General features: G+C 40.4%; 2 pseudogenes; one reads left to right on the top strand and one right to left on the bottom strand.

Moving 5' to 3' along the window:
• LOC113199495 (thyroid receptor-interacting protein 11 pseudogene) overlaps positions 1-2630 on the top strand; it is a 3367-nt pseudogene extending 737 nt beyond the window's left edge.
• A 26453-nt stretch (positions 2631-29083) lies between these two features.
• Positions 29084-138883, bottom strand: LOC144256457 (phosphatidylinositol-3,5-bisphosphate 3-phosphatase MTMR3-like; annotated as a pseudogene).
• Between the last annotated feature and the right edge of the window lie 5296 nt (positions 138884-144179).

The raw sequence follows: 144179 nt of genomic DNA, 5'->3' as shown, positions 1-144179 counted from the left end.
GTAACAAGAGGCATTAAATGACTATGAAGAAAGTATTGAAAAACTTGAAAATCATTACAACAAGGTGACTCAGGAGTTACAGTAACTGATGAGTCTAAAATTGGAGAGATGGAAAAAACTATTCAGGTTCTACAAACTGAAAAAGTAGAGTCTTGCAACAAAGATGGGAGAACTTGAGGATCAAATAAAAACAAAAATAAAAAATATTTTTGGCAGAAAATGACAGAGATGCGTTGAAGAGAGAAAAAGAGCAGCTCTGTATGGAAAGGTGACAAATAATTGAACAGTGTGAAAACTTAAAACTGGAATGTAGTCAATTGTGGCCTTCTGTGATGGAGCAGAAAGATGAAGAAACTAAGAATTTGCAGAAAACCATTGAACAAATAAAAACCCAGTTGCAGGAAGAAACACACAGCACTCCAGCAGACAATTCTGAGAGTTTTCAAGAAACAAAAGTTAAAAGCCTTCCTATAGAAAAAGGAAGTGAAAAACAAAACCTATATAACTATGAAACTGAAAAATTAGTGAAAAATCCAAGAACAAGAACTTGAGATTCAACTTCTAAATGAAAAGAATATATCTTTAACCAAACAAATTGATCAGCTGTCCAAAGATGAAGTTTCTAAACTCGAAATCAAGTTATCCAGCAGAAAGACATGGAGATACAAGCTCTTCAGGCTAAATTTTTTTCAGGAAAACTTGATATGGTTACACTGCAGCTCTTGTCTGCATCATCACTTACCTCCCTGTCAACAGAGGTCAAAGAGCTGAGACAATCAATGCAAGAAAAAGATGGCACCATTAGGATGCTCCAAGAAAGTAACCACAGTTCAATGCAACTGCTGCTGCCTCCAAGAGAGAAAAGAAAGAACATGAACAAAGATATTCTAAAATTAAACAGTTCAAGGAAAAACAAGATCTGTTACAAAATTTACTGAAAGAAGACCTCTTAATCCAAGCCAAAAGCAATCAGTTTCTTCAAATGCAAAGTTCACTAACAAAGTGAATGAAAATGAGTTGTTGAGGCAAGCAATAACTAACATCAAGGTGAGAATGTTAATTTTATGAATGGACATCTCTCAATTAAAAGGTAAAAATGAAAAAAAAATAGAAACATCCAAAGAAAAGGAAATGGAGTATCAAGTATTACAAGAGACGAACGTGAAGTTCTCTGTGATGCTGCGAGAATAAGAGTTGGAGTACCAGTGGATGAAGGAGAAAGCTCTTGCCTTTGAGCAACTGTTACAAGAAAAAGAACAGGGCAAGCCTGGGGAATTAAATCAGCTTTTAAATGCAGTTGAATCCATACAGGAGAAGACCATTCTATGTCATCAGGAGAAAGACCAACTCATCTTGTCTTGTCCCTAAAGAACAAACAGATACAAAAGAGTACCCTCCAGCAAGATGTTCAACACTTACATGACAAAGAATTACACTTAAATCAGGAGGTACAAAGAGTGAGGAGCTATTTTTTAGAATCAGAAGACTCATACACCTGGGAAATTTGGGCTTCACAGAAGAGAGAGAAGAACCTGAAAGAGAAACTCACACTATTGGAGGAAAAGCTACTTTCCTCTTCTAATGCAAGTCATCAAGCCAGTGTGGAGGTAGAATTCCTGCAGAAACAGGTGCATTTACTCTCCCAAGAGAGGGATGAGAACGTACTGCAGCTTTCACTCTACCAGGACCAAGTAAAGCAGTATTCCATGTCATTAACCTGCAATGGTTCTAGAGTATTTCCAACAAGAAGAAAAAGCTATGTATTCGGCTGAATTAGAAAAGGAAAGACAACATATAACCGAATGGAAGGAAAAGGCAGAAAATCTAGAAAGAGAGGTATTATTATTACAGGAACATTTGGATGAAGCCAATGGTGTGTTGGATTAAGCAATCAGTCTTACATAACAGTTACATCTAAAGGAAGAACAGATTGAAGAACTTAAAAAGCACAATGAGCTCCAACAAGAAATGTTGAATGATGCACAAAAGAAATTGATGAACTCAGAAAATGGCACTGAAGGAAAAGCAGACAAAGCCCTAATGGGAAAACTATTCATTGGGCATTTTCATACACTGAAAAGTAAGCGTCATGAAGTGTTTCAATTAATGGGAAGCATCCTAAACCTTGAAAAGGAGGAAATGGAGCAGTTGTTGAATGGAGATGAAGGCTGTGTTACTAAGTGGATAACGGGTTGGTTTGGAGGAGGATCAAAAAATGTCCCCAGCACATCTTTGAGACCAAATGAGCAATCTCTGCTTAATAGTTCTTTTTCAGAACTTTTTGTTAAATTTCTGGAAACAGAATCTCCTTCATGTGTTTCACCACCAAATCTTTCTGCTCATGCTATGAAACATCTAGACTCCACAGGAAAGAGAAAGGAAGGTGAGAATGTACCAAGAAGTTTGAAAGATGCAGCAGAATTTAAAGCTGGTAAAAGAGCGGCTGTGAATCCATTCTTGGTACGATGTTCTGCGGCTGTGCCACTGATTAACCTAGCTGGACTTGGACCTGGTGGCCCTTGGAATCTCCTTTTGAATCCCATTGCAGACTTCATGCCCACCTTTACTGGATTGCCAGTTCCCCTGACAATAGCACCAGGGTTGTACAAAAGGACCTTTTAAAGAAATAGTTGATTCTCAAGCCAGAGATGATTAAGCAGTTTAAAGAAGCCATAAACACTTTGAACTTTTTATAAAGTGGCCTTTTCAAAAAGAAGTCATGTATTTGCAGAGAAAAAGAAAAAGAAAAAAGTTGATACATAGAGCTACCAGGTATTTTGACTCCTCCTCCACGTTGCTTTTATTTGGTGTGTGGTTTTTTTTTGCTGTAGCACTTATTAAAATTGTATTTGTGTTTGTTTGCTGTAGCTTCTTTAGATAAAATTTTGTTCCTGTGCTATCAGTTAATCAACAGCATAATAACTATACCTTCAAACTTTTTATGATTATATTTGTTAAATTTAATTATATTAAGATAAAATTTATTCATTTATATATCAGAAAAGAAGAAAAATCCAACCCATAAGAAAAAGATACATACCACAGAATTTGGGCTATATGCAAACAAAATATGATGTAGCAAAGTTGTAAATTCTTTAGTTCATAAAAGAAAACACTGTACAACTACTAAAAGAAAATTACAGTGGGAGAGCCTGAACATGAAGTTTAGTGGATAAATTCTAAGATTCTTTTAATCCAATAGCTATGACACCTATCCCTTTTACTTATCTTCATTCTATTAAAAAAGTCACTTGACGTTCATTTCCTTTTCTAGATGTTAAACATGTCCAGAAGGAAGACGACTTTTATCAGTGAAACTAAAAATATAATCTCATGCATTCTTTTTAATTTGTAAGAATGTATTATTAAATGGCTGGACTGTTTACATACTTTTCTGGGCCTTAAAGTAAGGCTTATAAACACATTTTAAAAAATATTTGATCAAAAACAGAAATTGGGGAAGAGAAACAAAATAATAGAGTTTTTAAAGATGAAAAACTTAACAAAGGAGTAGTTAAAACCATTTTTATTTTTGTAAATTAAGATAAAAGATAAACCAAAATTTTCTAGCTTAAGTCAGGTGATATCAGAGAAGTGAAAAAGCAGATTATACAGCAAATACTTCTCTGACACTTATAATTTCTAAAACCTTTAAGAATATTTTTATTAAAATTAATTCAAATAAAATTTAATATAAATTAAATTATTTAAATAAATCATAATTTAATATGAATTAATCTCATTAATTAAATTATTTTATTAATTTTATTGATGAACTTAATTGATTTTATTAATTAATTTTATCTATGAATTTAATAAATTAATTTAATTTTGATTTATATTTAAAATTGTATTGGATAAAAAATAGTTTTGTAAAGTTAATTTAAATAAATATTAATATAAATCAAATTATTTAATATTAATTATATAATTTAATATGAACTTTAATAAAATTCAATTAATTTTGATAAAATATTCTCAATGGTTTTAGAAATTTCAGGTGTCAGAGAAGTATATGCTATATAATCTACTTTTTTCTCTGATTTCACCTATCTTGGGCTGGAAACTTTTGATTTATCTTTTGTCTTAATTTACAAAAATAAAAAGTGAAGACAAAATACCTAGTGGCTATATAGATCAGCTTTTTCTTTCAATTTTAAATTTTCTTTCAGTTTTAGCTTCTTATTTCTTTATTTGATTTTCAAGCTCCTTTAGGATAGGAACATGTGGTTTATCTTTTAAACCTCAAGCAATTTACAAATAGAAAAGAAAGTAGACCTGAAGCAAATATGAATCATCTTTAGAAGAATTTGTATCAAAATGCTAGAACAAGATTTTCTGCACAAGTCCCCTACAACTCTGCCTATGTGATTCTCTGTAATTTTATCATGCATATAGGTTGACGTGACGGCCACCACAACAGCCAGCAGACACACTTGCATCCTAAGGATCAGTGAAATCATTTCCTTGCACAAGCACCAGCTGTTTAGAAATTAAGATTTTTTTTACCAGCTCATTTATTAAAAAAATCCTGACTTGAAGCTTAAGTGTCTGAGGATGTTCATATTTATACTTTGAAGTTGTATATTGAAGAGCTTTTTCTTGCAGATTTTGTCAATGTAACTATGCCTTAGAAAGAGAAATATTTGGAAGAAAATGTGAAAACAAGTTGAGTTCAAATATGTAAAGAGCTCTGGCTCCAACTACAGCGAAATTTGATTGTCAATTTTGCAGTGATTACTGTATATTTCTAATGTATTTGGGAGACTGGAAGTTTTGATTATGTGTTGATGGATAAAACTTGTTTTTTAAAAAAAACTAACAGGCCACACTGCTTCACACAGTGTCACCTTTCTTCTTAACTAACTGATTTAAATTGGTATTTTTCCATACATTGTAAAGAAAGTTCCCATAACAGTTCATATGAGAAATGTTCAACTGCCTCCTGAGCTCTGCCCAGTTGGCATCATAGATGCTCCTCTTCTTAACCCCACCATAAATGAAAATATCTCAAATTGAGAATTCATGTACCACACCACGTGCCTAGAAGCACAGTGCTCTTGCTTGTTTCCTCTGATGATCCTGTCTCTGATGGGGAGCTGCCACTTAATGCTGCTGCCCCCACCAAGAGGGTGTTGTGCTATATATTGCCAGCCCAGGACAAAGGAAAATCCAAAATCTAAAGTAAGAATTCTACTGGACATGTCCTACTTTTGAACTAACAAGACATTGAAAAATATTTTAAAAATAAAAGCATTTTAGCTATGGTTATAATTAAATTAGAGCCTTTATCTGTTTTCCAGCTTATTTAGCTATCTCCTATAAGGATGAACCAGTTACCCCAATTACTTTCACATTACATAGGGAATTTGGAGATTTACAACTCTGTTTATGTGGTACTCTGTGATTTCATCATGCATATAGGTTGAAGTGACCACCACCACAAGAGCCACAAGACACACTTGCATCCTAAGGATAACTAAAACCACTTCATTGCACCAGCTTCAGCTGTTTGCATCATAAGAATAAGAGTATTTCTTTAATTTTCATAAAATATCCTGACTTGAATTTTAATTGTGTGAGGATGTTCATATTTATACTTTGAAGCTGTACATTGAAGAGCATTTTCTTGCAGATATTTTCAATGTATATGCCTTAGAAATAAAAACCTTTTTTATTTTTATGATATGCCATATTTCTTGAATGTTCTGCTCATGGTTTCATACTATTTACACTATGTGATCTACATTCATTTCAAAATTATATATGTTAACATCATTGTCTGACGTCCTGTCTTCCAAGTAGTGTAATCTGTTGGTGATTTCAATTGAACTTTTAAAGTTTGGTTTACAATCTCTATCTCCCTACTAAAGTAATCTTTTGCTTCCAATATTTGTTTTGTTTATGTAGCTCTTCATCAAAATGATCTTTTGCTGCCTGTATTTGGTCTTTTATATCATCCTTTAATTTTCAGAACATTTTAATTATGTACATTCTGAACTTTTTCTGTCATATCTTCTGCTATGCTGGCCATGGATTCTAATAATATGGTATCTTGATTTGTTTTGGGCCCTTTCTTCCCTTGTCTTTTCATATTGCTGGTGTGTCTTCCCTTCTAACACTGTGGATCCTAGGCATTATCATTTTTACCATACAGGCTTACAGTGCCACTGTAGGGATCACATCCTTTAAGGTGAAGGACAATGTTATCAGATCCCAATATAAACCATATACACCCTAAAAACTAATGTTTGCTAATAAGATGTTTACACTTGGTCACAATGTATAGATATTGTGAATTCAATTATTATCTACAATATACACAGTAGGTTTGTTAAAGGGTTTACACTTTACAAAGGAGTGGATGAAGAATATGATGATATGCTGAGGAGGTAGGAGGTGAGGATATAGAGTTGTTATAAGTGTAAAAGAGAAACATAAAGAGGAATGTTAGTAGCAGGAGAAAGGAGAGGAAGTAAATTTGGGTAGACAATAAGTGGAAAGACAAGAGAGTACATAAACAAATATATATATATATATATATATATATATATATATATATATATATATATATATAAATTTAAAGTAGCAGGAATTGGTGAGAAAAAAGAAAAAATAAGAATAAAAAGAATGTACAACTCCACTGTAACATACTATTCAGAAGTCCCAGTCTTCCAAGTCCTTGGTTTTACATATGTTGGGGATGGGAGGTGGGGAGACGGAAAAAAAAAAAAAAAACTTGAAGGAAGACACAGGACTTGTTTTGGTTGGAGATAAGTATCTTTCCTGCTTCCCTTCTCATCCAATATGTGGAGTCACCTGTTGTTAGCTGGTATCTCTGCCATCAGGATGGTGAAGTTAACTAAGGTGCCACTGTGCCAGGTTAGCAGTGTCGGGGAGAGTAGTAGTTAGAAACTGGGTACCTTGAAGATGGTGATGAAGGTGACCCAAGATGGAGGCTCTTGCTTGCAGAAGTGGGGTGCTAGGTTGTGTAGGGGGGATCCAGGCAATGATGTTGGATGATGAGTTTAGCGATGAGCTGTGTGGCTTGCAGTGTGGGCTGACTTGGGAGGCTGTGTGAAATTCCCGGGGGCAGGCAGGTTACTGCATGTAGGGGGCTGAGTCTACTGCTGCTGAGTCCCAGAATGGCAGCGACAAAGGGAGCCCCACTTACGTAGATGGGGGTCCACGCGGGGATGGTCGTCTAAGTTCCTACTCATAGGAAGCTTCCAGGTGTCCTCCATGGGAGCTGCATCGATGCTTTCTGCTTGAGTTGTTGGCCGAATGTTCTTCACAGGTGCTGCTACCACCTCTGATTGTCTCGCTGAGGTACAGAGAAGTCCTGTGTGGGCAAGTAGTTGGGAGAATACTCTGATGCTGAGGCCTGGAGCCCTGTATGGGTGCAGGGGGCAGGAAGATTGCTTGAAGAGAAGCAGTATTCTCACTACTTGCATCCCAGTTCATGGAGCAATGCAGAATGCTGCCTCCCTCTGGCCCGCCATCCTGGATCCAGAAATAGAAACATTTATATAGCAAGAAAAGGTGAAAACAAGATAATCCAAATATGTAAAGAGGTCTGGCTCCAACTAGAGCAAAATTAGATTGTAAATTTTGCTGTGATTAACTGTATATTTCTAATGTTTTGTGAGATTGGAAGTTTTATTATGTGTAGATGGTTAAAATTTGTTTTTCCAAAAGATTAACAGGTGACACTATGTGAAACAATGTCACCTCTCTTCTTTACTTACTTATTTATATAGCCATTCTTTGGTAGATTGTAAAGGAAGTTTCCATAGCAGTTCATATGAGAAATGTTCAACTGCCTCCTGAGCTATGCCCAGTTGGCATCATAGATGTTCCTCTACTTAACCCCACCATACACAATTTAAACAGATCAATTTCAAGCAAGAAAAAAGAGGATGCCATCAGTAGCGTACCAACCAAGAAAAGCCCAGATTTGGAGGGATGCCCAGCTGAGTTATACAAAATGTTTAAAGAAGAACTAACACCAATGCATCTCAAACTATTTAATGAAACATAAAAAGAGGGAACGCTTCCAAACACATTCTGTGTGGCCAATATTACCCTGACTCCAAAACCAGGCAAAGACACAGCAAAGAAAGGAAGCTTCAGACCCATATCGCTAATTAATATAGGTGCAAAAATTCTCAATAAAATTCTGACAAATCGAATACAAATACATATCAAAAAGATAGGAAAGGTATCAGAATACAACAGTTACTAATAGGGCATTATGTAAAATTGTGGATGTGTAACCTACGTGATTCTGCAATCTGCATTTGGGGTAAAAATTGGGAGTTCATAACCCACTTGAATCTAATGTATGAAATATGATATGTCAAGAGCTTTATAATGTTGTGAACAACCAATAAAAAAAAAAGAAAAAAAAAGATAGTGCATCATGATCAGCTAGGTTTTTTCTGAGGGATCAAGTTTGGTTCAACATACAGAAATCAATAAATGTAATTCATCACATCAATAGACTTAAAGATAAGAATCATAGGATATTCTCAATAGATACAGATAAAGCATTTGAGAAAATGCACCCCTTCATGGTTCAAAATGCTTGAAAAATTAGGGATATCAGAAACATACCCCAACATTGTAAAAAGTATCTATGCTAAGCTCAAGGCCAACTTCATTCTAAATGGGGAAAAATTGAAAGTGTTCCCTCCAATAACTGGAACAAGACAGGGATGTCCTCTTTCACTAATTTTAACGTAGTTCTTGAAACTAGCCATAGCAATTAGACAGGTGAAAGAAATTAAAGAGAAACAGATAGGAAAAGAAGAACTCAAATTTTCATTTTTTTGCAGATGATATGATTATATACCTAGAAGACCCAAAACATTCCTCCAGAAATCTTCTGCAAATAATAAATGAATTCAGCAAAGGAGCTGGATATAAAATCAACACCATAAATAAAAGGCTTTTCTATACAGCAGTGACAAATTCCCAGAAAGCAAAATTAGAAAAGCCACCCCATTTACAATAGTCTCAAAAAAACAAAAACAAAAGCAAAGACAAAAAACCAACCTTGGGAATCAACTGAATGAAAGAGGTAAAAGACCTCTACAATGAAAACTACAGTATTCTAAAATACAAAAGAAAAGACTACCTTGTGAGTTCAAGTTAGGTGGCCCAGATACACCCATTCCAGCCTGAATGGAAGCCAGGCTTACAGTAGGCCCAGCTCCACCCCTCCATTGGCAGGTACCCACTGGATCTCAGCCTCTGGCATAGGACCACCTCTTCAGACCAGCAGACAACCGCAGGAGCCCAGGCTTGGTCCAGATCCACCCATGCCATCTTACACAGAACCCAGATCCAGAGTTTTCCCCACCACACACCTGGGAGCCAAAACCTAACCCACTTCCATCTTGGGACACTGCCATCATCTCCATAGCCTTACCCACACCAACTTACACAGAACCCAGATCCAGAGTTTGCCCCACCACATACCTGGGAGCCTAAACCTAACCCACTTTCATCTTGGGACACTGCATTCATCTTCATAGCATTCCCCATGCAGTAGCCCCTAACTATTTTAAACAGACATGGCCTAGAATCAGCTGCATCTCAGAGAAGGTATCCCAAAGAGAGTGTGGGTCCCACCCTTTCAGCCCCATCTCTGTAAGACATTGCTTCCATCTTGAGGCACTTCAACTATTATCTCAAGTTACCTCAGCTATTGTTGCCACCAATTTAGATACAGTAGCATATACTGAGGGACACCAGCAGGGTCTGGAAGCCCAACATCAAGATGAGGTACAGACAATCTGCATGGGTACTAAAAGAATATATTGTAGAAACTGTAATATCTCAGATCCACGATGCAAGAAAGAAAGACACATAGACAACATAAAAAAACAAGGGATGAAAGTGCCCCTAAGAAACCAGGATACTACTATAACAGAACCCATAAACAATGGGTAATGAAATGTCAGGGAGGTTTTTCAGAAGATTCATAATTAAAATGATCTTTGAATTAAGGAATAACCTAAATGAGCAACTACAGACAACAAAGAGATAAGATAGCAAATACAAGTAGCAAAAGATTACTTCAAGAAAGAGATAGAGACTCTGAAGGAAAAACCAGTCAAGAATCCTTGAAATGAAGGATACAATAAACCAAATATAAAACTCAATACAAAACATAACAAACAGATTAGATCACTTGGAAGAAAGGGCATCAGATAATGAAGACAAAGTAGATAATCTGAAAAATAAACTTGATCACACAGTGAAGATACTAAGAAACCATGAACAGAACATCCAAGAATTATGGGACAGCATCAAATCTAAGAGTTACTGGGATAGAGGAAGGTAGAGAGTTTCAAACCAAAGGAATGCACCATCTCTCCAATGAGATAATATCAGAAAATTTTCTATGCATGAAGAACGGATGGAAAACCAAACGCAAGAGGCTTACAGGACACCAAATGTACAAAATTACAACAGATTTACACCAAGGCACATTATAATAAAAATGCCTAGCATACACAATAAGAATAGAATCTTAAAAGCCACAAGAGAGAGGAATCAGATTCCATACAGAGGGAGACCAATTTATATCTTAGCAGATTTTTCAACCCAGACCTCAAAGCCAGGAAATCGTGGAACAACACATATCAAGCTCTGAAAGAAAATGGATGCCAACCAAGAATCTTATATCCAGCAAACTTAAGCTATAGATGTGATGATGAAATAAAAACCTTTCATGATAAACTAAAGGTAAAAGAATTTACAACTAGAAAGCCTGCACTACAGAACATCCTCAACAAAATATTACAAGAAGAGTAAATTAAAAAATGATGGAAATCAGGAGATGAAAGTATTACACTTAATTAAAATCTAATCAGAGAAGAAACCAAGTCATGTTAAATACCAAACATAAATAAAAATGGCTGGGAATACAAATCATGTCTTGATAAAAACCTTGAATGTTAATGGCCTAAACTCACCAATTGGAAGACATATACTAGCAGATTAAAGAAAAAAAATATAGACCCAACAATATACTGCCTGCCTGAGACTCATCTCACAGGAAAAGACTTCCACAGACTGAAGTTGAAGGTTTTGGAAAAATCATATCACTAACATGGACTGCAGAAGGAAGCAGGTATTTCCATCCTCATATCAAAAAATGTAGACTTCAAGCTAAAGTCAATCAAAAAGGATAAAGAAGGACATGACAAACTGATCAAGGGAACCATACACCAAGAAGACTTAAAAATTATAAATATATATGCCTCAAACACTGGAGCATCTACATTCATCAGACAAACTCTTCTCAAGTTGAAGTGTCACATACACAACACCACAATAAATTTGGGTTACTTTAACACATCTCTTTCATTACTAGATAGATCTTCCAAACAAATGCTGAACAAATAAATTATAGAATTTAATAATACAATAAATAACATAAACTTAACTCACATATATAGAATATTTCATACTTCTTGAAAAAATACACTTTTCTCACAGTGTGTGGATTTTTTTCTACAATAGACCATATATTATGTCACAAAGCAACTCTTAGCAAATATATTAAAAAATGTATTTTATCATATCATAGTGGACTAAAAATAGAAATCCATGATAAAATAAGAAATTAAAGCTAGTCCAACACCTGGAGACTAAATCATATGCTAATGAATGAACAATGGGTTGCAGAAGACATAAAGGAGCAGATTTAAAAAAAAACTTAGAGGTGAATTAGAACACGGATACAACATATCAAAATCTCTGGGACACTATGAAAGCAATTCTAAGAGGAAAGTTCAATGCAGGGAGTTTATTCCTTCTAAGAAGAAAAAAATCAACAAATAAATGATTTAACATTATATTTCAAAGCCTTAGAGAAAGAAAACCAAATAAACACCCAAAGAAGTCCATGACAGGAAATAATTAAAATTAGAGCTGAAATAAATAAAAAGAAACAAAAAAATTGAAAAAATTTCAAAACAAAAAGTTAGTTCTTTAACAAATAAATAAAATTAACAGACCCTTAGCCATGCTAATGAAGAGAAGGAGAGAAAAAAATAAATTACTAATATTCATGATAGAAAAGAAAATTTGACAACAGACACTACATAAATACAGGCAAAAATTAGAAATTATTTTGAAAACTTGTACTCTAATAAAATAGAAAATATTGAAGGCATTGAAAAATTTCTACAGTCAAAATAATTTGCCCAAATTGAATGAAGATGATATACACAATTTAAACAGATCAATTTCAAGCAATGATATACATGATGCCATCAAAAGTCTACCAACCAAGAAAAGCCCAGAACCAGGTGGATACACGGCCAAGTTCTACAAGATCTTTAAAGAAGAACTAATATCAATCCTCCTCAGTTTACTTCAGAAAATACACAAAGAGGGAGCACTTCCAAACTAATTTTTGAGACCAATACCATGATGATTCCAAAATCAGGCAAAGACACAGCAAAAAGACACAATAAACCAATATTTCTAATGAACATACTTGTAAAAATTCTAAATAAAATTTGGGCAAATCAAATACAAAAACATATCAAAATCCCACACTCAAGTGGGATTCATCCCAGGGATGCAAGTTTGGTTCAACATACAGAAATCAATAAATGTAATTAATCACATCAATAGACAAAAGTAAAAATCATAAGATCATCTCAATAGATGCAGAGAAAGCATTTGACAAAATACAGCACCGCTTCATGTTCAAAACACTAGAAAAACTAGGAATAACAGGAACATATCTCAATGTCATAAAGGCTGATTATGCTAAGCCCCAGGCCAACATTATTCTAAATGAAAAAAATATTGATGGCATTTCCTCTAAAAACTGGAACAAAACAGGGGTGTCCTCTTTCACCACTTCTATTTAACATACTTCTTGAAACACTGGCTAGAGCAATTAGACAGATGCAAGAAATTAAAGGGATACACATAGGAAAAGAATAACTCAAATTTGCACTAATTGCTGATGGTATAATTATGTATCTAGAAGATAAAAGTTCTAGAGAAAACTTCTAGAACTAGTAAATGAATTCAGCAAAGTACTAGGATATAAAGTCAACACCCATAAATTAAATGCCTTTCAGTATAGCAATGACAAATTCTCAGAAAGGGAAATGCAGACTACTATACCATTTACAATATCCTCAAAAAAATACTTGGAAATCAACTTAATGAAAGAGGTGAAAGATTTATATAATAAAAATTACAGAACCCTAAAAAAAAGAAAAAAAGAAGACCTTAGAAAATGAAAAGATCTACCTTGCTATTGGATGGGCAGAATTAATATTGTCAAAACAACCATACTTCCAAAAGCATTACACAGATTCAATACAATCCCAGTCAAAATCCCAATGGCATTCCTTATAGAAATAGAAAAAAACAATCATGAAATTCATCTGAAAAAAATAAGTCACCGAGAATAGCTAAAGCAATCTTTAACAGGAAGTGTGAAGCAGGTGGCATTACTATTCCAGACCTTAAACTATAGTACAGAGCAACAGTAAAAAAAATAATATGGTATTGGCACCAAAACAGACTGGTAGACCAATGGTACAGAATCTAGGACAAAGGTACTAACTCACATAATTGCAATTTTGTTATATTAGACAAAGGCACCCAAAACATTCGTTGGAGAAAAGATAGCCTCTTCAACAAATGGTTCTGGGAAAACAGGAAATCCATATGAAATTAAACCCCTATCTATCACCATGCACAAAACTCAATTTTTGTGAATCAAGGACCTGGGAATAAAACCAGAGACCCTGAGTCTAATATAAGAAAAAGCAGGCCCTAATCTCTATCATGTGGGATTAGGCCCAAACTTCCTTAATAGGACTCCTATGGTGCAAGAATTAAAATCAAGAATCAATAAATGAGATGGAAACAAACTAAAAATTTCCTTCTCAAAAAAAAGAAAAGAAAAGAAAAGAAACAATCTGTGAGGTGAATAGATAGTCAACATCTTAGGAGTAAATCTTTACTCCTCACATATCAGATAGAGCACTAATCATTAGGGCATATAAAGAACTCAAAAAGCTAAGCACCAGAAAAACAAACAACTTAATCAATAAAAGGCCAACATACCTGAATGAACTATTCTCAAAAGATGACATAAAATCAATCAACAAATACATTAAAAAAAGTTCATCATCACTAGCAATGAGAGAAATGCAAATCAAAACCACTCTTAAGATTTCATCTCACTCCAGTGAGAACGGCAGCTATCAAGAATACAAACAACAATAAGTGTTGGTGAGGATGTGGGGAAAAGGTACACTCATACACTGCTGGTGAGACTGCAAATTGGTGTAGCCAATCTGAAAAGCAGTATGGAGATTCCTTGGAAAACTTGGAATGGAACCACTATTTGACCCAGCTATCCTATTCCTGGGTCTATACCCAAAGGGCTTAAAAACAGCATAGTACAGGGACACAGCCATGTCAATGTTTATAGCAGCACAATTCACAAGAGCTAAACTGTGGAACCAATCTAGATGCCCTTCAATAGATAAATGGATAGGGAAACTTTGGTATATATACACAATGGAATATTACTCAGCATGAAAAGAGAAGAAAATCATGGCATTTGCAAGCAAATGAATGGAGTTAGAGAAGATAATGTTAAGTGAAATTAGCCAATCCCAAAATAACAAGTGTTGAGTATTTTCTCTGATATAAGGTGGGTGATTCATTGTGGGTTAGGGAGGGGAATCATGAGAGGAATAGACTAACTCTTGATAGAGCAAATGAGTAGGAGGGGAAGGGGAAGTAGCATGGGGTTAGAAATAATGTGGAACATGATGGACATTATTATCCAAAATACATATATGAAGACACAAATTGATGTGAATATGCTTTGTATACAACCAGAAATATAAAAAAAAATTATGCTCTGTATGTGTAATAAGAATTGTGTTGCATTCTGCTGTGATATATAAATAAAAATAATTTTAAAAAGAAAGTTCAATGAGAAAAATGTTTAAAAAAGAAAGAAGGAAGATCTTAGAAGATGAAAAGTTCTATCTTGCTCTTGGATAGGAAAAATTAATATTGTCAAAAAGACCATACTACAAAAAGCACTATGCAGGTTCAATGCCATCCCAATAAAAATCCCAATGATGTTCCTCACAAAAATAAGCAGTCATGAAATTCACCTAGAAAAATAAGAGACCCAGAATAGCCAAAGCAATCCTTAGCAACAAGAGTGAAGCTGATGTCATTACTATTCCAGACGTTAAGCTACAGTACAGAGCAACAGTAATACAGCATGGTATTGCCCCCCAAATAGACATGTAGACCAATAGCACAGAACAGAGGACACAGAGACTAACCCAAATAATAACAGTAATCTTATATTAGACAAAGGCACCAAAAAACGTACATGGGAGAAAAGATAGTCTCTTCAACAAATGGTGCTGGGAAAATTGGAAATCCATATGGAACAAAATGAAATTAAACCCCTTTCTCTCACCATGCACAAAACTTAACTCAAAATGGATCAAGAACCTAGGAATTAAACCAGAGACGTTGGGCCTAATGGAAGAAAAAGTAGGCCCAAATCTCCATCATGTGGGATTCGGCCCCAAATTCCTTAATAAGAATCCTTTAGCACAAGAATTAACAAAAAAAGAATGAATAAATGAGATGGATTCAATCCAAAAGGCTTCTTCCCAGGAAAAGAAACAATCAGAGAGGTTAATAGAGAGCCTACATAATGAGAGCAACTCTTTACCACAAACACATCAGATAGAGCACTAATCTCTAGGGTATATAAAGCACTCAAAAACCTTAAATCCAAAAAACAAATAACCCAATCAATGAATGGGGCAACAAACTGAACACTTCTCAGAAGAGTATATACAATCAATTAATAAATATATAAAAATGTTGAACATCTCTAACAACTAGAAAAATGCAAATCAATACTATTGTAAGATACCATCTCACCTCAGGCAGAATGGCAGCTATCAAGAATACAAACAAGAATAAATTTGGTAAAGATGTGGGGAAAAGGCTCACTCTTACATTGCTGGTGGCACTGAAAATTGGTGCAGCCAACCTGGAAAGCAGTGTGGTGATTCATTGGAAAACCATCATTTGACCCAGCTATCCCATTCCTGGGTCTACACACAAAGGACTTAAAAACAGCATAATACAGGGACACAGCAATATCAATGTTTATAGCAGCACAATTCACACTGGCTAAACTGTGGAACTAACCTAGATGCCCTTCAGTAGATAAATAGATTAAAAAATGTGACATATATTCACAATGGAATATTACTCAGCATTAAAAGAGAATAAAATCATGGATTTGCAGGTAATAAATAATTTTTTAAAATATACTGGAAACTTTGGAGTGGAAGTTACTATATGAAGGCCAATTATACTAATTAATTTACTGTTTATTTCTGCAAAACAACACTGCATATATTAAAAATATTTTTCAGAAAATTAATGAGTGGAGTCAATAAGTGTAGTGTTTATAGATTTACTTAGTCTCACATTATTGATTTTTTTCATATGTACTCCTGTGGGAAAACAGTCTGGAGGAGGCAAGATTAAAGTGTTAGGATGCCACAGTGTTTACCCCTAGCATCTAATTTGACTGTCCGCTATTAATCAAGCAACTCTGGGCTATGTATCCTGGTACAACTCACAGCCAGGTGAGTTGTCTGCAAGGCAACACATTTTTGTTAGAATTTGTGACATGGAATGCAAAAGGACAAAGTTATTTCAATTCATTGCATCTTTCTACTAAATCATACATAGCATGCATATGTAAATTTAACTTAATTAAATAAATGACCTTTGGTATTTCAGGGTTAAATTTCTTTCTATAGCAGTTTCCTTTCCCTGGAATTCTTTCTCAGCCTTCTTCTCCTAGAGAAATCCCTAAACAGTAAGACTTGCATCAGCATCCCCTGCTTGGATGCCTTTGAATACCAGTATTCTATTCTGCTGTCTCACTGGCCTGCTTGAGTATTCCTATCCTTTGTGTCCCTGCCTGCTCCCTGAACCCTTAACATCTTTAGGTGGACAGCCAGCTTATCTCTGCCATGGTTATGATCTAGTTAGTACCTGGTGATCAGGATCTGCTAAATGAAATTGCTTAAAATTATAATTTTAATAATATTTCAAAAACTCAGAGAAAATATATCCAGAAAAACAGTTTTATTATTATCCCACCAGTAATACAAAAAACTTAAAATGTGAATATTTAGTCATTGGTTTATTTATTCTATGAGAACATTTAAATACTTGCAGTACTTTAAAAATTATACTTTAGAAGAGAATTGCTTTCATTTTCTCACAATTATGTAGGGAATTTGGAAATTAATAAAATATTATTTAAGTTCTATTGTTCACAATACCTTCTGTTTAAACTTGAATGTTATCTCTTATTCCTTCTTTGAAGTCCAATCAATGACACCCTTGGCCTTGATAAGCTTTGAAGATAACTCATACTTTCTAGGTCTCAGTGGTGGTATTGCTGCATTTATATTAATATGTCTGATGGATTTTTCAATCATCTAAGTGGTAATGTGGCTCATAACCAAAAGCTGTCATGGGTGGTTTTTCTCCATGAGATCTAACTTTATGTTGCAGGCTTACATTAGTCTATTTGTTTTTCAGGGCAGCTGGTTACTGGGTTGCTGTAAGTACACCAAGTACCCAGAGAATATTTATGGCCTTATATTGTAAACTTAGATCATTGGACAACAATTCTTCTTACATGTCAGTCTTTTCTGGTAGCTTCAATTTCCCACTCCAGAAAGTATATTCTTTAAAAGTTATTTAATGAGGATCTGCTAGTGATAAACACTATCATGTGTGTTGGAGAACGTGCCACTGTATTAAAATGTAGCCTTCCTGGGAAGAAAATGCTGAGTTATTATTTATTACCTTTTGTTCTTTAATAATACTTAAAGCAGAACCTGTAAATTATAAGGACATGTCTATTTTACTGCTACTGTCTTTGTGGGTTGATGCACTTATTCCTTTGTGGTCAGTTCTTATTTTTTTCTCAGTTTTGAAAATCTGTTTTTCTACTCTTTTTATTTTTGATAACTCTGTTTCTAGTATGTCTTAAGAACAATTTTCTGTTATAATATAAATAGATACAGTACATATACAATACTGTGTCTTGCATTTTTGTAATCCCTTAGAATATCACAAACATGTTCTGTATCCATATTTTTATTAATATTATTTTTATTTTCTTTTGTATCTTTTTATGTTATTGGCTCTCACTGAAAAGCCATCCTCTCTAACTCTGACCCCCCAAGTCTTTCCTGTTCTCTGAAGGTGAGCCTATATACTTTTTCTTCCACACAGTCTCCCTTGGTCATTTTAATCAGATGAAAAGAAATAAGGCAGCAGGAGATAATAGACACATCCTAGGCTCAGAATGACAGTGTTAAAGAGGGCATAGAATTCAGGAAAGGCATCATAACCAAAGTGACCTTTGAGTGAGCAGGTCTTCAAGAATGGGTCATTCAACCCTAGAATTGTTCTGCTCTGTCAACATTCTTGCTTAAATATAAGGAAGGCCCGAGGGTGATGGCTCATTGTTAGAATACTTAACTAGCATGTGTTAGGCCTTGGGTTTCATCTCTGGTAACACACACACACACACACACACACACACACACACACACACTTCCCAATTGAAGATACTAATTAAAGTGTAGTCTAACTAATCAAAATATAGCACACAAAAAGACTTATTAGCTCCTAGAACTTAAGCAAACCACTCAACTATGCAGCCTAAGGTTACTTTGTCTTTTTTTTTAAAGTATGTGACAACACTGTCTTATTTTAAGAACAGCATAGTCTGATCATTTTGATTTTATTTATGATATTAACAAAGTTTATGAATCAGCACCGAAATTTATGAGACTAATTCCAGCTTCCTCAACTATAATGTGAGGATAGCAATACTGCCTTCAGAGAGTAGTCATGAGAATTTAATGAAATAAGGCATATGAAGCACTATGCATAATTCCTGACTACTAAACAATTATTATTTTCATAATTAGTACATATACCCAAAATAAAATTCATGAAATGCCAAAAAATAGCTTCTTAAAGTGTAATTAGAGAAGACTCAGACATGAAAATGTAACTGGCAATGAAAACCAAGGCACATATGGTGGCCAAATAGGAAGAATAGATGATGAGTACTTTGAAGAAAGGAGTTCAGGAAGCTTCTTGGGGAATGTTCTGGAATAATGGAGAATTATGAATGCAAAAAAAAAGAAGAAAGAAAGAAAGAAATGAGAAGTTACTTAACATTTGCAAGCAGGTTCCCAACATAATTTTTATTTATATTCTTTTAGGAACATAATTATAGCCCTTACTCTCTGCCAGGCATTATTCTAATGCTTTATAGATCTTAATTTGTTTAATTCTCAAATAGCTTTCAAGTATGTACTGTTGTTATCTCCACTTTACAATAGGGAAACTAAGGCTCAAAAAGTTAACAAACTTGTCCATTTCAGACAGCTAGTAGGTGGTAAAGCAAGGATTTAAAACTAACAGATTGGTTCTGGAATCTATGTTTGAATCAGTATGCTATGCTTCCCTATCAGGCAAGCAAAATTTAACTTGGCTGGTGAGTATATGATAGAAAGGAAAACATGGGAGCAGAAGACCTACTAGAAAGATAATGCAGTAATAAAGTATAGGGTATTGATGGTTTTATATTAGATGTAGGTAACAGGAATGAAAAAATGAAATACAAGTATGTTAGTTATGTAAGAGTGAGAACAAGAAAGACAAGTTTGCTCATGTTCATATAATTCATCACTTTTTCCTCATATTTCCAAAAATGTTTGCTCTTTCTACATTCAGATTTGTTTCATACAACATATTTTCATGGAATATGCCAATTCATTTTCATTCATTACCTGTTTTATTTTTTCTGCAGTCGGGTCTTTCACCATCTCAATGTTAAAAGATTGAACTGAGAGTCTTAAAGAGAAAATAAAAATCAATTAATACCTACAATAAAAACTATAACAAACCTTCTCCCCACAGCTTTATTCTGGCTCTAAGCCTTATAGGAAACAACATATCAGCACATTGAAACAGATCTTCAATAAGCAGAGGAACAGTATATGAAAACCTGTATGCAGGACTGGAGTTGTGGCTCAGTGGTAGAATGTGGCCTGGCATATGTGAGGCCCTGGGTTTGATGTTTGGCACCAAGTATAAATTAATAATTAATTAAATAATTAAAAAAGAAAATCTGTATGCTCAGAGACATTGAGTTCTCAACTCTCAGAGCCTTTCATATTTCTATTCTAGGGGAATATCAATTAGGTCTCCATGTTCATGCTTCACCCTCACTAATGAGTCCTACAGCACTTTGCAGCTGCTGAAAGGAAGAAGGTGATTGTTATTTTGAATGTAACAGTGATTTTACCAGAGATGGTTCCTTATGTGCACAATAAGTGACAGACTAAATATGTTTTTATTTGATTTTTAAAAACAACTTCTTAGAGAAAGAAAAGATGTTACAATGTTTCCTTCAAATTTTCTCCAACACCTCCACAATTATACTTAAACTGTGGTTGATGTCAAGGACACAAAAAATCATAGAAATATTCCTCATTTCTAGTTAAAAATCATCTTATACAATATCATTGTACCACAGTAAATATATTCAAATTTTAAATATCTTCTTATAAATGTCTCCTATGACTCAGGCATCTACATTGAAATAGCAAACTACTTGTCCTTAGAGAATCCTCTAATCATAGGCTGTTTCCCCAAGGCATTTGTCTGAAATACATGATTAGGTAGAATAGCAATCTATGCTTTATTCATAGGAAAAAGAAAACAAATTTAGCTGAGGTGCACAAACTCATTAAATGATTGTGTACCTAAGAACTATTTTTTTTTCATTCTTTATAACAATGGTACATATTTTTCTAAGAATTATTGTTTATGAAAAAATTTGTTCCTAAGATTCTGAGATGCTCAGATGAGAAAGAAATTGTTAGTAGACACTATCTGCTAATACTGAGGGTTCATTTTCTAGGTAGAAAATATGAATATGAAGGATTCCTCTGCAGAATTAGGTCTGCTTGGGTTTCCTGTGATTGGTCTTTTCACTTATTTCACATTGAGCTGCAGAGGAGGTAAAAACTTGAAAGATTCTTTTCTCAAAGACTGCTACTCCTTTCTGACAGCACTTCCGATGGCAGGTGTCTGTAGTAGACTAGAGTCCATGAAGGGTTTGGGCTCACCCCTCCAACTGCTTCCTGTAGGCTCTTGCTGCCTTGTGTGTGCCATGGCCCTCCTACTTCCCAAAGCCTGCCTGGATTCACACCCTCCCTTCTCCAGACCAGCAGTCTCTGTGCCAATCCTCCACTGGAGAGCTGGCAGAACCTGAGGGTCCTCACAGAGCTTGCTCCTTTGAAAGTTTCCTTGGCCCTCCTAGCAGTCAGTCCTTTAGCATCAAAAGTGGTTTCACCAACCATCCTCACAGCTGCTGCTTCTCTTTACTGAGGTTTCTAGGTGCAGTAAATTTTATCATAATCTTATCCTTTGAGGTAGGCCTTATCCTCATTTTGCCAATGAGGAAGCTGAGGCTGAGGGTCTAATATTAAATGACTACTCCCAAGTTCTACCAAAGAACTGAGGTTTTCAGTGTGTCAGTTGGTTCCAAACCTTGCTGCCCTCTGCTTCCTGACATCTAATTGCAGCTCCAGGCAAATGAAACTACTTCCCAGAATCACTAGGAATTGCCCTTGACAAGTGTTTATTCAGGCTCTCTTTGGTCCCTGGAATGCATTCTTTCTCTTCCTCAACCCAGATGACACTACTTTTCCACCTCTGGAATTATATGTGAGCTCCTGAGGTCACTGTCAGTGACATCAACATCTGTGTCATGTGCTCCCAGCATGAGTGGACCCTCTGTCAAGGCTCTCATTGATTTGCACTGTGTGAAAGTTTTCCTTAGGTTTTATTTGACTAAAACCTCCCTTAAGGCAGAAACAGAGCCTCCAATTGTGCTCAGTCAAACCTATACTTATGAAGATCTGCTGTGCTCTGTGCTGCTTGCAATGTAGTAGTGGATTAGTAAGTCTAGGAGTGCTGGCCTATAACTGGCTCAAGATCACAGCACTTGTTTTCTCTGTATAGATTAGCCCTGGCTACCTCTACATCATCCCATGTCAGGACCTCAAAGCAAGCTTTATTTATGAACTGCATCATCCTTTCTTTACCTTGTTTTGCCCTCTTATGTTGCCCTACTTCATTCTCTTCATAGGAGTTCTCACTTTCTTACATTCTTAGATCCTTGTTTACATTAATTTGAGGTGCTTATATTCCAGGGGAGACAAACAAAAGAATAAATATGTGTTAGGTGACGATACATGCTATGTTGAAAAGCAAATCGGGCTAAGAGAGATGGTGATAAGGGGCCAATCAAGCAGAAACCTAAAGGATATGAGCAAAAGATCTGTATGAGTATATTAGAGAACAGCTTTCCAGGAAAAGGGAATAGCAAGTACAAACATGCTGAAGCAGGAGCATGTGTACCCTGCTTGTACTCTATCTGAATGAGTGAGGAGAACAGTAGTAGAAATGAGGCTAAAGAGGTATTGGAGTAGCTGGTGAGATTGCTCAGGAATTTGGAGGCCTTGGTCAAGGATTGAGGCTTTAAATCTGAGTGAAAGGAGAAGTCACTATGTATTTGAGCAGAGTAGCATTAGCTATTCTTAAAAAGATTATTCTGGGGGCTGAGGATGTGGCTCAAGCGGTAGCACACTCGCCTGGAATGCGTGCGGTCCCGGTTCAATCCTCAGCACCACATACAAACAAATGTTGTGTCCGCTGAAAAACTAATAAATATTAAAATTCTCTCTCTCTCTCTCTCTCTCTCTCTCTCTCTCTCTCTCTCTCTCTCTCTCTCTCCCCCATCTATCTATCTTTAAAAAAAGATCATTCTGTCAATTTATGAAATGGGAGTTACTAAACGATGTCCAGGAGCTAAGCCAGGATCAGTGGTACACCCTACTAAGTGGCTATCCTAAGATTTATTAGTGAATGTATCCATAACTGAGCTGGTCATAAATGAATCAAGCAGCCTCAGGAGATGGTAAGCAAGTCCCTCATGAGGTTGCCTTATGGAAACCCAAGAAATGAGGGGGAGGGAGCCAGGAAGTTTTAATTCAAATTTTGCTATTAACTCACTGGGTAATCCATATGACTTTTTGCTCCTCTCTGAGCCTGTTTCTTCAATGAAAGGGAGGAGGCTGGATTAAATTAATAGATTTTAGACTTTTAAGAGCCAAAGTCTTTCTTTTTAGCAGATCTTTCTAGGAAGTTTAGTAGACCTTTCAGGGGCCTAGGGCTCCCGACCTACCATGGTCCTGCAGAATAGTAAGAAAAACCACAGAAATGGGGTTGGAGATGTGGCTCAAGTGGTAACACACTCGCCTGGCATGTGCAGGGTGCTAGGTTCGATCCTCAGCACCACATAAAATAAAATAAAGATGTTGTGTTCACCAAAAACTGAAAAATAAATATTAAAAAATTTTCCTCTCTTTAAAAAAAGAAAAACCACAGAATCAAGTGATGTAAGGCCCCTCCTACCTTAAAGTCCAGGATTTCTGTACCCTGCTTTGAGATTATAAATGCTGACCCATGGCACCACCTCCTGTCTGAACCCCTCTCCTGGACTAGGCTGAGCAGACTCATCCCTTGCACACAAGACCTTGCCTCAGCACTGACTGGAGAACCATAAGGGCAACTGAAATCCAGGGGCTGAACAACTGTTTGTGTGTAACAATGGGATATTTATTCAACTTGAATGGTCAGTGAGGCTACAGCAGAATCAATGCTGTTACAACAGGCAAGCACTACTGTCAGCAGCAACACACCAGTACATCTCTTCACCAGCATCTGTGCCTCATAGGTTACATTCTCATTCTTTTTCTTTTAAATCTTATAAACCAGTTGGGAAGCAGATAAAGGCCAATTTTAAGTACCAACGTAAAACAAACTTCACTGAAAATACAATTCAAATACAACTAGATCAATGTAGGAAAAGTTGACTAAGAAATTAGGTGTAATAGAAAAGAACTTAAGTGGTAAATAAAATACAATAGCAGCATTTAAAGACTAATTCCCAGTTCAAAAGATGCCCCTTCCCCTGCCCATACCGTACCTCATGCCTGGCCCTGTCCAAGAGGTCTGTTAGATCAGGCAAGGCAACTGGCATATGCATACAAACATGCAGCAGACGAGCCCAGAGGAGCATGGCTTGCTTCCATGTGTTTATGTGCTGAGGATCATAGGACTCATGTTTAAGTGTCAGACTCTTAGAAGGGTCACCTCCTACTCCACAGGAAGCCTCTCATGCATTCTGGGCCTGCCCTTGAGAGATCTTGTCAGTAACCTCAACTTAAAAACAACCTCCTTGGAAATGTGACTAGAAATTAAACAGCTGGGACTCCTGTCATGTTTCCCAATTCTCTCCACAGCCTAGAGCCCATTTTAAACCCTATTAGCTCTACTCTCAGTTAATGCAATTTTGGAGGGTACAGCTGCAGCCCCAGAGACAGGATAGAGGTCAGGGCTACAGTTAACTTCCATAGGCATGGGATCTCCTAACCTCAAGTACAGTCAAGTTTTTAAGTTATTTCAAGACCAATCCCTTACAATCTTATTCTAGGATATACCCTTGATTCCTATTTTAGTATCAAAAACTAGAAATTGTTCAACAATTTCTATTGCACTGTTTTTGTTCATTCTCCTTTAGATCTGCCACGACACCTTTTTCCTAGAATACTCTTTGCTAACATGCAAAGTTAACAGTGAACAGATACACAAAATTGATAAGAGAAAAAATGTTCTATACACCTCCACTGGGAAATCCCAATGGATTAAGGCAGCCGTATCATGGGAGTGGAGGGGAGGAAAGAGACTTGGAGTTAAGGAGGTCAAAGTGACATGTGTGTATTGAGAAAACACCAGGATACTCAAGTTCGGAGATGAAAAGGACATTCTGGCAGCTCAAGATCTCTGTTAGTGCCAACTACTTTAGGTATAATTCCTCTACATAATGGCCTGAAGACAGCTGACCTCACCCATGGAAAATGGCTTTTCTCATGCACAGCCATCTTCCATAGGGCAGTCATAATGTGCAGGTATGTATTATGGCTCCTCTCTTCTTATCCCCAGCAGTTCTCCATTTATGGGCCCCCAACAGGGCTTGCTAAATTATGCCAGTGTTTTAATTTGATGAGGATTGAGCCATTACACTTCAAGAACAGCAGTACTGTGTATAGGCACACATTAGCCATAACACCACTCAAGTTCTTCCACACCTTGATCTGAATGCAGACTGGGCTCCCTAGTTGACTGAACCAGACTCAAGGGGCTAAGGTGGAACCCTCTTTATCTGCAGAGGACAGTTTTATTCTCAGACAAGGCACCCACAGCTTTCAAACTGAAACCAGCTGAGTTGTTTTTAAATGCTTATGCACTTTAGGGAGAAGGGAAATCCAGAAAGAGATCCTACAAAGCCTGCCCTGAAGAGTGAAGGCCCCCTGGGGTGCTCTGAACAGGTCACTCTTCAGAACCCACCTGACTCACCACAGACCTTAGGCTGGGGACCTGAGAGCCAGGTGCCACTTAACACCAACCTTCCAAAGAGGTAATACATCTCACCTACAGACCCACAGGATGGACAGGATGCTAAACAGCCATGTAGGGAAAGAAAATCCACTTCTTTTTAGAAAAAGTAATAGTCCAGAAATGACTAGATATCATGGCCTTGCTCAGCTTAGAAGTCAAAAATCTAAGTAATGGAGCTTCCTCTCTGTGGGGGAAGGGAGGATGATGCTCTATTTAAGCATATAATCCAGTCATATTCAATTCTATTTCTGTCTCCAAGTTCTCTTGCTGCCCACTTGTATTATCTCATCCAAGAAAGACTGGTTAAGACGTCTTCTACCCACTCCCCACACCATGTCTCTGCCTGCTCCCTGCTGCGTACAGGCTATAATACTCCCTGGGTGGGGTGGAGTGGGGGTTCAGGGGCCAGAGAATTGGCTGCCCTGAAATCAGAGGAGCAGCCAAAAAAAAAAAAAAAAAAACAAGGATCCTAGAGGTCAGAGGTAGTTTTAATTATTACTGATGTGCAATTCTTCCAATGCAGAAGAATAGTCAATTGTTCAAATGCCTGATGGCTTTGCCCCTTTTTAACTTGGGAGAGCTTAGGGGCAAAATCATTAAGGAAGTGTTTTTCAGTGCTTGGGCATCATGATCAATCTCCTTGCCAAGGTCTAGAGTTGAAAAGAAATCTGTCATTTTCCTTTGCCAAATGTCAAGTTTCCCATCAGCACCAAGAGATCAAGAGACCAAGAAACGAAGTGACCAAGAGGGGATAAACCACAGGGCAAAGAATTAAAACATGATATAGCAAATGCCACCATGTGAAACACTCAACTTTATTCACTTTATTTATATATTTAACAATTCTAAAGTATTTACTTCTTGCTTTAACAAAAAATGAAAAATATAGGAGCAATGACTGACTCCTCTTTATGAGAAAAGGGTTATATGTAAAGCTACGGAGAGTTATGGTTCCTCCTTTACATACAAAGAAAAATATTTAAAAAGTGCTTCATTGATCAAAAAAAGAACTAAGAGCTGCAAGCATTTATTCACACTGTACATCAGACCCAAGAAACCCGTATCATTACCTCTTGGCACCTGTCACTAAGAACTGCACAATCTTCAATTACACGTACTTCTCCCTACCTTCACCATCAAAGCATGTGGAGTGTGGAGAAGAATTACACCCTGTTTCTCTAAGCTCAGACTCTGGGCTTTGCCTGGACTGACAGCACCAGGAAATGTTTCTGGGCCACGTGTAACCATACTCAGGCACACATAGAAGCCACCTTCCTAAGACACAGCTTGCCCTTGGCCAGGGACCTGCTTCCAAAGGGAAAGGGCTGGAACTTAAGAATTCCCTAACCTCACCCTTTCACCTTACATGATGTACCCTGCCACCAGTTAGCAGCGTTCAGCAAAACCAAGCATGGCCCAAGAGGGAGGGCAGGCACAAAACATGGATGCCAACATCACAAAGCACAAACATAAATTCCTCCCTGTCCTTCCCCACACCCATCTCCATCACAAATACTTTTGATTTAGGGTTCTTTTTGGACCACATCAAAGCTCACTGAGGAAAGGTACCCCAAATCTCTTCCAGGTGATGTCACATCTCTAAGGAACACTGCAGAGTAACCAAGTGGCCCTTTACTGCTGGCCAGCAGCCAGACACGTACCCACTCAGGCAGCCAGAAGCAGGGCAGGGGAACTGCTGGGCCTTTCCTGCTGCTCCAAGAAAGGAAGGAGGAGGAAGGCTGATTGTGTGGGGATCTTCATAACTATAAAGGCTGATTCTACCCCTTAAGGGGAAATTCCATGATTTGTTTGGTTTGGGAATGGGGAATTTTTGGAACCCTGAGTCTGGATTTCCCTGTCCTGGCTGAGGAAGAAAGATTGTTTGGGGGACCAGGCCCTGGACGTGGCTCCAAGGTGTGCCTGGGGCTCAGGGTGGGCCTTGGCCATGGAAGCAGGACACCACATTCTGGCCATTCTGTACTCTCACTCACAAAGAAGCACTATCTGGCCTGCCCAGGAGGCAGACCCCTGAAAAACGAAGGGAGCCCTAGACAATTTGGGTCAAGTTAAAAACAGAATCCCATGGGGAACAACATGCTGATCACCCATCCCTAGCTCCTTCTACCTTCCCCAAAATGGGGCCTGGGGGATCCATTTGCTGTGTGTGTCCCTCCCTCCAAATATAAACCTCATTTTCTGTTTGTAAAGTGGGATGGCCCAGCCCCTCTCAAAGAGAGAGAAGGCACCTGGGGAGGTTCTCTTGGGAAAGATGCTTCCAGCTTTCCTGGCAACAAACATTTCCCAACCAACTTTGATGTGGTGGTGGTGGTGGTATGAGGAATGATCACAAATGTTGGTGCTAACCTTCTTTCCTACTCACTGTCTCAGGCCTCCACTCTTGGCTCTGACCAGCCTCCTTCCATAAGGAAGCACCAAACCATCTCCCAGTGTGCCTGACAGTAAGCAGCTCGGCAATTACAGGAGAATTGGCAACCTCTGGTCTTCCATTAAAAAAAATAATTTTTTTTTAAATTTTTTTCCCTTCTCCCCCTTTCCTTCTCCCTTCCCTTTTTCATCCTCCCTCTGCCCTCAAAAAGGAAAAAAATCCCTTCAATAGATGAATGGATAAAAAAAATGTGGCATTTATATACTATGGAGTATTATTCTGCCTTAAAAAATGACAAAATCATAGAATTTGGAGGGAAATGGATGGCATTAGAGCAGATTATGCTAAGTGAAGCTAGTCAATCTTTAAAAAACAAATACCAAATGACTCCTTTGATATAAGGGGAGTAAACAAGGACAGGGTAGGGACGAAGAGCTTGAGAAGAAGATTTACATTAAACAGGGATGAGAGGTGGGAGGGAAAGGGAGTGAGAAGGGAAATTGCATGGAAATGGAAGGCGATCCTCAGGGTTATACAAAATGTCATATAAGAGGAAAGGAGGGGCAAGACAAGATAATACAAATGGAAGAAATGATTTACAGTAGAAGGGGTAGAGAAAGAAAAGGGGAGGGGAGGGGAGGGGAGGGGAGGGGGGATAGTAGAGAATAGGACAGACAGCAGAATACATCAGACACTAGAAAGGCAATATGTCAAGCAATGGAAGGGAAACTGATGTGATACAGCAATTTGTATATGGGGTAAAAGGGGGAGTTCATAATCCACGTGAATCAAACTGTGTAATATGATGTATTATGAACTATGTAATGTTATGAACGACCAATAAAAAAAAAATCAATCTACAATCCAATGGTACATCCCAATTTCTGTCACTCTGTACAGGTGATTCCATGCCCCCATTCCAAAGTGCATGGGCCTCTAGGTCTGCTCAGGCTGTGTGGCCCTGTCAGTGGGTCAGCAGCTTGGCCTCTGCCCACCCCAGGTCACTGAGCTTCAGTTTGAAGTGGCAGCAATGGGCTTATCCAGTTCAAGGTCAATGCTCAAGCTTGTGGGATGCAGACTGCTATAGCAAGACTTGCACACTCTACTGGGTTCAAAGAGCTGCTGGCTAGGAACCAGGACCTTCTGGTTATAACAACTGGAGCAGAATACGTTCCCACAGTTCCTTGAGATAAGAAGAAACAAAACAATGTTAGCTTCCATTAGCAAGTATGCAGTAAAGAAACCAACTTCAACAGAATTTTGTTCTGTGTGACTTTTAGGATGTGCTGGAGACTCTCTTGAAATCAAACACTTTCATTTCTCTGGCCCAGGAACAAGATAGGAAGGAATGATATCCCTACCTAGTAGAATCACATGTCATTTTCACTTTAAGGCCAAGGATACTTGGCTGTCTTACCACAATGGCTCAAGGTTATCAGGTGTACAGGAAGATGCTGCCTGACAGACCTCTGTGAGAACAAATGGTTCCATGGCAGAAGCAGTTACGAGCTAAATGGTAAGTCCTGACCCAGAAACTTACCCAGTGGCCACACCTACCTAGGCAATGGCCTCTGTGTAGCTTGTGATCACTGAGTGATCAGAGTCAAATGGAGTTGTCTTTGGGCCCTCAGAGGAAAGAAACAAGCATCCAGCCCAGCTGGGGATAAGGAGCCTTATCCAAGGGCCACTACCCAAGAGGTTTAGAGGCAACAACTTATAGGGCAGACTGCTCCCATTTAGGATGGCTCTGTAGGCAGCATGCAAAGCCAGGAGTCAAGCAGCCCACAATTCATGCTCAGCATTAGTGTGGAGAAGTTATTATAGATGTGCAGACATCACAGACAGTTTGTTGCAAATGCTCACCACGTTTGATCAACACAGTCAGTGGCCCTGCAAGGAGGGGAGAAAGAGCTCAGAGGAGAAGCCAACCAAAGATATTTGGGCTTCTGGTGTAAGGTGGGAAGACATGTGGTCCTATAAGCATCATTAACAGATAAAGATGCTGTCCCACTTTCAAACCAGGTTCACTCATGTGGTGAGCAATGGTCCAATTCTGATAAACATTCTATCCCAAGAACACTGAACATCTGCCAGTCACTACCCCAGTGAGGCCAAAGCATCCCTAGTAATTCACTACCCAAACCAAGAAAGAGAAAATAAGTTAGGAGCAATATGAATTTAAGACCATCTTCGGCTCTCTACTACTCTGCTCAGCTACAGCTGTTCATCAGTGGCACAGGGACACGAAGTTCAGGGACAAGAAGCAGGGAAGGAGTAGGAAATGAAGTACCCTGCCCACAGACAGAAAACTATTTTTGCTCATAGTAGTAATGTTGAATTTTATGATGGGAATAAGAAACTGATTTGAGTGGTAGCTATTGCCTCACCAATCTGGGGCATGGGGTGGGGAGAGGCTATCATTTAAACATTTCAAAATATAAAAGTGATCACTCTCAACTGGAAGAAAGATATCAAATGTAGTTCTTCAGCACCAAATTCATAGGTACAGAAGTCTGCCCAGACAGCACACTGCCAGAGTCTGCCCAGACAGCATACTGCCGGCCAGATGCCTGCCATCCACCATATTGCAGACTCTGTGGGCCAAAGCTTAGTTTCCACACCCAACCTACACCCCCTACAGGCACCTGCAGTGGTGTTTCCTGCTGGCGAGCCAGAAGGCACTGTCACACGCATAGCAGTGGGCAGCCAGGTGGTCAGGGAGCCAACAGGTCATCTGCAAAACAGATGGGGCCAGGTTAGTGTGACAGGATGGGCCAGGCAGCTGGAGCCAACAGAGCCATGCTGGGGGCAGCAAGAGTCACAAGGACCGTATTGGCTCTGGAAGCACCAGCCCAGCAGGTCTGATGCCAAAAGTACAAGAAAGGCGTCCAAATCGTTTCCCTGGAGGGGACTCCAATCTCCCCTGAGATAAAGTGGCAGCATCACCTTAGGTTGCTGTGAGGGCTGGCAAGGGTCCAGTTCACAGAGGCAACGTAGACAGAGGGCCAACCTGCTGAGTCTCTCTGGCTCAGAAATGATGGGCCTGATGTGGGTTCACAGGAGCTGAAATACCAGAAGCTCAGGACTAACTGTGCTACGAGGTTCTTCCTTGGTAAGGGACATGGGGCAGGGATGGGGCTCAAGAAAAACCACCAAATAGTTGCATGGATGGCACTGAGAGCAGGGGCTGAGCCTGTACCTCTGTGTCCTGTTTATCCACCTGCTCCCAGCTGGCTTCAGAGAAAATCTCTGTGCTGCAGCGAGACAAACAGTTCTGATCCAGATTGCTTTCCAAGTCAGGGATTGAAGTCTGTTGGCAAACAAACACAGCTGAACAGAATGAACCCAGTCTCCTCCTAAAAGAAGAAGAAAGGGCTTGGTGAAGAAGGGAGCACTGAGGACTAGGTGCAGGCCTAAGTACTAGGGCTACCAAATCTGAGATGCATCAACCATTGGGCCTTGGGTTAAACAGGTGCAGAGATGATGCTGGGCTCAGTTGAAAGGAGATACCCAGGTTGTGTGCACTGACACTGGAGTCAAAACATGGACCTTAGGGTTCCAGGAAGTATGTGGGAGAGAAGTGACCAGGATGGATTGGGAACTGAACTCCCAGTGTAAGCTCCCCTGGTGGACCTGCTGATCCAACCACGCCACTTTGTAAAAATAGTGCTTTGGGCATGGCCTCCTTTCTCTGAAGGATTCTTTGTAACAATGAGAAACCATCATTAGTATGAAGTAAAGGCCAAAAAGTTACTTTGGATTGAAAGTCATTGGATGTGCCCGCCTTTAATGTACAATGACTGCTTCAGAGCCCAGTTCACAATTGCCCTTGACAAGACCCACCAAAGAAGAGAGCCCCTCTTTGAAAACCCTACTCTGTTACTCTCTTTTCTGATTGGCAAGCTTCATCAGTTAGAAACCAATCCCTTCTCTCCATTTTTACTGCTAGCATCTAACAAAAAGTGGATACAAACATTTGTTTGAAAAAAACAAAAAATCTAACCTTCAAAGTCACAGCCCACATCTGGGAAGGCTATCAATTTACTAGTTTTTAATGTAGGACAAGCACTACAATTTCACAAAATATTTGGCATTACTCTTCAATTGTCATTCTGAAAACAGAGAATCCTCTCTCTGAAGAGATCTGAAGGAACATGTAGTGCATGCTCTTTCCTTTCTCTAACTGCCCAAACAAGACATGAAAGTAAGCAAAGCAGAAAAGAGACAGTCTTCCATTTACAGGGCTGAGGCTGATCTTCAGCCTCCATGAACAGGGCTACTTTAAACCTTTTCAATTCATTTAGAAATCCTCACCAGTCACCATGCACTGGGTAAAAAAGTGTGCCCATCCTCGTTCTGCCATCTTCTCTCAGAGAGCTACAGAGGAACCATGACCCACTCACCACTTCATCTCCAAAGTCCCCATTGAAATGCAGTGATCCAGTCAGGTATTGGCTCTCCAGGCGACTCTTCAGCTCCTGGACTTGTTTCTTCAAGGTCTCCACTTCCTGCTGGTGTCCTGACTCGATCTGACCCAGGCGCTGTTGGATTGTGTCTGTGTACACAGGCATGCCATCATCATCCAGGTGGCTGCGGGAAGGGTGCTCAGGGCTGCTGACTGCGGATGGCCTTCCCGAGTGGCTATGCAGCCACTTGTGGTGCAAGTTTCTCGAGTGTAAATGGACAGAGCTGCAGCTTGTGGCAGACAGCTGGCGGCTCAGCGAGTCCTTGCTCCTCCCAGCCTCCGCATTGGCACAGTGCCCATTGCGTGTGGAGTACTTCTGGAGGGTGCCAAGTGCTGGGGGCTGCTCTGAGGCCTTGTTTTCAGTCTCTGGGGCACCGTTACACACAAACCCCTCTTTACATTCGGCTAAAGGCAAGGCACAAGGGGCCCGAGTTGGGCTAAGAGTGCTGCCAGGAGAAGTCGTGTGTACCACAGACCCCCCTGTGGCTTCTCAATGAGGCTCCTCTCAGCAGGCCTGGGCTCCAGTGCTGGGGGAAGCACGTCTTTGCCACTGAACCTGCCAGTGATAACCAGGCAAGGCTTACGATGGACCTGGGGTCCACTTTCTGACTTCACATTATCTTCCATCAACATATCCATGGAACTGTCCATGTTTGGTCCTCTGGTCTCAAAAGGGACTTGGGAAGGTGGCAGAGAACTAGACAGTGGGGTACTATAACCAACTTTTACATCTACTGGGATGGAAGGAGCTGCATCCTCCTGGTTCTCTGCAATATCCTCTATTGGAGGCTGCTCCAAAGGAACCTCCAGAGAATCCTCTCCCCTGTAGGGTTCCTGGAGTGAACTGGAGAGAACACTGGGCCCACCCTGCTCTTCAGGAATACCCTGTGAGAATAGAGACAGGCTGGAGTCTGGATGGCTCCTCAGAATAGCAACCCCCAACTCTGCTTCTTGGTAAAGTACAATGGCTGAGCCCTCAGTTGCGATCCTGTTCTCCTCTTTGATCTGTGGCATCTCCACACTACCCCTGTGTGCAGGCACTTCACCCCCACTCTCTTCTTTGGTGGCCTCTTGCAAAATGTTCTCCATCTGCTCCTCAGCCACCCCAGCTGCCACGGACAGCACAGCACCCCGGGCACCCGGCTGGGCTTTCCTAGGCTGTCAGCAGAAGGCTCCTCTCCAGGACCAGCAAGGTTGCTCAGTTCCAGAGAGCGCTGGTGCTCCTGCCACTTCTCATTCAAGCTGGGGTCGCTGCTTCGCCGGCTGGCCAGAGGCACTGTGCTGTCGCAGGCTATGGTCAGATTGTGAAATGATCTAGTCTTTGGTAGGCTAAAAGAAAGAAGTTTGGGAAAAGTGAGAATCTTGGAGGCTATTCAGAGGAGATCAGGAGACAACAGGTTTTAACAAGCTGGAGCTGACATTTCAAATAATGTTCTGGAGTGCAAAGCTCCCTCATAAGTCCTCCTATCTGCACTGCCTCTACCCTTTGCCCCATCCATACAAATAAGTTAACAGCAAATTTTATTTTCAAAAGGCATTCTCCCTGATGCTGTTGTGTTTCCTCAACTTGGGGCAAGGTCAGACTGCTGATTCTTTGATATTACAGTATTTTAATATATTAGCCAATCACTCTGAATTTAATAAAGCTAATTCATAAGTAGCAAAGCCAACATTTCTATCATCTCACAGCATTTGTTTTCAAGCTCAGAAGACAAATCAGGGCAGGGAGGCAGGAGCAGAGAATAGTGGATGAAATACAAACCAGGGTTCACAAAGAGAACAGAGGATGTACTCTATCACTGAGAAACTGTTTGGTGCATGTTGTAGAACAGGGCCCAAGTCACTTCTGGAAACTAGGCTGTTTATTATCTTCCCAGAGAAAACTTTAGAGACCTAAGAACATGTTGTGGAGCCAGACAATATCATGATCTTTAACCATCCCTGGCATGTTCCCATACAGGAATATACCCACACAGGACCTGAGGCCTGTGGCATCACCCCTGGGCTCATCGGCTCAGGGGAGGATCATCAGGGCTGGTGCCTGGGACTGGATATGGTGCACAGCTGTCATCCACAGGGGTAGAAGGAGATAGGCACTCCACAGCATCAGGTTACGCACATGACACACAGGGTACAGTACCTGAAGAGGGGAAGAGGACACAGATTTAAATATGTCCCAATAAGCATTTTAGAAATATCTGGAAAGATCAAGAATATACACCCAGCTCTAACACCCCACAGCACTAGGACACTGATCTCTGGGGAAGCAGCATCAGTGGATAGAGAGCTATCTCCTAAAAAGGCCAATAGAGGACTAGAGATTCTGTTTGGCAACATTTTTCACCTAAGCACCTCTTATGGGCATGAAAGTCTGAAAGGATCTTTTAAAGGTCCATTTTTTCATTAAGTATTTCTCAGGTCATCTTTATTGAATGACTAACTTTCATCAGCTTGATTTGCTGCATAAGAAAGTGAATCATTCTGTTACAGTGATTATTTCTTTCCTGTATAAAAGCCTGGCTTCAGCAGAAACTGCCAAACCTGCTTTATAGGATCATTTAAATTAAACATATGAAAAGGAGGGTATTTTCTTCTTGCCCTGTTACTCCTCCAGGAGGCAGGGTGAAGGAGGGAGAGAAGCAGTTGGCTTAAATCTTTGATTTGATTATTTAAATGTAATGAGAAGCATATAAATAGCCCAGTTAAGCAATATAACTTCTGATTAACCTGCTTTGATTTCTTATGGGTTTAAGATGCATTCTGAACAAAGGAATTTTACCATCTATTGACACGCAAATGTATGTGCCCCTTTTCTCTGCTGAACAGAAGGTATTCCTTTGAGAAACAAAGTCTTAAAGGGCCTGCTAGCTCTCAAATGAGCAGAGAATCACATACACATAATCAGTATCAGACCCAGTTCTGTGTTGAGACAGAAGCTGCAGAGGATATCATCACCTGGTACATGAGGAGGTGCCAGGGGCCTAGGAACAGCTCCTTCTGAGATATGAGAAGCACCCAGAAAACAACTTAAGTGCTCTTCCACCAGTTAAACAAAACATGCTACGAATAAATTAAGCTCTGGAGGAAGTGACAGAAAAGATTGGTGTCTAGGGTGGCAAAGTAGAAATGTATATTAAAACACCCTAAGCAAAGTGGTCAGAAGCAGGTCAGAGCATCATCAGGAAACAGTTCTTTCTGAGAATAGTGAGGGAAAATGGAAACAGCTCATCCATAGATAGAGATGCCTTCACAAAAAGAAGCACTATTCAAACCGGCTCCCATATGTCCCCCACCCCAAACTCATTCTGCTGATGACAGAGGAAAGACTGAAGGATACATACGGCTTCTGACTGAGAAGAATACAGTAGGTTTTTGAAAGCCTTGTTGGCAGCCCGAAGAAGTGACCATACAGAACATGTTCATTCCTGAGTATGCTTTTCACCTCTCTCCTTGGCATTGTTGCACAGGAATGTTCCAAAGAGGCAGGAATAGGTATGCTGCACCAGTTTCACCTATGGGAGTCCAATGAGGCAAAATCATGCAGTAGGGCACACATGGGAGCCCAGCAGAGCCATCTACCCCGACATGTCTGAAAGCACATCAGTTTACGCTGTCAGGATAGGGAAGCCCAGTTGGTTACACAATAGCCTCCTCTTCATGCCACCTACTCCAGGGCCTGACTCTATCCACCAGCATTCCTGAGTTAAAGATAAACTGGTACACCCCCATTCCTCTTAGATTCCCTGTTCAACAGTCTCTGAGCTTCTGAGTTAACAGCCATCCTCAAGAGCAACAGAGCACAGAAGCTGGGTGCAAGAGCAGATCAGTGTAAAACTGTGTCAAAGCTGAAAACACATTTGTAAAACTATTTGTTTATTCCACAAATCATTACTGAACATTTCACTTACCCCAGGCATGACTACAGATACCAGAGGTGATGGATATGCAGCAATTATCAACCAGCTTTCCTGCCCTGATGTAGCTTACTCTAGCTAGGGCAGAGGTGACAAATACTATGAAGAACAATAGGACAGGGTAAGAGGCCTCTAGGCTGTGGGAAGGCCTCACTGGTTGAGACCTGATAGAAGGAAGAGAGGAGGTCATGTGGGTATCTGATGGAAAATGCTCTAGGCAGAGGCAACCACAAGCACAATGGCTGAGGGGAGTATATTTACAGTCTGAGAAATAGTTAAGAGGCCAGTGGAAGGGAGGGAGGGATAGGAGGAAACAAGCCTAGAGAGGTAACCTCTAAGATGGCCTTTTAAGCCATTTTAAGGACTTTGGCTTTTATTGTATGAAATATAGTTACTGGAGGTTTCTGAGCAGGGGATGACATGGTCTGTCTAATGTTTTAGAAGGACTAGCTTGACTCTATATGAAATGAGAGTAGGAGATAATGGTGGCCTGGACCAGTGTGACATAGTAGAGGTGACAATAAATAATAGGTTTTAGACACATTTTGAAAGCAGAACTGCAGACTCTAATAGACTGAATGTGAAATAAGAAGGAAGAGTTGAAGATGGCATAAATGTTTTGCCCTAAATGACTGGAAGGATGAAGTTGCCATATGGTAAAATGGAAGACTCTTACAAGATTAAGTTTGTGGGGAGATGTAGAAATCAAGAATCAAGTTTTAAATGAATTAAGTTTGAAATGCCATTAAGACATCCAAATAGAGATACCGAGTGTTCATGATTGTGGCTGAAGTTAAGTGTAGAAGTCGAAGCTGAATGGATTCTCATCACATGGAGAACAATTAAAGCCACTAGACTGGGTGAGATCCTTCAAGTAGTTACATGGAAAAGTAGCCTGGAGGATGAACCCTGGGGCATTCCAAGATTCAGAACTAGGGAGACGAAGAGGAATCAGCAAAGCAGACAAAAAGGACCAGTCAGAGAGGAAGAGGAGAATAAGAGTGGTAAGTGTAAGAGGTCAACTTGAAGAAAGTATTTCAAAAAAGAAACTGAACTGTGCCATTAAAATTGATGGATCAAAGAGATAAAGACTAAGCACTGATCACTGGGTCAGCAACATGAAAGATCATTAGTAACCTTAACAAGAGTAGCTTTGGCAAAGTGTTATGGTGCATGCCTTCCTGGAGTGGGCTGAAAAGAACAGAAGAAATTTGAGATAGCTAATATAGGAGCTCTGCAGTAAAAGAGACCACAGATACAGGATAATAGCTGGAACAGAATGCAGGACCAAGAAAGGGTTTTGATAAGACTATATATATATATATATATATATATATATATATATATATACATTATACTTTGTCTGTATATTTACAGCTGTGATCTGGGAAAGGGAAATATGGCATTGCAGAAGGAAAGAGGAGAAATGCTGGAGCTAGCCAGCAGGACAGATGGGAGGAGATGGGAACTGTGTATAGCAGAACAGACGGGCTAAAAAGGACAAGGATAGTGCATCTTTTATCAAAGGAGAAGGGAGAAGAGAACTTTGGAGACAGTAGGGGCTTTGGTAGATGGATTGGAGGGAATATGGGACACACTAATTGCTTCTATTTCTAACTACTATTTAGGGTTTCTATCATCTCTTTTAAAAAGCTAAGTTTAAAACAACTCAAGGTTTACAAGAAAAAAAATGGTACATCTGGATTCACTAAGTAAACAAATGCCTATTTATTATTGTTTTCAAGTAAAAATAGGAGAAAATAATGACCCCTCTACTTAAATTATAAAAAGGCTACATACTTTCATGTGAAAATTGGACCACTAATATTTGCATAAGTATCACCTCCAATTTTGATGGTTCCCAAAATGTAGAATCAGGAGCCCAAACTCACAAGGAATGCTTCATTGAACTCAAAAGAGCAAGGAAATTGCCTCTAAAGCTGATGAACGCAATCAAGCCATTGCGGAAACACTGGGCAACGCTCGTTCAGATCATCTGAGTTCTCCCCATGGCTGCACTGATCAGCAAACTTATGGCCAAAATCTAGCCACTCCATCTCCACAAGGACCTGGAAACCCTGCAGGGAGGCACCCAGGAAAGACAATTTGTGCTGGGCTATCCACAGTGTAGCAGTCCTGAGCCTGGTGTCACCACCAGCAACCCCCTTTAACAGCTTCCCAGTAGGTTCCTCTAGCCTAGGTCCATAGCCAGCTCCTTCTATTGGTACAAAAGTCTAAGGAACTTTCTCAATTATCTGAACTCCATTCCACACTCACTGAAAGGGCCCTAACAATGCATCTTAGTTAACTAAGCCCCTTTCTTGAATTTGTTCATACTTTTAGCCTCCAGACTAACATCTTGAGGGGTGTGTGTGTGTGTGTGTGTGTGTATAATGAGTACCAGGGATTGAGCCCCAGGAGCACGTGATCCACTAAACCATATCCCCAGCCCTTTTTTGTATTTTTATTTAGAGACAGGGTCTTGCTAAATTGCTGAGGCTGGCTTTGAACTCATGATCCTCCTGCCTTAGCCTCTCAAGCTGCTGATATTACAGGTGTGCACCACTGTGCCTGGCATTTGACAATTTCCCAGAGAAAATTAATATTTAATGTTTTATAAAAACCATATATTCCCCCTTAATTTTCCTTTTATTTTGAATTTTGCACATTTGGTGCTAAATTTACAAAGGCATTTTTGTAAAATCCTTCCCCACCCTAGATTTTTACAAATGTTATATATATATATATATATATATATATATATATATATATATATATATGTGTGTGTGTGTGTGTGTGTGTGTGTGTGTGTGTGTGTTTAAGCGTACTATGTGGTTTTTCTTACTTCTTTAACCCAAAAGGAGGTTATTTCAGGGTCAGACTCCTTCTTGACAGAACACTCTTTTGGTAATATCTAGACCTATTATCATAAGCAAACCAAAATCCTTTTTAAAAAAGCCTCATTTTCCTGGGTTAGCCAGAACTTTCCCATGTAGACAGGCTATGAAAGAAAATATATATATTTCTCAATACCTTGTAACCTACAATCTGTCACACTTTAATAGGCATAAGAACTGCAGCAGGCACCTCTAACAATGTAGCTCAAGGTGCAGGAGGAATAATTAAAAACAAATTTGGCTTTCTTTAGACCTAATCGCTACCCTCCCCCCCAAAAAAAATGATCAGAGACCTCCCACACTTGTTATACAGTACCAACTCCCACACTTTGGACACACTCACCTCTATGGTTCCGTAATAAGGGTCCAGCAAGAGCTTAGCCAGTGCCACAATCTGAGGGGTGCGGTTCCAGCCATCTGAACAGTGCACTAGTACAGGTCACTGGTCACGATCCACAGCATGCACCCCAGAAGGGCCGACTTCAAAAGCACAGATAGGTGATGAAGCCACTTTGTGCTTTCAAGAGCTGAAAGCCAACTATAAAAATAGGAAGGGATGAGGCAATTTTTTATGATGTATTGACCATATCCAATGCCTGTCAAATAAAAAGCAATACCCCAAGATTTTTCTCTTCAAATGTGACACTGCCAAAACAGACAGAAAATCTGTTTATAAAACATGTCCCAAAATAATACTCCGGCCTTACTCTGTAATAGAGGGCATCCTCAGAAATAGGGACTGTATTTAATAAGACCACCTTTGGTTCTAACACCTTTGGTTCTAACATGCTGATGAGTAATTTCCCAGAGAAAATTAAAAAATTAATGTTTTTCAGTCCATAGTAGGTACACACAGTATAAGAAAAGTGGAACCTTCTGAGAGATATTTCTAAGATGTAAAACAGAAGACATTTAAGAATCAACAATCCTTCCCAATAAGTTCTCAAAAATAAGTAAACTTAAAAATATAAATAGTCTATAATGAGATATAAGCTGAACACTGGACACCACACATGGGGAGCTGGGTTATAGCTCAGTGGTAGAGTGTTTGCTTAACATGTGGGAGGCACTGGGTTCAATCCTCAGCACCACATATAAATAAATAAGCTAAAAAAAGGTATTGTGCCCATCTATAACTAAAAACAAATTTTCAAAAAAATCTCAATGGGGCTGGGGTTGTAACTCAGTAGTGAAGCATTTGCCTTATACATATGAGGCACTCAGTTTGATCCTCAGCATCACATAAAAAAATAAAGGTATTGTGCCCATCTAAAATATATATTTTTTAAATCTGGATGAGCCTAATAGGATGATTTAGACTTATGAAACTAGTCTACCAATGGCCACATGGAATTGCTAGGCTTTACCCAGACCAGATTGAGCAGGGATCTAGAAGAATCTTTTTTAAAGAAGCACTCAAGAATATCAGATAGCAAGAACTGCCTCTTGGGAGTAATCACCAACTGACACATTTGAGTTTTTGTTTTTTGTTTTGATTTGTTTTAATCTGCGTTTACATATGTTTCTTGTGCTTCTCCCTGCCCCTAATTCCCAAAAATGAGTTCAGATTTTTCTTAAATGCAAAATTTGTGGTTAAGACAAGTCCAGGTCTTCAAACAATGAGCCAGAGAGGAAGGAATAAATACAGATGAAGTGGTGGTACATCTATTTTAGGAGTAACTGCCAACACTAGGACTACAGGACAAAGCCATAAAGGTCTACTAAATCTCAGGGAATGAATGAATTTTGGAAGAGTCTAAGGAGTTGGGGATCTTCCCAGCCAGACAAGCAGACTACAGAATTAAATGCATATGTACTGATTTCATATAGATTAGTACCGTCTACCACCTGGACTGTGACTCTTTGGAGAGCTGACACTGTTTCCATCACAGATGTACTGAGTGCCTAGTATTCAGAGAGGAGACCTACTGTTTAATGAGCTGTAAGTCTGCCATCAGTAAAAACACAATATCAAGACTTTATATCTCCTAGTAGATACTAGGAAACATTTTTTTTCCTGATGTAACAATTGTTTATTCTCATTGTTCACATGGCTGTGAAGGAAACCAAACTATAGGCTTAAGAGACCAAAAATGAAATTATCTTCTTACCTCTGGAGAAATGGTAAACACAAGAATAAGTGTAGGTTTCTTTTGAACATGACTGAACCGTTATAAAATACCAGTTGGTGCTACCCCAGTCTAAGAGAAAAGCTGCACTCTGAAGTATGCCAGCAGAGGAGGTTCTGGAATACAGCACACTCCCCTGTGCAACTCTCAAACTGGAGCAGAAGCATCCCCTATTCCTCCACAACCCCAAACCACCATTGGGGATGAACTTAGAGCCATCCCATCACTACCAAAGCGGCTTTTTTCCCCCACAAGAGGCTTCAGTAGTGCATTATGATTTGCTGCTTCTTTAATTAAATTCCCTAGATATTAATTTGGAGGAAGTAAGAGCTAATAATCTGAGTTCAAAAACTAGCTTTTCTAGCCCAGTGGTGGAAGACTGAGGCAGGAGGATGGTAAGTTCAAAGCCAGCCTCAGCAAATTAGTAAGACTCTGTCTCAAAAAATAAAAAGGTCTAGGGATATGGCTCAGTGGTTAAGTGCCCTGGGATTCAATTTCCAGTACCCACCCCACCCCCCCCCCCAAAAAGCTGTTTTCGAAATTTTAATATGGACAATATGAGAAATCACATAATTGGCAATCTTTGTTTTATAGACAAAAAACTAAGACCTACAGTAGTAAAGTCACTTTGCCAAGGTCACAAACTCAGTTTGCAGCAGGTCTCCTGGGTTCTCAGCCAGGCACCTTCTATGCCTCATCTTACAGGAAAGGGTGCTGCCAGATGGGTCCTGGAATTGTGTAGGAATTGCAAATAGCAAATCCCAAAGGAAAGTAGGAAGCTCTTTTCTTCAATCTGCCCACAAAGGACACTTGCTTTAACCTAAGGGCTGAATGGAACAGGAATGAATTTAATCCTTTGCTACTAAAAGTCAATACAAGTGGTTTAGGCAGTACCTGATTTAATAAATCCAATAAAGAATGCAGCAAAACTCAATGTGATCATGAGATCTACTGAATAGGACCCAGGGAAATGACTATGGGTTTTAGCACAAACTCTGGAAAAAATGAATTCTGTCTTCTCTGGCACCAACTCTAGCTTCCTGAAATAGTAGAATAGGGGCTTTTAAATATTTATTGTCCATATTTGTTTTACAGAACCCTGCTCCTAATTTATCTTGTATTCAAATAGTACCCTTGCAGAGGGTATTACTTCACCTTCCTTATTACAAATGCCAACCATTCATTTTTTTTATTGGTCCTTCATAACATTACATAGTTCTTAATACATCATATTACACGGTTTGATTCAAGTGGATTATGAACTCCCGCTTTTACCCCGTATACAAATTGCTGTATTACATCAGTTACCCTTCCATTGATTGACATATTGCCTTTCTAGTGTCTGATGTATTCTGCTGTCTGTCCTATTGTCTACTATCCCCCCTCTCCTCCCCTCCCCTCCCCTCCCCTTTTCTCTCTCTACCCCTTCTACTGTAAATCATTTCTTCCATTTGTATTCTCTTGACTTACCCCTCCTTTCCTCTTATATGACATTTTGTATAACCCTGAGGATCGCCTTCCATTTCCATGCAATTTCCCTTCTCACTCCCTTTCCCTCCCACCTCTCATCCCTGTTTACTGTAAATATTCTTCTCAAGCTCTTCGTCCCTACCCTGTCCTTGTTTACACGCCTTATATCAAAGGAGTCATTTGGTATTTGTTTTTTAAAGATTGACTAGCTTCACTTAGCATAATCTGCTCTAATGCCATCCATTTCCCTCCAAATTCTATGATTTTGTCATTTTTTTAATGCAGAGTAATACTCCATAGTGTATAAATGCCACATTTTTTTTTATCCATTCATCTATTGAAGGGCATCTAGGCTGGTTCCACAGTCTTGCTATCGTGAATTGAGCTGCTATGAACATCGATGTAGCAGTGTCCCTGTAGCATGCTCTTGTTAGGGCTTTAGGGAATAGACCGAGAAGGGGAATAGCTGGGTCAAATGGTGGTTCCATTCCCAGCTTTCCGAGAAATCTCCATACTGCTTTCCATATTGGCTGCACCAATTTGCAGTCCCACCAGCAATGAACAAGAGTGCCCTTTTCCCCGCATCCTCTCCAGCACTTATTGTTGTTTGACTTCCTAATGGCTGCCAGTCTTACTGGAGTGAGATGGTATCTTAGGGTAGTTTTGATTTGCATTTCTCTGACTGCTAGCGATGGTGAGCATTTTTTCATGTACTTGTTGATTGATTGTATGTCCTCCTCTGAGAAGTGTCTGTTCAGGTCCTTGGCCCATTTATTGATTGGGTTATTTGTTATCTTATTGTCTAATTTTTTGAGTTCTTTGTATATTCTGGTTATTATGGCTCTATCTGAAGTGTGTGGAGTAAAGATTTGTTCCCAGGATGTAGGCTCCCTATTTATCTCTCTTATTGTTTCTTTTGCTGAGAAAAAACTTTTTAGTTTGAGTAAGTCCCATTTGTTGATTCTATTTGTTAACTCTAGCGCTATGGGTGTCCTATTGAGGAATTTGGAGCCCGATCCCACAGCGTGTAGATCATAACCAACTTTTTCTTCTATCAGATGCCGTGTCTCTGATTTAATATCAAGCTCCTTGATCCATTTTGAGTTAACTTTTGTGCACGGCGAGAGATAGGGATTCAGATTCATTTTGGTGCAAATGGATTTCCAGTTTTCCCAGCACCATTTGTTGAAGATGCTATCCTTCCTCCATTGCATGCTTTTAGCCCCTTTATCAAATATAAGATAGTTGTAGTTTTGTGGATTGGTTACTGTGTCCTCTATTCTGTACCATTGGTCCACCCGCCTGTTTTGGTACCAGTACCATGCTGTTTTTGTTACTATTGCTCTGTAGTATAGTTTGAAGTCTGGTATCGCTATACCGCCTGATTCACACTTCCTGCTTAGTATTGTTTTTGCTATTCTGGGTCCTTTATTATTCCATATGAATTTCATGATTCTTTTATCTATTTCTACAAGATATGCTGTTGGGATTTTGATTGGCATTGCATTGAACTTATAGAGAACTTTTGGTAATATCGCCATTTTGATGATGTTAGTTCTGCCTATCCATGAGCAGGGTATGTTTTTCCATCTTCTAAGGTCTTCTTCTATGTATTTCTTTAGGGTTCTGTAATTTTCATTGTATAAATCTTTCACCTCTTTTGTTAGGTTGATTCCCAAGTATTTTATTTTTTGGGGGGATATTGTGAATGGAGTAGTTGTCCTCATTTCCGTTTCAGAGGATTTGTCGCTGATATACAGGAATGCCTTTGATTTATGCGTGTTGATCTTATATCCTGCCACTTTGCTGAATTCATTTATTAGCTCTAATAGCTTCTTTGTAGACCCTTTTGGGTCTGCTAGGTATAGAATCATATCATCTGCAAATAGTGATAATTTAAGTTCTTCTTTTCCTATTTTTATGCCTTTAATTTCTTTTGACTGTCTAATTGCTCTGGCCAGTGTTTCGAGGACTATGTTGAACAGAAGTGGTGAGAGAAGGCATCCCTGTCTTGTACCAGATCTTAGAGGGAATGCCTTCAATTTTTCTCCATTCAGAATGATGCTGGCCTGTGGCTTATCATAGATTGCTTTTACAATGTTGAGGTATGATCCTGTTATTCCTAATTTTTCTAGCGTTTTGAACATAAAGGGATGCTGTACTTTGTCGAATGCTTTTTCTGCATCTATTGAGATGATCATATGGTTCTTATTTTTAAGTCTTTTGATGTGGTGAATAACATTTATTGATTTCCGTATATTAAACCAGCCTTGCATCCCAGGGATGAATCCTACTTGATCATGATGTATAATTTTTTTGATATGTATTTGAATCCGATTCGCCAGAATTTTATTGAGGATTTTTGCGTCAAGGTTCATTAGAGATATTGGTCTGTAGTTTTCCTTCTTTGATGTGTCTTTGTCTGGTTTCGGAATCAGGGTGATGTTGGCCTCGTAGAATGAATTTGGAAGTTCTCACTCTTTTTCTATTTCCTGAAATAGCTTGAAAAGTATTGGTGTTAGTTCCTCTTTAAAGGTTTTGTAAAACTCTGCTGTATACCCATCCGGTCCTGGGCTTTTCTTAGTTGGTAGTCTTTTGATGGTTTCTTCTATTTCCTCTATTGTTATTGGTCTGTTTAGGTTGTCTATATCCTCCTGGCTCAATCTGGGCAGATCATAGGACTCAAGGAATTTATCTATGCCTTCACTATCTTCTATTTTATTGGAGTATAAGGATTCAAAGTAATTTCTGATTATCTTCTGTATTTCTGAAGTGTCTGTTGTGATATTGCCTTTTTCATCCCGTATGCTAGTAATTTGGGTTCTCTCTCTTCTTCTCTTCATTAGCATGGCTAAGGGTCTGTCAATTTTATTTATTTTTTCAAAGAATCAGCTTTTAGTTTTGTCAATTTTTTCAATTGTTTCTTTTGTTTCAATTTCATTAATTTCAGCTCTGATTTTAATTATTTCTTGCCTTCTACTTCTTTTGCTGTTGTTTTGCTCTTCTTTTTCTAGGATTTTGAGATGAAGTATGAGATCATTTATTTGTTGGTTTTTTCTTTTTGTGAGGAATGAACTCCAAGCAATGAATTTTCCTCTTAGAACTGCTTTCAATGTGTCCCATAGATTCCGATATGTTGTGTCTGTGTTTTCATTGAACTCTAGGAATTTTTTAATTTCCTCCTTGATGTCTTCTAAAACCCATTGATCACTCAGCAACCTATTGTTCATTCTCCAGGTGATGCTTGATTTTTCCTTTCTTCTTTTATCATTGATTTTCAGTTTCATTCCATTATGATCAGATAAGATGCATGGTATTATCTCTACCCCTTTGTATTGTCTAAGAGTTGCCCTGTGACATAGTATATGGTCTATTTTTGAGAAGGTTCCATGTACTGCTGAGAAAAAAGTGTAGCTACTTGATGTTGGGTGGTATAGTCTATATATGTCAATTAAGTCTAGGTTGTTAATTGTGTTTTTGAGTTCTATAGTTTCCTTATTTAACTTTTGTTTGGAAGATCTGTCCAGTGGTGAGAGAGGTGTGTTGAAGTCTCCCATGATTATTGTATGTTGGTCTATTAGACTCTTGAACTTGAGAAGAGTTTGCTTGATGAACACAGCTGCACCATTATTTGGGGCATATATATTTATGATTGTTATGTCTTGTTGGTGTATGGTTCCCTTGAGCAGTATGAAGTGTCCTTCTATATCCCTTTTGATTAGCTTTGGCTTGAAATCTATTTTATTAGATATGAGTATGGACACTCCTGCTTGTTTCCGCGGTCCATATGAGTGATATGATTTTTCCCAACCTTTCACCTTCAGTCTATGTATATCTTTTCCTATCAAATGCGTCTCCTGTAGACAGCATATTGTTGGGTCTTGTTTTGTGATCCATTCTACTAGCCTGTGTCTCTTAATTGGTTAGATTAAGCCATTAACATTTAGGGTTATTATTGAGATATGGTTTGTTCTTCTATCCATATTTGTTTGTTGATGTTACTAAACCTGATTTGTTATCCTCTTTGACTACTTTCCCCCCTTTACTGTCCTACCTCCCATTGTTGGTTTTCAATGTTATTTTCCATTTCCTCTTCCTGTAATGTTTTGCCAAGGATTTTTTGAAGAGATGGTTTTCTAGCTGTGAATTCTTTTAACTTTTGTTTATTGTGGAAGGTTTTAATTTCATCTTCTAACCTGAAGCTTAATTTCGCCGGATACACGATTCTTGGTTGGAGCCCATTGTCTTTCAGTGTTTGAAATATGTTATTCCAGGATCTTCTAGCTTTCAGAGTCTGTGTTGAGAGATCAGCTGTTATCCTGATTGGTTTACCCCTAAATGTAATCTGCTTTCTTTCTCTTGCAGCTTTTAAAATTCTCTCCTTATTCTGTATGTTGGACATCTTCATTATAATGTGTCTAGGTGTGGATCTCTTATGATTTTGCACATTCGGCGTCCTGTAGGCTTCTAGGATTTGGGATTCTGTCTCAATCTTCAATTCTGGGAAGTTTTCTCGTATTATTTCACTGAATAGACTGTTTATTCCTTTGGAATGGAGCTCTGTGCCTTCCTGTATCCCAATGACTCTTAAATTTGGTCTTTTGATATTGTCCCATAATTCTTGGATGTTCTGCTCTTGGTTTCTTAGCAGATTTGCTGAGCTGTCTATGTTCTTTTCCAGTTGAAATACTTTGTCTTCATTGTCTGATGTTCTCTCTTCTAAGTGATCTACTCTGCTGGTAGTATTCTCAATTGAGTTTTTAAGTTGGTTTATTGTTTCCTGCATTTCTAGAATTTCAATTTGTTTGTTTTTTATTACCTCTATCTCCCTGTGAAATTGATCTTTTACTTCCTGGATTTGTTTGTCAATGTGATCTTTCATTGTCTGATTTTGCTGTCTCATGTCTTCCTTGAGACTCCAGATCATCTGAAGCATATATATCCTGAACTCTTTATCTGATATTCCATCTGTTGCAGCTATTACCTCTTCTAAAGTTGAGTTGACCTGCATTGCTTGTGGTCCTTTCTTTCCTTGTCTTTTCATACTGCTCGCGTTTCTTTCTGCTTGGTGCAACTGTTGTGTTTTGAAATTTACCCCCTATTTATTTATGTTGCTCTTGTATACTTGAAAAGTCTCCCTTGCAGGTGCGTGCGGCGGCTGTGCCCCTACTCCAATTGGGGTGACGTGTCTACCACGCTGGCGGCTCTCTGGGCCTGTTCCAGGAGTGGAAGGCGGCTCTGCTCTGTCCCTATTCCAATTGGGGTGTCGTGACTACAACGCTGGCGTGTTCCGGGCGTGGGCGGTGGGCTTGGCTGGCGGGATTCCACCTAATGGCAGTCCCTAACCTCCCTGCTTGCTAATTAATGGCTTCTCTGAGGCGCCACGCCTTCTGTAGCTGCGGGGCAGGCCGCGCGAATCAGTTGGCCTGGATCTCCGGGGTCCTGCTGCTGGCTGTTTTGATGTTGCAAGCTGTTGGAGAGTGGTGGTGTATTCTTCAGCTTTCCCGGATGGTGGCCGCTGACTGCCTGGATGGAGTGTCCGCTGTTTTGATGTTGCACTCTGAAGGAGAGTGGCGGTGTATCCTTCAGCTTTCCCGGATGGTGGCCGCTGACTGCCTCGGTGGAGTGTCCGCTGTGGGGGATGGGACTGTACCGCTTCCTTCCCCTTCTGAGATCCCGTGCTCGGCCCAAGGGTCCGTGTGGGCTTGGCTGGTGGGATTCCACCTAATGGCCTTCCCTAACCTCCCTGCTTGCTAATTAATGGCTTCACTGAGGCGCCACGCCTTCTGTAGCCGCAGGGCAGGCCACGCGAATCAGTTGGCCTGGATCTCCGGGGCCCTGCTGCAGGCTGCTGGGATACCTGGCACTCTATCACTTTGATTTTTTCTGCTTGCCCCTCCCCCAGCGCTGGCTAGCCAGGTTTCGTTTTGGCTGCTACTGGGAGGAAGGGTTGGAGGTCAGGTGTCTCTGGTTTCCCCCTAGTCTTTATGGAGGCTCAGCTTGATACTCCCTCTCCCGGCAAGCCTAGGAGAGATTTTATGCGAATTCCCGCTGTCTGGGGGGTGAGCTGAATGACACCGACCTGTTTTGATGTTGCACTCTGAAGGAGAGTGGCGGTGTATCCTTCAGCTTTCCTGGATGGTGGCCGCTGACTGCCTCGGTGGAGTGTCCACTGTGGGGGATGGGACTGTACCGCTTCCTTCCCCTTCTGAGATCCCGTGCTCGGCCCAAGGGTCCGTGTGGGCTTGGCTGGTGGGATTCCACCTAATGGCCTCCCAACCATTCATTTTTAATGAGCAATAAAAATCATGATAATGTTCTCAGTAAATAAAAGAGTGGTTTAGAAATCAGAAGCAAGAATAAAAGAAACTGACCTAATGACAAGTTTAACCCATTTTAGAACATGAACAGTAAGCTGACTTTTTGTGGTAAAACAACCCAGTTCATAGCAAATAAGTGTCACTATAGTATTTCAGAAAACAAAGAATAAAAATGCTTTAGGACAAACACAACATGAAAGAGAAAGGGTGGGAGTCCCAGCACAAACAAGGCGATGCTTTCGTTCTAAAAAGGACTGAGATTTTTTTTTCCTGTGCTGCACATTTAAAAATGTTTCAAAGGGCTGGTTTTTCTTCCATCTCTGCTCTATGCTGCCTTGCTCCTGATGCAGAAAGAATATGTAAAAAGGCTAAAAATGAACTTAAGTGTACCATGAATCAGGAGAGGATACCTCCAAATTTAATTAACAACAAAAAAAGAACAATTTAAAACTAAAGTCTTACTTTCCAGGATCTGGCGTCTGTGTGCACAGCAACCTCAAAGACTGAAAACTCCTCCGGATAGAATGAATGTTTGCCATCCCCATAAACACAACTTCACAGTTCAGGTAATAATCTGGAAAGAATAACAATAAACAGAACACAAATATGTTGAATTTAAAGCCTGCATGACCAAATTTAAAAGATGCAAATTGGCTATAAAACAAATCCATTGCAGCTGCTAATTAATGAAACTGCAATGTTGTGATGCTTGACAATTAATCCAGTGCTTTATTCAAAGACGCAAACAGCACTTGCATTTTAGCTGTCTTTGTAAAAGAGGTGGAAAAGGAAGGTTAGAGCTGTAAAGAAGGTACTAACAAAATAAAAGCTATTATGTTTTAAAAGAAAGACCTATAAACTTCCATCTCATCTTTACTTCCTGGGCCTCATCTATTTGTGGCTCTGGAATCTCTCTGAAAACAATCTGGCAGAACAGTGCTTTCATGCATTTAAATTTTACCTTGGTACAACTGCTTCCAATTTCCAGCTCAGGTCACACCTAAATAAGGAGCTTGGTACCTCTTCCTGCACCATCAGCCACAACTGGTACCAAGGAGTCCCTCCTCAGAGAAAGCCACCATTCAAACAGCAAAGGTGTTACAAGTCGGGACAATTTTCACCCCAGGTTTTCTAAGGAAAAAATCCCCACATGGAGTTTTCCAGGAGGCCAGTAAGGAGCATACCCACTGTCAAAGGCAACAAAAAGCTTTTAGAAGACTGAGAAATAGAGCCACTAAAGCAGCATCCAAATGTAAACAAGTCTTATGGAAGATTTGCTTTCTTTATCACCTAAAGGTTGGAAGGAAAGATAGATTATTTGGCTTCACTGCACCTCCTCCTCCATATCTGCTTGGAAAAGAACACACAATTTTAAGAATATAAAGAGAAACTCTGGCTCTCTCAAGAAAGAAGGGGAGAAATATTGCTTGTCACTTATTTCAAATTGAGTACTAAGTCCAGGTTGGGCATGGGCTGGACTCATAAGGAGATAGTATTTGAGGACCATGCACCACCCACCTTACCTGGGCATTTGCAGCCTCCTCCTTTGGCTCAGTTTGCCACAGCTGCTGCATAGGAGTGAGCATCCAAGATCAAAAGCTTCTGCAGTTGGATGGCTAAACTCTCTGCTCCTGAAGCATTTGATAGAGAAGAATCTATGGACATCAGGAAGGGGGGACGGGTAAAAACTAAATAAACCTGTGTCTCTGAGAACTGTGAAAACTAGAACCAGAGACACATGTTGTAGTACCAAAAAACTCAAATGAAACCTCCTAACCAGACCTCGATAGATGAACTACTCTTCTTAGTTTATTTTCTATTTTCCCTTCTTATTAAAAGTTAACAATTCATTTTCCAAAACCAACTTCTGAGATAAACATGGAGATCCACATAGCCCAACCTCCTATATCTCATTTCTACACCTATAGTCCAAAACTTGGTACCTCCCTACAGGAGTATAGATACACTACAAGTCCCCATCACACTCATACTTGTCATGACAGCCAGGTTTGAAACAAAGAGTCTTCTGGTTCTTGGCCAAGACTCAAGACTCCTCAAATAATCCCATCAAATTCTCTTCCAGAAAGCTCTTCTAAAGAAAAGGCCACTTCGGGCTGGCATTGTAGCACAGTGGCAGAGCACTTGCCTTGTACATATGAGGCACTGTGTTTGAGCCTCAGCACCACATAAAAATAAATAAAATACAAATATTGTGTCCATCTAAAACTAAAAAAAAAGAAAGAAAAAGAAAAAAGAAAAGGCCACTTCAAGAAGTTTCTCATATACTATAAAACTGATGCTGTGGGTGCAGGTAGCACCTTACCAAACACCACATCGGAAAGGTCTCCCCCATTGGGAAAGTCTTGGGAACTATTCCTAGTTGAAGGCTTGCTGCCACCACTGGATCGGAAATCAGAAGCACAAGCTTTGGCTACTGACTGCATGAGGTGCTCATTATCTGCATTTCGCCAACCCCACCAGCTGACCTCTGGCTATCCACAGTGGACAATGACAGCTCCATTGCTCTGGTGCCTGTGCCAGGAACAAGAGAAAACAACTTTATCATCCTAAGGGTACATATTTAGGGAGGCCCATTCAAATGCTCTGCACTCATATAGAGAGTAAGGTAGAGAAGTTTAAGCACATTAATGAACAACCTACTCTAGGTAAGTCCTGAACTGGCTTCAAGTTGTCTCAATATTAAAGAGGGCAAGAAATGTATACACCAACAATAACAACAAAACCTGTATGTATCTTTCTCAAGTACCATACCATCACAGAGGTCTCTGTAAAGTTACTTACAAAATGAATAGAGAAATATTCATTTAGAGAAAATAAATGAATACTCATAATTTCAATATTTGAATATTATATTTCTAGGAAATAAGGTAAAAATGATCTACAAATACTACATTAATTTTCTAGTCAATAACTAACTCCTCCTTTCTGATATGGTACCTAAATACCCTAGAATAATATATGCTGAACTGGAGGGGAAAATGTGTTGCTTCACTGACTCCCGAGGGTCTACTGCAGCAACTATGCACTTATGGCCAGCTTGGGCTTCTTTTTTTTTTTTAAACCAAAAGATTGAACCCAGGCACGCTTAACCACTGAGCCACATCCCCAGCTGCCCCCTAACAGCACATTTTTTAAACATTTTATGTAGGGTCTTGCTAAGCTGCTTAGGGCCTCATTAAAGTTGCTGAGCCTTCTTCCCCCCACTCTCCCCGACACACCCCAAACAGATCCTACCTTTGGAACTGAAAACACTTGCCTAGACAAAATCTGAGATTTCATGAGTCAAAAATTGCTCTTATTTAGGCAGATGGCTCAATAAGCCCACTATCCTTCCTTCCTCAGGCTCTTAGTAAAAGAACAGCAACCTCAATAAATCATACTCTGACAGATCTTTTTTCCCAAAGCAGAAATCATACTCATAGTCTACTTTAAGACGCTATTAAAACCCAAAGTGTTTTCTAATTAGGCAATTATAGCAATTAAAAGGTTAGAAAAATTATTTAGCACTAAACAGGAATAAAGTTCTGATACATGCTACAACACTGATGAACCCTGAATATGTTATGCTAAATGAAATAAACTAGACACAAAAGGCCACATATTTTATGATTCCATTTATATTAAAGTATCCAGACTAGGTAGATAAAATAGATTGCTGGTTACCCAGGGGTAAGGGCACTGAGGAGGGAACAAGGAATGACTGCTAATGGTACAGAATGTCTCTTCCAGGTGATGAAAATGTACTAAAATTGATTGTAGTGACAGCTGAACAACTCTGAATACAGTATACTAAAAGTCATTAAACTGCACATTTTAAAAGTGTGAATTTTACATGGCATAGTTCAATTAAGCTATTTGTTATTGTTATAAAAGTAATCACCTCACTAAAACACTGAAAGCTTCAATTTTACACAGAAACAACTGTTTTGAAGTATCCCCAATTTATAGGTTAGGCAAGCCCTCTACATGATTAGGAGTGACTAATAATCACCACATGCACAAAGTGGGGAGCTGTGAATCGCACTACAAACGGTGCTCTTTGCACCATCTTGCTATGTTAGAGCAATCTCTGTCTTCAGTTATAAATCCAATTAAGTGTTCTCTCATCACAGCAGGAGAAAGCCCCAATCAGGCATTGGTTCAGCATGGTGCTATCAAGTAACTGGCTACTGGCAACCTCAGGAATCATTACCACAAAATACAAAATATAACACACATACATACACACACACACACACACACACACACACATATAACATATTTACTGAATTTGGTGTCTGTCATATTCAGAAGCACTCTGCCACCTAGGCTGGTGGAACAGAGAGTGATAGAATGTCCCAAACATACTTCATGTACCCCTTAAAAAAAAAGCTGCCAACTAACCTAGCAACCCAGTTTGGCACTCAAATAAAAGATATATGTTCTCTAGTTTGAGTCATTTACATCAAATAAGAATATTAGTTGAGATATATATGTAGATATATAATAAATCACTATATAGGTAGTGTGTTTCAAAGAATATGTAATAATTTCTGAAGACATAAGGATTTCTAGTCATTAAACAAAAACTAATGAAATGTGTATCAGGAATTATAAGTTTGCCTTTCTAAAATAAAAAAAAAAAACAGCTAATCCACTTGATTAACTGGTGTATTAAAAATAGATGATTGTGAAAACACCTAGAAACATGAATAATATTAAATGGAAGAACCACATATAAAATTATATATCAATGATTACAAGTAAAGACCATTTTTAATATAGAGTGGGTATAAATATTCCTGTATTTTAATAGCTGATATGGTAATAAATAACTTTTAAAATTTCTTTCATATAAATTTTCTGGATTATGTTTAGTATACTTTCTTAAGTAAATAGTAAAGAATTAGAAGATTTATGATGCTTTAAAATTAACCTTCATCTAATTTTACTGTTTCAACACTAAATATAAAGGAGAAATTACACTTTTATTTTTAAGCAAGATTCAAAAACAGTAGTTTTAATCTAAATTTTGTATTTTATATAATATTCAACATAAGTTAAATTTAAATTAACCATAACAAGTTAACAGAAAAGAAATATCAAAATCTATTGCCAAATAAACAAGGTCATTTCATTAAAAAAAAAAAAGATATATGTTCTGGGGCTAGAGTTGTGGCTCAGCAGTAGAGCACTTGCTTACCATGAGCAAGCTGCTAGGTTCCATTCTCAGCACCACATAAAAATAAATAAATAAAATAAAGGTACTGTGTCCAACTACAACTAAAATATATATTTTCTAAAAAAATATATGTTCTGAGACAGAACAACCAGTTCCAGAAAACCTATCTGGCTTTACAAAAGCTATACCATGAACTTTCATTTGTAATCTTTTGAGAGACTTTCTCTGAAAAACTATAATTAAGAGTTTTCACTTGTATATATACTTTATGGTCTCTACAAAGGGAAAAAAAGCCCTAGAGTTCATGCCCTCTAGAACAAATTTTAGAAAAGAAAAAAGGCTTCTTATTTTTATTACACTCTAGTTTTTCTTCAACTAGTATTCTTAGGCTTCTCTGCCAAAAGGGAGATTCAATCACAGCCTTTGACTTAGAAAATGAGAGTACTTCCCCCTTATGTTCAAAGCCAGCAATCCTTGCAAATTCCTGATCTAAATTGTTGCTGGCCAGAGCAATGGCTGGCTTCTTTCCCCATTCTAATGGGACTGATCATTGATTAAGAGTAATAAATCCCTTCAGTTTTAACTGCTCTCCAATTCTTGTGTCATCCTTACCACTTGAGTGATAGGTAAATTTGGTGACCTACTGTTTTAGGACTGTCTGAAAATAAGAGTGATGAAACCTGAGATTGAAAATTTAATGGGTTCTGCTGAGCCATAGCAAAAATCTTTCCATCTGTACTCAGGGTGAGCATCAGAATTTGCCTTCAATGAACTAAATGAAAATCTGGTTATCTCCATAAGATCTCCACAAGGAGAGAAATCCCTTCCTACAACCTCGATATGTCAGTGGAATGCCTCCTGGCATCAGAGAGTTTCTAACTAATCCATTGACTTGGACCAATTAGTCTGCAAAGAGGAAAAATGAAATGGAGAATGCTATAGGATGTAATCATTACTTCCTAGAAATTTTAACATGATAGTGTAAAAACTGAAATAGTCACTGAATTATAAAAGCAGGGTTCAAGTATACAATCTACAATCTGCTCCAAACATTTCTTAAAGAAGAAGCCCAGTGTTCATAGGCCCTCATTCAGATGTCACAGTACATCTGCAAAGTAAGACCTATCTATCATTCCCCTTCTTCTCATTAGGAAAAGACTGGGGTCAGCTAGGAGACTTACTCAAGGGCACAGCAAAGAATGTCAGAATAGGCTTGACCTCCAGTCTGTGTCTCCAAAACTTGTAATCCATCACCATTCTACCATCTCCTTCTAGAACTTGCATTCCTTGGTTCTCACAGCTTGGATATTTGAAATCTTCAACCAAGTTCAGCCTCATTCTAAAGTGTCAATCACAAAGATAATCACAAATGATTCAACACTATGCTCAAGACTCAATTTCTAGGACTCACCTCTTTCAATCTAAAAGCCCTGATAATATCTAAAGATAAATGAGTACCAGTACATGATCTTCTCACAGAATGAACTAGGAAGGATCTTGAAATAACAGGTCCATCTGCTTTTCTATTAAAATTTTCTCATCAGTGTCAACTGAATCACCAGCTAATGCACAGGATGCATTATCAGTGTGTTACTAGAAAAGCAGCTTTAGCAATAAGAAAGCACAGACTTGCCTGGAAAGTTCTCTGAACTGTTCCCTCCCTAGATTAGCAACAGCAGAGACAGCACACCACAAGAACGAGCAGTAGCACCAACCAAAGCTGGGGCTAATCCAGCTTACACTTACCTGTAGACAACGGCAGGGATACATTTCCAGGACCTGAAGCTTGCTACACTTTCAAGCTCTTTATCAGTGATCCAGGCAGGCACTAGGAGCTCTTGTGGATAACTATCACATAACCTAATAAGAAAGATGAAAAGGGGGATGGGGAAGGGAGGGAAAGGCACTAGGTGAGCCAGCACAGAGATTCTGATCATGCTATTACAAAACCACTTAAAAGGCAAGGAGGCATGAGTTGAGTTTTGGTCTCAATAGAATGAAGCACGATAAATGTTTGCTTATATATCTCTTGGATTGTTGCTTTTGATGTTACCTTTGAGAATCTGGCAATCTATCCAAGACAGCAAGATGTAGGGGAGTTTAGGGGCACTCTCCTTATTTATCATAATTCTCTGTTGTAACAAATACATAGGTAATTTCTATCTACACAAGACCCAATTATTGGGGCAGGGGGTTCACCTCTAACAGACTTTTAGTCATTCAGACTTTTGTAAAAGGAAATGTGAAAAAGGATAAAGGTTCACAATTTCAAGTTTCCAAAGACCTTTTATGAGTAATTCATTCTTTGATTTGAACCAAACAGATTGTCCTAATTACAGGTAACAGGAGCAGCCTTGAGTATAAAGAAACAATACCACATTCCAGTGTAGGTGCACACTCACAGTCTCCTTGAGAGCCAAGTTAGTAATGTGAATGAGCTAATAATCATAATGTCTATAAAACACACTTCAGAACAAATTATATTCAAGAAGAAAAAAAATCTTTTTTTTTTTTAAAGAGAAGACATTAGCTACATGCCAGTCAAGCTGGTGTCACAGGAAGCTGTGTTTTTCTGATAGGTTTGTATTTACAGGACAATCTCTCTCTGTGGGTAACCCAATCTTCCTTTTTAACAGCAAAGCGAAGCTTGCCACAGACTTTAATCCACATCTTAACACACACAAACTCTACCACCTCCACCACCACCACCCTCTATTCTAGACTATTCTATGCATTAGAGGAAGAAATAGAACAATGCACTGGATTGGGAATTGGGGATTTTGATCACTTTGCACCCTTCTCCTTATGATAATCATTTTCTTAATTTCCAGAAGACAAAAATATCATGAATTAAAAAGCCACTAAACTAAGAAAACAGCTATGATCAAGAGCAGTTATACAAACTTTCTAACACCTACCCCATAAATTTAGCCTGGGACACAATGATCATGATTAATATTTTAACCATTAGTTTCATTCCTTTCATTCTGTTTTAAAGAGATTTGGCTCTCATTCTTCCTTTTATATAACTTTACAATGACCCAAAGACTGATTTTAGAGTGGAACTAGTAGACTCAAAGACAAGAAGTTAATTTTTAAAATCCATATTAGGGATTTTGTTTTTAAATAATTAATTTTGTGTGTGTGTGTGTGAGAGAGAGAGAGAGAGAGAGAGAGAGAGAGAGAGAGAGACCTGCACAATGTATAATAAACCTATTATTTTCCTAATGACCAATATACAAGCTTTAAAATGCTCACATGCATTCTTGTGCAGTACCCAGGATTGAACTCAGGGGCACTCAACCACTGAGCCCCATCCCCAGCCCTTTTTTCTTTTATTGAGAGACAGGGTTGCTTAGCACCTCACTTTTGCTGAGGCTGGCCTTGAACTCGGCAATCCTCCTGCCTCAGGCTCACAAGCCACTGGGATTGTAGGCATATGCCTCTGTGCCTAGCTTAATTCAGGTTTCTGACTCACCAATTTTTCTGAAAATTATGTTCATGTCCTTTAGGTACTACATTATCCAGAAGTCAGCCCTTAAGCAAGTACTAGCTGCTCACTCTGAGTAAGCAATTCCATTTTAGAAAGGGGGGGCTATAATCAGCAAAGCCTATAGTAATCTCGGGTTCTAAGGCTCTCCCTTCTCCAGTCTTCACTCTCCTTCTCTGCTGTGACTTGTCACTGAGAATAAGTAAAGACATGACAGACAGATCTGCAGACTGTGATTCTTCACAACACCCAGGCTTTTAACTCCATGGGTGAGGTCCATGTTAACAGCTGTATACAGGGGTGGGGTTGTGGCTCAGTGGTAGAGTGCATGTGTAAGGCCCTGGGTTCAATCCTCAACACAACATAAAGAGAAATAAATACAGGTATTGTGTCCATCTAGTACTAAAAAAAAATAAAAAAAATAGCTGTATACAGTAACAAGCTATAGTTTTTTCAATGAAATTCTGTGATGGTCAGACACAAATAGACCAGGAAAATAGCTATCATAAAGTGAGGCAGCTCAAAGAACCAAAGGATGATTAGTGCTGCAAGGAAACTTAAGAAAAGGATATATTAATTTAAATTTTCTGGACAATTTTGTTTTACAGAAACTCAGATAACTAAAATCACAGTAGTTAATTGTCTTCTCCCCACCAAAGCACTTATATGTTTCAAGAAAACAAGTAATAGCTAAACATTTAATAATTATTACATGAATATTTAATGGGGAAATGATTATGATTTGAAGTTACTTTTATATCAACATACTAAAAGACCAGAATATTACTTATGTCCATTTCATAAGATTTAGAATGAAATTACAGTCACAAAAAACTAGTTTCTGAAGGTTTTGTCACTGCTTTTCATTGATCCTAATTCTCATGTGATGCCAAGTGAGGATGAGAATAATGCTTACCTACAGGTACACACAATATGATCTAGACATACATGTGCAAAAAGAACAGAGGCATGGAGGGATAGAAAGGAAGATTCCTGGATCACTTTCCACTCCAGTGGAAGCAAGAGAATGAAAGGCTCAAGAAGTACTTTGATGATCATATAGTTAAACTTAATAAATAAAACCATTTTCTGAATTTTAAGATGGTGCATATATTATACTATTAGGTTCATGATCTCAACAGGAGCTAATAAAGCATTGATATTTTTTTCTTTTTGTATACCAGGGATTGAACTCAGGGGCACTCAACCATTAAGCCACATCCCCAGCCCTATTTTGTGTTTTATTTAGAGAAAGGGTCTCACTGAGTTGCTTAGGGCCTTGCTTTTGCTGAGGCTGGCTTTGAACTTGCAATCCTCCTGCCTCAGCCTCCAGAGATGCTGGGATTATAGCCATGCACCACCATGCCCTGCTGAATTTTTCCCCCTCAGTGAACTACATGGGTAATTCATACCACATGGGATTAATAAAGCTACAAGTAGTTTCCTTTCAGCTCAGATCAGGTCAGGTCAAGTCATCGAACAGTAAGAGAAGCCTTTTGGTTTTTAGAGACTTTGAGATTACAGAACTACAGTAGTAGTCATGGAATCCCAATTGCCATTACCCAAATGCACCAAGAAACACAATACTAAACTAAAGTGATTGCTGGGCTCAGTGGCACACATCTGTTATTACAGAAACTTAGGAGGCTAAGACAGGAGGATCCCAAGTTCAAGACCAGCCTCAGCAACTTAGCAAGGCTGTAAGCAACTTAAGGAGACCCTGTCTCAAAATGAAAAACAAAAAAGGCCGGGGGTATAGCTCAATGGTAAAATGTCTCTGGTTTCAATTCCTAGTACCCCAAAATAGGTAAAATCTGGCTACTTTACCCTGATGAATTTGGCTTTTTTCCTCATATGATAGCAATAAAGGTAAAAATGAACCTAACATAAAAGTCAGTAAGTCTGAAAAATCTTCTTCCCTAAAAACACATTTACTAGAGAAATAAAATTATTAAAGCAAAAACAAAAACATTAGCAGACCCCTAACATACACAACCTGGTGTTACAGGTTGTAAAATAAATGCTGGTGAGGGCTGAAAGAAATCACAATGACAAATAAAAGCACAAAGCAGACTGCTTTGATGATCAAAGCATAAAGCTTTCCTCTCCCTGGGAGAGGAATTACAGAATAGGAAACAGCAATTACTTGAATGAAGGACAATTCTATAAAACCACTTCCCATTTAAAATGCTTTTCTTGAGCTTAGACTAGGTATTATGTGTTTCCTGAAGGAGAACTATAAAAAGATGATGTTCAGAGATGCAGAGAGAAATAATAGCTGAATCTGCTCCACTTGGAAAAGTTTTAGAAGCAATGTAGTAGGCTTCCAAATAGGAAAAAGAAGCTATCCAAATGGGGTGCCATCTGTCAACAAATTGCAAGGAATATTGACCAGGAAGAACAAAACAGGAAATCTTTCATTCAAAAATCAAAATCTAAAGGCTGTAAAACTGGCAACTTCCAAATTCAGTAATGAAAGAAAAGATATTCCTCTTTCTTCCTGGTAACAGGTCCAAAATATTGCAAAGGCAAAAATACCTTTATTAAGGATGTATTACATTAATCTCTCCATCTTAGCCAACATAAAGATCTTGTGATTTAAAAACAATCACTGGCAATAACCTACTATAACTACTAGCAACAATTTGCCACATAGAACCAATAGTTAAAGAAGGGCTTAGAATCACCATCCAGAACACAAAATTCTGATCTTCACACAGAAAAATAAATACTGATTAATGACCATAGAAAATTTGTTATTTTATGTTATCCTATAAATCAGTGATCTTCACAAACTTTGAAACTGACTATCATGACCCACAATATGAATTACATTGATGTTTACATCACAACACAGTTTAAAATATTTTTACATTTATATTTTTGAAAGATTTTCACAAACAATACCCTTACCATGTGTGTGATGCATTTTGACATTTCTCATTTTAACTCATTTCTTTACAATTTGATTTCATGACCTATTAGTGAATGCTTTTTAAAAAAAAAAAAATCTGGGCTGGGCTTGTGGCTAGTAGCAGAGCACTTGCCTCACACATGTGAGGCACTGGGTTCAATCCTCAGCACCACATAAAAATAAAAAAAAGAAATTAACAGCAGATCTTATAGACAAGAGTAATTCAGCTTTTGAAATTTGTGTTAAATATTCACTATGTTTATTTAGCCAGAAAAGTGAATAAAACATATTATAGTCCTCATAAGAATTTCTACCTCAGCATTGCCATGTCTTAATTTATTCAACATTGTATACATTGTAATATCAGAACTTATTTTAAATACTGTGACCATAAGGTTTTTGTTTGGCTTTATATCTCCATTTCAACTCTTTCTGTCTGCTTCCTTCACTCCCAAATGGGGATCTGTCTCTTGCTAATGCTTAGTATTTCTTATACTACAATTATAGACAATCCAACATTTTTCATTTCACTGGAGATAAAACTTATGTTAAAAAATAAGTTCCCTCTATCATAATCACAGAATCAATCTACATTCAAAAAAAAATTCTTCCCCCCCAAATCTAGCTCATTGGATGATTCTAGGTATTAAAACCCACAATACACACATGTCAAAGGCCTAGGATAAAAGAGATAGGCTCTTACCCAGCATGTGAGGAAGCAAACCCTACCAGACTCAGAGAGGTAAAAACTAAGTCTCCAAATTTTCAAATATGGAGGGAAGAATCACCCTTTTATATGTACAAAGATCCCAGAGAGTCCTCTAGGTACATACTTCCTGGGCTGTATTCAAGCTTGGATAAGACTGAGACTTATATGATGTTAATGGAAAAACAAGAGGCACTTAATGGGCATTTCTCACCTGATGCTAAACTAGTAGTTGAACTGCCCAATCATCTGTCAAGACTCTAGACTAATGCTCTAATACATAGGCATCACCAAGAAGCCAGCTGCAGTGAGGAGCAGCTGGTTTTACTTTTAAGCTCCCCATTTCTTGTGTTTCTTTCCTTTTACAGGTTTCACCACTGAACTCCAATAGCAATGCTAAGACTTTTTCCAAAGCTGATTAAGACCTAGAGTTATGGCCACAGTATCGTTGGCTTAACTAAAATTTATATTAGTACCAAGATAATCGTGTGTTTTGGCCATTTTCCTCCTCTCTGATACATTCTATTCTTAACAAGCTAGGTGCAAAGAACTGATAAAAGGCTTTATTAACTGCTGAAAGACTATTACCTCTCAGGCTATGCTTGTGATCTCACATATTGGGGCAGATTATACAAAGGCATCACTTTAAAAAATCTCAAGTGTTGTCTCACCTTTCAGATGACTTCTTAGAATGTGGCTGTCTGGTATGCTCATAAACGGTGAGTAATGAATGCTGCAGTCACAACCAACACTCAACAATAGTAGGTGGAGACAGGAGAAATAGGTGAACTGGCTTTTAAAAATACCACGAGTATTCTGTTTCTTATTGAAAGCAAATTTTTCTTCTGTAGTCCATAGTGAAAATAGACAAAAGGACAAAAGCCATAATACAACACACTTAAGGTCACTAAAATACAATAACATTCCATGTGAGCAGGGGCAAGTTGATTTCAGCATGGACCCTGTGTCTTGGGAAGGAACAAAGTGTAACCTTTACTCAGAGAATCTCCAACATTGGTTATGACAGCATTACCTTGTAAGTTGCATAACTTTCAAAGAGTCTTCACAAGCATTGCACATAGGAGGCACCCAAAACATTTACTAAACTGAACTCTGTAGCATTAAAAGATTTGCTCTTTAGGACATCCAGCTGAATCAGTACCGACAGGAAGAGTATGAATATCCCAGTTTGAAGAACAAAGGAGACCAAAGTGCAGAAAGGATGAATGACTTATCTGATATTATTTTCAAATAAACAGTATAGGTTTAAATTCAGGTTTTTGAACTCCAAAATCAGAACTTTACCACTTACACATATAATAAGCCTGTGGAAAGACAGAGGACACTGTAGATATCTCTAAGTCCTGATGGCCAAGAAACCAGACATTATCAGGAAGAGAAGAACTTGGGGACCCCTCTTAAGGCAAAGCCACCCATAATTAAAAAGAGTGGGGTTCTGACTTAGTACATGTTAGGAATTCCCTAAGAGTTGGCTTAAATAGAAAAGAAACTGAAAGTATCAAGGGAAAAAACAAATCTTCTTTAAAAGATGGGGACTTGGGGCTGGGGTTATGGTTCAGTGTAGAGTGTTTGCCTAGCATGTGTGAAGCACTGGGTTCAATTCTCAGAACCACATCTAAATAAATAAACTCAATAAAGGTTCATTGATGACTAAAAAAAAAATTTAAAATGAGGACTTTTCAGTGAAAGGAAAGGACAGAAGAAAGTAAGCCTTATTGACAAAAGCTGACAACCCCAGATTGGGAAATGTCTCTTTAGAGTCGGGATCCTAAACAAATCACAATTCTTATATAACATTATGAAGTATGATGCACTCTTAAATAAATTCATTATCATAGGAGATGGTGGAAACTAAAAATTTAATAAATAAGAGCCGATTATTAAAAACTCAGAAAACATAACACATAAGATTTGTACAGTTTGTTGCCTATAAACTTTACCATTAAAATCCTCCAAACTTGAAAAGAGCCATAAACAAATCCAAAAATAAATTTAAAATATGACAGCATCTCAAGAAAAATAAAAAACAGGAAAAAGAGGGGGCACCTATCAATAAAGGAAAGTGAGAAACTTTCAAGGTGGGGACTGTTTCTTGTGAATGACTGGGTTCCAACAGTATAGACAGGCTAAGTAGACTTTGGTTTCTGAGGCTGCCCCCAAGGCTCCATGAGGGTAGGTACCTCTGTTCTTCACACTAGGTAGCCACAGCACCCCACACCTTAGCTTTCAATAACCGAGGACTGGTTTTAAGTCCAACCTTGCTTACTGACTAGTAGTAGAACATGGCAACAGGTTTTACCTTTAAGCTCCCCATTTATTGTGTTTCTTTCCTTTTTCTGAGTCTCCATTTCTTTGGCTCCTAAAACAAGGATACCAACCTATCCTGCCTGATTGATGAAGTCATAAGAATCAAGCAAAAGTATATATCAAACATCATTTAAAGTAAGACAAGGCTTATGTTTGTCATAAGCATTTTGATTAAATAGGACAAGAATCTGAACCAAAAGCTTCCCTTCCATCATTGATGGTTCAGGAAACAAAGTAATATAAACATAGCCCCTTTAGCCTCAAATGTTTTAAATAACCAGGGCAGACACCGAAAATTGAAGATTCAGTAATAAAATTTCAGGTTTAAAGAAAAACGTCCCAAAAGTAAGAGAGCTTACAACTTTCTACTGCTTTTAAATTCAAGACACACTGAAGATTTGTTGTTGGACCAGCAAAGTTCCACTTATGGGAGCATAACATTTACAGAAAACTGCATGCAGAGAAATAACATGATCTTGGTCAAAGCCACTTCAGAGGGAGAAAGAAACTGGAAGAGACAAGGACTATATGAGGATTCAGGAAATCTGGGTTTTAGTACTGGCTCAGCGTTTCTGTATTTGTCAGTGAGGAAGACAAATTTGCCTTTCTGGATTTCTTGTTTCTTCATCTTTGGGCATAAAGGGGTAACTACTGCTAATTTATGCCTTGAAAATTCTATGAGAGCAAAAAGCTATTTTGTATTCCCTATTCTCAAACCTGTGTACCTCTATTCATGTTACTTGCCGACCAATGTTCCCCATTCTCTAATCAATGAGCACCTATTCAACCTTCAAAGCCTACTCAAAAGCCTTTTTTTTTTTTTTTTTGGACTAGGGATTGAACCCAGAGGTTCTTAACCACTGAGCCACATCTTCAAACCTTTTTATATATTTTGTTTAGAGGCAAGATCTCCCTGAGTTCCTTAGGGCCTCACTAAGTTGCTGAGGCTGGCTTTGAACTCATGATCCTCCTGCTTCAGTCACCTGAGTCACTAACATTACAGGTGTGTGCTACCTTACCCGGCTCAAAACTCATTTTAATGTGAAGTCTTCCCAAACTTATACACAAAACTCACAACTCCCTTCAAATGGGATTCCACAATACCCATGAACCTTATTATAGTTGCTTTTAGGTATAGAACACAATACCAAATCTTTTATTCTTCCCTTCCCCTGACAACAATATGTTCTTAAAAGGATTAGAAGAAAATAGGCACTTGCTATGATCCATAAAATATACATTAATTGGAATATAAGAGTACTAAGACACCCCATTTTGTATTAAGGTTACCTCCAGCCCCATTTTAGAAAGGGTTACCTGGTCTGCACAGGTCTCCATGTTGCTCTTTTTCACTGGAATAGACCTCCACACACCAAGCATGGTATGCAAATGAGAAGAGATCTTCTATTTTAGCAGGTGGTCGGATTGCATTGTTCAGTCGCTTAAGCCAATCTTGACACTGTTCAAAGGTTGAGAACTGACACCTTTATAAAGTCAAACAAGTATGAATATAATCAGATGACAGCTGACTATGAAATCTAAGAAAAGGCACCATTTTCTTAGATTATATTATATAAATAGACACTTAGAGAGTGTCTATTTATAGTGAAGTACTAACTGAACAGAAAGCATCAAAAGCAATCATTTACATATTCACTACTGTTTATAATAAAAAAAAAACAGTTCCAAAAATTTTTAGCCAGCAGTGCTAAATATCAAAAAGATGAGAGCTTGGGGCTGGGATTGCAGCTCAGTGGTAGAGTGCTCGCCTCGCACGGGCGGGACCCAGGTTCGATCCTAGCACCACATAAAAATAAAGGCATTGTGTTGTGTCCATCTACACCTAAAAAATAAATAAATATTAAAAAAGATGAGAGCTGGACATTGGAAAATCTGATAATCTAATGAAACCTCTCCTTATAATGATTAATTATAATAATTAAAATAAAATTGCAGTTATTGTCTTTCAGAATGAGATTTTATTCTACTTCTTCAATCAGTATTATGGTTGTCCCTTTCAAGAAATATAGTTAGAAGAGTCCTTTTAGTTTTGTTATGACATTTTAGGCTAAGGTTAAAAAAAAAAACACAAATACTACTTTTAGCCAGCTAGGGAGTAATCAAAATTTGTCTGTTTAGCAATGAGGACAAATCAGCATATCTGGATACAAATAAGACAGATTACATTAAAATTTTCAGCTGTGAACATGCACAGAACAAAACAAATTCTATTTTATCAATTGCAATTTTCATTATGTACAATTAAGAGGTTAAAATAATAAATGCAAACTGCTTTTTTAGCAATTAAGTATTTGAGGTTTAAGACTGAGTAATTAATAAGCAAACTTTGTGAAACTATGAGTGATAGTCACTATCATCATAAGTAAATCAAATCTCACTGGCTAACATGCAACTTAAATATTTACTTGAAAACTAATAAGGACAGCATTTATACCTCTTCCTTATCCCAATCAATCTGACTCATCGAGATGCTGACATACAATGCTTATTGGTATCTCAAAACAGGTCAAAGGGATAAAATAAACATGTTCAGAATTTAAAATTTCTAGAGCTACTAAATTTAAAAGGCACATTTCAGATATCATTCTGCAACCATTATAGTTAAAATTAGATGAAATAAAAATAATCAATGAGTGGTAAATTTATGGAGAAGTTTTGATGAGAAGCAAGACATTTTCTCAGAGTGTTTCCCTAGACTATATTAGTTGTAAGGAAGAAAATATAGAAATTACACAGAAATCAGATGACGGCTTGATTGAAATAATCAAAATTCACCAATGAGGGACAAGTAGACTGTTCACCTCTGAATATAAGACAATAATGCCCTGAAAAGGACACAATACAAAATTCCAACTGAATACACAGTATTCCAGCTGGGAATGTATAACATCAATTTAATCTTGATCAAACCTAGGACAAACACAAAATAAGAAACATTCTATTAAAAGAAAAGACCATATTCTTCAAAATGTAGATGTCACAAAAGACAAGGAAAGGCTGTTGTGGAAAATGTTCCAGATTAAAATAAGGCTATTGAATTATGGCAACTAAATGTATTTATTATCTGAGCTACACTGGATTCCCACACTGAATGAGGTGGGTCAACTATCAAAATTGGAACATGGATTTGGGGCTGGGGTTGTGGCTCAGTAGCAGAGCGCTCACCTAGTACAGGTGAGGGACTGGGTTCTATCCTCAGCACCACATAAAAATAAATTGATAAAAATAAAGGCATTGTGTCCACTTACAACTACATTTTTTTTAAAAAAGGGAACATGGATAGTAGATTGGATAACAGTATTACCAATGTAAAACTGTGATGTTGAGAATGATACCATGGTTATGGAAGAAAACATCCCTATTCTTAAGAAAGCACTCTAAAGTATTTTGGGATTAAGAATCATGTTTATGTCATTTACTCTCAATTTGTTCAGGAAACTCTCCTCTCCTCCCACACTCCCCCCCCACCAAAACACACACACATCATAATACTCAGAAGGGTTCTGGGAATGATAAAGCAAATTGGAGTAAAGTGTTAACTACAGGTGACTCTGTTGTTCACCTGTTATACTATTCAACTTTTATGCTGTTTTTTATTTTTGCACTTTAAAAAAACTTGAAATTATTTCCAAATGAAAAATAAAGCATTTGTCTACATAAGCAAAATATTCAAAAAAATATTGTAGGAACTACTCAGAAAATATTCCTAACAGTGCTTACTTTCAAGAAGATATTTTGCCACGTTTACCAAACCATATATTCATTTTTTAAGGTGTAGATGGACACAATATCTTTATTTTGTTTGTTTGTTTGTTTGTTTTCACGTTGTACTGGGGAATGAACCCAGTGCCTCACCCATGATAGGCAAGCACTCTACCACTGAGCCACAACCCTGGCCCCTTCATTCTTTAAAAAACATTTTCCACACAAAACAAGCTGCACAAATGTACCTTATAACTTTGCAGTCTTTGCAAGTCAAATGAAGCTGAAATATATCTCGGCATTCAATGCTTTCTATAAGCTGTAATGGAACCTGTAATTTAAAAAGATGAAGTCCCTTAGTCAAAAACGTTCTTCAATGTACCCAGCAAGACTGATTAGAAAGATCTCCAGGGGGAAGAAGCAAAAAAACCCTGTAAATTTAGCAGAATTAATAGTACCCAAGTGATCAACTACAAAGTGAATTAGGGCTTTCCTTATTCTACATAAATAGCCTCAAGCCATGTCATGGCAAGGGGAGGAACAAAGGGGAGGAACCACCTCTGGAAAAACAGTGTAATTATGTCACTTGAACATCAAACTTACAAGCTCATCTCTCAAAGTACTACTTTTACAGTTTGTTGCTGCCTATGATTTGCAAAGACACAGAAGCTGAAGGGTACTGGAGTAATAGTCCAGTCTTGCTTATAATAAAGAATCACAGAACACAGTGCAAGCGAGACTCTATTGGAATATTGACAAATGGAGTGGGCTTATGGCTTAGTGGCAGAAAGGAGGCTTGTGAAAAAGCTGGAAGTCTGAACTGCCTGTAGGTTGCAAAGAAAAGACAACAGGACAGTAGCTCCTGGTCCAGCTCTCAGCTCAGCAGGATAGACCCACAGGAATCAGAAGGAAGGGAGAAGGTCACACAGTGGTCAAGACAGTAGGCACAACTTGCTTCAAAAGACCAGTTGAAGAACCCTGTTTGCCAAGTAGGGCTTGAGAGATCTGAGCAGGCTGTAATGGTTCTCCCCCTGAAGATCTAATCAACAGAGTGTACTTGAACACAGGATTGTACAAATAGTGAATAGGATCAGAGACAGAAGGGAAAGCATCTAACGGGGTGCAAATCTTAAGGGTGACATGAGGATCCTTCTCCCTCTGTCCCTGAAATCATGCTGACTCAATAACTGGCTTCAAAAAGCAGTTTCCAAGCCTTCAAAACAGAGGCTGGTAAATTAATAAGTGGATATTTTTATCCCTTGGAAAAGTAGTGGATCACTTGTCTTTTACACTATATCAAGCCCAGCCAAAATTTGGCTCTAGGAGTTGCAAGCAGCCTCCCAACAATTCTTGGTTAGCCTGAGAAGGATACAGCCTCCTCCAAAGCAGAGACAAGAGTTCTGCCTGCACAGGGTGGCCCTCATGTCAGCTGAATCAGTTTCAGAAACAGGCTTTCTGCAAACCCTGCCTCACCATGCAGCTGCCATAGTCAGCAGAGAACTCTGAGAACAAGGATGCAGAGATCAAAAAGAAGCCCAGTGCTGGAAATCTGAAACAAAGAAACAGAAACTGGGGCAGGGATTAAAAAAGAGAAGAAAGCAAAATAATATTGCTCAGATGAATGGCTGTGAGTTTTTACCTCAGGGCTAAAGCCTCTTGTTTCTAAATCTATAATCTATAAAAATTCCCTTACAGTTGTAGTAAGACTGGGAATAAGGACAAACACTAAGAAATCTTGCCTGTGTTCTGAGAAAAAAAAGAAACTTTTGGCTCTCGGTTTTTGTTTAAGTCCTTAACCTCAAGGTGTTGTGAGAAACTGCAGCCAATGTGGCTAAAATTCTTTCAAGACCTGTACATCTAAGAAGGAAAAGAAAAACAAAAATGTCAGTAGAGATAAATTATAAAGAAGGAACATGGAGATTAAGAAGATACAGATTAGAAGATAACACTGATTTGTTCTCAGGACAGTCCTTTTGGTGCCCTGTAATAGACTCTCATCACTTTATTTATTTATTAAATGTATTCCAAATATACATTTAGATACTGATGGCTTAAAACATGTACATCTGACACTCAAGACCAATTTGTTCCAAGCACAGGTGCAGTAACCACCTAGGATTCTCATTCCACCTTGCCCACTCACCCCCAACCCCACTCCCGCCCCCACCCCCACAAAAAGTGGCCAGCTGACAGGCAAATGAGAAGCCTGAATTCTAGGCTTGTTTTTCTAAAATTTTACCAATTAAAAATTTGCCTGCTTCCTGGCTTCCTTGAATGAACCTCCAGACCCCTTATATGCCACCAGCCTCTGCTTTCTAAATTTCAGATGGTCACAATTTACTAGGTCTCATGTACAAGACCTGGGGTGAAGTGATAGTTTTAAAAATCCACACAGAGAGGCTGCTCTCCAGTAGTCACCTGCATCCCAGGTCCTCTTCAATTGCCTTTCCTTATAGCTAGAAAAGGTAAAAAACACTTATGCTATTAGCTGTTGGGAGAATGTTATCAGCCTGTGCTACATTATTACAAACAATAGACAAGTTTTACATTTCTACTATTTGACCAGAGCCCAAGGGCCTGAGTCCAAACTCCCAGAATAAGAATTAAAACCCCCCAGAGCATTCAAAATATCTGCTACCTAAGGTGCATTCAATAAAATTTGTATGAATCTTAACATTGCAGTTGTAAAGAATAATAATAAAAATGTTGGTTCTATGTTTCAAATCAGATTAGAGATACTAGACAAGACACCAAAACCAACAATGTGTTCTCAAGTCAGATATACAGAAAAGCAATTTTAATACTCAAGCAAACAAACAAATGCAGGGGAGTTTAATATGTAGCGAGAACAAGGACATTTAAAAGAGAAACACCTAATTTTGTATCAATAAATGATTCTTTTTTTCATTTCTCCATTTATCCTCTCTGATTTGTCCTCTCTTCCTCCTAAAAAGGCAGAATTTGCCACCTTTTCCTCTTTGACATTCAACTATACTGTTTTTCTACTTTAAGACCTACCACATGGCTCTAGTTTTCTTAACATTTCTCACCTATGGAAAGGATCTCTTACCATTTCTATGACTAAATATATGCACTACTCAACCTCATAAACAAAGAATCAAATATTCAAGCCCAGTCTATTTCCTAGCCCAGGTTGGTTGAAATACACTATAAGCAAGCAGCAAAGTCTGGGTTAGAATCCACGCTGCCTTTTAACCCAGGTTCCTTCGACCACATATGGTGTGACTTTCTTTCTTCCCCTAAGACTGACTGCCCTTCTGTTTAATACGAGATTTCCTTCACTTTACTTCCAAAAACAAAAATTTGGTTTCTCCACCAGGGATCATCAGGAGAAAAACAGAATTTAAAATAAAGATTCCTCAGAGGCAATTCCATCTGCAAAGGAAATAGAAAATCACTTTCAAACCTTCTCCAGACCAATGATTCGATGTTTCAAACAACTCATTTTCTTTTTGCTTCTTTCTCTTCCATCTTCTACTTGTCAGGTAATTCTATCTTTTTATAATGCATCTGGTCTAACAAATTACACCAAACTCATGCTCAAACAATGCATAAAACACTTGGTACTGTTAATCAAATCCTCAAAAGGCCAAAAGTTACACTTTACAGGCACCAAAACCCAAGAGCATCATCCACAAAAGCAAAAATGAAGCAATTTAAAAATTTAATAGACATACTTATGTATTAAAGACCCATAGTACTGTCATATTCATGAGGAATCTGACATCATCATACTCTAGTTTAACTCTTGAATTCATTCTGTGTGTGTGTGTGTGTATGTGTGTGCATGCATGTGTATTATTTTCAAGCACCAGGATTTAGAAGTGGAATAATTTCTACCTTTTTAAAAACAAGCACTCTTTTCATAATCTGAATGAGAAGTATTAATTTGTACATATGAAGTAAAACTGACAATAACACAGTAAAATAATAATTCTAATGATAAAATATAAAATAAAATGGAATATCTAGGCACCCAATCTAATCAGAGGAGGAAAAATACATATATGCAAGCTATCTCCTTCCAGCCCTGATTTCAGATGCCTCAACTATTATATGAATGCTAAGCCAAAATATACTTAAGTATTAAAAAAAACCTCCTCCTGGTAATATGGGGAATGAAGGTGATTGTTGAAGGAAAATGCAAAGAAGTGCAAAGAAAAGGTGTTCTAAACTACTATACTTCCACACTTTTTTCCTAACAGGCGTTGGCAGATCGACTTGAAAAACAGAAGTTTAATGTGCTCTTATATACAAATGTTGATTTTACAAATTATTTCTGGCTAAAACTCAGATTACATTTCCATCACTTATGTATAAACTGAGGACCTTAATCTTCACCCCACAATCTGTTCTCATCAAAGCATACCGCTAGAACAGGGAAGCAAATCATGCAGAGAAGACACATTTTGCTGATTTGCAAAGTGTACATCTGACACTCAAAACCAATTTGTTCCAAGCACAGGTACAGTAAAACCTAGGATTCTCATGCTACTTACTGGGATTTCAGAAGTAGTAGATTGAGAAGTAGTCTATTGAACTATATAACAAAATTTTTTTTAAACTTTCATAAATTCCACTTGAACATTTCTTTGTTTATATATTATCTAGGTCTCAAAGAAATATACTTGCATATATGTAAAAATATAGTTTTGGAAAAAAACTAAGAATGGAAGCAATTCATACCTTAAATGTTAAAAACGAACTCTATTACAGAGATTGTTTACCCTAGGAATTGGAACCTTGATATTTAGTGAATATGTGTAGATTAAGGTAATGATGTTCATGGTATCTAAATATACTGACACATTTTACTCAATGTGCTGTGAAATTAAAAAAGAATACATGATATCAGGTAGCTTTTTAAAACTTGATGGCAAGTTATTTTCTAAAGTGCTAAATGATGTAAAGTGGGGCATGCTACAACACAGAAAGGCACATTTAGATACTGATGGCTTAAAGATTATTACATCCAAATCAAACATATTTAACAGGGGTTTCTTGATCTCCTATATTTTACTAAAGTATTTATTTGCTGAGGAAAGGACAAAGGGAGGGAGGTGAGAAACAACACTATCAATAACCCTCTGATCTCCACCCATGTCTGATGTAGGAGAAGTCATTATTTCCTGGAATAACTTGAGGTTCCAAAAATCTAATGCTATGATGAGATTAACATATTAGTATGGAGAAAGGCTGATCTATCTAAATAGGAAGTGTTTATAGACACTACAATGTCAAAATATTTTTGCACAACCATCTTTTTTTGCAAAGCCATTATTTTGGGCTTTTAAGTGGCATGTAGGCTCTAAGCCTTAGAATTATAATGCTAGAGAAAACATGTATATGAGGAACTGGGTCCAAAAGTAAGAGCAGTGGTAAGTTTCCTTAAGCATAATACTTCATCTGTAAAAGGGACCCACAATTCCAGTAAACAACCTACACATAGAGCTACTATTTGAGACAAAAACCACACACACACAAAATATACAGGCCTATTCCCATAGAAATACATTGTTTTAAAATGAACTATAAATTCAAAAAGGGGAAAAATTGTTCAAAGTCTATTTCAAATTCATAGTAACTTCAATTAACTTAATATCTATTAAATAGCAAAACATCAGGAAACAAGCTGGATCCTGGAGATACAAAGATGAAAACCAAAAAATTACAATATGCCTAGTAAATATTGTAAAGATATGTTCAAGATAAAGAAGAGGCCACATGACTATAATTAACTGTCAGGAAAGGAATGAGGACTGAGCAAGGCTTTTTAGAGGAAGTTATCACCTGAAGTGGGTTTTGAGAGATGAAGAGACGTTTGCTGAGCAGGAAAGAAGGGAGAGATAAGAAGTAAAACTGAAGAGAAGTATGAGGTATGACTGACCAGTCCAGGGAGGCTGGTTTTACTAGTATAAAAGGTGAGAAGAGGGAAGAAGGATGTAGAAAAGCTAGCAGGGACTCAAAGATCACTGTCTTACATCATGCAAAGTAATTTGATTTTCATCTTAGAAACAAAAAAGAAACACTGAAGGGCTTTAAGATAGTGAATGGCAAGACTTTCCAACCAACCATTCCCCAAATAGATCTAAAACCAGTTAAAACCCAAAATGCTGATAATACAGTATGGCATGGGAAAATGCAATGACATGAAACTCTATTATTTTCACATGCAATTTACTTTTACTGAAATAACTTCATCGATTCCATCCATTTAAAACACTGAAAGAAAACAAAATTAAATTGTGTAGTTCTATTAATTATTACTTCCATAGTAGGTGACGGGAAATTTTTGATGGCTGAAATTTTAGAATTTCCACCTTTTCTTTTCCATCGTACACTCAAATTCAAATGGACCCTCCTGATCATAATGCTATATGGTATGGAAGATAAGTATTGTCTCATTCCTTTATGAATTTGGCACATACTTTTAACTGATGGACAGAAAATTGATGTAACAGCTAAGATTGTAGCCCAAATCTAGAATCCAGAGGAATTCAGGTCAAAAGGGCTCCTGGACATAAATGCTTAACTACAAAAAGAGATTAGATTAGATTAAATTAGATAACACATGCTAAGAAAATGGCAGCCACTGACTCATGGTAAATCAAAGAGGATTTGGGTAACTTTTGGACTGGTAAGTAAAATGAATAAAAGTTACAGATCTCAAAGAACCACAAACTGAAAACCAAAACACAATCTGAATGGGATATAATACTGACCTCTTATTAGGTGTTATAATATATTTCTCTGAGCTAACACTGACATGCAGAAAACCACAATACTAGCAAATGAAGAATGCATTTGTTTTGTGCAAGTACAACTTTTGTGCCTCTGTGGGTTTCATTTAAATCTACTAATGACAGCAGTACACTGAAAGATCCAGTTCACTGAAAAGACCCTCATAATTGAAAAAGGGTAAGTATACCCTTGAGAATTCCTTTTCTTCAGTAATATATGGTCCATTATGCAAATAAACATTGCGCTTAACATCTATACTTATACCACTTAGGAGTCATTAGAGTAACTTCATCCTATAATGAGTCTGCAGTGAGCTCAAAGCACATATCATCTGACATTAAGGCCCAGGAAGTAGTTGGTAACTACTAACAATTGAGGAATAAAAGCTTATTCAGACTCTGTACTTTTATACAGCTTAACATAAGGCATTACTTAGTGCGAATTATTCAGTTTTAACTAAACGTTGAACACCTCAGCTGACAACTAAATACATTATTTTAAATAAGGCATAAGAATTGCTGACTAACTAAATGTCCTTCGAGTGCAAAACAGAGAAAAGCAGAGCACACAATGCTCGCACACACCCAAATCCTGTATGTCTCTGAGTACACTACAAAGTTTTTTCAACTTAAACTTTCTATGTCTACTTTAGAGACAGTAGTTAGTAATCACTTACATTAACAAGAGACTCCTTGAACTTGATGTGAAGTCCATAATCTGAAAGGGCAATGATGGCATCCTCATCACGACCCACATATTCTGTGCTCTCTCCATGAAGTTCAAGGGAAGGAACCTTCAAAATGAAGAAACTCTTCAGAGTTCTGAAGCAATTAAAGCCAAGTCTTTAAACAAAGGTCGGGTGAATAGATGGTGCATCCTCTCTTTAAATGGACAGTCATCCAAGTTTAAAATACACTACATAAGTAAAGAGGACGAGATTATACCCACCAAATTCAAATATAATTATTCAAATCCTGGACTCCTAAAGGAATGATAGAGAACATCATCTCAAATAATGAATTCTAAGAACATAAGTCTTGCTACAATGGTTTCCAGCTTGCATTTCTATAGGTATGGCTTAAAAAATATATGTTTATAAGTCCATCCCTTTAATCCATTAGCTCTGCTACATCATTACTATGATGCTAAATACATATTACAATCCAAAGTGGCCTATGATTACCTGAAGATTCTCATCCTCCCGAATCAGCTGCTTCCTGGGAAAGATCTGATTGGCCTGGATGCACTCAAGACTGTGCCGAGTCTCTTCATCCTGAAAAAAAAACCAAAAATTTTAAAATAAATAACTTCAAAAACTTCTAGTTATCTATATTTAGTTTTTTTGCCATGTCTTCTCACATAATCACAGTAAGAGCCCAACAACCAAGGCAAATAGGCAGAAAAATGCAAGAAAAAAATATTAATTCCCCAAACTGTTCCATCAACATATTAACTGCTACTATGGTTTGGATAAGTGTCCTCCAAAGGTCCATATGTTAAAGGGCTGGCCACCTGTCTGTGGTGCTACTGGGAGGTGGTGGCACCTTTAAAAGGTGGGGCTTAGTGAGAGGAAGTTGTGACACAGTGGGATCTGCCATTGAAGGAGATATTGGGACTCCAGCCTTTGTGTCACCTTTGATTTTCATGTGAAATTTTCATCAATCGAATCTTGAAAGAATATTTAAGAAAAAGTAAGAACTAAATTTCCCAAATTTGAAACATGTATGAATACCAGCCCTAATTTACTCTGCCTTATATTCCCAAATAAATCTATTTCTGTTAAGGAAATTTCAAAAGAGAAGAAAAACTTCTCATCTAAATTGCACTACAATTTAATTCACATTTTAAAAAGTCATGTTACAGGAAGACCCAAAAGAAATGTAATCTGTTAGAAAGTCTGACTCAAAATGATAGTGAAATCTGCTTACACAGATTTTTGAGGAGAGAGGGGAGCAGTGTTGGGAGTTGAACCCAGGACTTGATACATACATACATACATACATTTTTTTAACACAACCATTTTTAAAACAGCAAAAACCACATCATGTTCAACTTATAACCACTACTTACTGAATATTTAGCACATGCTACTTATCACAATGTTGTAAATATCCTTGGGGTGGGAGGGGAGTATAAACAATACTTAGGATTAGAGTTGCTGTTAAATAAAACCATAAGATTACACTACTTTTATCAGTGTGGTTCTTCAAGTGAAGTCTGCAGATTCTATGAGGTCAAAACCACCTTCACAATAATATTAAGGCATTATCTGCCTTTTTCCTACTGTGTTGATACTTGTTCTAATACTGTAAAAAGAATAAGAAGGGTAAACTGAGCACCTTAGCACAATCAAGGCAGACATACCAATTTAACTAAAAAATGACCTTGGAAAAGGCAGGAGAAATTTATACTGAATTATTATGGTTGCTTCAAGGAAAAATATCTGTGTGACTTTCAATTAACAATGAACTAGCCATTTTTATGCACAATTTTTAATTGAAAAAATAACTGATGGACAAATTGTGGAAATTAAGACTTGGCCATATGGCAGATCTTTTTTCCAAATGACAATGTATTTTTTATGCAAAAATTACAATACTGGAAAACCTGTCATCTGCCACCATGAATTTGATAGCTTTCCAATACTCAAAAATTTTGTGATAATATCAGTGTGATATATCAAATATGATGTTTTAAAAATTCACTATATGTCAACAGTTGAAAGACCTGCATTGCATAATGAACCTATTATTTTCCTAATGACCAATGTATGATATTTTAAATCATGCATGGATAAAAGTGCAAGATAAGGGCTGGAGTTCAGGGGTAAAGTGCTTGCCTAGCACACACAATGCCCTGGTTTTGATCCCCAGAACCACACACCTGCCAAAAAACTACAAGACAGATCAAAAACGGTTAAAATAGAACAAAGAGGTTCACTTATAGTTTTAGATTCACACTGCAACAGAATTAAGGAACTACCACTTGTCAAGTTTTGGTGTAGTATTAAAAGAAAATACACATGATTATCTAAAACACTTTAAAAATATTCTTCGCTTTTCTAACTACCTATTTATGAATGGCTGAATTTTCCTCACATTCGAAATAAAATATATTTTAATAGATTGAATATGAGAGTGAGAGTAGATATGAGAATGTGTCATCTATTAAACCAAGCATTAAAGAGATCAGAAAATTTACACAATTTTTGGATAAGAAGTTATTATTAATTAAAAATACTTATATTGCCATGTAATTTCTTACTTTTAAATGAATTTATAAGCATTTGAGAGATTTCTCAGCTTTAATTTCTATTACAGTAAACACAGTAAACATAACCCACATAAACAAGCCCTCTTGGGAGTCCTTAATAATTTATCAATGTAAAAAGAGATGCTGAGACCAAAGGGTTTCAGAACTGCTATTCCAGACTGCACTCTAATACTAAGTAACAATTAAAGCTGTATAATTGGAAAAGCCAAACTTGTCCCAAAACTATTCTCCTATTGTTAATCCATGACAGAAAAAGCCACTCACAATTTAACAATGACCTCAACCATCATTCTAGCAATCTTTGCTACAAAATGACTAAACCATTTTATTTTGAGACATGAACTTTTTAAGGACCTTTTTAAAGATTAATATTTAAAATTTTTAAATAGCTTCAAATTATAAAAATGTAATTTTACAAATGGTTTATAAAATGCTATGAAAAATTATGAAACTTCCATTATTAAATATACTTTTATTATTATTATAAAAAAATATTTCCCTAGGATTACAAGCATCCCAGGATAATTGTTAAGAAACTGTAGCTGATAATCAAATAATTTTAAAAGCAAAATTATAAAAAAAAAAGAAAACAACTTTTGTTTCTTATGTAGCCAAAATAAAAATGTTTAATGAGGGCTGGGGTTGTAGCTCAATGGTAACGTGCTTGCCTAGTATATGTGAGGCACTGGGTTCCATTCTCAGCATCACATATAAAAAAATAAATGAATAAAGGTCCATCAATAACTAATATTTTTTAAAAAAAAATACTTAATTAAGTGATGCACTTTAATAAGGCTGATATGACAGAGCTTAGTGGTCTCGGAAAGAGTAATTACCTAAAGTGTACTAAAGTCTGTAAATGGCTCCACTCCTATAAACACCAAAATAACTTGTTAGATGAAAAATGTTGAATTATGTCCCATCTGATTCAAATGTATGATATGTCAAGGTCATTGTACTGTCGTGTGTAACCAATTAAAACAAATTAAAAAATAATACAAAAAAACCAAAAATGTTGTGTTGATCTGTTCTATATTATGCCTTTCCACTCATTTCCTTTGAAGTCAATTAATGAGTGAAAGAACAGGGGGAAGTAATTTTTTTTAAAAAAGAACCCACTTTTCTACCATAAGTACTGGCTTTAAAAAAATCCTACTTTCATTATTAAAAGGTATCTCTTGACATAAAGAAGGCTTAATGTTTACACTTAAAGGGAATAAAAGGAAAAGAGAGAGAATCCTGAATCAAGAAAAAATGTTCTCATGAACCAACAGGGAATAGGTAGGAAATGCTATAAAAGAGGAAGAGGGGACAGCTTTTAAAAATTGTTACCTGAAAGTACACTTTAAACATACCTTCTCAGCATCACATTAACTAGCTTTTGAACTCACAGAAATGTATAAGGCCTAAACTTTTACTGTCTTTAAGATCATTTTATAGAGGCACTCATTATTTCTTTATGTGATTCCTCGACCCAGTTTTCCACTGACCCTCAAAACAGCTCAGAATTGAAATAATGTAGCAGGCTTTTTAAAAAGAGAAGAAAAGGAAAAAAAGGGAAAAAGAAGCCATTTACCTATTCCTTCTTGCTAGCACACTCACTTTGGTGCTAATCCAGATGAATGTACCTAACCAAAGTAGCTACTGAACACTGAAAGAAAATTGTTTTCAACATATGAGAACTGACAATTAAGCCAGCAAGACAAGACCATGAAGTACTTATTTTCAGTTAAATCAAATAAATGCTCTTTTTAAAAAATACTGCCTCAGCTCATATTACCTATAAGGCTTCAGAAAAATATCCCCCTGGGTTGGGGTTGTAGCTCAGTAGTAGAGTACTTGCCTGGCAAGTGTGAGGCACTGAGTTCGATTCTCAGCACCACATATAAATAAATGAATAAAATAAAGCTCCATCAACCTCTAAAAAAATATTTAAAAAAAGAAAGAAAAATGTCTCCCTTTACACAGAACTGCATTTAACCTCAAAAATTTATTTAACATTAGGACCAACTAACTAACTGCCTAATTTTATTATAGTCTCTGTGATTTTACAGGTATAAAAGGAAACCCAATTTGACACAGTTAATAGGGAAGAGGCAGAACTGGAAAGTAGTGGTGTGATAAAAAGCTGGGAACAGATTTTGCTTAGGCTATATGCACTTATTCATTAGTATTAAAAAAATGCATTCCACATTGTTGATTTTCTGGTATTACTCAGGAATGCCAGGTGATGTAGAATCTGATATTTCTTTGGCTCCACCTAGCTCTGTAAAGTTAGCAGGGTCACTTGCAAAATCCCAAAAAGGGATCAGTCAACCAGAGTTTCATGCGGGTTTCTGCTAGTGGCTAAATTATGCAGGTAAGAAAGTTAAGTACATACTTCAGAGGAGAAGTCAACATTAAATATGAATATTTAAAGTACATAAGAGAAGACTGCTGACCAATTAAGTCCTATGAACTAAATCTATATATATATAGTGTTCATGTTCAAAAAATGTAAAAGTAATCACCCGTCTTCTTACTGTCAGTATTGTCCATACACTATTCTTGGGGCTAGTATTTATAGTCATTGAAAATATATTTCCCTTGCTGCAATCCATGAAATTTGGTCAAATCAATTCAAAGGGCTAGGAAGCACAGAGTAGGAATCAGATAAAATAAGTAGCCATAAACTGATAGTTACTGCAATTGATATATATGAGAGTTCACTATAAATTCTTTCCTCATATAAGTCTATGCTTAAGATTTTCGATACTGAAAATAAAAACATAGTTTCATAATGCCTGGTCTCTCAAAGAGACATAAATATCATTTTAGATCTTTTAAGATTACAAGAGGCAGGAGAGGATGTTACCTTCAGATTACTACAGAAATATACATCAAAAACAAAATTCAATACTCCTTTCTTACACAAAACTAAGGATTAAGGACATATAATCTGAATGTTAAGATAATATGGTATATTAAATGTATACCATATGAGTGGATCAAAGCCTCAATAACTTGCAAGATATTATGTAGCTAGTAAAATGATCTTTAGGAATCCAGTAAATCAACATAGGAAAACGTTTAATGCATTGAATGAAATGAGCAAAAGACTTCATTATGTTATTGTAACTATATATGTAGATATATGAATGACAAGGACTACTTAGGAAAACATACAACCGTAAGTTCTGGTGGTAGAGTTACAAATGAGGATTAAAAAAAAATTTTGTTATAATGTTTGATGTGGGGGGCAGGATGCACCACGGTCAAGCTGTTCCCCAACTATCACACATAGAGGTGTCTCCAGAACATTTATGCAGCACAGGGGCAGGAAGTACACAAGGAAGATAGTTGGGGACCAAAGAGATCCTAGCAGCACCAAGAAGAGGACCATGCTATTTGTTTCTAGCTATGTGGTATAAGATGAAGGACAAAGTCTCCATATAGAACAGATCTGCTTTCATAAGCCCATAATTTGATAAATATTAGCATTGGCATAGCATACCATATAAATACAAGGCAAGCACTTTTTCAATTCATTAAAATCTGAGACCCAGCACCACAAAAAAAAAAAAAAACTGAGACAGGTAGTAAAATAAAATGTAGGCTAGAGAATTAACAGTAATGCAGTAATGTTAACATTAATGTTAATGTTTGGGTACAAGAAATTAGAAAGTTGTAATGCCCACAAAGTAAGAAAAAAAAAGAGTCTACCTTTAAGAAGAGAACAGTTACCTTTCTCCTCTTTTTCATATGACATTTCTGCACAACTACCTTTTTTGTTTTGTTTTACTATGTTTTTAATTTTAAGAGCATTTTCCATACACATCCCTAATCAAGCTTGAAATTAACATGGTCTTTTCAATTCCTTTTTTGTGCACCAGCATGAAACAGTTTGGATCTAGGAAACACCATAAGGTAGAAACAGGACAATATTACAGAGAATCATTTTTCTCTTAAGAGCTGAAGTGCTGTTTATATGTCCTCAAGATTAATAAAAATGTAGTTGGCTTGTTGCTCCATCTTCTCTGCCTTCCCTGGACCCTAAATGGTCCAGAAATCACTGAACTGTCCATGATATGTTCTTTTCAGTCAAAGATTCAAGCAGGGGAATGCAGATCTGCTACCCTACTACAGAATCAAAATACTGCTTTGAAGAGACATAGATAGGCTGGGGATGTAACCCAGCGGTTGAGCACTTGCCTAGCATGTGCTAAGCCCAGGGTCCAATATCTAGTACCAAAGGGCAAGAAAGGAGGGTGGGGGGAAAGAGAGCAAGACTCATAGGAAATATAGGGAATTGCTTTGTGAGGTAACACATGTTAACTAGCTCAATGTAGCCATTCCACAATATATACACACTTCAAAGAACATTGCACACAATATACATAATTGTGTCAATTAAAAAAAGTAAAGACTATTCAGATGAAAAATCATTGTCACTATATCCTACTTCCTAGAAATTTCTTTTTCTCTCTTTTCTTTTTTCTTCTTTTGGTACTGAGGATTGAGCCCAGAGCCTTGGGATACTACTGAGCTATACTCCAGGCCAGTTTCCTAGAAAAGGAATGAAAAACCTAGAGTCCAGGAATCATATGTTATTCTTTGGTTCCATTCACTAGCTGATTTAAAATGAGACTTAGTGTCCAGGTCACAGAATTCAAGTTAAGAGAAATGAAACTGCTCCATACACTGGAGTACCCTATCATTACTAATAATAAAAGAAGAGAGATTCTAGGGGAAAGAAAAATGATTTCTAACAAAAACAGAAATGGGTAAGTATGGATTAGTGTTCAGCTAAATTTTTAGAATTGAGTTCAACTCCAATTTTCTTATTTCCTTATACTTACCATGACAGGAGGTCCAGATTAGGAGGAGAGATCCCCGTCCCTTCTTCAGTGTCTGGCAAAGCTCTTCTTTTTCTTATGCTGAGATCTTTTATTTAAGAGAAAGAGAGAGAAAGAGAAAAAGAGCAAAATTGACAATTGTTTTCCCCTAATTGGTATATCCTAATTAAAGGAACTGCACATATACAAACTAAAAAACTGAACAGAATCACTCAAGAAACAGTTGAATATCATCCTGTCAGTTCTCACTAGTCAATTCCAAACTTGATAATGCCTTTGCAAAAATCTTTCTAGATTTAACCTAGTCCTGAAAGAAAAAGTAGCAAATGCTAACATTCTTACACTGATAGTTGTTTAAAACAAAAAGGCTAAACCTTGGATGAAAGTAATAATTAAAATCAACCCGTAAATGAGAAAACAATATTCTTTTATTATTTTTAATTATTTCTAGCAAAATTAGTTATTACATTAATTATTCAATGACTATTTAAGTTCAAAGCCAAGTAAGATATACTTTACCTTGTGAGGAAAAGTCCTGATAAAACTAGATTTAAAATATTTGGATTAAATTTTAATCATATGATGAAAAACCTGTTTATGTGTATAAGCACATGTAATCAAGACCTGACAGCTTACATTTTTCAGGGGTTCTTTTTGTCTTCCTGGTTCCTCCTGAACTTAGTACTAGCTACCCTACGTTTTCTTACATCAGGATCCGGAAGCCTAACTTTCAGATACCTCAACCATAGATATACTGGGTTTTGAGAAAAACAATTTTCACAAGAAAGAAAAAAACATCTTTTAGATTTGTCAATAACAAGAACAACTACTAAAAGCAAATACTCACTTGAACTTGGGGTGGGGGGGGAGGGCTTGGGTTGTGGCTCAGCTGTAGAGCGCTCACCTGGCACGTGCTAGGCCCTGGGTTCCATTTTCAGCACCGCATAGAAATAAATAAATTAAATAAAGGTATTTTGTGGAGAGCAGCACACCCCAGCAACTCACCCTCAACGTCTTTTTCTTTTACAGGTCTTCTCCTACAAACGTGAAGAATGGAGTCCTCAGGCCACATGGAGCAAGTATTTGTTGAAGATCAGTGTAGAAGACCCGCAGTTCAACACACTGCATGAGGATGGGTCTTCTTCTCTTCCGCCGTCTTCTTCTCTTCTGACTTGGTCTTCTCTTCCGCAGTCTTCTTCTGCCTTTGTCTTCAGCTATCTTCTGCGAAATGTGTTTGGCAAGAGGTCTTATATAGCACTTGGGTTACTGTGATTGGCTCAAAGTTATGCTAATTAGAGTTTGAAAAATGTACCAATGCTATTGGTCCAGACTTTGGCCAATCAGGTTTGGAAATGATCTAATGCTATTGGTCAATTCTGTATTCCCACCATTCATTCATATCTGCCCCACTTCCATTTTCTCAATGGAGATTGAGTAGTGGGAAGTTGAGGTTGTGGACTCAGCTGCAGTGATGCATGGCATGGGCTTCTGCAGCGGTCCTCCCTGCTGTGCCAAGGCCTGGCTGCTGCAGATGACAGGTCTGACAGGTCAGGGAGCCTTGACCCCCTAGGCACTGGCTCCAGGCAGCAGCAGGGCCGCTGGAACTCTGACCCACCCAGGCCAACATCCCACCCCTCTTGCTTCTTGGCAGGGATTAATAGACAGGCTGTGTGACTTTGTAGCCAGGGCCATCAGTGCTTAAATACACAAATAAGAAAGACTTTAATTGCAGGGGGAAATCCTGATAAAACTGGATTTGAAAATTTGGATTAAATTTTAATGATATGATTAGGTGTATAAGCACATGTAAATCAAGACCTGACATGTCTTGCAGAAAATGAGCAACAATACTGGGGACAGAGCCAGGCACAGTATTGGTACTCAATAAATTTGAGCTATTGGGTATGCATGTGTATCTGGAATGTTTTCCCACTAGAGAATGTTACCGTCAGCTCTTGCTGTGTAACAAGACAACTTAAATTTTCAAGGCTGAAAACAACAAACTTTATCATTTCTTATGTTATTGCTTCTCATAATTCAGTGGGTCCAGAATTCAGGTAAGGCACAGCTAGACAGTTCTGCCCCATGTGGCATTGGTGGAGTTCACTCACTGCCCTCAGCTGGTGGGACCTTCTAGGTCCCACTGGGCTAGAAAGTCCAGGAGGCTCCCTCACTTGCCTGACCCCATGGTGTGTTTCCATGTGGTTGCCCATTTTTCATGGATGTCTCATCATTCAGTCATGGTGTGAGTTTCTTCACAGCATGACCTCGGCTTCCAGAACAATGGTGGGAAGGGCTAACCCTGTTCAGAATGAGGCCCCAAACTGGCAATTTGTCAATTCTGCTGCATTCTATTGCCCAGGAAGCCACTTGATCCAAAGTGCCAGAAGATGTAGCCCACGACTCCTTGGGTGGAGCAGTGAGTGTGTTAAAGAGGAAGTCATCAACTGTGTCTTTGAAAGCCACATCCCACAGAGAGGATCCAGAACTTTCCTGGCTATCCAAATGCTCCAACTTATCATGCCTCTAGCTCTTGGAACAAGCCTTTCTCTCCTCCTGCCTCGCTTGGCCTGACTAACTTGTCCTCACTCTCCCTGGTCCTGATTCAACCACCCCTGCCTCTGGCAAGGCTTCTGTGTTCCCCTAGATTGACTTGGTGCTCAATAGCTACTTCTCAAACATCCTGTCCTCTCTTCCAGAAGTAAGGTTAGCACTCCTATCAGTAATTATAAGTCTGGTACTTGGCACCTTTAAAACATGGAAGACATGGAGTACAAAGTCATCTGTGAAGGACTTCATTCCCAGATCCTGATTCAGGGCCCAACACCATAGAAATAGACCACAGGTGTCATCATCAAGAGTGTTGGCTCTTGTGTTCTAGCCTCACCTTGGTCCCTTCCTCCTGGTATGGGCTGGAGGTTGCAGATTCCTCAGGAAGAAACTTCTGGGATGGACAATGTTCAGGACATTTAGTGGGATGGGAGGGAGGAAAAGGATTGGGGCTGGAGGCTGAGGATGTCACTCAATGGCCGAGTGCTTTCCATGTGCATGAGGCCCTGGCTTCTGTACCTAACAGCAGGACCACCTCAAAAAGCAAGTATCATAGTGAGAGAGACTGGGCTGTGATGAACCTGAACAAAGCCATCAGCCAACACTGTGAGGACTCTGAAGATGGGCCATCACTCTGATTGTGGCCAGGGTCTGTGTTATTATTACCAGGCTTTACCAGTCTTTGGAGGCCTGCTGTTTTGGAAGAAGATGTAGCCTTGAGCAGAGGGGATACCTCAGTGGAAGCCAGTGCCTGGAGAGGGCTGGAGCTGAAAATATCTCTCTGACACCATGAGTGCAGGGGAATATGTCCTTTGTCCTGAACTGGATCTGCACAGCCTGCAAGAGTGACACTGGTCTAATATCTCTGGACTTCCTGTTGTATTTCGGTGATCAAGAGAAAACCAGTACACCTTCTTCCCCAACTCCCAAGAAGGTCTTAACAAATGAACCTGGAAATGCCACCAAGTTTCTTGGGCTGCTGTGCCAACATTTACACAGACAGGCACCATCTGGCTTGGGAGGAGGCACTGCTGCTCCAGGAAGGGACACAACACCCTACAAACATGAGGGGAAAACACAGTTTTATCTTGATGGGAAGCCCCTCTGCATGGGTTCAGTACCCATTCTGGGTTCTCCAGGCTGACAGATCACAGTGGAAGAATTGAGCCTCCTGCTTTCAGATCTATGGATCCTTGCTAAGTCTTCTGCTTCTAAGACAATGATATAGCCAAGGTGCTTTGGTGGATATTTGTGTGACAGTGATAATGTTTCCTAATTACCAAGATGCCAGTGGCTATTGGCCATTCCCTGACATGTTCTATCCAGGCAGCAAAGAGAATGAGAAGTTTAGATCATGGGGAAGAATCTGGGCAGGAGAGGCTTGTAAGAGGCCATGCATGGGTGATCTGTAATAATAGCAGCTTTCCCAGGCTGAGACCAGTCTGTTAGTTTTTAATGGTCATGTGCTATGTTCCAGGCTCTGGGCAAAGTCCTTCAAGTACTTTGCCTTGTTGAATCCTCAATACCTTCTGCCTATTTTGCTGACAATAGAGTGGAAGCTCACATGACCTCACCAGTGGCAGTGACTTCAATGGGATTCAACTTTTGGAGATCTGGATCTCCAAAGCCTAGGTTAGCTCTCAGTCACTAGATGCATCATGTAGCCTGGCTAACATCTGTACATTGAGGAAGTTCTAAAGTGAACTCGGCCCATCTTGTCTTTAACTGGCTGGCCATGTTAAATGACAATAGCATTGTGACACAGATAACAATGCTATAGATGTTTCCCCTTCTTCCTGCACACTCTTTCCTCTGTCTCTTACTCCCTCCCTCTCTTTCTTCTCTGGTCATTGATTGAAGGTCTATGTTATGTGAGACACTGCAGATATACAGAAACTGAAGCCACTTGTCCTCTCCTCTCTCTATCTTCTGGGAGCATCAGTCCTAGGAAAACCAGACACACAGGCAAATGTTTACAAAGCAGTGAGAACTGTGAGAATGCAGAGATTCAAAGAGAGGTCCTCAGGAATATGCAAAGGCAACTTAAATGCCTGGAAACGCTTAAGCAAGGAGCCTCTTGAACTTTGACTTGGCCTGGGTAGACAGAGAGCCCACTGGAAAAAAACAAGGAGTGGGGCAAACCTAAGCCAAAGGAAGGCCCAGTACCACAGCAGGTGTGCATCCATGTAGAAGCAAAGGAACTGGCAGGCTGGGGGGACCTGGGCTTGGGTGGAAGTCTCAGATGTGAGGGGAAGATGGCAGGGCTCCAGAGAAAGCTCTTCTTGTTATGACAGGTCTGGAATGCCATGCTCAGGTGACCAGACTTAGGACTGGGGATCCATGACAGATATTTAAGTGAGAAGGGATCAGATGGGTTTCATGGCTTGGAAAGATCAGTAAACAGGTGTGTGTAAGATGAACAGAGGACAGAAACAAGCTGGGGAGAAACTGGAGGCAGGGAAATGAAGCCAGAGATGGCTCAGGAGGAGGGGGGTCTTCTGTTCCCCATGGCCCTGGCCTCTGAAAACCTGTGTGTGCCAATGGGTTCAGCAGGGCCTGCTTTGCCCTCTGAAAGCACTTCCTGTGTGAATAAGATGGGGCTAGGCAGCCCTGGAAGAAGTCATCCTAGGGTGGGCTTTCAGGCTGCCCAGTCCATAGAGACATTTCAAAGATCTTTGAACACTCTCAGAGACCACCATGTCTTCCAAGCTGACCTTTCCCAGGTTCTCTCTGTATTTAACTTTATTTCCATCAAAGATCTTCACTAGGGTCAACGACAAACAGGTTGGGCCAAAATGGAGGCCACCCCTTTATCTTAGTGAGCAGCCACATAGTTGGTTTGTCCCCAGCAGAGAAGAAAGTGTCTGGCAATAGTTTCTCTCTTCCATCCTGAAATAAAAGACAATGTGGCTGGTGTTTTTCTGCTCTCAATTTTTACAGCCACCCTCACAAGCCAAGCCTCAATCTATATTAATACTATTACTGGGGATGACATTTTCTCCTACTGTCATTCTGTCTTTTTTGTCTTCCTCCTTCATTTCCTAATTTGCATAATGTGCATAATTCAAGCCTGTGTAACAAGTCATCCACAAAACTATCACATTACTAAGTTCCTTCCTCTCTATCACCCCCATCGCTGTCTCTCACAGAAATTAGAGGGAGGTGACTACAAACCTGCAAGGACAGAAAATAGAATTATGAAATGTGTTAACTGAGACATCAAGTTGGCTTTTATTCCAGGCACTTCCATCCCTAAGCCACTTTGAAGCTTACCCTTGTGACACTGATTCTCATTTGATGGTGCTGTTAATAGTGAATGGTGTTTACACATGGTATACATATGTCATGCCTAGGCCTTAAGAATGGTGGGTCCAGATAATTGGTGGGTCCAAGAGGAGGACAAAGACAACCAAGAGGTTCCAGGTAGTAAAGGGCAGAGATGGCAATGAGAATGGGCATTAGGGAGAAAGCATGCTGGGGAGGTAAGGTGCGGGCTGCAGAGATTCCACCACCAAAATGCATTGTTTTAAACTTTCCCCTTTGCATGAAGTTCAGGGTCTGCAAGTTCATTGGCAAAATACATAACTTTATTTTCCTCCTTCTTTTGTGTTCTCCAGCCAGACATGGACCTGCTGCCTGCTAGGCTTCTCAGAAGTCTAAGCCAACACCTTGCAAAGTGGTTGAAATGAAAGTTTGTGCACATTTAAGTGGGTGGGGGTTTCCCATGGAGTAATGGGATTTACAGTCAGGCATAGGATAAAAGCCTTTCTCTCTGCCTCCTGGTAGGGCTTAACATTTTTCCATAAACCTACAGTCATGGCAAAATGACAAGACTCAGCCAATATGGTGCCAACTTGATGCTCTGTGGAGAAAACTGAACTCTTCCTTCCATTTGCTGCTTAGCACTGGGACGTGGCTCTCTCTTCAGAAAGACTTTTACAGTAACAAAAGGCACCTTACAGTCTCTGAATTCTGGAAGGCTGAAAGTAGGAGACAGCTAAGCATCAGCAAGGTGACCAGCACAGGAGAAGAGCTGACAGTGTATCTGTTGGAAACCTTCCTCAGGATTGTGATTTGTTACTTATGTTCAACTTCACTTAATAGAAGGTCCAAGTGGGCAGGAACTATTTTTGCTTCATTCACTGTTGTGTCTTCAGAGCTCCTGGCCCCAGTGCTGGCTCTTGGTAGATGATCTAAAACTACTTGTTAAATGATTGCATCAATATACATGTGCCTGATTGATGCTCCCAGCAAGATAAGGTATTATTGTTCCAATTTTCCTAGTCAAAATATTAAATATTTTAAATAATGCTGATCCTCTCTCTCTCTTCTCTTTTGCTGACAATGGTAGATGAGGGTGGTTACATTTATCATTTCATAAGCTACAAGGTATTGAAACAGCATCACAAAAGAATAGAAGACTAAACAAGACCCAGGAAGTATATGCATTTGTGGCTAATTGCATTCATTGACAAGATATGGATTATTTCCCTTCAGGGGAAGGTGGCAGTCTCTGTTGAAACAGGAAAATGTGGTTATTTGGGAAGAACACATTGAAAAGTATAAATATGTATACTTTATATATATATATATATTCGAGCTGGCAAAAGGGTGGGCTGCATTGGTTAAACATTGTGCTTGACTGCCTGTCATTTACTATGAAATTAAAGTGTGTGTCCTCCCAAAATTTATATGTTGGAATTATAACACCTGATGCAATGATATTAGGAGGCAATGGCTTTGGAATGTAATTAGGTCATGACAGTTATAAGACCCTAGATAGCTTTATTTCCCCCTTTCTCTGAGATGAGAACATAGTGAGAAGGAGGTCATCTACATGCCAGGAGGGAACTCTCATCAGAACTTCACCATGCTGACACTTTGATTTGGGATTTCCCAGCTTCCAGAACCATGAGAAATAAGTTTTATTGATTATTCAACCCTATCCATGGAATTTTCTTACAGCATTTGTTGTTTCTTCCTAGCTACATTCTATCTTAGGTTTCCTATAAACAGAACCAGAGATGGGAAGATATGTACTGAGGATATTTTCTCAAGCAGTGAGTGAAGAAAGCAAGATAGGAGATGTTATGCTTTCTGTATGAAGTGTCCCCCAAAATCTCTTGCTCATGCAGAAATGTTCAGAGATAAAATATTTGGATTATGAGAGCTATAACCTTATTAGTACATCCAAGTTTGAATGGAGTGACTGGGTAGTAGCTATATGCAGGTGGGCATGGCTGAAGGAGGTGGGTCCTTGGGGCATGTTCTGGAAGGGTTCTTCTTCCAGTGGGTCCCTTTCTCTCTCCATCTCTCTCTTCTCCTCTTTCTCACCATCTCTCCTCCACCCTCTGTTGACCTCTCCATGAGCTGAGCACCTTTCCTCTGGTGGGCCATTCCACCATGATGTGCTGCCTCACCTTGAGCCCAGATCAATGGAGTCAGGCATCTATGGACTGATTCCTCAGATACCACCAGCCTAAATAAACTTTTCCTCCTCTACAATTGTACTTGTTAAGTATTTTTAACACAGTGACACCAAAGCTGACTAAAACAGGAAGAGAGAAACAGAAAAGGTGTGTTTTCAAGAGCAGTGTCACCTCACCTGTTCTTTGGGGAGCTCTGGAGTATGATCTGCACCACAGGGCCATTTCCTCTTTGAGATAAAGGAGAGAGATCTTTGGACTAAATACCTAAGATGTGGCTGCATGTCATGCCAGGGAGTGGGAGATAAAGAAGGACATGTCTCCCAAATACCTCCAGGAGAGACAGTATACATCACTATGAACAGTTCTCTGGGGAAGATGACAGGTGGGGACATGAACAATATCTCCTCCAACAGACAGTTCAAAGGCTCTCCAGGGGTCTGGGTGGGACAATATATTTGTTACATTTTTCTGGGAAATAGCTCATTCCCAAACTCAGCTTCTTAAAGCAATAGTACATATTTATTTTGTCTCACAATGTTTGTGGGTAGATTTTCTGGGAGTGGCTCAGATTACTTTAAACTATCCAATGGAAAGACAACTTCAAACTGAAAGAGCATGAAAGTGCTATGCATCACAACTCTGTAGGCCACCAGGGCAATTCGGCAAGACCCTTTCTTAAAATACAAAAGGCTGAGGTTGAGGCTCTAGTATAACCTTCTGGGTTTGATCCTAAGCACCACAAACAAGAGGAAAACAACAAACTGAAGGCTAGTTTTTTGAAAATATTGCATTTGACATTGTCAAGATGGAACAGAAAAAGAATATGAGAGTCAAGTAGAATTCATTCTTATGAAACTTTAAAAACACCTCAGAAGCTACTGTGTGCCAGTAATTAAAAACCTGAAAAAGTTAACTTTTCTAAAAAAAAAGAATGATGTTTAACTAATGTGATGAGTAGCAGGAAAAATATTAATCTTGATCAATTTAGACAATATAGTTGAAATTTTACATCCTTTCTAGTGAAAGGAAGAAAAATTCACTTAATATATAATTAAGTTTATAATCTTATAAGAAAATATGTTTCCCAAGCCTTCCTGTAGGTATCCTTATGGTAAAAAAAAAAAAAAATGTTTGTTTTTCTTTCTCATTAAATCAGGAACAGACCAAGTGGGAGCCCCTCTTCCTAACTGCTTAGTGTCCTGCCGGAGGTCATGTGCAATGTGGGGCACCTTGTAAGTCAGGTGGTTTCTGTGAACTCCCAAGATTGTTTGCCCAGAGTTAAAATGGGGACAATAGTACTTATTAGTGGGTCTCTAAAAGAATAAATTGGGTCAAGTAAAGTATTTAGCAAGTGCCCTACATATAAAGGTCATCCTGTAAATGGTGACTGTCCTAATTCTGGTATCCTTTTGTCAATACTTTCAAACTATCCTGATTAACTTCACACTAACTTCCTAGAAATTGAGTCATTGGCACAAAGGATTTTGCACACTTAAATATTGGTTGCACAATGCCAAATAGCCAATCCTATAGCCTTTTTCTTTCACCCTCTCATAGTTATGGGATGGAATGTGATTCTACACCGTCTGCTTTCTTAGACTCCAATGGTCACTTAATAGACACTAGTTTGTCAGTGTTCCACCTTGAGATGGTTTTCAGTTCTCTTATCGTTACTCGGTCTTAAAGATATTGATGTCTGTTTACTTTCCAGGTGGTTTGTATACTGTCCACCTGTGGGAAAAACAGGTGTGATGAAATAAAAAAAAAAATATGTGTTCAATGCCTGACTCGAATCCAGTGTGTGGTAGTACATCCCATGGACAGAACCTGGTCATTACTGACTGTTGCCACAAAGGTTGCCTAGCAGATGATTTGCAAGATGGGAGGAGCTTTCTTGAAGGTGGAGACAGGTATGTAGGAATTTCGTTAACTTCTCTTTTATTTCTGCATAGTGAAGTTTAAAAGTCTACTTTTTAATCTAATAATTAAGTTTTGATGATATGTCTGTTCTGAATTTACTTTTTTTCTGAAAAAAATTGGAAAAACAACATTCATTATTATTGATTATTTCTATGATATTATCAATCAGTTGAAGTCAATAGCAGGATTTGTGGCAAACATGGATGAGGGATTAACCAAGTAAGTAAGCCTTGGCAGACATTTCGTTGTCAGCTGCCTGGGTACCAAACAGAAGAGGTGGACCTGACTCATATTTGTTGGGGGTTCATTCAAGTAGTTCTTAGCCATGAACTGTCCCAAATTTCTGGCAAAGTTATACTCTCTACTTCAAAAATATTTTGCAGGAATTATTGGGTCCATGTTTGTTTTTGTTATTGCTGTGCTTTTTTTTTTTGTTTTCTAACAGAGTGCAAAAGTAGCAGCTGACAACTCCTGCTTTTGTGTAGTTCTTTATGTGAGACATTTGTTACCACAGGTCTCTCAGGACATCATAAAATAGAAATTCAGATGCCAGGCAATCCACAATCTCTTCTAGAGGCTTGTGGTTCTCTTCAAGGCTCTTCTGGGTGTCTCAGAAGCCATTTCCTTAAGGAAGAGGTCTCATGCTTTGCTGTCTGTCAGCTACAGACCAATCTCAGCTCTTAGATGTTGTCCACATTCCTTTACACAAACCTCTCCCATCTTCCAACCAGCCAGGTCACATCAAGTACTTGTTTTTCTAGAGGCCTGTAGGTATAGAATTTTGGCTTCTTTAGGCCTTTCTATGCAATATATCCATAAATGAAGATCACACTTTTCCTTTTGTCCTGGAACTACTTTTCCTCATCCTTAGAGTGGAAACCACACCACACCTTAAAATGAGTTTGTAGTCCTTAAGTATTTGATAAATGGCCCCATTGATGTTTGTGGCCCAATTGAGGATAATTCCAGAGTGTTCTTCAGGGAAAATCTATCTTCCATTTCCACAGAAGGGATAATTTTCCCTATTCTCTATTTGAAAACAGTAAAATTATGTGGTACAGCTTTTTTCTATGAAATTAGAAAACAATGTTGCAATAATGGGACAACAATGTCACCATGCACTGAATGGACATTCTGAAGTGTTTTCTAGGTTCATCAGTGAACACATAGAACCAAATGCTGAATAAGGTATCTCATGAAGGTTAACTTTCGATAAAGAGGCAGACAAATAAGTATAGCACATGATGTCAATGGTCTGGTGTGCTAACTCTGAAGTAAACATTCAGGGGATAAAAACTTGAGATATTTTATAAATTTTTTTGGACATGTTGAAGTTGTCATAATAGCTGTCACTCTTGCAAAGCAAGATGCTCCCTTATATGATTATCATGAATGAGCCCTTGCCTAAGGTACTGACCCCAAAGGAAGAATCTCTGGGAACAGCATTTTCAGTTGGTTCCATTCCCCAGGAGGCAAAACTACAGTAGTCATGCATGTTGACAACATCAGTAATTTGTAGTAATTTTAACAGTTCTTATTTGTGTGTATTCAAAAACCCTTCTAAGATGCTTAAGATATCAGAAGAGACTGATACCTTGATCAGAGTACATATGTGAAAGCATTGATCCTTAGTTAGAATCTTTGGCTACTGCTGTGTATATGTATGTGTGTATAAACACACATGTACACATGTACATATTTTTTGTCATGGATTAATTCAGAATCCAAATGATTCTGAAATTTTAAGATTCCACCTAATTTATTTTTTCTGCAAATAGGTGGTACTCTGAATGTATCTTCCAGGAACTGGGAGAGAAGATTGTGGATAGATTGAAGAGCTGTTTGCAAGGTCAGCCTTGGGGTAGGTGTACCAACTGTACATCCATAGTCCTCCACAAGTGGAGACAATGCCTACAGAGACAATTTGTTCATGACTTAAAAAACTTTTTTGTTGACCCACTGGGATGGTGGTATGCTGGCATGTAGTCCAGTGGGTAGAGAACAGAAATGATCCAAAATACCCCCCACACAACACAATGATACAATCACACACACCACCAAGGGTTGTCTGTCTCAAATTTCAATGGTATTGTCATTGAGAAGCCCTAGACTAAAATAATAAATAAATGAAAGAGACCTCTGGACTAGTCTGAATTTGGAGCCTGTGAGTGAAACTGTCCTGAAAGCTACAGTAAGGTGCACCCTGATGTTGTAAAAAATAGAAGAGGGCAGTTTGTCCCAAGTTGAGGTTTACTTACATGTTTCCAGGTTCCCTTCAAGTGCCTTTAGTTCCTGGTTTAGAAGCGTACCACATGCACCACAATCTATTGTGGTCTATTAGGATAGAGTGGGAGGTGGTCCGGTTCAAGCTGTGCTTGACCATGATTGCACACACAGGTGAATACATAAATTTAGATGATGTAAGCTGTACTGTTTAGATGATGTAAGCTGTACTGTGAAAAATCTGTTCTCGGGGAAAAGAAAAAGCCCTAAGTGACATGTGAAGAGAAAGAAGGAATTTTTTAGGCTTCTGTGGCTGGGTGGGCAAATAACAGCCTCAACCTTTTGATTTTGTGGTTTACACTGAGTCATGGTACAGATTGGAGTGTCATGGCAATATCTTTTCCCTTTTCCTTTCATGGAGTGCTGTGTGGAGCTCTTTTAAGCCTTAATGATTCACAGATGTCCATGAACACACTGTCAGTGTTTTGCAGATATCACTCTTTGATCCCAGAGTTTTTAAGTCTCTGGGAAGGGGTTCCCTCCCAGCTGTCTCCTCAGCCTCATCTGTTTGTAGGGCTTGCTGCCCAGGAGAGACAGCAGGACTCTTCCTGAGGTTGAGAGGAAAGGTCCCTTCTCATAGGATATGGGTGGCTCTGAAGAGAGTCCTCCTCTTACTCCCCTTCTTTGGTACATGCAATCAAGACTATCAACTGTGCTGTATGGATGGGTGTCCAATGTCTTCAATCTTTTAAACAGGTGCTAAATGTGTGATGTTCTAGCACTCTGAATCCTTCTGAGATGAGATTGAGTAAACATATTATCCCAATTTTTAAAATATCAAGCTAACTTTCATTATGGTGAAGAAATGAATAAATTTCAGGTGTCTTTTTTTTTTTTTTTTTTTTTTTTTTTTGCTGTTGTTGTTGCTGTTGAAAATAATAATGGACTTGGAAATCCGTCTCCAAGAACTGTTATTCACATGGTGTTAACCAGTGGTGAGACAGTTTTATTTTGACATCTGCATCTATAACATTCTCAGTTCACCTTGGCAAAATCACTTAATCCCAGTAACTTTACCTTAGAAACATTTTCTGAACCTTGATGACTAATTTGGTCTATCTGTTTTTCACTCTTGGCCAGGGACTCTTCATTAGGATTTAGAAATTGTGATTGGTTAACTTTCTTAATCAAATATTTGTGTCTGTAATAAATAAAGGTTAATTTTATTGTGGCCCTAAAATGCCTTTAAGTATGAATATGAAAGTAGCAAATTATGTGTTTGATAGCTTGGAGCCATCACAAAATGAATATGAAATATGCCCTATCAAAATGCTTATTTATGTAATAGCCTGAAGAGGTTTTTTGTTTTTAAAAACATTTTGCTGCTTTTAAAGGGAGCAATATTTAAAAAACCAGTTTCACTTATGACACTTATCCTGTAAGAACCTGGACAAATGATGCATTATGACAACAGGATGAGACATCCAAAATTCTTAGAAAATGAAATGGTTGCAAAAACTCCATATTAAAACATGCTTAGGACTGGGGATGTGGCTCAAGTGGTAGTGCACTCACCTAGCATGCATGAGGTACTGGGTTCGATTCTCAGTACCCTGTAAAAATAAAATTTTGTGTCCATCTAGAAAACTAAAAATAAATATTAAAAAATAAATAAATAAAATATGCTTACAGTGGAAGATTATTTTTGTAGTTGAAGATTTGCAGCATGCCTATATTTTATTTTCATATTTATAAGTGGTGCTAAGGATGAAACCCAGTGCCTCACACATGCTAAACAAGTGATCTGCCACTGAGCTACAGTCCTAGACCTGGGGAAGACTATTAAAGGAATAAAAGTCATTAGAAAAGGAAATAAGAAATGCTGAATTAAAACATCAATTTAAATTTGGATAATTAATAATGATAAACTTTACAAAAATGAAGAAAAATTGGAGGAAGTACCAAAGAGCAGTTTACACAGAAAGAAAATGGTTAAATAGAAAATACATTAAAATATCTGTAATGAGATGGTGAGCCATAAAAATATAGAACATAAGAAAAAAAGCATTCAGGAAATTGTAAGTCAAAATAAGACTTCTTGTATATCAAATAAAAGTTTCTGTATGAAAAATGTGGGAAGGAATAATAATCAAAGACAGTCTCTGAGGTTTGGATGAATACTCATGTTTGAAAACGAAATGAAAATACTCGTGTTTGAAAGAGTCTCATTCCTGTGGTTGCGAGTGTGTTTAAAAAAACAAACAAGGTAGATCTCTGATAGTATAATAACATTTACACAGGAAAGGGCTATAAAGTTAAACATTTTAAGGTTCCCAGTTATTGGGGAAAAAAAAGATTCTGGTTAAGTTTACACTTAGATGTTTCATTTGCATAATTGAGTTGTGTGAAATCACAATGGGAAATAAAATATGATATATATCAATAAAAGGGAAGAAATGAAGTAGCATTAAGGAAGGGCAGAAACATGGATCAATATAGTCAAATGCAGGAAAGAACTATTTTAAAAAGCACAAGTAGAATAACCAACGCATTACATAAGACTCTACATGTAAAAATAAAATTCAGTATTTACAACAAATGAAAATAGATTAATCTTACTAGTGATGTCATTTACTGAGTTTGAGTGTATTCCACCAATTCTTAGGGAGAAACAAGAAGCCTCATCTTTGAAATTTGCTTCTAATTTCCTATTGCCATGCAAATATGCCAATTCTATCTCTTTCCCTAAGCATCAGTACCTACATTTCAAGTCTCAATCTCAGGACACTTATTTTCTGGATTTGCTTTATAAAATCATTGTTACTTAGACAGGCTTCTAAATCTGTCTATAAATCACATTTCTGTAAATCAGCAAATGAAAATTTTTCATCTGATATTAGGATTACCGTATTTCTTCTCTGAAATAAGCTGACACCCCCATGTTCTGTAATTCCACTTATGATTTTTACATTGTGAATCAGTCTTCAAAATCTGGTACTTTATTCTGCTCATCATTGATGTTTTCTATGACACCATCTGCTTGGACCTGGATACAGGACAGTGTTTAACTTACAAACAGTACCACAAGAACTACAATTTGCAGGTGAGTATTTTGTTACTGATTTGCCTTCAGATCTCTAAAATATGTTGTTCAAAACTGAGCAAATTTCAACCTCTGAATTGATATCTATGACAGTGTAAACTTAGAGAATGTTAATGTAAGCTTGAGATGTAAAGTATAAATTTTTTTTTTCTATACTAAAGGGCATCATCTGAGTTCCTGCTCCTTGCCACTATACCCATAAACTGGCTTACCTTGTGGGCCAGAATAGTCACCAAGAACCAAATAAATCACAGTCTGACTCTACTACCTTTGAGCTGCAAAGGAAGAAAGACCTGATGTGATGTTGAAAACCACAGTTTGTACTTTGTTTGTTTGTTTTAATTTTTTTACTTTGGGATATCTGAAATAGATTCTTAGCAAAGTTGTAATCATTTTTTATTGCACATGGGAGAATGTTGACTAGCAACAGAGATACAAAATCAAAGAAAAAAAAACAATATATACCCAAAGGAAATTCAGAAATATGACTCTGATATTTGGGATTGCTTATTATACCACATATTCCACAGGAGGCAATTGAGTGAGAAGTTGGATGTATGTTGACAGATATATAGGTCTGTGTTGAGAAGATGGGGTCCAAATCAGCAGTGCTTTCTACTCGAAATATTACCACTGACTTGACCCAAGACTAACTTTGCAGCCTGCAAAGAACTGCAAAGAACAAAGTATTGTCTTGCAATTTCCTTTACAAATGTTGAAAAGCTTATGTAACTAAATGTTCCCAATTGGTGCATTCCAAGTAGTGCCACTGATAATTGAAAAGAATCAGACATTTATCATCTACGGATTGTATCTTCAACAATGTATATTTAGAGAGGTAATAAACAGAACCTGGCAGATTGAAAACATGGAAATATTTTCCCACTTTTTCTGCAAAGGATGAAATTATTTCATGTCTCTTAGCCTTTTTATTAGGTTGATGTTCCAAGTGTGATACCATGTTAACTGCCCCATCATCAGCAGAAGTTTTGAGTTCATGTTTTATGTGAAGCTACATGCTTTTTCTGGAACCACACAGGTTGTTCTTTCCACTTCAGAGGATTCTTAGAATAGACTCAGGAAACAACATATAAGAACTTTGTTTTCTTTTACTCCTCTAAAGACAGTGGTATTTGGGCAGGGAGCAGACATTAGTTTCAAATATAACTATACTAGGAAATAATTTGCTTTGATTATATGGTAATTGATTTAGGTTTGCAATTTGTGCCTATCTCATGAAAAATGACAAAGCATTTAAGAAAAATTTTGTAACACAGTTAACATCCTACTGAGAAACAAGGCCAACAGTGGTGAATATAATAGAGGAGAAAGGCCCATAATTATACAAGAGCTAAAGCAATTAGAATTAGAAATTGGCTTATGTTAAGTGTCTAGAAATGTAAACGATTAATTTGGGAGGAAACAGTGGAACATTTTTATAAAAAACTTTCTGAATGTTCCCCATAATTGAAATAGATAACAAATATCATTCTTAGTGCTATCAAACTTAAAAAGTCATTGAATTGAGTGTCTTAAAATATGTTCTACTGATTAAATTGATGTTTTTCTAAGATTAAAAAATGGAAATATTACTGAAACTAGGGCACTGTCTTATTCCAATATCCTATTAGTCTTCGGTAAAGGAAGTTGGGTATGACTATTATACAATGATAGGACTAGAGTGGGGAGGTAACTCTCCCTAGACCCTCTTGCTGAGCTGCTCACAGAACTCCCTGTAATGATGAATATCCTTCCTCAGATAGTTACATACTATAAACTCCCAGCAGTGAACTCAGAGCATCCTTCCTCAGCTAACGACTCCCACTGTGAACAGAAATCTTTCCACTGCTGAATTTCAGTATTTTCAACACTGAAGACAAGCATTGATGGATCTTGGATTCAAGGAAAATAGTTATGACTAGAAAATATCTAATTGCCATCGCTTTATTTTTTATTGATTTGATTATACTGGAAATATTTTAATTTTCACAAAGCAGAATGCAAAAAGATAACTTAAACAAACGCTGGTGTTTCAGGCTTGATGAGGACTTTTTGTCTATCTCAGGAAGAACTTTGAAAGAAGTAAAAATCTTCCAATGTGATGAATTGGTAAGACAGATTTTCATGTCATGTAGGGCTAAGGTAGGACCACAACTCAGGTTCCCCTATCCCCCAAGCTGGTACCAGAAGATATTCCATACTGGGGAGAGCTGGGTGGCAGTTGGGGCTTCAAGACTCAGACTGGGATCACTTCATCACTTCTCCCTGTGCCTCCTCAGGGCTCCATGTCATATTTAAGCAGCCCATGCTCCCTACTTGTAACTGAGGGCCACCAAAATTGAGAGCAGCCTTCACTCTAAGCCATTAAGAAATGATGAGGCACAGTTAAGAGGCCATAATTTGATATTTCTGTATTCTGTTCCCAAGGGTTCCCTCCTAAGTTATTACCTAGGAAGAAACATGAAATTGCACATAAGACTGTGTATTTCATAGAAACAAAAGAATGAGCTCATTTTTCCCTGTACCTCCCTGTAATTTAAGGCAGTGTGTCTTCCTAGCTAGAAATGAGGTTGCTACTCACAGATCAGAGATGTTGCCTTCACTGGCTTGTACCATTGGGATGTGGATATGTGTACAGGGCTGGCTGCAGAATTTGTGTGTCCTGGTGCAAAATAAACATGTGGGACCTCTTGTTAAAAATCTAAGGAATTTCAAATCTTCAGCAGATGATCATTAACCAAAGGTGGGGAATTTCTGAGTAGATTGCTGGGTGGCTGCAGAGATGGCATGTCTGCAGAGCCAGATCTTCACAGGCAGGATCCTCTGAGGATCAGAAGGTCAAAGCCTCCAAGCAGACTCTTGTCTTTGCCTGGCCTCTGCAGACAATGGAGATTGTAAGAAGATAAGGAGAAAGTTTGGGGTGGCTTCTCTGGCAGAAGGGGGGTGGCCAAGGACAGATTCCTCCCTAGTGGTTCTCCTGGTCCTGATGTGCCTGGAGTTGGGTACTAGAGGGCCCAAAGATCAGAAAATAGATAATGGCAGGAGGATATTGGAAGGAAGAAAGGATCTAATATGCAAGAGCATGCTGGAATTAAAGAAGGGGTAGACACAAGACAGGAGTTCTGGGCAGGGAATTATCCCCATTGTGTTTTCATTGAATCAACTATATATGTATTTGTGTGTGTGTGTTTATTTGATACACACACACACACACACACACACACACATGCACGCACACATTATTTTCTTATTTTTAATGAAGTATAATGCATCAAATTCAGATAAATTAATTTAGATAAATCATTTTTTTCTTCTAACCTACTCCTCCCATTTCTCTACCTTGGTAATTTTTAATCACTGTCTTCCTCATTGATCAAGGCAGAAACAGGGAGTCATCTCTGACACCTCTCTAATATCCTATCACTTCTACTATCAGTGTCTCTCTATTTAGCCAAAACAGGTACTTTCCATGGATGCCACCATTATTCCTGGCCATGACTGACAACACACTTTTCAATTCTTTTTTTTTTTTTTTAAAGAGAGAGTGTGTGAGAGAGAGAGAGAATTTTTTAATATTTATTTATTTATTTTAGTTATCAGCAGGCACAACATCTTTGTTTGTATGTGGTGCTGAGAATCGAACCTGGGCCGCACGCATGCCAGGCGAGCGCGCTACCGCTTGAGCCACATCTCCAGACCACACTTTTCAATTCTTGCCTTTTGCACCATGCAGACAGAAGTTTGAGTCTTCCTTTTGCACACATTAGCTGGGTGACTTCACTGAACCTCAGTTTCCTCTTCAATAAAGTGAGAATAATACTACTTATCTTTAGGTGTTATTGCAGAACTTGAAATGAGAGTAGGGCTTTACCATCATCCTTGCTTTTGTATCCTCAGGCCATAGTTTAAATGTAACTTTTTTTAACTCTTAATAAAAAAGCATTTTATATTACCACTTGATTTTGTGTCGAAAATATAGTTGTAAGCTATTAGTATATTAGGACTTCATTTTCCATACCTCCCTTTATTTTTCCAGATCATTTCTGCCAGCATTGGAAATGTTGGCCTTGTCCAACTTATTGTGTTAAATCCCTAAACAAATTTTCAGGTATGAGAATGACCTGGCTGTATGCCAGACTGGAGTCTGACATCATTGGCCTGTCCAAGGTACTGGATGAGCTAATCCTGGCCAGAGGTGACCTGGAGATGCAGATTGAGAACCTGACTGAAGAGCTGGCCTATCTGAAGAAGAACCACAAGGAGGTCAGAAGTTCTTTCTTTCCTCCAAGACCCCAAAATTACAGTTTCAAGTTTACAAATCTGGAGTTAAAATATGTCCTGTTAAAGTGGTCACTTGTTTTAGATGTGCCTGTGTGAACATTGCTGCTGGTGCTGTTGATAATGGTTCCGACTAAGGTTTAACAAATTAGAGGAACTTTCTGATTTTATCATTTTCATTCTTAGGTAATGAATTAGGTAATGAGAATTCTAATTATCTTGATTTAGTGATTTTGAAAATAATATATGTATGGTATTTCAAAAGTTAGAAAATAAACAAGTCTATCAATAATACAAAATGCTATCTATGCCACACATGGAACTCTGATTGGCCATGGTGTATATTAGGGGCTGGTGTAGAGAATGGACACAGGCAGTAAATTCCTAAAGGACTCCACTCAATTTTCAATGACTCTGAAAACCCTGCAGACCTAGGCACTGTTTTCAGCCCTCAGGTTGACAACTATAGTTGAAATCCTTCCAGCAACATGCTTACCAGGCCTCCCTTTCCTGTACAGATAGTGGACTCTCTAGAAAAAGGGCCAACTATCCCTTCTGGCCCATAGGTGCAGCATGTAAGGTCATAGTCACTAAAAGGACCAGTGAAAATATCTTAAGTTTTTTTTTTTTATCCTGTTCAAATATATTGCCTTTTTTTTGTTCTAATTAGTTACATATGAGAGTAGAGTGGATTTTGGCACTTCATGTATCATAGAGGATAACTTCTCATTCTTCTGACTGTATATGACATAAAATTACAGTGGTTGTGTTTTCATATTTACACATGAGGTAATAATGTGTGATTTATTCTCCTAACCCACCTACTTCTATACCCCCTCCTCCTTTCATTCCCCTATATCTAATTTAAAGTGTCTCTAGGCTTCCCTAGACACCTTCCCTTACTGTGAATTTGAATCTACATATCAGAGAAAACATTTGGCCTTTGGTTCTTTTGGATTGGCTTATTTCACTTAGCATAGTATTCTCCAGCTATATCCATTTACCAGCAAATCCCATCATTTCATTCTTTATGGCTCAGTAACATTCCATAACATATATATACCACATTTTCATTATCCATTCATCTGTTAAAAGGCACCTAGTTTGGTTCCATAGTTTAGATATTGCGAATTGAACGGCTGTAAACTTTGATGTTGCTGTGTTACTTTGGATATAAACTGAGAAGTGAGATAACTGGGTCAAAAGGTGGTTCCATTCCATTTTTTTCTGGAGAATATTCATACTGCTTTCCATATGGTTGCACCAATTTCCAGCCCCACATGCCCTGTATGAGTGTACCTTTTTCCCCACATCCTCAACAAAATTTATTGTTGCTGATATCCTTGATAGTTGCCAGTCTGACTGGGGTGAGATAAAATCTTAGAGGAATTTTGATTCGCATTTCTCTAATCTCTAGAGATGTTGAACATTTTTTCATATACTTGTTGATTATATTTATTCTTCTCTGACATGTCTTTTCATTTCCTTTGCCCATATATTGACTGGATTATTTGGTTTTTAGGTGTAAAGATTTTTGAGTTCTTTATATATCCTGGAGATTATGCATATGATAACTATTTTGTCACATTCTGTAGACTCTCTCTTCATCTTAATGATTGTTTCCTTTGCTATTAAGAAACCTTTTAGTTTAATTCCATCCCATTTATTTATTATTGATTTTACTTCTCATGCTTTAGGAATCTTTTTTTTTAAGGAAGATTTTTATGGTCAATGTATTTCCAGAAATCATTAATTTAAGTATAATTATTTACAGGCAAAATAACTTTTTAAGCAATAGTTAAGGACATGCTGTTTTTTAACAAATGATGAATTATTTACTCAAAAATGTAAAGTGCTTTTGAAATTAATTTTTCAGTTGTGATAGAGTACATTATTCTTTTCCTTAAAAAAAAACAGAATAGCTAATGCTGAAAAATCTTATTTAATCAAAGAATACTGTATCTTTTTAATAACTTATGTTGAAAGTTGAGGACTTAGGCTTCAAATTAAGGAGTTATCATAGATATACATTTTATATTTGAATATGAAAAATATAATTTCAATTAGATTTCATGACTGTGAATCAGAAAATTCTAGTCATATAATCATGGTTTCTTTAGTATATACCAAAGTTAAAAAGCATCATTTAACTGAAAATTCCTGTTTAATTTTTTTTTTAATTTTCTTTTTTTATTGATTGTTCAAAACATTACAGAGCTCATGATACATCATCTTTCATACAGTTGACTTAATTGGGTTTTGAACTCCCCAAATACAAATTGCAGACTCACTTCTGTTACATACTCACATTTTTACATAATGGCATATTAGTGACTGTTGTATTCTGCTACCTTTCCTATCCCCTACTATCCCCCCTCCCCTCCCATCTTCCCTCTCTATCTCCTCTGCTGTTGTTCAATTCTCTCCCTTTTTCCCCTCTCCCCCTTGCCCCTCATAACCTCTTATAATTTTGTGTATCACTGAAGGTCTCCTACCATTTCCATATGCTTTCCCTTCTCTCTCCCTTTCTCTCCCTAAGGAAGTCAGCTCCTAAGCCAAAGTGGTGAAGAATTGAGCCTACTTTTTCTTCTACTAGGCACAGGTTCTCTCTTCTAGTGTGTAACTTCTTGGTTCAATTTGAGTTGAGTTTCTCACAGGGTGAGAAACACGTTTAATTTCATTTTGCTACATATAGATTTCCATTTTCTCAGCACCATTTGTTGAAGATGCTATCTTTTCTCCAATATATGTTTTTGGCAACTTAGTCTAGTATGAGATAACTGAATTTATGTGGGTTTGTCTTTGTGCCATCTATTCTGTACCATTAATCTATATGTCTGTATTGGTGCCAATAACATGTTGTTTTTGTTACTTGTAGTATAATTTAAGGTTTATTGATTTCCTATAAACATCATTTTTTTTAAACCAGGGATTAAACTCAGGGGCACTCAACCACTGAGCCACATCTTCTGCCCTATTTTGTATTTTTATTTAGAGACAGGATCTCACTGAGTTGTTTAGTGTCTTATCATTTCTGAGGCTGGCTTTAAACTCACCATCCTCCTGCCTCAGCTTTTATAGCCACTGGGATTATAGATGTTTGCCATTGTGCCCAGCTAAATATCACTTCTTTAGGGATCCCTTTTCTGCTGTGCTCAGTGATGGCTCTCACAGGCCCCCACACTGCTCTGCAGCATTCATCACATGAATCTGTATTCTCATACCTGTCCTCTCCAAAAGGACAAGTATTCTGACCTTGTATACCTAATGAGGGGCCTGACAAGGAGATGGAGTTCAAATCATTATATAACTGATATATTCATACATAGTCAGCTTTAAGTAAGTGAGTAAATTCACACTAAAATACCACTCCGGAGATTCCTTTAATCATGGATGCTGGGGTGCTTGCTTCACCAGAGCCAATCCTTTATAAGAAACAGAAATTGGTCAGAAAATGCCACTCCAGGCAGGCCTGACAGAGTCAGGAAGCCAGGTTCCCAGGTCAAACAACAGAACACAGGGGGTATGGAGCAAATGTATGGCAGTGCAGAGGGCAGGAGGAAACCCCAGGGGAAAGAATGAAAGTATTATTAGAAGGTTCCTTGGCTCAGGGCCACCTGAGTTGTTTGTCCTCTGGCCCTGGAAGCTCCCCACCCTGTCTTCCCCACTAAGAGAATCTGAGCAAGACATAAGGGGGCCAGTGCCCTGAGAAGACCAACACAGGCCTAAAGGTGGGGTGGCTTATTTTTGTGTGACCTTTGTGAAATAAAATACATATGCAAAGTACATGAAATGTATCTGTGGAGATTGATGAATTATAACATGAGTGGGCTGACACCCACCTCCCCAGTCAGGACCCACAGCATCCCCAGCACCATAGAATCACACACATATTATTCCTGATCTACTTGCTACATCCATAAGGTGGCCTTGGCCCTGGATTTTGTCATTACCATGTCCTCACTCCCCAAAGAGTAATTGTATGTCTCCTGGTTTGAAGGTCTTAAGGATGGGAACATAGAGCACATTTTGTTCTTTCCACTCAGTATTTTGTGAGTCATCTTCTGGTTGTATGTAGCCTGTTTATTCACTGTTCCTGCATTAAATTTTGTGCCTGAGAGTCTCATAAGCTATGCATCCTGATTCTGTTGATGGGCAGTTGTGCTATGTCTGGCTTGTGTGCACTCTGTGTCTTAATGTGAGGCTATCCTTCTGGATGACTTGCAACATTGTGGGGAGTTTGGAAGGGAAGGGAAGGGAGGAGACACAGGAAGCATCTATTTTCATGGGGACAGGGCAGGTGTGAGAGGCCTGGCTACAGAAGTGAGAGTGGGCCTATTGGTACCATGAAGAAAAGGCACTGCAAATCTCCTTTGATGTTTACTCCTGTCTGAGACTGGACTGGTATCCTTCTCCTAAAAATATTTGGTTGTTATGGGCACCACACAATCCTCTGGACTGGGATACCTGACCCCTGCAACCCTCTGGGGTATAAACTAGTCCTATATGCAAAGAGAAGCCAGGCAAGACAATCTATTGCAAAACACTGTTTATGAGGGACAAAGGAAACACCACCAACTGGCCAACAACTGTGTCTCTTTTCCCAAGATGGTCATATCTCAAGAGGTTTCTGTTTGGGAGATTCGGGGATTCCCTGTCACACATCCAGGGGCTGGCCTGCTTAGAGATAAGGTAGCCAGAACCCTGGAGTAAAGATGCTTACACAGCTGGCCCCTCCCCACACCTCAGCTGTGCTGGGAACCAGGCTGCTCAGTGGAACCAAATTCTTGGAGACTTCGGAGAGCTCAGGGCAGAGCTCCCCACCTTTTCAAGCAAACCTATCTCAGCATCACCTCAAATCTCCTATTTCCTACTGGGGACTGTCCTGGCCAAAGATGGCCAGGAGTCTCTCCTGTCATAGGAGACTGGGGGGGCTGAAGCTCTAAACCCCAGTTCTTCTGTTCTGAAGAAATAAGACTTTGAGTCAGTCACTGAAAACCAGAAAAGAGAATTTTATTAGTAGTAAAATTAAATTAAGACTCAAACAAAGAACACTCCCAAGAGGGTAGGTCATCTCCCAGCAATGAACAACAGGAAACAGTGCTATCTCTGAATATTTTGGTGTTTTGTGGTTGCCTTGAGAACTGGGTCTACCCTCAGAACCCTTTGTCAATATGGTGTTCACCTCCTTCGTGTTGGGTGGTTGAGTTTTGACCTTAGTTGGTCCTCTCCAGAAAGGTCATGGTGGCCTTCTTGTTCAGAGGACTTCATCTACAAGTCAGTTTTCTGTTAATATGAATATTCAGGTTAATGACAAGGCAGAATTCACCTTACAGCCCCTGCACTACTGAGAAAATTTTTCTTCTGATATATATTGCAACAACTATGGCCATAATTTCTAGCTTTACAATGACCCCAATTGACCCTGTCAAGAGTTAGAATAGTCCCCATTAATCTTTCTTTCTGGATATATATCTTGATTGGCCCTCTTTTACTTGTTTATTCTTTAAGGTTTCCACACCTGTTGTTTTTCTGTAAGTTATCTGTTTACCCATTTGCCTTAAAAGTAACGTAAAGAAAACCATAAAAGTAACTTTAAAGGAAACCCATGACCTTGCCATGTTATTGGTTTGCATTTCACTGGTCACTACTAACTGCTACCTAATACTCCCTGCCAAGGTTCAAGACCCTAAATCATATCTGGGACAAGGGTGACTAATACCTACTTTCTGCTGATAAGGGTAGGTATCTCCCATACTTGCTGTCAGTGAAATGCTCTTGATTATGAGTTAAGCTCTATCCAGGGGGCCTCAATATCTGAAATAGAGGAAATCATTTAGAGGCAAATACCCTACGAGAAAAACAACAAGATACAACTATCAACAAAAAATTGATATACCAAGAGACAGAGAAATATTAGATACATTGAGCTGTTCCCAAAACCAGAAATTTCCTCCACCAAAAAGTGCTAGAAAACCCCTAACTAAAAACTTCTCTCCATGGCAAGGGTGGTGAGGACAGAGCATCTGTTGGGGAATGCAAATCTGGTTTTTATGGTAGGGTTACCAGAGACTGAAGTCAGGGGAAACTCACCACTAAGCAACATCCCCAACCATTTTTATATTTTATTCAAAGACAGGGTCTTCCTGAATTGCTTGGGGCCTTGCTACTTTGCTGAGGCTGGCTTTGTACTTACAATCTTCCTGCCTGAGCCTCCCCAGCCACTAGGGTTCAGGCATGTGCTTCACTTTCCAGTGGCTTCTCCTGCCACATACAGGGCAAGAAGTCTTTGGAAGCCTGCCCTTAATTGGGCAGATTTTCTTCTAGTGCCCTCAAGTTCTGTAATGATGACAGACACCTACAGAGGCTCAAGGGTTCTGTGGGGAAGAAAAGAGGGTGGCCATGAAGAGCTGCAGTCAATAATTGTATTGGTCTCTTGGCCGTCTTTTCTCCTTTCTTAGGTCCCTTCATGTTTCCTCTTGGTTTGATCATAAAAGACCTGCATGGCTAACTTTAAGGGAAGTCCCAGGGCCTGCTACCAATTTTGTAATTTCTAAAATCTGGGGCAAATTGAAGAATAAATATATATATTTTAAAATAAGTTGCCTTTCAAGAGATGCAGGATCTAAGAATGTATATTTTACTAAGCCTTCCTTCAATATTTCTACAAAAGTCCTGGCATTTAACCCCAACCCCTTATCAATTGATGCCAATGTCATAGAATAGGTTTCATCCTATTATTTTTTTAAAGAGAGAGTGAGAGAGAGAGAGAGAGAGAGAGAGAGAGAGAATTTTTTTAATATTTTTATTTTTTTTAGTTCTCCGCGGACACAACATCTTTTGTTGGTATGTGGTGCTGAGGATCGAACCCGGGCCGCATGCATGCCAGGGGAGCGCACTACCGCTTGAGCCACATCCCCAGCCCTCATCCTATTATTTTTAAGTGCTGCCTTGAGACAAGTGATCAGGTGATCTCTGTATCACCTTCAAAGTGATTCATCATAACTCCAATGAAGATGCTCAGTTTGAACAGCAGAAGGGCACACAAGGTATAAAGTGTTAGGAAAATATAAATCATCCTCCAAACCTTAGCAAACTGAGGTCTCTGTTAGAGTTTGACTCAAAATTATTGTTATATCTCTTCAGATTACCTCAAGACCTGAGTTTGAATCCCTCTATATATTTATCAGGGTCATCAGCAAATCTTCCTAAATCCTGTTGGGCCTGTTTTAGATCTTGCATAGAAAAAGGTACCTGCATTCTTACCAGTCAGTATTCTCCATTTTCCTCTTGTAAAGTGTATAAAATGGTAGTAGGCTAAGTAGGGACAGACTCATGATGAGGGAAAACAGGGTTGTGGGAATGGGGTGGGTACAGAGAAGAGTGGAAAAATTTGCTATTGACAAATGAGTGTTAGGTACATTGTTGAGAGGAAGGAAGGTGTGGTTTGGGGATCCCTAGGCCAGTAATGTTTTGACTCATTGCTAGAAAGGCCTCATCAGAGTAGGATGGGCATGATATTGAAAAGTGGGGGAGGGGAGCAAGAGTTTTTGTGTCACTCTATTGGAAACATAGATAGTCCAAAAATAACAACAGGATTACTGACATAGAAAAGAGCAAGAATCATTATAGTCCTTGGCTTTCCTTTGGAATAATAAATGTGAGGGGACATGGAGTCCATGCAAAGGCACTATAGAATAAGGACCATAACTACCACTTTGGTGAAGAAAAGATACCAACTGAGAATATTTCTTAGCTATGAGGGATCTTCAACTAGTGCCCCATGAGAAGATTTGTAAGTAGATAAAGGTGGTTAACTCATTGCCCTCCAGATTCTGGAAGTAACCTATAAAAACGGTGGTGTGATGCCCATTACTGAAGAGAGAGAGGGGGACACCATAAGGCAACAGCCATAACAGTGGAGCCTCATTGCCGCTCTGATGGCCTTGCTCAAAAGAATGCCACAAAAAGCAAGAGAAAGTGTACATCTATATGTCATCAGGAAAAAAAAAATGTCACTGTTATAAAGAGGGAAAAAATAGATGAACAGTGACAACATAAATTATATTAGACAAAGCATGGGTGTGACATATGGAAGAGGTTTCAGCAGAGGAAAGTGTAGACAGAGAAACTAAAGCAAACTGTAAGATATCAGAGGCTAAGTTAGACATAATCTCAACAAAAGCTGGGAGAGGAATAAGGTGAAGTTTAAATTTCTTCCCCTAGATGGCTGTCAATCTGATTCAAGGCACTTGATTAGATGTCACTGGAGAGTGGGGAGTTGAAACTCCAAACTTCAGGTCTTGTGTACCAAAGAAAGAAAATTTGAAGTCAGAAACCAAAGATAATGCAATATAACTTTTTCTTAAAGTAAAAATAAAGTAAGGCTCAAACAAAGAGCATTCTCCAAACAGTGGTTCACTCCCAGCAGAGAACAATGAAGGAAAGAGTGCTGTCTCCAAATTCATTGGTATTTTATGGTTGCCCTGAGAACTGGGTCCACATTCACCACTTTTTGACAATCAGGTGTTCAACTCCTTCATGTCAAGGGGTAGAGTTTTTACTTAGTTGTTCTTCTCCAGAACTGTCATATTGGCCATCATATTAAGTGGGGGGCTTCATTTACAAGTAAATACTATGTTACTGTGAGTATTGGGGTCAATGACTAGAAAGAACTTAACTTTTTTTCGCCTGTAATGCTAAGAAAATGTCTCTTCTGAAATTTATTGAGACACTTATGACCATAAATTCTAGCTTCACAATGACCCCAATTGTCCCTGACAAGAGTTAGTAATAGCCCCATTAATCTTTCTTGGTGTATTTCTTAATTGACTCTCTTTGTTCTGATTATTTGTGTACCTGTTGTTTTTCTGCATTATATGTCTACCCACTTGCCTAAAAAGTAATTTAAAGAAAGCCTTAAGAGCAACATAAAGAAAACCCATGACATTGGCTGTTATTTGTTTGCATTTCAGTGCTCACTACTAACTGCGATCTAACATCTCACACCCACTGAGAGAACTGACGATGGCCTTCTTTGGTTTGGCAGGTAGAGGTCAGAGGAGGGTCCCTTTGCCTTGGAGCTGGCAGGCAGCATGGCAAATGAACAAAATCCCCCTGCCTTCGACAAAGACCATGAAGGAAAGCAGGTGGTGGGGGGGGTCAATCACAGAGCTACCTTTGTCAGGATGTTCCTCCTCACACTGTTCAGCAACCAGGCTTCCTAAAACTTGGTGAAGTTCTTCACTGATCTTCAACAGCCCCATGGGCAGATTGGACACAAGTCCTCACAGAGAAGAAATTAAAGCAGAGCACAGCTGTCCAAATGACCCAAACATAAGCACTGAGGGGGTTGGAATTCAGGTCCCACCACCCTTGTTCAGGGCTCATATCTATTGGGTGGCAAAGAGCCAGGCACACATGGGCACTGGCCTGGGCAGGCACCAAGATGTGGTTTCACCAGATTGAGGTTCTGATGGACTTGGTGTCTGGTGCAAAACTTTAATTCAACTGTTAGCTCTAAAAACAGGAAACCATATGTTCTAATCAATAAAATTTTCCCTTTTTGACAATATCATGTTACAAAATTCTGATGTCTTTTTCAGATTTAAAAATGTAATAATAAAATATAATATTATTATAGCATAATATTTAAAATAACACAAAATGCAAGCAAGGCTTTAGAATTCCCACAACACATATTTTCCCCAAGATTAAATTTTTATTCAAATATATCATTTATATATCTTTATGGGGTATATTATGGCAACTCAATAGACGTACACAAGTTTTATCATGCAACTTTGATATTACATCCAGGAAGTCTCTATAATGAAACCTGAAATTAGTTTCATTGTTATGAATTACTTTTCCTAGAATTCATACTGTGACAGAGTCTGAGAGACTGTCTCTTCAGGCCCTTCAAGAATTAGGACATTCTAGCATTTCAAGCAGGCGTTGATGCAGGAAAGATGAGTCTGGACACCTGAGGAATTTGGAGGAAGCAGATTTATTTAAGCTACAGCAATCCAGAAGGGCTAACACCAAACAAGCTCTGGACCCCAGGTCTGGAAATTCTCTAAGATTTCAGTGGGTGGTTACACAGCACAATGTTTAATATAACTGAACTTTGTTCCACATTCATACGTTGGACAGAGGTTTCACAATGGTTTACACAGAAAACAGAAATTTTTGCACATCAAAAAACTTGATTGGAGACTATTTTTTTTTAGGATGTAGATGAGCACAATACCTTTATTTTTATGTGGTGCTGAGAATTGAACAAGGGGCCTCACATGTGCGAGGCAAGTGCTCTATCACTGAGCCACAACCCCAGCCCTGCAGGCCTAACTCTTACAAGAAAAAGAAACCTAGCCTTTACAACAAAAAGGAGCTCAAAGAACAATGAGTGCTCTGGAAATTTTGTTGACTTCTTAAAATAAGCTCTTCTTGATTAGGAGAGAGACTTGTGTGTTACAATTAAGGTGGGAGTCTTTTGGAAACTACAGCATTATCAATCCCTTTGATGCTCATTATTTAATCCTCTAAGTCAAAGGGCATTATTATCTTCTTGGGTTAAAGCTTTATATAATGTAATATCATAGTTGTTGTTTCTCTTTTTTAAAAAAGAAACCTGCTTCTATGGTAGAACCACTAGTTTTAATGAAAAGAGGAAACAAACATGGAAGCAATAAACAAGTTCATAGCACAATCCATGCTATGTCAATTAAGCTTTTGAATCCACCAAGAAAAGGAAACCATCCTCCAAATAGTGAGCTTGGATCTCAACTGCAATGCCCTTTCAGGATTGAACAGGTACATGTGTTTGTTTTCTGATATTATTAACTATGTGTTTGATTGTTATCAGTCCTAGAGTCAAGACAAAACAAAGGACTCTGTATATGACCGAAGTAAGGGGTGGCAATGACAGTATAAGAGCTGTATTAAAGAGTGAAACAGTCCATTTTCCTTTTGGTTAGTATATCTTTCACCTTGTACATCCAACCCAGAGTGGCTGAAGTAGGGCTGATGTTTCCTCAAGCTTTGGGCACATTCAGACTAGTCAGCTTCCAGAGTGACTTGAGCAGGCTTGGTGTCCTTTGGATCTTTGAGTTTCTCTGGTGTTTCCTTCTTCCTGATGCTCAGCTTAAGGGGTACAAATTAAGGAGGGAAAGCTGCAAAAGAATGTATGTAAGAATAAGAGATTTTATTTTCAGGAGGTTCCAAAGCAGGCTAAAAGGAACAAGGTATTACATAATGTATATCTCTGCATATGTACATACATGCATAGACATATTTGGTGACACTCTAAAAATTAGAGTAAGGGATTGTAGATAGTGCTCTATGTGGGGGTGTGACAAGAGGTGGGGGATATCCCAGGAGGCTTGAACTATGTAGATTTAACTCAATGTAACTTTAAACAAATTTGAAAACAGCCTATAATTTCACAAGCCTGACCCAACATTGGCTTATGATCTTCCATATATTATTATTTCATCTAAAAAATGAAGGAAATTCAACTGCCTGCTCACAGGTCAGTTGCCTTCCAAAGGTGCACCTCTAAGTGGGTTGACTTTAATCTCAGAATATATTTCTGCATGGAAATCATGTCAAATGCCTTTTTGGCTCCCAAAGTTTAGGTACTGCTCAACAGCTTAATTTTACCCCTGGCTTATCCTCCTCACCAACTTTACTTTACCAGATGCAAACCCAAGTTTGTACCTAGTTCTGCACCCTGGTCAAGGTCACCCAGTTAAGAGGGATTTAAAACCAGCTCTACCCAATCTGAAGTCTTTACTTCTCCTCACACTACCACTTAGCCAGACAAACTTGCTCACTTCTATTTTTCCTTTCTTGATAATCTCTTGGAAGAAGCCAGTGTTAGGCTAAATTTGGTAGATCTAGGAGGGTATTTTCCCAATAGGCTATTTTTCCTACAAGTCCAGGTATGGCCATTCTGGCTGTCCCCAGCCTGCTGCAATGTACTGGGGTCTCACACCACTGCCCAGAGACCCTGTGCCTAGATGACCCTATGTCAAGGACACAGAGTCTCCTCAGGGAAGAGTGGAGGAGTAGGGGAAGGAGACACCATGGAAAGTTCAGGAGAAAGGACCAGAAGGTTCTTCCAGGGCTAGACTCCCAGAGCAGCCAGAGAACCCTCTCTATCTTGCCCTACAGGATCAGGTCTAGACCTGGCCAGCAGCTCCCAGGCTCTAACCCCACCCTCTCACCAGTGAGCTGGACCCACCTAGCCCCACCCACTGCCTGCTGTGAGGACTGCAGCCTTTATTTAGAGTGCTCACTTGTTTATTTGGATGAGTTCCCTGAGTTAGAGGCACAACTCCTCAAGGGTCCTAAGGACTGGTGGCTGGTCCTGGGGTGACAAAAGGCAGGCAGCATGCAGTGGAACTTGGTGAGGTGACTGTAATGGAGAATGATCAGTTTCCCAGCTCTTATACATCTTGAGCAGAGAAGCATCCTTGGGGTCAATTCACTGCAATGGAACCATCATGAAATGGTGGCATATGGTGGCAAGAGCAACATCCAGCTGTTTTGGGCATAGGGCATCAGTCGTCAAAAGTCAGGAGTTCAGTATTGCTGTGAGGTGGGGGTGACTGTGGCAGTGTCAGCATGCAGCTGTGATTTGGGAGTTCCTTCCTTCCTACTCATGGTAGCAGAGACAGTGGAAGAATCCAGAAACAGTGGTTGTAACAACAGATGCATCCAGCCATGAGTGTTTTCATCTGCCATAGTGACAAGGGTCTGGCTGCAGTTGCAACGAAGTTGGCCCCAATACTGAGTGATACTGTCTAGTATCCATGTTAAAGTCTGGTGGCAGCAGGGTGGAGCTCCAGAGTCTGGCAGGGGCGGGGGCAACATGCAGGTGCATCAGGGGTCCAGCCTCAGTATACGGGTCTATACGGGTCGGGCACCAGGTGTGGGGTAAAGTACAATGACATTGGGGCCTTGGTGGGCAGTGTTGGAGTCCATCTGGAGTTTGGAAGTTTGAGTGCTGCACAATGGTGGTGGCACCATAAGAGTTCAGAAGCAGGGGCAGCAACAACAGGCAATATCCAGCAGTGAGAATCTTCATCTAGCAGAAGTAACTGGGGTCCAGCTGCAGGACACTGAAGGTGGCATCCAGTGGCCATGTGGGGAGTCTGGTTGGCTGCAGCGAAGAGCTCCAGGCAGGCATGGCAGGAAGGGCATGAAACAGTGGGCTTCAGAGTGATAAGATAACCAGTAGATGGGATGTCCTCTGTGGTGGAGGCTCCAGGCCCTGGTCTTGCACCTGGTCGACTGGCCTGCTCAGGAAGAAGAATGCGGGAGGCGGTTGTACCCAGGCAGCTGCCCAGGACCTTATGCTTCCCACAACTGCCATGTCTCACTCTGGCCATGAGCCCACTGTGTGTCTGCTGACCCCATCGCCTGATATAGCCTCTCTACTGAGGAACTAGGCTGTCTGCTAGGTTAGGGTGGTCTTGGGAGAGAACCTCACCATCCCCAGCCACATCCTGCATGGACTGTTGGTGCAGAAAGCAGAGGTCCTAGGATATCTTCACCCCCAAAGTGCATTTCTGTGGCTGGGGGTGGCAGAAGACCAAGGCAGAGAACTCATTACCCTTGAACTCCCACTGACACCTGTGCCATCCATCCTTGTCCCACCCCAGGGATGCACTTGGAGGATGAGGATTTTCTAGGCCCCCCCCACCTCCCACCTCTGCACTCTGCTACCACAGCCCAGGGGAGATGTAGCTGGGGAGGGTGGGTGCCTTCTCCCAAGGCTGCCCCAGCTGGCAGCAGGCCTACTCATCCCTCAGAGGCTGCAACTCAGGGAGGGGCAGGGTGAACTCAAGGATTAGGTGAGCAGCCTGGTGGACTCAAGGCCAATGCCAGGCATTGCTGGAATGGGCAGCATAAGGTCCTCAGCAGGTATCTGGGTACCACAGGCTCCTGCGCTCTGCTTTGTGGGCAGGCAGACCCTACCAGGAGCAATACCAGTTGCCTGGAGGAGCCACTGCAGAGGCCATCATAGCCTCCAGTCACCCTCTGACTCTGAGGCCTGCTGTCCCAAGCTGTCACCATCACCACTAACAGAGCTCCACACTGAAGCCACTGGAGTCCCCACAGGGCCACCAGTGATGCCGCAGCCACCATCACTGCACTGGGACCAGACTCCTGCCACTACCAGAGGATGAGAATGCAACTCTCTGGATGCCTGGCTTGACGTTGCCACCTACAGACTCCTCAGTTGCCTTTGCCACCACTGCCATAACTGAACTTCAGACACCAATACCTCCACAGATTCCAAACGCCAAGGCTTCACTGCCCAGGCTCCTTCCCATGGCTGTCCTCCAAGCCTGAGGCCAATTCTCCATCCTGCCACTGATACATCTGGGCTCCTCAAACTGCCTTAAGACACCTAGGCTTGCTGTTTGACATTCTCCCCACAGATGGATGTCCCTGCTACAGGATTCTGACACTGCTCCTGGTCACTGGGAATGTCCAATGTGAAACCCTGCTGTGGAATGCTGAGTTTGGCTTCTATATGCTTCAGTCCCAGAAACCAGACTTCTTTCACAGCCACTAGATGCTTTTGCAGGTGCCACCTGTACCTCCAGGCTTGGGAAGGGTTCAGCACATGCCCTTCCATGCCTGCTGCCTGTTCATATCTGTCAGGGGAATTAACCATTGATTGGGTTAAAGCTCTCAGAACTGAATCATTTCACTGATAATTCTTGTATTGGCTCACCCATGAGCTTCTGAGGACACCTACTACCTAAAGCACAACACATCTTCATCGAATAGCTAAGCAAGACCTTCTAGATGACTTGCAAGAGCTTCTACATCGGCACTTGTTTCTTTGCCTTGCACTTTTATTTTATGGAGAGGGGCCTCTTGCCAAAAACATAATGGACCAAACTCTGGCACCTTCAAACTTCTTCTGCAGCTTTCTCACTTCTCTTGTCAGTATAACAATCTAAAGTGGTGGCCTTATCTGGATTTGGCTTCATCTTCATAGAACGTGGGGTGTTCTTCTTTTCTTCAGAATATAAAAAGTTTTTCCAGATCAGGAATAAGGCATTTTTTGCCTTCTAGTCATTTACATATGCCTTGGAGCAGCACTTTAATTTCCTTCTTGAACATTTCCTTTGCATTCTCAGTGTGACAAAGTAGTGTAAGATGCACAGCTTTTTATTTGAAGCGCAAAACGTAAAGACTCTTCCTTTTATTTAAACAGTACAGACCATTACTGAGTCATTAATGGTTCTAACTTCAATATTGTGTCTTGAAGATTAAGAGGATGGTGAGCCATGATCTGTGGAGCAATAAGAATGTACATATTAAGGTTTTTATCTCATATGAGTGGGATTTGTAGTGCCACATGACAGTTAAAATAGATCATAGTATGAGTTATAATGGCCTAAAAATCTTCAACACTCATTAGTCAGTCCCTTCTGCTCCATAACTGGGGCATCTATCTCACCTCCTCCTGAATGGCCTGTTTGTATTCTCTCTCACAGCACCTATGAGCTCTACATGGGCTCCATCAGCAGCTAAGCAGTACTGGTTGTGGCACAGCCTGGTGAATGGATTAAGCACTTCTAGGTCAACATAAAAGAATGCCACTAAAAATACTTACAATGCCATAATAATTAGCATCACAAAAAATAAAATAGAAAAGGCAAAAGATTTATACGATCTGAAGAGAAATAAAATAGATGGTGGGGCCAATTTGGAAAGCATATGGAGATTCCTTGGAAAGCTGGGAATGGAACCACCATTTGACCCAGCTATTCCCCTTCTCAGTCTATTCCCTAAAGACCTAAAAAGAGCATACTACAGGGACACTGCTACATCGATGTTCATAGCAGCACAATTCACAATAGCAAGACTGTGGAACCAACCCAGATGCCCTTCAATAGACGAATGGATAAAAAAAATATGTGGCATTTATACACAATGGAGTATTACTCTGCATTAAAAAATGACAAAATCATAGAATTTGCAGGGAAATGGATGGCATTAGAGCAGATTATGCTAAGTGAAGCTAGCCAATCCCTAAAAAACAAATGCCAAATGTCTTCTTTGATATAAGGAGAGTAACTAAGAACAGAGTAGGGACAAAGAGCATGAGAAGAAGATTAACATTGAACAGGGATGAGAGGTTGGAGGGAAAGGAAGAGAGAAGGGAAATTGCATGGAAATGGAAGGAGACCCTCAGGGTTATACAAAATTACATACAAGAGGAAGTGAGGGGAAAGGGAAAAAATACAAGGGGGAGAAATGAATTACAGTAGAAGGGGTAGAGAGAGAAGAGGGGAGGGGAGGGGAAAGGAGGGGGGATAGTAGAGGATAGGAAAGGCAGCAGAATACAACAGACACTAGTATGGCAATATGTAAATCAATGGATGTGTAACCAATGTGATTCTGCAATCTGTATACGGGGTAAAAATGGGAGTTCATAACCCACTTGAATCAAAGTGTGAAGTATGATATATCAAGAACTATGTAATGTTTTGAACAACCAACAATAAAAATTTTAAAAATAAAATAAAATAGATAATCTCAGAGGGGAGGGGAAGGATAGCTGTGCTGAAGGTTCTGGCACTGGGTAATGCTCAGGAGCTCACATGTGGGAGATGCCTTTGAAAAGTTTAGAACTAGGGAAGTGAGGATGCATTCTAGGAGATGTGGAGGGCTATGGCCTAATAGTTTCTTGACCTCCTGCCTCTATTGTATTGGACCCTGAATTTATATTGCTGCCAGGAAAGGTGGTTCTCTTTCAGAGGATGGGATGGCAGCTTGGAGCACCATATGTACCATACATATATACCAAGTGGAAGATAATGTTCAATATCCACTGACTTGCTTATTGGCAGCTAAGCCTCCTCCTCTTCTTGAAGGTTCAGTGGCCACTGGTGGCTCCATATCTTCCTGTGTGGTCAATGCTGGTGTAGGACCAACCTCTGATTTTGAGGGCTATTTCTCCTCCTTCACAGGGAATGTGATGATATGCTCCCCCAAATGTAAGCAAGTAAATTGGGCCACAGCTGCTGGAGGCAATTATATCACTTGATATGGTGCTAGAGCTGCAGGAGAAAACACCCAACATGACTGACTTTCCTTGGGCCTTTCTCAATTCACACTAGAACCCTGCCTCTGAGAATAGTCCTGGCCCTCCTCCACAATTGGCCATCTTCCCAGACTAGGTTCCACCAGCTGAAGGATGTCAGAGTTGTGTGTCTTGGGAACATATGGCAGATCCCAGGGGCACCAGCTGAGATTCCTCTGCACACACCTTCAGTCATCCACCCCAGACCCCATCATCAGAGAGCTCAGACTTACAGGATCTGTGTTCTTCAGCTGGGGAAGGACATGGAAGTTCCCCTCTGATTCAGGCATAATGATCAACAGGAAGGCCCTGAGAAGCTTCAGGTTGTCCAAGTCTTAGGACCTCAAAAATATTCTGGATAGAGGTACAGCTGCATTTTCATGATGGAGCAGAGGGTGCTGTGGAATGTGCAGTGAAACAGGGAGTCATGATGGACAGGGCCTCTCTTTTAACTGGAACCTCCCAAGGTCCCTGCATCATGGGTTCCCAAAGAGTAGCCAGGCAAGTCCATGCACCAAATCAAAAGGGCAACCTGTGAGGCACATGTGTGGGTAAGGGGCGCCCCACACTTGCTCTCTGGTCTCTGTACAGAAAAGTAGTGGCAACCTGGGTTTGGATTGGCTGTGTTGGAAAGGGATCCACACCGGGCTTGGCTCTGAGGCCCCAACCACTACTCTGTTCCTTTGGTGCCCAGAATCCAATGCAGAACAATATGTTCTTTCTACAGGGTAAACCCCAGAGTTGAGTCCTCTGCGGGAAATCACACAGGGTGGAAATTGGGATTTGCCCAGCCATCATTTATAAGAGCTCCCCAAGAAACAGGAGCCCTCCTGACTGGCCCAAAGAACACCCCCTTCTTTCCTTGAAGCTACTCCTCACAAACATCTGGCTGCAGGTTTCTATACCTAGAGATGGCGAGGAGGCTGACACCTCTAACATCCTGTGCCCCTCATCTGCCAAGATGGCTGGTGGGCTTGACTAACTTCCTGACAATACTGGAACTCCAGGAGGACTAGAAGGTTTGTCTGCATTGATTCCTAAATAATAGGCCAAATGATGGCCCATGGTGGTGCTACACATGCATTTGAGTGATGACTGAGCCAAACGACCTACTGCCTAGCTATTCAGGGCCAGGACCCTATTCGTTTCTCTCCAGGTGTCCCTATTCTGGCTACATTCTGGTTGGAATGCTCCCAGATGCAATCCACAGACTCCTTCCTAAATGTGGAAATTGTTTTTCCTGAAGCCTCAGAGTAGTGAGGCCTGAGGCAGAGAACTTTCTCACAGGGAGGGGATATGCCCACAGGGTAAGGCCAGAGCTATAGGCTGCCTATAGTTACACAGAACCAGACCTGAGGCAGACACTCTTGGGGCTCATCCTACTCGGTTTTCTAAACATCCAGGCAGGATGCTCCTCTGAAAACACTACTTTCCCCAGAGCTGACTGAGTTCCCAGAATTCCCAGCACCAAGCAGGAGATGGCCATGTGCCAGGACTTGGAAGCAATACACATCTTTTACACAGCAGCTCCAGCACCTTCTGAGGAATGTCCAAATTTTGGGAGGAATACAGTACCTTTCAAGAACTGAAGACAGTAGCTGCTGCATAGTAAGTGTGCATACATTTGTTTTAGTAGCACCTCCTACCACTGTGTTTCTGGCCCATGCTCATGGATATGGTTTCTTCAACTCTTCATGGTAACTCAATGTGATGGGTATATCCCCCTCTAGAGATGAGGAAAATGAGTCATGGTCAGATGAAATGACTTGCCACAGAATACTCAGCTACAAGTGCCGGGGTGGGAATTCAAATCCAGGCTGTCCCACACCAAGTCTGGAAGAGTGTACCGTTATTCACTCATTCAACAAACCCCTATGGGTGCCTCCTGGAAGTGAGTGCTTCCTGGGTGAGCCCAAAGATTCATAGCACCCATGCAATGTAGGTGTCACTTTTACCATTCCCAAGTTTCCAATGATGCTGCTGACCTAGGAAGGCAAGGCCCATCAGGCCTGTGAGGAGACTGCACTTTGCATCAGTGAAGCTCCACATGGATTCAGGTTGCTCTGTCCTGATGGCCAACGCACCTGCTTCCTCAGATCACAGCCAGTAAACATCATGGTCATGGCCAAAGGTGGATTCATGTCATTCTACAACTGTCCATTCCCACAGAATGTGCATCATCAAGAGGAAAGATTAAGGTTAGCTCCAGACTCTAGGTGACAATGATGTGGGTTTCTGAACTGGAACAAATGTGCCTCTCTGGTGGGTAGTGATAGTGACAGAGGCAGAGGCTGGGCAGGGATGGGAGCATTTGGGAAATCTCTGTTCTTCCCCTCAATTTTGAGCTTAAAAATTCTCTACAAAGTTATCAAGTAAAAAACAAGAGGAGGAAGAAGTGTGCTTTGTCACTCTGCACTGGGAGAGGCTGAGGGCAGGCAACCAGAGCTTGGGGCAAACAGACCCAGCACCTCCTTCCCAACCTGCCTCTCTCCAAGCTCAGCATAGCATGGTCTTCAAGGGGCTTTGGGGTCTTTATAGAGAAGCTGTCTGATGGTGACAGCTCAGAAACCCTGCCTGACACCTCCTCAGAAAGCCTTGAGGGGAGACTCAGATTTAGGGTGGCCCACCTCTCCCTCTCTGTCCCTGGGCTGTCCCTACTTATCTCCATTCCACCCCTGCTCCCTCAGAGGCTGCCAGCTGCTTGCTGCCTTGCACCTTTGAGCTGCCCTTCCCACTTCTTGGCTCAGCAGCTCCTGTCCATCAATAAGCTCTCAGCACTCATGACACTTCCTCTGAGAAGCCCATTCTGACTGCCACCTAGGAACACCCTGACCCTCTGTCTCCTCTGTTTCCTCAACCATTTCTGAATTCATCCTATTTCTTCATCAGTTTACTTGTCCTCGCTCGGTCTCTCCTTCTAGACTGTGGGCTCCAAGAGGGTAGGGGCCTTCCTTGTGTTCACTGTTGTCTCCACAGCTCACCCAGGATTGAAAAGGAGGGCTTGGAAGCTGGGGAAAAGTCATAGGGTGAGGATATAATGAGAAGTGGGTCAGCTGCAACCTGAGGGAGGGCCCTCACCATTCCCTGCCATCCTGGCCCCCTGATCTTGGCCTGCCAGCATTCAGATCTGTGAGAAATCAGTTTCTGATGTTTCAAAGCCACACAGTTGATGGTCGAAGTTACAACTGCCTCCACTGATTAAGACCTGGGCAATCTGAACCAGGCTCTGGTACTACACTCTGGATACTTGGAGGTACCCAGGAAAGCTGGTTGGTGTCTGTTTGTACAATATCAGGGATTGCACACATGATCCAGTGGACACCTGGCAAATAGTCAGCCTGCAGGCAGCACTTAAGACCAAAGACAGGCACAGGGGCAAAATCAGCCACCTCTATTGCAAGGGGCTGTTTTCTAAATGCAGCTGCTCTCACCCCTTCAGTGGGGACATCTGTGGCTTGCCTGCTTGGCTTTCATCTCCCTGTCTCATCATTTACCCTTGAATATTTTGGGTGACTCTTTCTTCCTCTCACACAATGATTCAGCCCCTCCAGGCTTGAGCACTGAGATCAATCCATCCCACCATGATGGGCAGGAAGAAGCAGTGACCCAGGCTGGCCCATGACTTTCACTATCATCATTAGGACACTGTCTTTTCCTCCAATGCCAAACTAGAAGATTGTGTCTCTAAAGCTGCTTGGCAACATGCCACCACCCCCAGAGACAGGGTGGGCAAAGAAGGCAGTGTCAGGAGATGGAGAGAGGCAGTGTCCTGATGATGACACTGCAACCTCTGGATAAAGCTGTGCCTGAATCTGTTGTGTTCAGCCCATGATTCCCAAACATGTGAATCAAAGCAATCCACTTGTCAGCCTTTCTTTCTCCTGTAAAGTTATGCTTGTTTACTTATTGATCTAGCTAACATTGTTAGGGTTCATCCAATTTGAAAGGTGGACCACTTTGCTGCTTCATAGCTGTCTGGCCTTGGCTCAAGTCCTTAAACCCTCAGAGCTTCAACTTCCTTGCTAATAAAGAGGAGTTGCTACTTTCACCTACACAAGAGGAAGTCAGCCTTGAAGATTATATGAGACAAGGCAAAGCACTTAGGATTGATGTTTGATGAACTGAAGATTCTATAATTCTAGTCTACTAATTAAGCATAATTGACTGAAGAATAACTACAGGGAATGATTTCAAAGACCCAAGTATCACTGAGTGTCTGACTCCTAGGGCCTCAGCTATCTGATTTTTCAATGTTGCCTTAGTATAGCAGCAACTGTTGCATTCCATAGAACACCCACAATCTGAGCTCCTAAATCATCAGGAACAGAAAAAGCATAAAAATATGTATCTTCCATCTTCTCATATCACTAAAAGAAAATCACGGTGACCCATCTGAATTTACAACTCTGAAACCCCTCACCCAAGGGCTCAGGGCAACTCCATGGCAGGATCAGGAGGCTCCCCCCAAAGAGCTTATCCCTTTGGACATCAAGAAATGCCCCTTGCATTCAACATATAGCACAGCTCTGGGGCCTGCAGCACCCCTACCAAGGGCTTATCCAGGTGATCAAGCTCATGCTCTGAGAGCATCTGCAAAGTCATCTGTAAGCAGAAGGCAGAAACTGACCCCCTGCAGCTGAGTCCATCTTGCTCCCACTGGAGTGAGCGAAGCAGTCCTTCCTGCATACAGATGGCACCAGTAGGACAGGTCAGCAACACTGCTGCACAAGGGAAAAGAGACTGTCATTCCAGAGGTTCAGGTGCTACTCAATGGGCAGGACCACAATTTGAACCCAGGACTGTCTGATTCCAAACTCTGGCCCTTTGCCAACTCCAACTCACACTCCCAGCATAGGTCAAAACCACCTGTGGGCTGTTGGTTGCAGCTGCAGAGCAATGTAAAGCATGGATTACAGCCAGATCCCTGGGTGAACCACTCACTGGCTCTGTGACCTTAGGCAAGATACCTGCCATGTCCTTGTCCCAGTTTTCTAATGCACCAGTGAAGGTGTGTTGTTCACTCCACAGAGCATGGGGGTGGTTAAATGAGATTGTCTATTGAACAGCTAGGTATCATATGGCAATTTTTTGTTTTGTTTGTTTGTTTTTATGCCTTTATTTACTCAGGATGTCTTTAACTGAATCCTGGGTTTCCTGGAGGGAAGCAAGCCTTATCAGCTGCTGTTTTATTATATCTTAAGTACAACCTTGGCAAATTCCAGGGAGGACCAGTCACAGAGCGTGGTGCCAGCTGGTGGCTAGAACCTAGGGCTCACCAGAGGTGGTGGTCAGCTCTAGAACCTCCTGTGCTTAGAAAGCAGGAACAGGGGGATGTGAGCAGGGACTTTTTAGGAATCACATGGTTGTTAGGGACAGAGGCCTGGGAACAAGGCTCAGGCCATGTCCTCTTGCATCAGGTGTCTGAAGCCTTAGCAATTTTGCAGGCCCCTGGGGGTGACAAAAGTGCCCTTTCCTACTTGTTAACCCATGACAAAATCCTCGCCCAAGCTACTACAGCACCTCATGAGGCTTCTGCAGGGAGACCCAACAGCATGGCACAGGAGACACAAGCAAACAAGAAAGCCAGGCCCCTCTTGCCACTCTCACTATTGATAACCAGGAAGATCAAGGCTACCAGACACCCAACACTATCCAAAGCTCCCAGGAGCTGTGCTGCCAGAGTCCTGAAACAGCCTCAAAACACATCATATGGGTGGGACTGCATTATTCATGAGAAGTTCTGCCCCCATGAGCCTACACACAGGCTCAACTGAGTCAATCCTACAGGATTCAAGGGACCCAGAAATGTCCTTCTTGGAAGTTCTGTGCCCATTCAATGAACAAGGATTCTGCCACCCTTACTCTGAATGCTGAAAAGTGGAGGCTGAGCCTGGGGTTCCCAGCCCAGAGGCAAAATTCTGCAAAGAATAGGCCGAAGATTCCTCTTTGGCCTGACACCCTAGTGACCGTGCTTCCTTCCTACTGGTCCCTGATACTTCCATGTTCCTCCTCTGGTCCAAACTCCCCCAGGGCTCCCATCTTACCCAGGGTAAGGGCCAAAGACCTCAGCAGCCATGAGACTCTGCAAGGTGGACCCTGTTCTTTCTCTGACCGCATCATCACTCTCCTTCACTCTGCTCTGGTTTCATTGGCCACCTTCCTACTCTGTCTTCCCAGCTCAAGATCTTGCAGGTGTTGATAATTCTGCCAGGAACACCCTTCCTGAACAAGTGTATGTCCTCCCTTCCTTCAACGCTCTGCTCAATCATTATCCCCTCAGCGAGGCCAAGCTGACCACCACCTCTGGTGAGCCCTTTCCCTGTCTTTCTGACCTTCATTTCTGCCATGGAACTTACTATTTATCTACCTGTCCTCAGACTGGATTGTACTCTCAATGAAAGCATGTGAGTAAGTGCTCAATTTGCATCTGCACAGGGAGGGGAGCCTCAGTAGTGCTCAGTTCGTCTACCACATGATGCCACCCCTAACACACACACACACACACACACACACACACACACACACACAGACCAGGCTGGCCCAAAATGTCTACACCATGCAAGATCTCGAGCTGACAGCTCACAAGATGCAAACATGGCTGCAAAAGGGTGCCAGGCTGAGCAATGGTGGGGGGTGACAAGAGAAGGGCAAATCTCACACACACATACACACACACACACACAAATCATAGCCTTATTTATTCATATATACTCATGCATTACACTAAACAAACTCACAAAAACAGTTCACACCAATTCACATGCAATGTCTGGAAATGCACTTGGACATCTGCAGACAGATGCACATACATTCTCATACTCACACACTGCAGCCCAAAATCCACACATATGCATACCACACACACACACACACACACACACACACACACACACAGCCGTGTGTTTACCCATGCACACTCAGTCCAGACCTGCAGATGCCATCCTCAGCCCCGCCACTATAAATGTTCCCTACCTCTACAGGGAACTCAGAGGTGACTAGCTATAAATCCAGAGGCTGGACTAATCTCCACCATGGCCCAAGGGACAGTAAATGGGCAGCAGGGTAGCAGAAGTCTGTTTGTCATTCTCCTGTGTAAGGTGGTTAAGATGATGGGACACTGCCTGCCAATGGAGCAGTCCACACACCTGAGACCCCCAAGAAGTGGCCTCTGACTCCTGGTGGTGGTGGCTCTGGGTACTGCGACTGTGTGTGTGCAGGAGGGAGTCTTTTTGTCCCCAAACTGAACCTCTCCTTTGCTGAACGCTGGGCCCTCTTTGGCAGGCCCACTCAACATGGTCCTTTCCAAACAGGCCTACCTGTCCCCAGGAGCTTGTCTCTCCTTTAAGGCCCCCTCACTGAGACCCACACAACTGTTCCTGCACAACAGGGGGTCCCAACCAGACACCTCAAGGTATGCCCCCAACCTGGAGGATCTTCACACTGCATCCAACCCTGCACACAGCTTAAAGACACCACAGGGACCCCATACATCCAGCCCCAGAACCCTAAACACATGGTCACCCCTCCAGGCCTCCAGAGGTAGATGCTCATCCTGGGTGTGCCTGCCTACAGTGTGGCAGCTCCTGTTACCAGGGAGCACCCCTCTAAGAACCATTGGCCCCCACCCAAGTTGGCTGTGCCTTCCCAGATGTGTGGCCTGCACCTACCTTCTTCCTCAAGGTCACCAGCAGCTTCAATACTCTACAACAGCTTCTGCCTTATGCTAGGTCTTCATCTCTAGGGGACAAGCCGGTGGGCATGGGTGACCACATGGTAGGAGCATCCAGGGCTGTCCACTCCCCAGCCCACCTTGACCTTCCTTACCTGAGGGAGCAGCAGCCATGGCTCTCACAGCGTCCTCTGAACAGAAAGGGATGGGGGACCCTTGGGAATATGTGCCTGGTAAGGGCAGTGTGTTTGGTGTGCTACAACTCAGGTGGGCATGGGTAGAGCCAGGGACTGCCAAGTTCTGAACTCAGAGCCAGGTGCCTCCCACTACAGTTGGAGGGCACCATCACCTAAGATCAGCTTGGAAAGTGTTGGGAAATTTTCCTGGAGACCAAAGCCTTCCTCAGGATCTGAGGATCTCCTCACCTGATCCACGCTGCCCTCACATGGACTCATACCAGCATCACAGAGCAATGGTGCAGTAGCTTAACCACAAGAGGCCTCTGCTTCCTGCGGTGTCACTTCAGCACCCTCTACTGAGGAAGTCGACAGCGTGCACTGTGTAAATGGGAAATGGTGTAAAAGCCAGGCTATGGTGGAGGAGCAAACACTGAAGGAAGGAAGGAAATAAAATTGGAGCCAACATTAATGAACTTCACAACAAACATAACAACACTAAGGACCAATGAAACAGTTATTTCTTTAAAAAGGTAAACAAGATTGAAAAGCCCCCATGCTAAAATAACCAAGAAAAAAGCAGAGAAAAGCCAAGTTTATAAAATTAGAGATTAAAAAGGTGAAATCACCATAGATATCACAGAAATCCAGCGGATCATTAGAGACTATTTTGAAAACTTGTACTCCAATACATTGGAAAACCTAGAAGAAATGAATACATTTCTAGATAAATAGGATCTCCCAAAACTGAATCCAGAGCAAAAGAAAACCAAAACAGACCAAGGACTTGTAATGAGATGGAAGGCTTTTCATTACTGTCTTTAACAAAGAAAAACTCAGGGCTGGATGGACTCCCAGCTGAAGTCTACCAAAAATCTTTGAAGAAGAAGTGATGCCAAAACTCCTCAAATTACTTCATGAAATACAAAGGGATGGAACACATTCCACATTTATAAAGCCAACATTGCACACATACCCAAACCAGATAAGGACACATCAAGGAAAAAAAACCTACACATCAACATCCCCAAAGAACTTAGATGCACAAATATTGGATGTACGTTTTCTCTGATATGCAAAAAAATAAAGAACAAAAAGGAAAAGGAATGTGGGAAAGATGAGTAGAGAAAAGGGAGCAAGAAGTAGGGGTAGGGGAACTGAGCCATATTGCATCAGTAAAAATATGGGGAAAATGATAAAGATTTCCAGGAAGTCTTGATACTAACCCCAACAACTGAGACAACCAGTCATTAAGGAAATGGAACAGCTCTCAAAAACTGAGAGGTATCTCATTTCACATAAAACCACTGTTTGCTTGTTTTTGGGGGTGGGGAGAGAGGGGACTTGTCAATTAGCCTACCCTTTAATATAGAAAAAATGCCACAAGATATTTATTTGATGACATCGGAGGAAGCCCTAAAAGAAGCTCCAACACAAGTCTTCACAGGTGTCAGCTTTCTGAGCAGGCAACATGGCTCTCAGTAAATTAAGTGTCCTGGTAGAAATGTAAAGTGATCCAAATCAAGCTAAAGGAGAGCTGGAATCCTAGAGGTGATGACCCAACCAAGAGCTGCTCCTGGATACTACATTCCCCCACCCCCACTTTGGGTAGTAGTTATGACCGTTTAATTTTTTCTCATGAAATTTATAAAATAGGTGCAGAATAACCATCTTAGTGTATTCTACTGTGATTAAGTTTTTTGTTCACACAGAAAACACTCTACTACCATCCCAATTCCAGAAAGTGGGAAGAGGTACTCAGGGGGCACTCTTCCTCTGTCAAAGTAGAATGACACCAATGCCTCAAGAATATGTTACACCCTTGAAGTAATATTTCCCTAGGTTAAAAAAAAGTGAGTTTTCTTTTGTTGTTCTTCCTGGCCCAGGTGTTCTGATGCCAGGCCTGCACTCTCTTTTAAGATGTTTGTGATGGTGATTGGCCCAAGACTCACAAACTGCAGAAAGGATCAAAATGAAGAGGCCACCTCAGAAAGGGAAAAGTGTGGACAGTGGGTCCCCTAGTGGATGTGACAGATGATTCAGACCCTTCAAGACCAAGGAAGTGGGTGACAGGTGGCAGCTTGTACAGCAAGTGTGAGTCTTCCCTTTACACTTACAGTGGGGGCAAGAGATCAGGGGCCAGCATCCCTTCAACTCAAGAAATATTTTGAATAGGCCAGAAAAGGGGATACTTTATTTTGCAAGAATGCATCTATAGGCCAAGGCACACGGTCTCCTTTGGGGTGATGGTTGCATTCCACATCTTTAGGGAGCCCAATCTACTCTGTGGAGAGTCCCACAAAAGTCATGTAGGGCACCAATACATGAGGTGGATGTCTCACCCATTCAGCTTCTCCTGCCAGTAGCCATCTGGCTCCATTACCTACTCCATTGCCTTTGTCTGGAGTGGTGTCGAATCCTTCTCTTTCTAGAAGAGACATATTTTCTCTTCTCAGCCTTGATTTTTAACATCTCAGGACTCTCCTGGTTAGAAGGGGGAAGGAGGCATTTTCGGTTGAGCATGGCAGCATTCCCCCCTGATCTGAGTAGGTTAGGAGACTGCTGCCAGGTACTTTGAATGGCTGCCTGAATTTTCCAAGTTAGTCAGTGTTCAGCAGAGGGAGCCCTCTGAAGTCCCAGCCATCTACCTGATGATGGAGATCAGAAACTGAGAGCCCAATCTGTAACCAGGTGGAAAGGAATCTGACCTGGATTGAGGGAGGGATAGAGAAGGTCAAGAGGAACAGTAATTGAACACATGAAAGCTTGGTATGTTCCATCTGGGGCTTGTCTCCTGAACAGACATGTGAGATTTGTAGAGAGGTTGTCAGCTAACCAGGGACTGTGGATTCTCAGGATGAGCAGGACAATCATCTTCTGGTGGTGTCCTTCCTCTTCAGATGTGGTGAATGAGGGTTAGAAATGTGTGAGTGCGTGGTTAGGAGAAATTCATGAGGGCCTGTCCACTTATCCATGAGTTGCACTTCTGATCTCTGGCTTTTCTATGTCTTAAGTAGGATTGAGTCTCCTGCCTACAATGTATGAGAAGGGTCCTGAGGAGAGGGTGTTGTCCTAGAAAAAAGAAATTCCTGCATGGAGGTCAGAATTAGTTTCGGCAGCTGTAAAGAATATTGAGTGCTGTCTTCATATTTTCAAAACGGAGAATGCATTCTTCTTAGTGAGGTCTGAATGATCTCATAAGGGTTCAACTGCAGCCCCATTCTGGGGACAGACAGGATGTGGAGCTGGGCAGTAGGTAATATCATTTCCCCTATCAATCTAGTTTCCTGACATAATCAGTCTTCAGTGATTTTATGACACACACCATGGAATTGACTGTGTTCTTTGCCTTGTTCATCCATTGAAGGAATTTCACAGACACAAATAGTGAAAGTGTGAGGGCAAAGTGTCAGATTATACAAAAACAATATAAAGAAAGCAGAACTCCTTCATGGGTGGGGTCCCAAGGGAGGGTTGCCAATGAGTGGCAATTGTCTCGGGTTTTATAAGGATCTAAGGGTTAAGAAAATAAGCCTCCAGCCCACTCTTGGTAAGGCATTCAGGGACAATGTGCACTTCATGTGCCATTTCTTCCCCTCATGTTAAGGTCACTGTGTTGAAGTTTATCCCTTTTTAACAGATGTCTCACCCTTTGTTTGAAGCTCAGCCTTGCATCTGTGGTCTTTGTATTCTGTTCCACTGTCGTCTTTCTGTTAGGAGAAACTTGACCTTGGTGAGTGCGAATCTCCTATCTGCCTACCCATCTCTTTCCCTACCTACATTTTAGGGTGTGAGTCATATTTTGTGTGTTCCATGTTGATTGAGACTTCAGGCATCACACAGTCTCCAAAGAACTCCTCAAGATTTGCTCAACTGGTGAATTACTTTGGAGACAAAGGTGAGAACATAATTACATTGAACGAGTCACCTATACTCGAGTCACCTATACCTGGGGAAGCTGTCTCCCAATAGTTACCCTCAAGGTACTTCTGAGCCCCTTTCCATTCAATTTTCTACCAGTCTTGGACATTTAGGTGAAGTTCATTGCCAATATTCAAAACAATATGGCCCTCAAATTGGGCCCACTATTTTTGGCAGCTCTTTCATTTTCAGTCTCTTTTGGACACAGAATTGGCATCTGAGTCACATTTTTTTTCTGTCATAAGCATTCCAATTCCTCAGAAGAGCTGCCTGGATAATTGCATACACATATCTGTTCCAAAATGAGATTTTAAGGGACAAAACCAATGTCCTTCAGTGCTCAAGAAAACCTCTTCTAGTGGTAGGCACTTCCCTACCAATTGCAGGAGGAAGTAGAGAGGGATGACCCACAGACCCTTCTGTCTACATCACACCACAGGAACACCAGAGGCTCCCCACTCTCTTGACAGAGCACTCCACTACTTCACGCTGTGGAACTCAATGCCCAGGGTCAATCCTCACTAGTCACAGCTAGAGATGCAACAAGGAATAGAGGCAATGGAGTGCATCTGGAGTGAAATGCAACACCACACACCAAACCATCCTTAGCCGACTGCACCAGGAGAAGGCAAATGATAAGAATGGATCCAAAACAAATGTGAGACACAACTGGGCATGGCAGTGCCTGCCTTTAATCCCAGAAGATGGGAGGCTGAGGTAGGAGGATTGAAATTTCAAATCCAGCCTCTGTAACATAGTGATGCCCTGTTCAAATCAGTGATAGCTTCTCTCAAAATGAAAATGAAAAAAAGTGGCTGGCTCAGTGCTTAAGCTCCTCTGTGTTCAATCCTAGATTAAAAATATATATATATATATATATATATATATATATATATATATATATATATATATATATATATATATATCAGAGACACATCCATCTCATCGGCAGGGCAAATTTAGCACAAATACAAGAAATTTCACAATACAAGGAAACCTGACACCTCCTACATTCTATAACTTTCTTGGCACTGATGCCAAATATTTGAACTTGCCAGACAAACTAAGCAAAACATTAATCTTTTAAAAATATCAATGGAATCTGAGAGAATTCAGCTGAAAGATTGAAGGGGTTTAAGGCAGAACATGAACCCAGAGAGAGAATGTTTGAAAAAGAACCAGACTTAATCAATGAGTCACAATGACTGCCAGAAGGAACTTTGATTTGAAACCCTCACTGAATTGGACAATTTTTGTTGCTGGACAGGAAAATGGGCAAAAAACATTCAGGCTTTTTGAGATATGATCCTGTCCTTCCCTCTCCTCTCTGCTCTGTCCTCCTCTCTGTTCTATCTGTTCTCCTGATCCAGTCTTCCTTGCTAGGAAAATCCCAAACTCCTTCCCATTGTTCTTCAACCTCTCTTTCCACATCCTCAGAACCACCCGAGCTGCTCTCAGCCCTACCTTACCTGTCTTCCCCCTCCCAATACACACCAATCTGCTCCTGCCACCCCTCTTACCCCTCCACCCCTCCTCCTGCCAGCACAGCTCCTCCTCCCTCGATCCATACAACTCCCTCTTCTCCTGCAGCCAAGGCTCCTCTGCCCACCTCTTCTACTGACACAACCTTTCCCCTCCCCCTCCATCCCTCTCACCCCCCTCCTTCCTCTTCTCCTGAAGCCATGATTACTTCCACCCACTCACCCCTCTTTTCTCCTGTCAGTGCCCACACCCACTCCCACCAGACCCTCTTACCAGATAACCCAAAGTTCCTTTGTCCCTTCATGGAAGTGGCTCATGCTGAAGGGATTGTCCAAGTACATGTCCCATTCTCACTTCAAGATCTTTCCCAGATTGAAGAGCACCTTGGGTCCTTCTCTGCTGACATTTCTACTTATATTTCAAAATGCCAATACCTCTCCCAGACTTATGATCTTATCTGGCATGACATATCTGTTGTTCTGTCCTCCATCCTTACCTCCATGAGTGAGCCCACATCTAGCAGACTCAGTCAACCTATGATATCAGAAAAAAAGCTCAAACAAGCTGAGGAGGGCCCTCAGAACCCTATCCAATATCTGGTAAAAATGGCCTTTAAAGTTTATAATGTCAAGGAGGAGTCAGCTGAACTAGCGAGGTAGGCTCAATTACAGAAAAATGTAACACTTCAAACCCAGGCCTTACCAGAGCCCTGAGGCCTACAGCTCAAGCAAGAGCTCCATGGAGGTTCCATCATTCCTCTATACCAGGTACTTGCTTCAAATGTGGATGCAAAGGTCACTGAAATCACCAATGCCCAAAGCCACACCCTCCTTCCAGGCCATGCCCTATCTGTAAGCACACAGAACATTTGAAGAGTGACTGCCCCATGGTTGGCCCTTCCTTGTTGCCTCTACATCAGAGTATGACCAGTTAGGTGGTATCTTCTCTTAAACTATTGGGGTTCACAGAAGACTGAAGAAGCCCAGACTTGAGGACCTCCATTACACTCACGGAGCCCAGGATAACAGTTCAGGTAGTGGTTAAGTCCACAACCATCCTTGTGGACACAGGGGCTACCTATTCGGTCTTGCCTGCCCACTCTGGGCCTGTGTTTTCTTCCAAGAACTCAGTTATGGAGATTGAAGGCAAACCCTCCTCCCCAAACTGAACTGCTCAGCTGACCTGTGCCCTGAAGGGACACCCATTCACAAACTCTTTTCTAGTCATTCCATTCTGTCAGATTCCTCTCCTAGGCAGAGATGTTCTCAAATTACTAAGAGCCACTGTCCAAAATACATCCAGAGAATACTACCACCCATGTCCTTCTGCCTCTAATCTTTACCTCTCTAATAACCAGACAGTATCTACTGTGCCATCATCCCCTGATCTAGTTGATCTCCAGGACTGGGACATCTTCAAGCGGGTCATAGTCTCCCACCACCAGCCAGTACATATTTAGCTGAAACTGCAAACTAAACTTCCTTTATGTCCCCATTTTCCCATCTCCAAAGCCTATAGGGAGCAATTTAAACCCATTATAGACTGCTTACTTGCCCAGGGACCCTGCTTTCCTACTGAATCCCCCTGCAACACTCCCATATTGCCAGGATGCAAACCCTCAGGAGCCTCACTTAGTCCAGAATCTTCTCCTAATGAATGAGACAGGTATTCCCATCCACCTGGTGGTTCCCAACCCTGACACTCTTCTTTCTCATGTCCCCCCTTTGAGCACTCACTGGATCTTAAAGATGCCTTCTTTAATAGTGTCCCTCCATCCTGACTCTTAATAGCTCTTTGCCTTCACATGGGAAGGTATCGTCAGCTGACATGGACAGTCCTACCCCAAGGCTTCAGGGACAGTCCCTATCTCTTTGGGCAAGGCTTGGCATGGGATCTAACTGCTTGTGACTTAGGGGGCAGCACACTCTTACAATATGTGAATGACCTTCTATGCGGTTCATCATTCAAGGCTTGTGAACTCACACTGCTCAGCTCCTCAATTTCCTGGGGTCCCTGGACTATTGGGCCTCTCCAGCCAAAGCCCAGCTTACTACCTCTTCAGTTAATTATTTAGGTACACTTCTCACTTTAACCTCTAAAAGCCTCACATCAGACAGAATTCAAGCTCTCCATGACCTACAACCACCCAAAACAGTGGAATACATCCTCTCTTTCCTGGGTCTGGCAGACTTTTTCAGGCATTGGGTTCCCCACTTTGCACTTCTTACCAACCCCTTATACAAGGCCACTAAGGAGACCCCTAATTGGACCCTCACCTCCCCTAAGCTAGTAGCCAATTCCTTTTACAAGCTCAGGAATGCTCTTACATATTCTTACACTCTCTCTCTCTCTCTTCGTAAACCTAAACACCCTTTCCACCTCATTATGGATGAAAGACAGGGTATCACCACTGGCCTCCTAGCTCAGCCAACTGCACCCTTGTATAAGCCGATGGGATACCTCTTCAAGCAGCTTCACTCTATTGTTCATGATGACTACTGAGAAACGTTATAAAATTTTATGTTCTCCTGAGAAGTCAACTTAAATATATCTCTAAAAGACAACAAAGAGAGCCTAACTTATTTAAAGTTTAAAAATGTTTTGCCTCTTTCCCTTAAGAGGGAATTAAAGGCTCTCTTACCTTGTCTGTTTCATGTTTCATATATAATGATAAATTACGTTCACTAATTAATATTAATTTAAAAATTATGCATAATTTTTTATAAAACAATATTCAAGTAAAAAATTAAGATTAGTTTCAAAATCAAAACATCTTGCCTAAGATTGAACAAGTGGCCACCATACCTAAATTAAAATTCTTTCATATCATTCCAAGTTAAGACAATTATTCAAGTTTATTTAAAATTAAATTCAGAAGACAGGCTTTTGTTATAAAGATTACTATATTCCTAAAGTAAACAAAAACACTATATATAAATAGGTAAATGTTTCAAATTATAAAAGTTATATTCCTTAATTTATAACTAGTATGAAATTAAATCTTTTACTCTTATTAGTTTTATATTGTATTATCCTTACAAGTTTTAAAACTATTATCTCATAAAGCCTTATGCAAGTACAAATTTTAATGTAACAACTGAAGGTAATTTATAATAATAAGGTGATTACTTATAAGACAAACAAGTTGTAATTCTGTATTTTAGTATCTATACTGGCCCCAGTTTATACTTTTATTGCTTAGCCCATTAGTAGAGACAAAGGAGAATCAGAAGACTCATAAAAACAAACAAAACAACAAAAATCTAGGCCTCCTTTTGCTGTGGTGCCCTCTTTAGTTCGACAGCATGGACTTTAACAATCCTCCCTTGCATCACAGGTCATTCTTGCTAATTTTCCTGGCCAAATAAAAATATGTATTGTCACTTCTTGCTGTTTAAATACTTGTACAGTGCTAGGCCATTCTCTAAAGCTAATGGTGGTCCAGTTTATATCAACTTTTTTCTACAATTTTAAAAATAAAAAGGGGGAAACAAAATCCCATATAACCTCACTAAATCTCACAATTATTTTGAAAAGTTTCAAAATTGTGATATTAAAAGTCTCACTCCTGCTGAGTGACACATGGAACTTCACTGGGGTGGATGCCCTGGTCAAATTGAGTGCCCTCACAAGTCTTCAAGGGTTACACCATGCCAGACTCACCATCCTATAGTGGAGGTGATACGATGCCCAGTGGCCCCATGGAGTGGAGGCAGGGCCAGCTGAGGCCCAGCTGAGGGCAGTGGAGGACTGTTGGGATCTAGGCAGTGTCAGTCCTTAAAGAAGTTAGTATCATCCTATCTGGGTAGGGGGGCTGAAGGTGTTAAAGCCCAAGTGTGTTCTTAGGGCTTTGTTGCGCTTCTTGTTTCTCCACGTGGGCTGATGACCATGGCTCCAAAAGCAGAGATCAGATCTGGGAGCCAGTCTGGGCTCCCAGGGCTCATTGATGGGTTATGGGTGGATGTCAAAGTAGAGGTTGATTTTGAGGGTGTGGTGCTGGATCCCCCAGGAGAGCTTAAGCCTTTCTGTGTGGGCAGGTTTTGGGGGATGGCAGTAACTGTGGCCACACCAGAGGTTGCTTTCCCTGGTGTGTGTCTTGCTTTCTGTCCCTTGGTCCCCATGGTGGTGCTCTGGCTAGGGGCACAGGAGGTGTTGTGTTCTAACTGCGCCCCATGTTGCTGCCTGTTGCTTGGGGTACCTTCTCTTTTGGAGGAGATACACAAGGCCTCAAAAGCTATAATGAGGTCTGGGAGCATGTCATGGCTTCCAGATCCTCTCGATGTCATTGGGACCAAAGGGTAACTAGAGGTACCCTTACTGGCTGTGCTGCTTGTCCCGAAAGGTGAGCTTAGGTGTTTCTGGGTGGGCAGGCTTTGAGGGATGGCAGTCAGAGTAGGAACATGAGTGTTTCCTTGCCCCTTTGTTCCCTTTTCTGTGTGTTTCCCCAGTGCCACGGTGGTACTCTGGCTAGGGGCACTGGAGGTGTTCTGTGCCCCATATTGCTGCCTGTTGCTTGGGGTACTTCCTCTTTGGGAGGAGATACACAAGGCCCCAAAAGCTGTAATGAGTTCAGGGAGCAAGTCTTGGCTCCCTGATCCTCTTGATGTCATTGGGACCAAAGAGAATCTAGAGATACCCTTTGTAGTGCTTGTCTCCTGAGGTGAGTTTTGGTGTTTCTGGGTGAGCAGGCTTTGAGGGATGGCACTCAGGGTAGAAATTCTACTGTTTTCTTGCCCCTTTTTACCCTCTTTTGTGTTTTTCCTGGGTGCCATGGTGGTACTCTGACTAGGGGCACTGGAGGTTTTCCATTCCAACCTTGCCCCATGCTGCTGCCTGTTGCTTGGGGATTCTCCTCTTTGGGAGGAGCTACACCAGGCCCCAAAGGCTGACATCATTTCAGGGAGCAAGTCTGGGCTCTCAGATCTCCTTGATGTCACAGGGGCCATAGGGAGACTAGAGATACCCTTTTCAGTGGTAGTACTTGTCCCCTGAGGTGAGCTTAGGTGTTTCTGGGTGGGCAGGCTTTGAGGGATGGCACTCGGGGTAGGAACTCCACTCTTTCCTTGCTCTTTTTTACCCTCTTTTGTGTGCTTTTTGGGTGCCATGGTGGTACTCTGGCTAGGGGCACTGGAGAGGTTCTGTTCCAAACTTGCCCCATGTTGCTGCCTGGTGCTTGGGGTTTCTCCTCTTTGGGAGGAGCTACACCAGGCCCCAAAGGCTGACATGAGCTCAGGAAACAAGTCTGGGCTCTCTGATCTCCTTGATGTCCCAGGGACTGAAGGCAAACTAGAGATACCCTTTTCAGTGGGAGTGCTTGTCCCCTGAGGTAAGCTTTGACGTTTCTGGGTGGGCAGGCTTTGAGGAAGGGCACTCGGGGTAGGAACTCCACTCTTTCCTTGCCCTTTTTTACCCTTTTCTGTGTGTTTTCTGGGTGCCATGGTGGTGCTCTGGCTAGGGGCACTGGAGGTGTTCTTTTCCAACATTGCTCCTTGTTGCTGTCTGTTGCTTGGGGTTTCTCCTCTTTGGGAGGAGCTACACCAGGCCCCAAAGGCTGACATGAGCTCAGGAAGCAAGTCTGGGCTCTCGGATCTCCTTGATGTCCCAGGGACTGAAGGCAAACTAGAAATACGCTTTGTAGTACTTGTCCTTTGAGGTGAGCTTTGGTGTTTCTGGATGGGCAGACTTTGAGGAATGGCACTCGGGGTAGGAACTCCACTCTTTCCCTGCCCTTTTTTACCCTTTTCTGTGTGTTTTCTGGGTGCCATGGTGGTGCTCTGGCTAGGGGCAGTGTAGGTGTCATTTCCCAAACTTGCCGGACAGTGCTCTCTAGTTTTGGGGGTTTCTCTACTTTCTGAGCTTGATATTTTCTTGCATGATGTCTGACCCAAGGACAAGTCTCTCCTCCCAGCTGCCTTTGAGGACACTGAATGTGTCTGGGTGCTGCCACAAGGACCCACAGTGGAGTTTCTCTGTTTGTGAGACCCAAGGGTTGAGTAGTTTAGGCTGCCCAAAGTTGTTGGGCCCACAGTCAAGGGTGGCATCGGAGCTGCCCCTGGACCTGGAGCTCCCACGTGTCCAAGCTGATGACAGCTGACAAAGCTAGGGGCTCCAGGCTTCATCCCACCAGGAACCCCAGAACTTGGTGGGACGGTGGCTCCAGGGGTGAGAGGCTGCTTACCCTGTGGAATGTGTCCTCGCACCCTTGGAGCTGGAGAGCTGGAGCTTGCTACAGGTGAGGGCCTGTGAGTACAGTAGGGCTTTGGGCCCTGGTGAGAGCGCCGGAAACTCCTACGCAAGGTGGAGGGAGGCCCCAGATGTGGGGACTGTGAAGGCAGAGTGGTGTTCACGGGTGTGACCCCAAAGGGGGCCACTGGCTGTGCAGCCAAGCCTGCCAATGTGCTGAGAGAGGGCTTGGGTGGAAGGGCCAAAGCAGCAGTTGGCAGGCTGGGGGAGAGCGGTCCTGTAGGATTGGTGATGGGAGGATGGCTCTGGGAAGAGACAGCAGAGCTGACCCACACTGGGGTGTGGGACACCATGGTTGTGCTGCTGGGGGGATGGGGAAAGGTCTGGCTGAGGCCCACTGATGGCAGAGGCCTGGCCCCTCCCAGTGGAGAGGGGACCCCCCCGTGGGCTTGTGGGGCCATGGCACAGCTGTTCCCAATGGCCTGGGTCTCACCCATCAGATGACGGTTGATGCGCTGCAGAGCTTTCTTCTTCTCCCTGTCTAGGTCCTCAGCAGTCACTGGACAGGCCAGTAAGAGGTGGTGGCAGCTTCAGAGGTTCCCATCGGCGGCATTGCAGGAGAGGAAACTTGCGTTTCCGTGGCCTACTGGTGTCTCCCGTGGGTGAGGACTTCTTCTTGGGCAATGGGAGTCCCGCCCTGCCTTCTGCCACCTTCTCACCCTACGCCTTCTTTGGGGGAATCCCTGGGGATGAAGAACATCCCAGGGGCGGCTCCCCGTTGGATGGGTCTGGAGCCCTCCTCTTCAGGGCTCCCAGACCTCGCGTGGAGCTGTAGGAGCTGCTGATGGGGTTTCTTTTGGGGCAGGAGCTCATGCAGATGGCCCGGGAGCTCTCAGCTCTGTCTTGGGAGCTCTGGCTGCAGAGGTTTCTCCACAGAGGCCCAGGCCTGGGCACAAAGGCAGGCACACAGCTATGGGCCCCCAGGGGCCTAAAAGCAGATGCTCTTCCAGTGACCTGAGGGTGCCCCCTCTGATGTTCTCTCTCTACAGGGTGCTCTGGTTGCTCAGCCACCACTGGGCCACTGTCTCCAGGGGCTGTGATCACAGTCCTCCCTGGGCAGGGTTCTTGGGGTGCTGGAAGCTGGCAAGGAGCCACTTCCTGCCCCTGCACCCTACAAGGCGGCTGTCTGAGTCTGGGGCCTGGGATGCAGGAATTCATGAAAGCTGCAGTTGACAGCAGCGCCCTCCTCAGGAGACCTGGCATGCGGAGGGAGGAGGCAATAGCCAAGTCTCCCAGAAAAGATCGAAGGGTCCGCAGGACCCTGGAAAAGCACCCAGCAGGCACTTCTCGCAACCGCTGAGGAGCAGTTGCAGGATGGCAGCAAGATGACCTGCCAGTGGTGCCACCAGCCCAGGAAGCCCTTAGTGGCCAACCAGTATCGGGAAGTCGGCAGGGCCCATGACCGGGCTGCCTGTGGGACCCTTCTGGCAGGTCTCTGCCCCTCAGCGCCGGGGGCAGGGGTGAGGGACAACACTTGCTGTGGGAAGTCTCCATGGCAGTGTTAGCGAAGGCGCTAGTGGGTAAGTCTAGCGCCCGTCGCAGTCGCAGAAGGCCTTCTTCGGCTGCTCAGCAGCTTCAGGCGAAATGGCTGTCAGACCTGTTAGACCTGTTGCCAGCGCCGCAGCTGAGGAAGGAATGAGTGGAGAACACGGAGCGCGTGAGGAAAACTGTCAATACTGGGCAAGAGGCAGGCTTGCGCCAGCAACGGATGCGCGCGTGCAAATTCCGCGTGCATGCAAATTCCGCGTGCATGCAAATTCCGCTTGCATGTGCAAAGTCTGCATGCACGTGCAAAGTCTGCCTGCACGTGCAGAAGTCTTGCACCAGATGCGGAAGAAATAGGCAAGGGAACTGCGTGCCTGGTGCATGCGTGGGTCCTAGGGGACTGTTGAGTGCTGACACTGGGATGTGATTCAGATCCAGCTGGTCCACCTCCTGACCCAGTGAGGTTTCAGGATCATCTCGGAAGGGTTGTAGATGCTGGGTTTGAGTGGTGGCAGCTATGGCAAGGCCAGGGATCTCTCCCCTCAGACTGGTGCAACGACCCTGCCCCTCCCCAGAGGCAGCCAGGATGGCAGCACAGATAGGCTGAAACTCCAATGGACGTGGGTGCAGTCAGAGGGCTGAGCAGGCTCTTGCTGCGGGTTGAGGGTAGCTCTTGGGGCGTGGAGAACGTGCGGTCTAGGGTGATGAGCGAGTGTTTGGTTGGCAGTACCTGCACCTCCGGTACAGGGACAGGTTGGTGCCTCTTCAGGAGTGCTCTTCTCTGAAAAGGCGAGCAGTGGCATGGCCCCAATATAAGCGCTCCCCCATACATACAAGCTTGGAGCAGGTGGGTAGCCTCCCTGGGCCTCTAAAGGGGAAAGAAATGTCATTAGATAGGCGGTGCACCAGCAGGTGAGCAAGTGGTGGTAGCATCTCCAGGATCTCGGTGCACCAGCAGGTGAACAAGTGGTGGTGGCATCTCCAGGATCTCGCTTGCTGGGGCTGGGCAAGGACACCTTGTCCTCCCTTGAAGGTGTGAGCTAGTATTTGTATCTAGCCTTGCTCTGGTGAGGGTGGGCGGGACTTAGTTTGACAGCCAGGAGCTCTTGCAATGGCAAGAATTGCCCCGCCCCTGAGCTGTCAGAGTTCTGTCTTCTGTCCTGCCTGGGCCTGGCCAGTCAGAAGGGGAACTGCTGGGGGGCAAGTTTCTTGGCTGAGCAGCATTTGCAGATGGTGGCAGCTTTGGGATCATGGCCTGTGTGTCTTCCTGCACTTCCTCTGGGAACAGTGGATGGAACAGCTGCTGAGAATGCATTTAAGGCATCCCCCAGAGTCTGGCTGAGGGGTTCAGCAGTCAGGCTGGGAGGGAATGCTACCCTCTGTGCACAGTCCTTTCTCTTTGTGTGGAAACCAGAAAAACCCAGCTGTGTGCTCACAAAATTAAGTTTTATTCATATTTGGGTTGCTTTCTTTAAATTTTGGTTATGAAGATTCTCCAATTTCTAAATTTATTTTTTTAGTTGTCAACAGGCCTTTATTCATTTCTGTACAGTGCTGAGAATTCAACCCAGTGCCTCCCACGTGCTAGGCAAGCACTCTGCAATTGAGTCACAACCCCAGCTCTCCATTTTTTTGACTGTCTTCATTGCTTAGCTGTTCTGGGGACAATACTAGGCCTCCTACTGTTCCTACAGTATAAGATATGTTACCTTTCACCAGTCCAATCCAACACAGACACCCTACAGACCCAGAGACCCACTCAGCATTCACTCTTTGGAGGTTCCAGTTGTCATGGGTTTTGGCTTTTTCTGGATGGAAGGGCACCTTGCCAGAGTTAGCTGTGAGATTTCAAGTTCAAGCTTCCCATAACCCACCAAGTAGCCCTGCATGCTCCTCCATGCTCAGCTATTAAGAACTGTCCCACCTCCTCATTGGTGGAGTTCTGGGCTTGCTTCTGAACTGGGCAAAATATCAGTGAGTGGGGACCTGGAGGAGTGAGGTTGGAGGGAGCCTCACCTGGGACTTTTGTCCCAAGTGGGTGCTCCTTGGGCCCCTTCCATTGCCAATGGCCTTTTCTGGGTCCACTGGACCTGCAGTAACCAGTGAAGGCCGCTGGGTGAAGTTGTGGCAGTGCTCATTTCTCCTGGTGGGATAATTCCTGGCATTGCATCCTTCTGAATCCAGTTCGAGGTGCTGCCCAGTAGGCTGCATTGGGAATCAGGGTCCTGGAAGTAATGAATCACCAGATGGGCCAGTGCAGCACAGACTTGCAGTGGGTGACAAAGTTGGAGCTGGGTTGCCAAGAACATGGTCCTGGGGCTCAGTGTATAGGTCCTTCCTCATGCCACACAGCTGAATTGGCACTTATCTTGAACTTTCCTCTGGAGTGGCCAGAATCAGAAGCTCCTTCACTTCCCGAGTGTCATGAAATCATAGTGCTTTTGAGAAAATGGCTTTAAGATGGGTTTATGTCCCCCACCATAGGCCTCCCCCAGGCTTACAGGCTGGGAAATTCTCAGTTTCCTCTTTCAGTCACCATTTCCTGCTGCATAGGGAGAAAAAATGGACACCCTCCTAGATCATGCCTGCCTCTGGAGTCAGGGTACTGACTACATTGATGGACAGGGTGACCAAATGTGGGCCACACCTGAGTGGTCCTGGAGTCTGAGGTTGGCCAAACACTTTATTTTCTACTAACAAAGGTAAACACACTCTTTATTGCTTCTTTTATTTCTTATTAAATCAGCAATTCATGCTTGGGGTAGATCAGATAGAAAGTACAGATTGCTAGGATTCCTTGGAATGTGGCCTTGGGTTTGAGTCTATGGATAGTGTTGTGTACAAGTGTTGTTCAGTCATTTAAAAGGAATACACATTGTGGTGGTCGCAAACATTCACCTGTAGGATGAACTTGCAAATATACTAAGCCACATGAAGGCCTCACTGTGGTTTGTCAAGATCATCCTGATTCACAAGGACCCGTCTTTCCTTCGCCTTAGAGGGAACAGAACCCAAGTCCTGGAAACTGCCTTTAAGACTCCAAATTTGTTTTGGAGAGGGTAAAAAAAACACACCAATGTTAGAGAGGACTATGATGAGTTTTATTTAAAAATTGATTTCTAAATGTGGAATCAGAATAAAGTAATACATGTATAATATAAGCATATATCATTGTTTCTAAATTATCATGTTAAATTTCATAAATATGTATTAGATCTCCTAAAAAGTTGATATCATCAGGAAAAAACTCAATATTTCCCAGGAAGAGGATAAAATGTTCTCTTCCCACACTGAATTTTTTTCTTAAACTTGGTTTCAGCTTTTATTTTGACACCTGTGTTTGTATATTCATTTTTTTAAATCGAGGATTACTTGCATATATCATCTAATCCCCTGTTTTTAATTCAATGTAATCATACACACACACACACACACACACACACACACACACACACACACACACATTGATCAAGAGTTATTACCATCCTTTTTCTTTATGAGGCAGCAGAAGCACAGAGAAGATACAGAATATGCCCAGGACTCCAAAGTGCATTACCTACTAAATGTTTGTGCCTCCTCCAAATTTATGTTGAAGCCCTAATGCCAATGTGATGGCATGAGATGTGGGGCCATTGGGAGGTAATCAGATTTCCATAGGCCAGGGGGGGGCATGTCTCCCAAGATGAGATTAGTGTTCTCAGAATTTGAAAGAGACCAGGGCTTACTTGCTCTCCACCAAGTGAGAATACAGTGAGAAGCAGCCAGCTATGAGCAAAAAGAGGGCTCTTTCCATGAATTCAATCTATCAGTACCTTGACCATGAACTTCCCATCCTCCCAAATGGGGAGAAATAAATGTTTCTTAAGCTTTGAGTATTTAGTTGTAGCAGCTAGAACTGACTAGGACAGTCAGTGAAAGGACTTTGTGAATATTCAATGAAATAATGTATGCAAAGTGGTCTATGAATATAAGCTATTGCATTATCACCTTCATAATCATTATCATTTTTTCTAGCCAAATGGCATAGGAGCTATTTTTCACACCTAATTCAATTCCAAAAGAAGCCACTGATATTTCTCCAGCAGAAAGAGGTTATGACTGCTC

Source organism: Urocitellus parryii, chromosome 8 (genome assembly GCF_045843805.1).
Source record: "Urocitellus parryii isolate mUroPar1 chromosome 8, mUroPar1.hap1, whole genome shotgun sequence".
Classification (NCBI taxonomy): domain Eukaryota; kingdom Metazoa; phylum Chordata; class Mammalia; order Rodentia; family Sciuridae; genus Urocitellus; species Urocitellus parryii.
Note: the sequence above shows the minus strand (reverse complement) of the source record. Positions and strands in the feature narration are given on the sequence as shown.